The sequence below is a fragment of the Oryza sativa genome, chromosome 10 (assembly GCF_034140825.1).
Source record: "Oryza sativa Japonica Group chromosome 10, ASM3414082v1".
Classification (NCBI taxonomy): Eukaryota; Viridiplantae; Streptophyta; class Magnoliopsida; order Poales; family Poaceae; genus Oryza; species Oryza sativa.
In genome coordinates, this window is record NC_089044.1 from 6,739,369 (window position 1) to 6,883,547 (window position 144,179).

General features: G+C 46.8%; 5 protein-coding genes, 2 long non-coding RNA genes and 2 pseudogenes across 7 annotated transcripts in view; 5 read left to right on the forward strand and 4 right to left on the reverse strand.

Annotated features, from left to right (window-relative positions):
• Positions 1-5,308: 5,308 nt before the first annotated feature.
• On the reverse strand, positions 5,309-7,813 carry LOC9267697 (uncharacterized). The gene is made up of 3 exons (XR_010737178.1): positions 7,619-7,813; positions 6,757-6,843; positions 5,309-5,555 (listed from the first exon to the last, which is right to left on the reverse strand). It is a non-coding gene; the product is annotated as an uncharacterized lncRNA (long non-coding RNA).
• Positions 7,814-32,480: 24,667 nt separating this feature from the next.
• On the forward strand, positions 32,481-39,620 carry LOC136353504 (uncharacterized). The gene is made up of 4 exons (XM_066304502.1): positions 32,481-32,982; positions 36,012-37,331; positions 38,011-38,208; positions 38,848-39,620. The coding sequence occupies exons 1-4, from the start codon at positions 32,481-32,483 to the stop codon at positions 39,618-39,620; spliced, it is 2,793 nt and encodes a 930-aa protein (XP_066160599.1).
• Positions 39,621-48,020: 8,400 nt separating this feature from the next.
• Positions 48,021-53,581, forward strand: LOC4348247 (acyl transferase 1-like). The gene is made up of 3 exons (NM_001423924.1): positions 48,021-48,321; positions 50,407-50,993; positions 52,262-53,581. Exons 2-3 carry the CDS (start codon positions 50,529-50,531, stop codon positions 53,252-53,254), a joined length of 1,458 nt encoding a protein of 485 aa, NP_001410853.1. The 5' UTR covers positions 48,021-48,321; positions 50,407-50,528; the 3' UTR covers positions 53,255-53,581.
• An 8,746-nt stretch (positions 53,582-62,327) lies between these two features.
• LOC136353717 (uncharacterized) lies at positions 62,328-67,428 on the reverse strand. Its single transcript, XM_066304907.1, has 2 exons — positions 62,916-67,428; positions 62,328-62,800 (listed from the first exon to the last, which is right to left on the reverse strand). Exons 1-2 carry the CDS (start codon positions 63,509-63,511, stop codon positions 62,776-62,778), a joined length of 621 nt encoding a protein of 206 aa, XP_066161004.1. The 5' UTR covers positions 63,512-67,428; the 3' UTR covers positions 62,328-62,775.
• A 3,884-nt stretch (positions 67,429-71,312) lies between these two features.
• On the reverse strand, positions 71,313-77,996 carry LOC136353718 (uncharacterized). Its single transcript, XR_010737096.1, has 2 exons — positions 77,367-77,996; positions 71,313-77,049 (listed from the first exon to the last, which is right to left on the reverse strand). It is a non-coding gene; the product is annotated as an uncharacterized lncRNA (long non-coding RNA).
• A 29,155-nt stretch (positions 77,997-107,151) lies between these two features.
• Positions 107,152-110,987, forward strand: LOC4348248 (cytochrome P450 98A1-like; annotated as a pseudogene).
• Positions 110,988-124,039: 13,052 nt separating this feature from the next.
• LOC9266927 (cytochrome P450 98A1-like) lies at positions 124,040-125,386 on the forward strand (annotated as a pseudogene).
• Positions 125,387-134,751: 9,365 nt separating this feature from the next.
• LOC4348250 (UDP-glycosyltransferase 87A1-like) lies at positions 134,752-140,133 on the forward strand. Its single transcript, XM_066304503.1, has 3 exons — positions 134,752-134,899; positions 138,281-138,775; positions 139,751-140,133. Exons 1-3 carry the CDS (start codon positions 134,752-134,754, stop codon positions 140,131-140,133), a joined length of 1,026 nt encoding a protein of 341 aa, XP_066160600.1.
• Positions 140,134-143,938: 3,805 nt separating this feature from the next.
• LOC9272034 (uncharacterized) overlaps positions 143,939-144,179 on the reverse strand; it is a 4,594-nt gene continuing 4,353 nt past the window's right edge. The window contains exon 4 of the mRNA XM_015757456.3: positions 143,939-144,179. This exon is cut by the window's right edge and continues 158 nt beyond it. The gene's annotated coding sequence lies outside the window, so the exon portion shown is untranslated.

The window sequence follows — 144,179 nt, forward strand, 5'->3', positions numbered from 1 at the left end:
ACTACCAACGGACCATCTGACACTAACCTTCTCGCCACAGATGGTCTGAAGCTAATATCAATTCTTTTCCGACAGCTATCTGACGCTAATTTTGGGACATGGTAGACTACATTAATTTTTCAGGCCCAATTGTGGTATTGCCCTTTCATCTTGTGTCATTACTTCAAATCATCAACCACACCCACTACCATCAATTTTCAGATAGACTTCGGTTACTTCCTCTTCAAAAGACGAAGCGCGCTGGTCACATGTCACGTCCAGAAATTCACGAACCAGAATTTCTAAGCTGAATGTGTATTAAACCCCTGTCCAGGACCAGCCAGGGTACACAAACGACAATTGTTGACATACAGATTCACGTCTTATAAAAATATAAAAGATTACAAATGTAGCAGAAAAGATAAAAGCGAGCTAAGCCTGAAGACTTGACTCCTACAACGAGGCGACTCCATTCCACAGGCATCCTTGACGGCAGCGACGAAACCAACTTCTTCGAGACATCTTCAACTGAGAGGGACTTCAACTCTGGTGTGGGGAAAAGATAGCAAGACTGAGTACTACCCACTGTACTCAGCAAGTCATACCGAAAGGGAAGGTATGATGCAGGATATATCCAAGGGAGGCTAAAGGTTCTTTTGCATAAAGCTAGCATTTAAAAGCAGTAGTTGAAAGCAGTAAAATAGTTGTAGTAAGTAATCAGTATTAACCAATCACTGTCCAACGCTACACTACGTTGCAACAGGCCCAACCAACCACCTGAACTACACCAGTTCATTACCTAACTAGGGGTGAGACTAATCACGGTGAATCTGGTCGACCGCCCATAACCACGGGCACGGCTATTCGAATAGTTTTACTCTGATCAGAGGTGTACAACTGTACCCACAAGACACAGCCCCACGACACATTTTCGTGCGCCGACATATCACCACGACATACCGGAAAGAGGCCGTGACAGGACCCTTCGCATAACCCCCTCTAACCGATCGCACCACACCTTAGGGTTCGCCCCCGTCCCCAGTAGGCAACGGGCAGCCCCCCTTTCGTGTCGCGGTGAATCCGGAAGCCGATCAACCGGACACCCCGGCCGACCCAACTCCATCACGCCCACCCTCGCCTGGGTACGTCGGCTAGAGGAAGCTACACTACAAGCCCAGCCATTGTCCACGCTGGCTTGTGGTAAGTACGATAACTTCTTCCAGGGCATCCCGCGAACCGGTCCTTAATTGCCATGGGTGCGACTAGCAAAACCATGCACCCACAGCCCACCATGTAGTGTATTTTAATTAACTAACACCCTGGCGGTGGCACTAATCCAAAGCTATGCCAATAATCGAAGTCTATGCTTTAATGTGATCCCCCTTTGTGTACTAGTTGAACTAAGCATGGCTAAGCATTTCCTAAACCAATATCTAGTCATTTTAATACCCAAGTTATCAATGGCATAAGGTAAACAATATATGGCTGAGTAGTAGGAACCATCCCACATAATATTATAAAACAATGCAACATTTAATAGAAATGCAGGACATTTGTAAATTGGGTACAATATGATCAATCGTAATGCATGACTTGCCTTACTCTCGCACTGATGAGACCATAACAATGCCTTCGAGAAACTGCAGATCGACGAAACAGCCGAAATCTACGCGACAAACAAAGCACACAAGCAAAACAGGCTATAAGACTACTGAAATAGGAAACAAAACCATTTTTAATGGATTCTATGTATTTTTATGAATTTACTGAGACTTGAATGAACTTAATCGGAGCTCGGATGAATTAGATATGATTTTTAGAATATTATCTGTGTTTTTACTAATAAAGAAAAAGCCTTAATGTATTTATTGCGCAATATGTCCCAGGGCTAACGTCACCCAAGGGGGGGGCGGTGCCGACAGGCAGGACCCACGGGTCATAGGCACAAGGGAGAGGGAGGGGGTACTGGCAGGCGGGCGCCACCGGCAACGGCTCCAAAAGGGGGGTTGGCATCTGCCGGGCTCGGCTCGGCTCCAAGCCGGCCGGCCGGCTACGGCGAGCGGCGGCGGTGCACGGTCGCCGGCAACAGCAACCAACGGCAGTGAATGGCGCGGAAGGCGGTGGCGGCGGCCGAAGGCAAGGACGCGTGTGCGGTGGATGGCAGCGGACACGGGAGGGAGAGAAAGAGGGAGGAGAGGGAGTTCTCACCGAGGGGTTCGGCCGGCCGGAGGGAGGCGACGACGAACGGCGACGATGAGCGACCGAGAGATGGCGGCGAGGGGCGGACGAGCTCTGGAACCACCTAGGGAACACAATGGGAGGGATTAGAGGGAGAAAGGTGGTCCACGGTGAGCGGAAAACAAAGCCGAAGGCGGCGGCAATGGTGGAAGCTCACCGGAATGCGAGGAGATGCGGGCTCCGGCGACGGGTTTGGCCAGGCGGACAGCGGACGCGGCGGCTCGCCGGATGGCGAACGCGGCGGCGTCGATGGTGAGGCTCGGCGCGGTGGCTAGCGGCAGCCGGAGCACGGCCGGAGGGCGGCGGCGATGGGTGTAGCGGCGCGGGAGAGAGCGGCGGAAAGAGGAAAAAGGTGGAGGGGAGTGCGGGGGAGCTTTATTGGGGCTCGGGAGTGGCGGACGTGGCTAGGGTGCTCCTGATTTCGCTGGCGACGTGGGAGAGTGGGGAGAGAGAGTTGGGGGGGATTCAAAATTCAAATCCGCCCCTTGTGGGCACGCGGCGTGGGCGGGAAGGCGAGGGCGGCGTCGCGACGACGTGGGCACGGGTAAGGCGGACGGCGGAGTGGGCGCGGGATGCGGAGTGGAGGAGGTGAGGCGCCAGTGGCGTGGGCAGTTGGAGCTCCGACTCCAACGGCCGGAGGAGGAAGAAGGGGCCGACAGGTGGGCCCTACCTGTTGGTGACCCGGAGAGAGGAGGGAGGGAGACGTGGGCCGGCCCTGCAAGGAGGAGGGTGGCGTGGGAGGAGATGGGCCGACGGCCCAACAAGAGAGAAAAAGGAGGAAAAGAAAAAGAAAAAAAAGAAAAGGAATTTCCCTGGGATTAAATATTGCACTTTGCTTATTTTAATTGGTTAAAATTATTTCCAAGGCTCTGAAAATTCCACTAAAAATCCTGTTAGCATATTTTGACATGTAGAATCCAAGAAAAATTCCATATACCGGTTCCGATTATTATTTGCATTTATTAATTAAGGATTCACTCTAGGTTAAAATAAATCATTTCTTTGGACGATTTATTTTATGAATTTTAAAGCAAGGAGGGGAACTTCAGGGCGTGACATCACATTCTCCACTACCACATTTTGACTCCTCAACTCCCATGCCATGTCAATTTTCCAATAAACAATGGGTTTTATCTCGCTATGCTCTCCCTACTTTTCCATCCTACCTTTATCCACTCTCTCTAGCCACGGCCATTTATCCACTCTCTCTAGCCATGGCCATTTATCCCACCAACGAGGAGTAGGAAAACAACAGTAGGAGCAGCTCTCACAGCGACATAACCCCGTCATCGCTTGCATCATTGCTAGGCAAAACACCTAATGATGAAGTGGACAATGATTTTGAGCACTGGTATACAGCAGGTCCCCTCAAAATAAAAACTTCGACGATGACCCGCTAGCAGAGGAGTACTCCCGTAATGACGACAAGAGTAGCAACAAAGCTAATGACAATGACGGGGGCCATAGATCGCCCGAGGACCATGTGAAGGCCAGGGTCAAGGAGAATGCCTCGATCCCTGTGGACGCAGCGGCGGCAGGTTGCGGAGGTGAAATGCCAGAGTCAACCCCAACGCTCCCGAGGAGCAAGAGGCAGGCCCTACGTGGCGGCCGGTGTTGCAGGAGGTGAGTGCCTACGTGACCGTGGCAACGCTGGAGGCCAAGCCGTCGTCTAGCTGGGAGGAGGCTCCGACCAAATCGGAGCTGGAGGAGAAGGCACCACACCAGCCCCCATCTTCGACCCCGGAACAGGGCCAGCCAACAGAACCCCGGTACAGGCCCCTAGTGTGTGCTCTAGCACGGGGCCGACCCTGAGCGCCTGCTTGACGACGGTGGTGGAAGCCAAAAGAGAATTAGCCCCACCGCAACTAATTAGATGTAGTTTATAGTTTTTCTAGACTAGTGTTCGACAAGTGAGCCCGAGTAGAATTTTGTTAAGGGAAAATACATTTTTTAATATATTACCAAGAAGTATTACCTCAGAGTATAACGAGTGGATCCAATTAACATTGTGCAAATTAAATTATATATTAAGTCTACTGATGAAATTAATATATGTGGAATTTAAATCATTTATGCAAATTGATATATGTTATATATCTTGTGTCCTGCAATATAGCATCTAGAGGGGTTGTTTGTACAAATATGGATTCTCACTAACAAATGGCCCCGCAGAAAAGTGGCTTCTCAGTGAGCCGTTAATTGGATCCATGCTACTACAAATATGCCAGTTTAGATAAATACCACTGCTATTCACGATATCAGCTACGTGCCACTAGAATTTGGGGAAACTAGAACCGTACCGTCCCGTTGCGTTTTCCGTTAAAAATCTCCGTTAGCCTCAATTGCACGTGAGGAAGAAAGAAGAGGGAGTAGGGATGGCAATTGTGCCCGTTTGTCCGTTTACCTGTGGGTAAAAACCCTATTAGGATTGGGTTTGTTCTCCATTTTATACCCATGGGTATTTTATTGGGTTAAAAGCTATGCCCGATGGGTAAATGGGCATGGGTATGGGTAATCACTACCCATGCCCGCTTTGCCCGTTTACCCGCGAAATCTAACTTACATGTAGGCTAGAAGCAAAATCCACTAGAATACATAAGCCACGTTCTTTGTTTTCTACGGTTTCCCTTTTATTTCCCTTATTATCTCTCCCTCTTACTCTGTCGCCGTCAAAGGAGAGACACCACACCGAGGCAGAGAATATTTGATGTTTTAAGTTCGATATCGAACTTAGAAGGTTGTAGACTTTTTGTTCCACTACTTTTGTTGTGGCGGGTAAACGGGCACGCCCGCGGGCACAAGACGCCCGCGGGCGATGGGCATGGGCAACCATCCTTACCCGTCATGTAGTAATGGGTATACCCACGGGCAAAAATAATCTCATGGGCACGGGTATGGGTAGGCACTACCCGTACCCGTCGCGCCCGATTGCCATCCCTAAGAGGGAGGATGGTGGAAGATGGAACTGACATGTGGGTCCCACGTCTATTGGTCTGATGGAAAACAAGACGGAGTGGCTGTGGGGGTACCCGGTTTGAGTACGGTATCCCGAAACCACCCGCGACCGTTCAGGATTTCGATCGCGCACAAATTGATAAACAGAACAGCTTTCGATATATATACCCAAGTTTTTACAGAAATTATTACATAAAAGATAACTAAGACAGGTTTTAGGGGCCAACAGGCCAAACACACTCCCTACAAACAAAAGACCCAAACACAAAATAGGATAAAAACACCACAGGCAATGCTTGAGAGCAGATCGACCTAGAACATGAACTCGTTAGCACCGTAGAATTCCTCCCCTTCATGCACCTCCTCGGGGAAGGATTGATTGCCTGAACCACATTTTATGCAAGAGGTGAGTACCGAGGTACCTAGCAAGCCACACCCATAATAATACAAATAGAATATATGCAAGGCGTACAAAGAATATAGTTCATCAAGGAGGTTTCATAACAAGCCTATTATAAATAGTTTTTCCCTACTTTATCAAACATTTTATTCACAAACAACTGTAAATCATCATTTTAAAATGGTAGCAATATTAATCACCATTCATCCTCATCTTCATCATATTCCATATTTTAATTTAAAATCTACTCATACCATGATAAATAGGAATCACCCAATGACATAGCTTCTTAACCGGAAGCATGGCACATTCGAATGATTTAAGACTCATCTCTGCAGAGACTGCTCAGCTTTACCCACCTGATGTCAACAGCTAGCTAGGCTGAGGACAACATAGCCATTCGAGAGTCCCACTTACTACTAGTTACTGCCCAGTGGGATATTGATCCGTCCTAGCAGTCGGGCACTTGCTAGGCCTAAGCAAGGCTAGACGGTCGCTGCTTTCACGGGTTCCACCGTCGTGGATCATGTTAACCTGGCCGAAGCCCCTTCCACATGTCCACCCCAAACCTGCTCATAAAGCCGCCCTACAGTCTTTCATATAGTGGGACAATGTACTAGGCTATGTCTGATTACTCAGTTCTGTGGATGGGCGCAAATTACATCATTTTCCATGGCATAAGAGGGTAGTCCTTATATCCGGGGAAAGCCACCAAAACTAGCACAGGCCCGTGCATACTTCAAGTGTAATATACACATTCCACAAAATAATTATAACAATATGCACGGCCTCACACACCACAACATCCATCTTCACCCAGAATTAATCTTTCATATCACTCCAGGCGAGTGACTCATATCAAATAACACATTTTATATCACCCGACACGCCACCACGTGACGACGGGTAAACCATGTATGTGAGTATAGATATTTGGTGGTCTTATCCACTAGAATATTGTTGTGAAGTATATAAATCTACACCTAGGTTATCAAAGGGCGTGATATAGCAATCCATGGATTTGGCCAATAATAACAATGTAACAATGGGTAATAACTAAACTAACAAGTTTATTCGAAAATAATTCTTAAGCAAAATAGTTTTATAAATACTCAATGCATAAAATAACTAAGTGGTTCTCTACTAGGTTTCAATATGATCAAAGATTGGAAATTGTGGCTTGCCTTGTGGAACATGGCCTTCGGAAGCTTCAGCGTATCCTTCTAGGCCCACTTCAGTTCCTGTGAGTCCGGTGGGATCTTCAACGCTATCTAACGTACGCACACGAAGAAACGACCAAATAAGCCTATAATAAAAATACTACAAATAAACGATAAAATAAATATTATGAATCGGAGCGAGAACAAAAGAAAATGGTAAATCAAGAGTTAATTGACTTGGATGTCAAACGATTTATCCTAGGGTTATGATCGATAGCATGTGTTTTAGTGGTTGCACTTTGGGATTATTGTTGTTACAGATACTAGAATTGATTTGGTTTGAATCTGGAGGTGAACTGATGGAAGAATTGATATGAATCGGTTTTGTTTTGGTTAACAACTACCTGGGTTGGCTCAGGTGGTGTGGTCAGGCTGGACCATGGTGGAACAGTATTGAATCTAGTACTGTTCTTCTTCCACTGTGAACCACGAACACAGACAGAGAGATAAAAAGAGAAAAGTTGGATGACGGTTATCGTGGCGGAACAGTAAGAACGTCTTGAGGTAATTTCGTCCCCAGGTGCTGCGAACTCGAAGCTGTTGCTGGTTCTCTGAGAGGATGTTCATGCTGGCCGGAACGCGAATTCCAGATCTGGAGCTATGGTGACACCGGGCATGGAAGTGGCAGCTCCGGTGACGAACGCGGGCGGGTGAGCGCGTCAAAACGTGTTCCCGGATGAGAAGGTTCCATTTTTTGGTTAGTTGATAGAGATGAAACGTTGGAAAAAAAAACTGACCACGGTGGTAGCCATGGTGACGGACAGGAGCACGATGGGACCTCAGTACAAGCATGGAGAGGAGGGGAAAAACAAGGAGATGGCCTCACCGGCTCTGGAAGAGTCTGGTGGCGCGAGGAGACGACGACCGGTGGCCTGCAGCGACAGATCGGCCGACGACCACGGCAGTTTGAAGAAATTTTGGGAACTCGATTCCTTTCTGAGTAAAGGAGAAAGAGAGGGGAAAAAGGATGAGCATGGCTACCTTGCCTGCTTAAATAGTTGGGTAGTGGGAGATTGAGATTGACGGTAGCAGTGGTGCTTGCTCGGTTTTTAAGATTTGTGCGACAACGTCTACACCATCTGATCGAGTTCCTCGGTGCGGCTTCGAGCGAGCGTGTGCCGCGCGCGTGGCGACATGCGGCGCAGAGCAGGCAGGTACAAGGCGGCACGCGGCTAGTGCGGGCCAAGCGCGTGCGGGCGCAAGCAAGGCGCAGGGTGGCGCGAGGCGACGCGCGCGTAGTGCGAGCGGTGGCTGGACCGGGTGAGGCTAATACGCGAACGTTCGCGGATCACGAACATGCTCAGACCTTTAGTATCATTCAGTTCGTGCTTATATGCTCTTAATTAGCAGCACGATTTGTAAGCGCATCGCATACACACATCTTGCAACTAGATAAGAACTAGAGTACTAGCATGTAGGCATACATGCCGACACTTTAATTAGCTAGCATGTACTTAGGGTATAGTTATCTGCATATGTCGATGGTATGTACATATTTTGCTACCGAAAAAATCAGTGTGATGTTTATAATTAAAGCATTGATTACCACATAATTAATGTGTAACTAAGGTATACATAATTTTTTATTTTATAGCAACATCTTCTACTCAACAATTTTTTTACCCAAATTTTTAAACTTTTCATTTAAATAAATCCTATTCAAATTACTAATATCTCTATTCACAAACTTTAACACAAAATTGAACTTTATATATGCAAACTTTATGTAGATAAACTTTTGATACACAGACTTTATATATAAAAACTTTCGTTATACAAACTTTTTATATATAGATGAATTTCAAAACAAAATTAAAATAAATTCCAAAAAAAAATAAGTTTCAATTGGGCAAAAACAAAGTAGCAAATGTGGACATGCATTGAGTGAGAATTCCCAAAAATTATCCCTCGTCTTTGTACATGTCCCGTGTAACAAATTATAAAACATAATTCACCAATGTGATTAGTCTCAAAAGTTCGGTGACTAAAGGAAACCATATACATATGACTTCCTTAATCACCGAGCTATTGAGATTAGCTCGGTGATTAAGGAAGTCATATATATGCATGCACAGTTTAGCTACAAAAGGAAATCGGTTGCATTCACACGCGTGGCACGGTCGTGTATGCCAACCTGTCGAGCCGTTCGCGAGTAGGAATTAACCCGAACGTTCGCGTATTAGTTATTTCGGGATGGACCGAGTGAAGCGAGCAGCGGTTTAGTTGGGGCGGCTGCCTCGGCTGGGCCAACAATAGTCGTGGCCTCGCACGGCCCAAACAGAGGGAGATGGGCAAAGGAGTTGAAAAGAAAAGGTGATGGGCTGGGTTAAGGTTGATTTCAGCCCAGGGAGAGATAGTGATCCATTTGAATTTTTCAAGAAATTTTTGAATAGATCTTTGGTAGGATATTTTTGAATAGGAAATCGATGAGATTGGGGATTTTAGAATATTTGCACGATGACTCCGGTATAACTTAAAATAAACACAAGCTCTTCTGATGGTTTTGGGAATTTTCTCTGGGATATCTCGAATTTGGTTTGGAGAGGGAAACTAAACAAGGTTATGTGGGAGTCGGAAACTTAGAGGGAACAAAAGAAATATAAGGATTGGGAGGCTCCAATTCGAAAGAACAAAGAACATCGACTTTAAATATTTTTGCAAAAATTTTACCCTGAAAAATCTAGTATGTTACAGTGGCACAGTTCCAATTTCCCTAAATTCCAGTGGCACGTAACCGATTTCGTGAATAGTAGTGGCATTTATCTAAAATAGCATATTTGTATGGCATTGATCCAATTAACCCTAATTTGTATACTTTTATATTCCAAATGCAGTGGATGCCTCAATTACTGATGTCGTTTTCGTACTCATCACCAAGTTGTCCATCTAACTCTAGTCAAGTGCATTTCCCAGAAAAAGGATTGGTCCAGTCAATCAAAGGTGAAAAATATGAAGAACGTATGGGTGATGAAACGAACCAAAGCTTTAGAGGTCATTGTTGCTAAGGTGAAGCCAAACGAGGTCCCAGTACCTACTGGAAATACAACAGAAATCCCACAAGCAAAGAAGACCGAAGTCGATGATTCAATTTCCGGTATTGCCGGTCCAACTAGGCTCTAAGGCTGATCTAACCAGGGAAGACCATAACCATCTAGGACGGTTTAGCATGACTCTGTGCCAACTGGGCCCTGAGGCTGGTCCGACCAGCCACCAGGCATGACCAGAATGACATTATCTGGTTCGAGATCACGTCGGTCCGACTCGGGGTGTCTAGAATGGCCTGAGACTGTGTAGTATGGCACCTGTCCTGTCTACATGGTTGGTCTGACCGAGAGGCACCCATAGCCGAAGTAGGTACTTTCCCGCTTATCCCACTCTCAGAAGAGTATGTTACAATGTCTTCAAGCCAAGCATCAACAAAACGAGGAAAAAAGTACAAAGACTTGTGGGGCGGATTGCTTGATAAATTTAAGCCTCTAATAAAAACATAGGAAAGAGTGGAGACCCAAGGTAGTAAACATTGAAAGACTGGTGATTTCCCCAAGCCATGATAAATACGATTTATTGAATGAAGAGTCATCACTGGACATAAGAGATGGTTCTAATTCACATAGCGAGAAGGATGTCAATATAGTGTTTGCATTACCTTCAAAATCGTGAAATAAATAGGAAAGCCAATTTTGCATGAAGGGACAAGGTATCAATATTTTGATGAAGAGGTTAAGAGAAGTGAATGGCAAAGAGTACATGAACACATCTCTGAGCTGTCGTTTGCTACATGTGAAGACAAGGTGTGAGTTTATTATATCTTACATTATGACATGTTTATACAAAGTTAAGGCATTGCTTGCTATCTAGAACCTGTATTTTTACTTGTCAAATCAATAATTTCAAATTGATGTCACGAAGCCAATTCTGTATGGTGGAATTGGCAAGAGAGCATATACGTCAATTAAATATGTTTTGTTTCTGTTAACGACCAAATTTGGTAAATCATAGATTGGATTTGGAGTCAAAGCCTAAGCGGATTTGGAAGGAGTTCGTTATTCTTTGAAACAGAGTGCACGTCGGCTACAGATTGCATCGGCTACTGTCTGCATCGGCTGATACCAAATCGGATAGGGAGAAGCCGATGTAGCCGATTTCGGCAGGATAATTATAGAATCATTGTCGGGATCGACTGAGGTCCTGTACAAGTATTGTCAAGTGTGGATTGAGTCCGAAGAAGGTAATTGTATCTATTAATTAGGATATTCTAGTAGTTTCTTTATAGATATGTTCGGTAAGAGTCCACCAAAGGGACTTGTTCGTGTTTTAGAGTTGTAATAAAAATAGAGTCGCGTCCGACAAGGACATATTATGTATTTTGGGTATAAATATGACCCAATACCTTGTAAACAATTAACATCAGTTCAATAACACTTTCGGTGCATCGCCACCCTTTTCTATTTTCATTGTTTCGACGAGTTCTTGCTTTCGAGTTGGGCTGCATCGGTTGTGATCTTCGACGAAAAGGTAAAACTTGTTATGGCAGCTTGCGTTCTCGGGATTAGTGCTTACATATTTATGACACTCTAATCTTGTTTATGTAAATCGTCGAGTTATCATATATGCTATATAATCTAGATTGATACTCTTATCTAGTTTTGTCGGTATCTCTATTATCGAAATCACCCGATAGGGTTAGGTAACTTTGTCGGTTTAGATTATATAGCATATCTACCATGTCTAAAAGGTTTTCATTGGCTTATTCATTAGATATTATGTTTCTCCTTAATGCTTAATGCTACATCAGTTAAGTTTGATCTATTAAGTAATATTTAGAACCATAATCTCTAGCTTGCTTCATGATAATTAATAGAGATAGTACCGGAGTTTCAGCCGATCTTACCTGGTTTAGCTGTCTTGTTCTTAATCTATCTACTTGATATGTTAAATCTGCCCTTTATATCAAGATCTCATTAAGATAAAATATATTAAGCTTGATATCAATATGCTTAGATTAAACTAACAATAGATTGATTCATGTTTAACATATTTAATCTATAGTGATATCTTAGTATAAAGGAGTATTGGAGCAATATCCGATACACGCTAGATTTACCAATCGGCTATGATATGATCTTATGTAATCTTTACTCTTAAGTACATTTAGACTTAAGTGATTTATACTGTGTCGGCAACTGTCCGATCTATCCCAATCACTTGGTTTAAATATAATTGGAAGTATAGATATACATCGTTGGTATCTACAGCCGGTAAACTAAATTGAATCTTTTATTCATTATATACTTCATTGCCGATCCAAATCATATTGCATCAGCTCGATTTAAACGATACGTCATCGGCAATCTAGCCGATCGGCTATCGTTTATGGATTTAACTTTGGATTCTTTGTTTGTTGTTGGTTGCAGGATCAAACCAACTAGCATGCTCTGAACCGAAAGCAAATCTTTGGACCCGCACTAGAGTAAAGCAAATCTCTCAGGCCAGTGTGTGTGTTTTTTTTTTGCATCAACAGTTTCATGAGTTTGAGAAAACCTTGAAGGGCCAAATCATATCTGTCTTGATGGCGCATCATATTTAGTCTTGCAATGAGATCAATTTTATATTGCACCATGGAAGTTTTGCTTTATAGTAATTTGACGTGTATGAAAGGCCAATGTATTGGTTTTATTATGATATTACCTAGAGATGTTAGTTTAACATTGGCCCTATTAGAATATTTTGTATCCATGCTTAAGTCAAATTGTTATGTTCATATATAGTTGTTATAACTCATAGGTGTGAGAGACTTGCTTTTGGGTGATTCATAGATCAAGTGGCTAGGAGTTTTTGTTGCCTTCATAATTATTTTTGAATAGTCACTTGAATAAATATCTAGTCATATTAGTATCTTTGGATATTACAATTTTTCGTATGTCTAGAAAATATATGTTATCTAAACATTTGACACAATAAGCATCTGGTTACAACGATAGGAAAGGCAATATTTGTGTATTGCAAAGGTGATACTTCATTAGAAAGTGTGAGAGGTAATTGTGGACTAGACCGAACTAGCCACAACTACATGGCCGGTCAAACCGAAACACATGCTGATCCGACCGGTGCCTCACTGCTGGTCCCACTGATGCTTCAAATGCTAGTCTGACCGCGACTTCATTAATGGTTTTACTGGGCACATGGACAATTTGGCTATAGCTCTAATGCTGGCTTGACTGAAAAATGCTGCCCACAGTATATAGCTAGGGGCATAGGCTCAAAAGGTGATTAAACAACCCATTCTTGATTGTTCCAAATTTAGTGATGCTTCAAGATTTCAAGTTACCAATTGGAGGATTTCACTAGTTAAATATTTAAAGGATGCAAAAAAGAGGGTTGATCGGAGAAGATCTATTGAAGAGTTCAATGGTAAGCATCTAAATAAACTTTGTTTAATAAAGAGTTATATTGCTGAAACATAGAGATTTGTGGAATTTTTATGCTGATCGATTTGGAGTTGCTATGGATAAAGTGATATACAGCATTGGTGGAATTTATCAATGGGCTTGGAAGATAATTAATTTTGCCGCTTGGCTCTCCTAGGTTGAGCAAGCTAATTTATTTGTCAATGAGCATTAGTGACGATGATTTGACTAATAAGCGTTCAATGATTAGAATTTGAGTAAAATTGTTTCAAGTTTAGAGACATGGCTTAAAAAACTATTTTTGGATTATGATCCATGTGCTAGGAACTCAGTGGATAATCCCTTAGTTGGGAAGATCTATATTGAGTTGTGGGAATTGTTTTTAGAAAACTATTTCTTTGTCAAGACACTACTGCAAAGAGAACAATTTTCTAGGTGCTTCTAAACCCGTGTGGCCGATAGAGATTATCGTTGTAATACCACAAGTTCTATGCTTTTTGGCTCTCCAGTTTGTCAAAAGAGCATACGTGTGTGTGTTGACACCTAAATTTAGCACAAGGGTCAAGAGGTTTTCTAAATCAAAGTGGTTGGTGACTCCATTAAAACTGCAAATTATTAGGTGAGTATTGTGTTGGCCAAAAAATGCACCAACACGAATTGGTGACTCGTTAACACTGTAAATCTTAAGGCGAGTCCGTGTTGACTAGAAAATACACCAACAATATCGATGAAAGCTACCAATAAGCATAGATTAGGGTGTTATATGTCGGATTTTAAAATTTAGAGGAGATCAGTTTTTGAGTTTAATGTGAAAAGAATGGACTTTGATAAAAATTTAGGTGCTAGGAATGAATCTTATCCAATTCCAAATAGGTTACATTTTTCCTAGCCATTTACACTACTTGGCCCATCTTATCTTTTATTCTTAAGATGAGCCTTGCAACTACTTGCCCAGCTTACTCCGCCCCCTTTCTCAAAGGCCAACATTCATATCCAGGGACATGTTTGCCTAGCTAATTAAGGGCATGTATTTTGCTATCTCACTCCTGATCTACTAGATCATAACGAAAACAATTTTAGGCCCCGATACTCTCCTAATACATACTTAGTTAACTGCCCCTGTGTCACAACAGAAACCCAAATTTTATACTCAACTTAGTTATGCAAAATAATAGAAACATCTGTGTTGACATATGTAAAAGTAGTTTTTACTCCAACCACCACCTGAGTTTGATAGGCGAGAATGTTGCAGGTCGGTTTCATGTGGTTTGGTTAGTTTTTCTCTAGGGGCGAGTTTTATGCCAGGTGGACTAATTATCCGCTATGCGTGACACGATGGGAGGGGGTGTGGATGGACGAAAGTCCCTTTCACTGTAGTACAGATAACATATCCATTGACATTCTTCTTGTTTTTATTTTCTTGTTGCGCTATTGGTGTATGTTAAGTATAGATGGTTGGCGCCAGTGTTATGAGTTACTCCCTTCATTACATAACTCTTAACGTTTTGGTAAACATTCGATACGGTCTCCAAAACATATCCTAAACTAGGGTTTTCTATTATCAAATAATTAAATATTTAATTTTATTAAAGTCATTTGTAAGAGAAATCTATACTCGTGTTCTAGTGTCTTCAACTAAAAGTAATTGATAGTTAAAGTTCTATGTTTGACCTCAACCTTATCTGAACCATCTAGAATATATTATGGAACGGGAGAGAGTATGAGTGGTAATGACATATATGCATGCAATGCCTATGCTTGACCGTTGCGCTAGAGAGGTGTGGAGATTATAGATACCCTAGATCTACACGGCATGTATAGTCCGACTGGGTACAGGGTACCATGTATAGATAGAATATCTTTAAGAGGACTCGGGTTAGGTTTTAAACTTGTATGTCAAGGAAATACCTGAGATCCTAGTCGGTTACGATTATATTTTATCTGTAATTACATATTCCGTTAGGGATATGGACTGTATTTTGTAATACGGACACCCCTTCCCCTATATAAGGAGGGGTCCGGGTCCCTCTAGGAACACGATTTTTCTCCCAGATCATACGATCAATAATACACTCGGCGGATTAATCCCCGGACAGGAGTAGCGTATTACTTCTTGATTAAGAAGGCCTGAACCTGTATAAAATTCCTTGCCTCTAAACCCATCCACTTTTCCAGCTTGATAGCCACCCCCTTTTAGTATTGCCGAAATCTTGTTTCGATAGTTGGCGTGCTAGGTAGGGGTAGCGTCAAGTTCTTCGCCGACTAAGTGCGATGGGTTCCGTCTCCGACATTGACGACTTCGTCTTCCCTCCTAGGCAGGCGTTCCGGTTCGGCAGCCTAGACTTCATCACCAACGACTTCGGCAAGATTTCTCTCCTCGACTCGTATTCGAACCACTCAGGAAGAGACCGGATCTCCGCCCCGTTTGGTATTCCGAACTCGGCCGAGGTCTACCCCAAGGTCATCTCCGCCGAGTTGGCTTCAAACCACTCGGACGAGATGCAATCTACTCCAACACGACCAGATCAAGACGATGGGGCCTATCCGCCAATCCTGATGAAACTCCCTGACGATCTGGCTGCCGTCTTTACTACAAGGGCGTCTTCTCCCCGTAGGCCTAGGCGGGATCTGGCTTTAGCCCCGATCCGGCCTAGCTCCAGGGAAGTCGGCATCATACTCCACCACTAGGCACGATTTCGACGGACTAATTGGAAGGCTACCTCAGCTCCCCTGGCATCGACTCACGACCAACTGAGGTCGTAGAGTACGATGAATTCGGCTATCGCTACGACAACCGCAGCCTCGATGACTTCGACGAAAGCTTCGAAGATAATTACACCCCTCTCTACTTCGGCGTCTTCATGGTCGACAACGAGACTAAAGAACAGCGCCAAGCTCGAGAAGCAGAAGGACGACGCGTACAACAGGAGGCCGAACGACGCCGACTGGAAGCAGAGCGCCAGGCACAAGAGCGAGAACGGCTGCAGCGCGAGCAACAGGAACGTGAACGGGCTGCAAAGGAGGCTGAGGACCGACGACAACGAGCCTTGGAAGCCGGGCGACGAGCGCGAGAACTTATCGGACAGCAAGACGTTGAGGGAACGGCGGTCTTTCGCACCCCTCAACAGAACGCGGTTGCAGCAATCACTCTCCTCGACACCCTCCTCAAGGAAGACGCACTCAACCAAGCTGATCACGTCGTCAACATCTTGAACCAGACCAAGACCATGATTGCCGCCTCGGTCCCGGTTAACTCCGCAAGCGTCCGCACATCGACTGGCAGCCGAGTTCCCCATCTTCGATCTCAAGATTATCACCAGCCAAGCCTCAGCATCGCCGGCGCGGGATCCAATCGCAGGAGCAGGGGTTACGATGAGCGATCTGTCCACTCGCCTCCCGAACGACACAGGGAGCGCGGAGTTGAACGGCCTCGCTCCCCACCTCGTAGGCGCCCCGTCGATCTTCGTGATACAATCAACCAGTGCCGTGCAGCACGAGGCTACCCCCACCACCATTCACCAGACCGCTATGACGACGATGTGGATGGAGTCGCTACCTTTACTAGCGACCTGCGTCGAGTCGATTGGCCAGCCGGCTTCAAGCCGACTGGAATCGAGAAGTATCATGGCACCACTAATCCCGAGTCTTGGCTCACCGTCTACGGTCTCGCAATTCATGCAGCAGGAGGAGACAGCAAAGCCATGGCAAACTACTTGCCTATGGCTCTAGCGGATTGTCACACCCTGAAAATTCAAAATATATAAATTGTTGTTTAATTGGAATTTTTAGAAATAATTTTAAAAGTCTTGAAAAGAAAATCTAATTTTAATTAATAAATTCCAATATAAAATGGGGCCAGATAAAATTTCATTAAATACTTTGCTTAATTCTATAATTCCTAGATTTTTCTGGGATTTATTTGAGCTAAGGAAGTATTTTTAATAAATGGAATTGCATTTAAGGAATAATTTAAATTGAAAAAGGTTTTAAAAAGTCTCTTTTGGCTTTGGGCCGAAAGTCGGCCCAAAACCGCTCTCTCTCTCCTCGGCCCAGTTCGGCCCAGTCCGCAGCCGCCGCGCGCGCGCGTTCGGTCGCTGACAGGTGGGTCCCACCTGTCGGACCCATCGTCTTCGTCGCGCCGCCGCTGCCCGAAACCCTAGCGCGCCGCCGCCGCCGTTCCTTTCCAAATCCGGCCGTTCCTTTCCTTCTCCGGCCGAATTGTTTGAGGGGAAACAATCTCCGGGATCTCCTCTACCTTTTCTCCTTTGGAATCTTTGGCTAAATCGTTTTGGAAGTTCGTGGAATCGAGTTCGTTACGGATCGGTTTCCCTCTCTCCAAGCCGAGCTTTCCTTCGCCGTTGCCGCCGCCTTGGGCCTTCGCCGCCGCCTCTGAGCCCCTTTAAAAGGACCCCCGGTGTCTCCTCTACCCGTCGCCACCTTCGCCTTCGCCTCTCGTCGTCGGAAAAGCCCTAGCGCCGTGTGCCCTAGCTTTGCCGTCGCCGCCGCCGCTCCAGCCGTGCGCCGCCGTCGTTTCAGCCGTCGCCGTCGCTCGGGAAGACCACCGTCGTGCTCGCCAAGTCGTCGCCGTCCTCGTCCGCCCCTTCGCCGTCGCCGGAGATCGTCGGAGCTTCGTCGCCGTCGTCAAGCCGAAGAGCTTCGCCGCTTCCTCCTCGTCGCCGTCGCCGTCCGTTGACCTTCCGCCGTCGTTTTGGTCGCCGGTCAGTTCGCCGTGCCGCCCGCTTCGTCTTGGTGCCCTCCGTTTGCGTCCTCGCGCCGCCGTTCGCCGGCGAGCGTGCGCCGTTCGAGCCGTCTCCTCCGCCGAGCCGCCGCCGCTGTCGGTGACGTCACCGCTGACGTTATCGGGGTCGTCCGCCGTGAGCCGCCGTGGACCCAATCGATCTCGGCCGTCCGTTTTGGATTGGTTCGATCTCGGCCGTCCGTTCGTGTGAACCGCCGCCCGTGCGCCCGGTCCACCAAACCCTAGCCCGCTGACGCAATAAACCCTCTTTTCCTTTTCAAAAATAATTCATTATTGCGTCATAATTCAATTTAAACCGATATAAGTGTTTTAATCCGATTTAATCTTTAAAAATTCATAACTAATTCATCTTAGCTCCGATTTAGTTGGTTCAAGTCTCTAAATTTTTCTAAAATTGAGATCTACACATTAAAAATATCCACATATACTGTTCATGCTTGTTTAGGTGCTGTTTTGGTGATTTTGCTCTTTTCTGCTTAGATTCCGTCGTTTCCGGAGAGTCCGTTTTCGCAGAAGAAGAGTTTGAAGAGTTCCAAGGCCAGCAAGGCAAGTCACACAGATCCCAAACAACCCTTTGAGCATGTTGATCCTATTTAAAGCTATTGTTTCTATTCAACTATTGCATCTATTTTCGAATGTCATTGGGTGGAATTGACCTATTCTTTGTTATGGCCCTTTCGTACTTGATTACCTTATTCCTTGATACCTTGGGTTATTACAATTTGACTAGTTGAGCTTTATTTATATTGGTTCAACTAGATATTAGATATAATTGCTTAGCCCTGCTTAGAAACATTAGTACACATTCGGGATAACTAATGACTCACTATTATTTAATGATGGTTTCATGATAGTTCACGATGGTCAATCGTGATTAGTTAAGTAATTAATGTGCCAACTAAAACCTGGTAATGGTGGGTTGTGAGCACATGGTTTTGTTGGTCGTGCTCATGACAATTAAGGACCGGTTCACGAGTTTCGGTTGTGAAACATTAACCGTGCCAACCACAAGCCAGCATGGGCAACGGCTTTATCTTTTGTATAGCATGGTTCATTGCGGGGCACCAGACTGAGAAGTGGCGGAGATAAGCCCACGGGGGTCGCTGGGGAGTCCATGCCTTGTTTATAAGGGGGTGATTATGATCCAGGAAGGTGCGCTGCAGTGGATTGTGTTATGCGAGGGGTATTGTCACAACTCCTTTCCGAGATACCGTGGTGGTATTGAGGCACATGGTGACATGATGTGGGGTTGTGTCTTGTGGGTACAGTGGTACACCTCTGATCAGAGTAAAACTATTCGAATAGCCGTGCCCGCGGTTATGGGCGGCTCTAACAATGTCTTTCGTGATTAGTCTCACACCTCTCATCATAGTAAAAGATGCTTAAACTGGTAATAATTTGATTAGCTCCTGGTTTGGAATGGTATATTCCTGGTTTGGAGATAGAACTGTGCAGCCGGGGTGGTTGTTCAGAATGGTTGGGCCTATACAACAGGGTATGTTGTATAGCGTTGGATTAATATTGTTTAATTACTTAACTGTTTTATCAAATTCTCAAATGTTTGCTAAATGCTGCTTTTGCAAATGCAACCCTATTATGCCATCCTTTGTTATCCTGTGCACTTGCATATTTGCTGCGTGGCTTGCTGAGTATGTCATATACTCACCTTGCAATCATTCATCAGAGGAAGAGTTCTACAATGAGGCTGATGGTGTGGAGGATTAGGTGTAGCCTTGGTCAAGCTGCCTGTGGAGTGGAGCCGTCTGCGCCGTTTATTTATTTTCCGCTGCTTAGATCTTTATTGATTGAGAGGAACTATCTACCTCTGTAATGACATTTTATTCGCTTATTAATTAGAGTAATATTTGTACTCTATTATCAATTTGTTATTGTGTGCCTCGGCTGATTCCTGGACGAGGGTTCACACACATGTAAGCGTTTGGAATTTTGGATAGAAATTCCGGGCGTGACACGGATTCTGCCTGGTCCTGACTTCATGGGTTACCCCGTGGCACGATCGGATCATGGGCGGAACTTCGCGACCACTTCATCGCCAAATTCCAGGGCACCTTTGAATGCCCTGGCACACAGTTTGATCCCTACAACGTCACTCAGAGGTCTGGAGAATCCCTTCGAGATTATATCTGACGCTTTTCTGAGCAACGCAACCAGATCTCCGACATCACCGATGACGTCATCATTGCTGCTTTCACCAAGGGGATTCGTCACGAAGATTTAGTCGGCAAGTTTGGGCGCAAGCCTCCCAAGACAGTCAAGCGGATGTTCGAAAAAGCCAACGAGTATGCCAAAGCCGAAGATGCCATTATCGCGTCCAAGCAGTTGGGCACCACTTAGAAGCCGAAGAAAGATACGCCGACTACGTGAGGGAGTGGAAGTACCAATCACAAGGACCGTAAGCGTAAGCCCGAGGAACTTGTTGCAACTACTACACATTCCTCCCGACAACGTTCGCGCGTCAATACTTTTGACAAGATCATGAACTCCCAATGTCCGCATCATCCAAATTCCAATCATGCGGCCAAAGATTGCTTCGTCTACAAACAGTTTGCAGAACAAAACACCAAGAATGCACGAAAGGCCTCCGACGGAGATCAAAGCATGTCAAAAAAGAAGGACGATGACGACGATGCCCCGATAGGTTTTCGAGACCGTCGTAAGGAGCTCAACCACATCTTTGGCGGACCTCTGGCTTATGAATCTAAAAGAAAACAAAAGCTGACTGAACGGGAGATTAACGCTGTTCAGCCCGATACGCCCCAATATCTTCGGTGGTCGGAGACAACAATCAAGTTTTACCGCTCGGATCATCCAGACCGAGTGGTCCACCCGGGGCGGTACCCCCTGGTACTAGACCCAGTGGTTCGCAACGTCAAGCTTCGCAGATCCCTCATCGATGGCGGCAGTGCACTCAACATCCTCTTCGCCAAAACCCTGGACGACATGCAGATCCCTCGCACAGAATTGAAACCGAGTAATGCGCCCTTTCACGGAGTCATTCCAGGGCTATCCGCTACACCACTCGGCCAGATCACTCTTCGGGTTACCTTCGGTACTCGGGAGAACTTCCGCACAGAAAACGTCTGCTTCAAAGTTGCTGATTTCGATACAGCGTATCATGACATACTCGGGCGCCCGGCGTTAGCCAAATTTATGGCTGTCCCGCACTATACCTACATAATGATAAAGATACCTGGTCCTCGAGGAGTCATATCCCTGCAGAGCAACATCAAACAAGCCGTCACATGCGACTAGGAAAGCTGTGAGATAGCCCAAACCCGCGAGATCATGATCGCCCGAGAAGATATCCGATTGGCTGCAACCACGGCAAGTGAAGGAGAAGTGCCTGCAACCAAGATCCCAAAGAGTGGAGAAAGCGAAGCCAAGACCAAGAAAATTCCTCTAGATCCCTCTAATCCTACTAAGACTGCTGTAATAGGCGTTGAGTTAGATTGTAAATAGGAAAGCGCGCTCATCACCTTTCTTCAAAATAATAAAGATATCTTTGCGTGGAAACCATCCGATATGCCTGGTATTCCTAGAGAGGTGATTGAGCACTCTTTACATGTTAAGGAAGACGCTAAGCCAATCAAGCAATGACTCCGCCGCTTTGCACAGGATAGGAAGGATACGATCAAGGAAGAACTCCCTAAGCTGTTAGCAGCAGGCTTCATCAAGGAAGTCCTTCATCCCGACTGGCTGGCCAACTCAATCCTGGTTCAGAAGAAAACGGGACAATGGCGCATGTGTGTTGACTACACTAACTTCAGCAAGTCTTGTCCCAAAGATCCTTTTGGGTTGCCTCGCATTGACCAGGTAGTTGACTCAATAGCCGGCTGCGAGCTTCTCAGCTTTTTGGATTGCTACTCAGGTTACCATCAGATCCGACTAAAGGAATCCGACTGCTTAAAGACTTTATTCATCACGCCCTTCGGGGCATACTGCTACATCACCATGCCTTTCGGATTAAAGAATGCAGGAGCAACTTATCAACGCATGATCCAGAGATGTTTTTCAACTCAGATTGGTCGCAACGTTGAAGCTTATTTGGATGATGTAGTCGTCAAGACCAAGCAGAAAGATGATTTGATCACGGACCTAGAAGAAACCTTTGCAAGCATCCGCGCTTTCAGGATGAAATTAAACCCTGAAAAGTGCATCTTCGGAGTACCATTAGGGAAACTACTTGGATTTATGGTGTCTCATAGAGGCATACAAGCCAACCCACAGAAAATCAATGCCATCCTCAACATGGAACCGCCAAGTTCTCAGAAAGATGTTCAAAAGCTGATTGGTTGCATGGCGGCGCTCAGCCGGTTCGTTTCACGACTCGGCGAGCAGGGGATGCCCTTTTTCAAGCTGTTGAAGAAAACAGACAGTTTCCAGTGGGGACCCGAAGCCCAAAAAGCCTTTGAAGACTTCAAAAAACTCCTCACTACCCCACCGGTCTTAGCTTCACCGCATCCGCAAGAGCCGCTGCTGCTATATGTGTCGGTGACTTCCCAGGTCGTAAGCACAGTCCTGGTCGTTGAGCGTGAGGAAGAAGGCCATATTCAAAAAGTGCAATGACCAATCTACTTCGTTAGCGAGGTCCTGGCCGACTCCAAGACAAGATATCCTCAGATTCAAAAGCTATTGTATGGCGTTTTAATTACCATCAGGAAGCTATCTCATTACTTCCAAGGTCACTCGGTTACAGTGGTCACGTCGTTCCCACTCGGCGATATACTTCATAATCGCGAAGCAAATGGGCGGATCGCAAAATGGGCCCTAGAATTGATGTCCTTGGATATATCGTTCAAGCCGCAAACTTCGACCAAGTCCCAAGCCTTAGCTGACTTTGTCGCCGAGTGGACCGAGTGCCAAGAAGGTATGCCCGAAGAGAAGATGGTGTATTGGACCATGCACTTCGACGGGTCGAAGAGGCTTTCGGGCACTGGGGCCGGGGTTGTTTTAATTTCCCCGACTGGAGAAAGATTGAGCTACATGTTGTGGATACATTTTTCTGCATCTCACAACGTGGCGGAATACGAGGCGCTTCTTCACGGACTGAGGATAGCAATCTCTTTGGAAATTCGGCGTCTGATAGTTCGTGGAGATTCTTAATTAGTCGTTAATCAAGTTATGAAACAGTGGTCCTGCCTTGATGACAACATGACCGCTTATCGGCAAGAGGTACGCAAGTTGGAGGATAAGTTCGTTGGACTCGAACTCACCCATGTTCTTCGGCACAATAACGAAGCAGCTGACAGGCTAGCTAATTTTGGTTCAAAACGCGAAGCAGCTCCTTCTGACGTGTTTGTTGAACATCTTTACGAACCAACCGTACCAAGGAAAGAAACAATCGAGGCCACGGACGCTCAAGACGTAGGTATGATTGAAGCCGACTGGAGAGAGCCCCTTATAAGATTTCTGACCAAACAAGAATTCCCAGAAGATAAAGATGAAGCAGAGCGGATCTCCAGGCGCAGCAGGCTCTATATTATTCATGAGACCGAGCCGTACAAGAAAAGTCCATCAGGAATCCTGCAACGCTGTGTGTCTTTGGAGGAGGGGAGACAGTTGTTAAAGGATATAGATTCTGGCATCTGCGGCAATCATGCTGCCGCACGGACCATTGTTGGCAACGCTTATCGGCAAGGTTTTTCTGGCCCACAGTTGTGTCCGATGCTGACAAGATTGTGCAGACATGTGAAGGTTGTCAATTTTTCGCCAGACAAACTCATCTACCAGCTCAAGAGTTGCAGACTATCCCGTTGTCTTGGCTGTTTGCGGTTTGGGGGCTTGACATGGTCGACCCGTTTAAAATGGCAGTCGGCGGTTATACTCACCTCTTTGTGGCTATTGACAAATTCTCCAAGTGGATTGAAGCTAAACCGGTCATCACAAACATGACAGACAAGGCTAGAGATTTTTTCATCAACATTGTGCACCGGTTTGGGGTACCTAATCGGATCATCACGGATAATGGCACTCAATTCGCTGGCGGAGTATTTAAAGACTTTTGTGAAGACTTCGGCATTAAAATTTGTTATGCCTCCGTAGCGCACCCTATGAGCAATGGACAAGTCGAACGCGCTAATGGCATGGTGCTCCAAGGAATAAAGGCACGAGTTTTCGACCGACTGAATCCCTATGCCAGCAAGTGGGTAGAACAGCTGCCGTCTGTACTTTGGTCCTTGCGCACCACTCCCAGTCGGGCCATGGGCCAGTCGCCGTTTTTCTTAGTTTATGGAGCGGAAGCAATGTGGCCCAGTGAGGTGGAATTTGAATCTTTACGTTTTCGCAACTTTAACGAGGAGCGCTACGGAGAAGACCGAGTAGATGATTTGAACTGACTGGAAGAGGCCCTCGAAGCAGCCTTAATTCAGTCGGCTCGATACTTGCAAGGGTTGCGCCGTTATCATAATCATAACGTTCGATCACTAGCCTTCTTAGTCGGCGACCTGGTATTGAGAAAAATTCAAACTACACGAGATCGGCACAAGTTATCCCCTTATGGGAAGGACCATTCATAATCTCCAAAGTCACTCGACCAGGTTCCTACCGACTCAAGCGCGAAGACGGTACTCCTATCGACAATTCTTGGAATATTGAACATCTTCGTTGTTTTTATGCTTAAGCATTACTTTTGTATTTCCCTATTTTGACTGCTAACATCAAGTTTTCCCTTGAGTTATCAGTCGGGGGCTATTATAATAATAATGGAGTATGATTTTTATCAATTCAATTTGCTTACTTGATTTATCATTGCCTTGCTTGATTTTTTGGCTTAGTCAATGAGGACTGAAAGCTTTTTAATAGCTTTTGCGGGTTTTAGGCTCAATAAGGTTTGACAAAAGCTTTTAAGAAATCAGAAGCTAAGTTTGAAATATTGAGCACAGCATAAATACATCAGTATTGTACAAATTGTGCCTCCATCATCATCATCATCATCATCAGAATCATTGTTATGATATAACATCAATCGGTATCAGTTTTTTCATCATCGGAGTTATCAACTGCTATCTTATCGGCGGCTTTCTACGCTTCGTTGATGAGGTCAAGAGCAACTTCTTCGCTCGTCCCATCTGCAAAGCCATCAATGGCGTCAATATCGATCTTTGGGTATAAAGACTTGGTCATTGCCAACACCAGGCTTGCCCCCATACTTCCAGCCTCTTTGATATTCTTAAAATATGTATCCGGAGCAACTCTCAGCTTGTCGAAGATTTTGGAAGCATCAAATGTACTCGGACCATTGTTATTAAAGAACATGGCTTGGACGAGTGGGGTAGTAGCGTTGGCGACTTCATCCCTGGCCCCTTCAAGCCTCTTGATTTTGTTGACTAAGACATCGAATTGAGCTTGAGACTTGATTTTGCGGTCTGCATAAACAAATTCATATCGATGAGTAGGCATAAAGAAGAGAATGGTTTTTGAAGTATTAATTGCTAATACCTTCAACATCTTTCAAAGCCGAGTTCCTATGTCTTGCCAATCCGACCTTGTCATTTTCCAGAGTTTGGATTCACTTTTCTAGTTCAGATATCTTGGCGGCTTGCACTGTATTGCTTCTGGTTAATTGAGATTACAAGGATGGCAGCATAAGTAAGTTGGACAGAGTTTGTGTGTACCTTTTGATGAGCCACTCAGTTCGAAGTTGGAGTCTTGAAGTTCGGCGATCCGATCTCTCAAATCATGTTCAGTTTTCCTGGCAAGTTCCCTAGCTTCGTGCAGCTGGTTTCTGGTGGCCTCAAGGGTTCCAAGGTGGGGAACTAACCTCTCAAGAGTCGCAGTTTTTGCTTCATTCCTGAGATGGATTCTCTGCAAAACAATTTTATTGGCATTTGAGCTAAGTGGCAAATAGGATGGTTGAGGCCGTGCATGAGGAAACTTACGTTTACGATACGAGTAGCCTGGCTGAGTGCCTTTTTCAGCAGACATACTTCCTCATCTTCTTTTTGCTTGTTTATTACGATTCCCTGAGGTTGCATATCGTCATCCCACCACTTTACTAGAATGGGAGGTCGAGAATCTTCAGCTGCTCATATCCAGAGGACCTCTTCTTCATCACTAGTCATTGGCCCTTGTGTATCCATGAATAAAGGTGAAACAATCGAATGAAGTCGGTTAAATCAAAATGGTTTTGGAGGATATGTTTACCTGTGATGATTTCCGGTCGGGGACGAGAAGGCACTTGTACCTTAATAGGAGAGCTGGACACTGGGTCATTACTAGTATCCTTTTTAGGAGGGCTGTCCGTTTGGGTTTCAACTTTAGGGACATCTCGGTTTGGTTCTACGCCTGACTGGTTTCCAGTTGGGGGTTCCTGATTAACCCCGATTCCAACTTCGGCCGACTGGTTTCCAGGGTTCGTTGCTGGGTTTTACATTGTCGGTTGCCGGCTGATTGTCACTCGGGTGATCTTCTGCAGTCGGCCCGGTTTCTTTTGAAGGACCCGTCTCCATGTCAGTTGGTTCAGAGTCTTTTCCAGTAGGATCTATGTCAGATGGCTTCCTACAAGTTTGAGTCATGCCATTATTATTATTGCAATAGTGAGTGAGCAGCGCTACGAGGGAGATGGTCAAACGATTCATATCTGGAAGATTTCCTGATCTTTAGCATTGGATGACTGGATGTTTTCTTCTTAGGGTTGGTTTGCCTTGGCAGTTTTCCGGTCACCTCTTTATTGCCGGTTTTTCCAGCATCATCGCCTTCATTGTCGCTCAGGACCAATTTCCTCTTGCGCGAGTCTGACTGGATGGTTGATCTTGAGATGTTTGATTGAGTTTCAGACCGAATTTTTGGTCCTCCGCTTGCCTGACCTGTCTACTGGCGAGGTGATCGGCGTTGGGTAATTGGAGGGTCTGATTTCATCAAGGCGAATTCCTGGGTATGATGATTCAAGCTTTTTTATCAACCTTGCAAATGATAAAAGCATGCTTAGAAACGAGCTGGGATTTTAAATACATACCGGTGGAGGGGGATTGAAGGCATTATATGGCACCACAGGCAGCAAGTGAGAATAGCTGACAACAATTGCATTTGAGAAGATTTTATACATTCTCTCCTTCATGACCTTGAATTCAAGGGATTTGGGATCTTCGCGGTTAGGATCATGTTTGCCGTCGAATTCAAAGGCTGTGCGAGATCTTTCTTTGATCGGGGCCAGCCGGCTCTTGATGAAGTGCCGGGTGATTTGTTCTCCCTGCAGACCTTGCTCCTTTAGCTTCAGCATGCGATCCATCAGGGTGACCGCTTGGACGGCTTCCTCTCCCATTGGTAGTGAATTCCAGGTGTCCTGATAAACTGGAGGGAGATAGGAGTACTCGGGGAGTGCAGGCTCGGGGTTTTGTACATAAAACCAATTTGCGTGCCAGCCTTTGTTTGAAGTTTTAAACGGCATGGAGAAGTACTTTTGGCTCAGAGTTCCCCTCAGTTGGAATCCAGCTCCCCCAACTACGGATGGCTTGCTTTTGTTCGGTTGGGGCTTGAGGAAGAAGATGCGACGGAATAGGGCAAAATGTGGTCTAATGCCCAAAAAAGCTTCACAGGTGTGTATGAAGTTGGCAATATGAACTATGGAGTTTGGGTTTAGGTGATGTAAACTGATTCCGTAGAAATCCAGAATTCCCCGGAAGAACCTTGAGGTTGGAAGAGAAAATCCGCCATAGAAGAAATGAGAAAATACCACGACTTCATGAGTGTTGGGGGTCGGGAATGCTTCGCCGAATGCCAGACGCCATCCAATGATCTCCTTCGCCGGAAGAACACCATGCGCCACCATCTCCTTCAGGTTTTCCTCCGTTACATCGGAGGGCGCCCATTGGCTCTCGAAGCTCTCTCTCTCCTCTACCATGGATGCGAGTTAGGTGATGCGATTTGCTTTGGAAATGGCTGAGAATGTATGAGGGATTGATGCGGTGGGTGCGTGAATGATTTCTGTGGAGTTTTGGAAGGTGAATTTGAGCGAATTGGAGAACCCTAGTTCCGCGGGAGTGCTTTTGTACTGTAGCGTGAAATGGGGAAAGTGGCGAGAGTCTCGGCGGGGAAGAAAGCGACGCTTTGACTTCAGCGTTTATTTCGCCAGGGTATCGGGAGTGCTAATGGGCCTGAGCCTATACAGTACTTCAGCCCAATTCTATTATCAGTGTGGTTAGTTGTGATCCTTAGGGACTTAGGCATTGTTGCTTTGGCAATTTTTTCTCACAACAGTATAGCCCGATGCTGTTAAAATCCTTTTTAATGCAGTTAGATGATTCTTTGGAATTACTACGATGCGGACAAAAAGGTACCCAACAGAAAAGTGTTATATTGATTTTGTAAGTCTCTTTAGGCTGCAAAAGCTGTTCGGGTTTGTTGAAATAATTGGTTTTTGAATAGTTATTTACTTGGCATGTTATATGCTTATTCTTCTGGTGTGGGTCATAGCCTAGGCTATTTAGACTTATCACTAATTATGTTATCACATTTATACCACATTTCATGGATCTTTTTGAGAGTTTTTATTCGGATTCTTGTCAAATATGTGAATTCATGGACCTTTAGAGTGTTTATCACTCGGACCTTTCCATGTTTTCATTTTTGGTATATTAAAGCTAAAAGCAGTCGACTGGATGTTTTGTTGAATGCCGCATATGCTTTGCTATATGATATTCGGTTGTAAAACCACTCGGTTCTTGACTATATGTTTAGTTTTTTAACTAACCACATAGTCGGGGGGCTACACCTAATTAGGTGCATCTAGTCGATGCACCCGGTTTTTTCTATTTTAGACCTTCACAGTCTTTGATTTTGGTACTCGGAGATCTATACAGAAGAAATTAAAGCACTCGGATTATTACTTTATGTTCCAAGAGAAGGCTATTTCGTCGACTGTAAAGGTCTCAGGGGGGCTACTGTGGAGATTATGGATACCCTATATCTACACGGCACGTATAGTCCGACTAGGTACAGGGTACCATGTATAGATAGAATATCTTTAAGAGGACTCGGGTTAAGTTTTAAACTTGTATGTCAAGGAAATACCTGAGATCCTAGTCGGTTATGATTATATTTTATCTGTAATTATATATTCCGTTAGGGATATGGACTGTATTTTGTAATACGGACCCCTTCCCCTATATAAGGAGGGGTCCGGGTCCCTCTAGGAACACGATTTTTCTCCCAGATCATACGATCAATAATACACTCGGCGGATCAATCGCCGGACAAGAGTAGCGTATTACTTCTTGATTAAAAAGGCCTGAACCTGTATAAAATTCTTTCCCTCTAAACCCATCCACTTTTCCAGCTTGATAGCCACCTCCTTTTAGTATTGCCGAAATCTTGTTTCGACAAGAGGTGGCGAGGGAGGTGTCAGCAATCTTTTCCATGAAATGCATGAAGCTATATCCAAACAGATTTTGTCAGTGTTCATTTTTTTCCTGAATTTTCATTCGTGTACTGTAGACGTCCATAGATCAGGACTTCAGGAGCATTCGAAGTAATAGTAGAGATAAAGATAAAAGGGCTAGAGAAATTGGTTTTTAGTACATGTAACATCACCCTTTTGTAATCATTTTGTGTTAAAGCTATTACATTTTTGTCAAATTAGTTAGGATGTATGATCATTATTATTAGATCCCACAGTATGTTGGATTACATCCCAACTTATCATCCTTGGAATAGATTGTAAAATAATCGACAAGTTTGGTTGGTGATTGTGGTTATGCTAATATATGATTAGCAATGCTAAAAAACTCTTCTGCAACTAAAAATGTTGCAGCTAGTACACCTAGCTAGTTAAATGAGATATTAATGTGTTCTCAGATCTTTCTGATAGTAGTTGTGGACATAGGAATTAATATTCAAAGATGGACTTAGATTATGCAATTATCGCTATGTGGGTCTTACATTTTACTCCCTCCATTTTTTTAAATATATAACACCATCAACTTTAATTTAGACATAAGTTTTCATCATTCGTCTTATTTAAATAATTTTTGCAAATTTACACAAATTAATGAGTCATGCCTAAAAGTATTTTTAATGATAAAAGGTCACAATAAAATAAATAATAATTATGTACATTTTTTTTGCAATCTGTGATTGTTAGTAATTATTTTGAATGGTTAAACAATCATCACATTGTAGGCGGATGGCATGAGGCCCTTCGACCAAATCTGCCGAAACCCATGGCGAAGGCTATGGAGCAAGAACGGCGTGAGGCGAAGAGTCGTACAAGTGCCTTGCCAGGCCAGAGGCGTCTCAGGCGAAGGGTGCAAGGCGAAGACTATCTGCCGAAGGAAGACGACTTCGCCTTGGCAAGTTCGCCCCTGCGAGGGCCGAAGAAGCCTTTCCGGCCCATCAAGCCTAGGGGCAATAGGGCCGGCGATCGCCAGACGGCCCATCAGGGGCCCATGAGCCCCTATATCATTATGTACCCCTGTAAATGTCCCTTTCATAAGGGTAATCATGTAAATTCCCTTGTATAACCTAAACCCTAGTAGTAAGAACCTGTAATAGGGCTATAAATAGTCCCCTAGGGCCATGTAATGGGAAAAAAAGGAAAGAAGGGAAACTCAAAATTTAATACACTTCGTTTTCTTCCTACCACCGTTGAGTAACCACGTCTTTCGACGTATGCGGTAGTCATTTCGACAACAGCTGGCGCCGACCGTGGGGACCTCCGAGCGAAACCACTGAGAGCGAATGCCACCGAAGAAGGTCGTGAAGGAGAAGGTTGCAAGGTGGAAGGAAAGCAACGCCGGACCGGACATGGCCGCCGAGGAGGGAGCAGAGCCTTCGGCGCCCGTGGCCGAAGATGGAGGAGGACCATTCGCTTCCACATCTGCGCCATCACAACCGCCTTCGGCCCTCGCCACCTCTGTGCAAGTGCCGAACGCGGCCGACGTGGCGAAGGCGGCTGCGGTGGCAAGGGCACTCCAGACTAGGGCGGAGATCCTTTCGACAAGCCAACTGGTGGTGCCCCAAGCCGCACCATCGCAGCCGACAGCGGCCCCGACTGCGCTCGCCGCTGTGCAGGCCCAAGTCAGCCCTGACCCCAAAACACAAGCCGAAGCCGACATGGAAGCCATGCGACAGAACATGACACGGCTCCAAGACATGCTTCGCCAAATACAAGAACAACAACAAGCATACGAGGCGGCAAGGCGGACCAAGGTCACGTCGGCTCCAATCCTTCAGTATTGAACAGGTTATGTCCCACCTCAAGTCCATCCGCAAGTGACGACCCAGCCCTTTCCGCCTCAAGTCGCACAAGCGCCAATGTACTTCGCCGGGCAGGAATCAGCCGCAGTCGCTGCCCGAGTACACCATCAACCACCCGGCCAAGCGCCACAAACAGTGGCGGAAGGGGCTTTGGCTCTGCAGGCGCAACTCCAAGCTTTCCTTCAGCAACTCAACCAACCCCACTGCATTTCAAGTACAACCCCATCGGCCCACCCGGAGGGGAATACTGTCACGTCCTGATAAATTCATCCGAAAATAAAAATCATTTTCTAAAAGGAATAATAGAATTAATTAAAATTCGAAAAGAAATTGGCAAACACTAAAATACGTACAAGAAAAATTCGAATGTGGTCCGGAGAATTTTTGTTAAATTCTCCTAGGTCTAAAAGGAGCCCTCAAATTTTACTTGAATTTTCAGAGCACCGGAAATATTTATTAAACAACAACAACAATTAACAAAGTTTATTAAAAAGAAAACCTAAAAATAATCCCCCTCCTCCCTTTGGGCCAAGTCTGGCCCAAAGTCCTCTCTCTCTCTCGGCCCGCGGCCAAAGTCCTCTCTTCCTCCCTCTCTTTCTCTCCCACTCCCTCCTCCTCCCTCTCTCCCCCAGGCCGCCTCCCCCTCCTCTCCTCCTGGGCCGGCCGCCCGGCCCAAGCCGCGCCCCTGCCCAAGCCGAGCGGCGCCCTCCCGCCCGTGCCGCGCACGTGCGTGCGCTGACGACGCGTGCCTGACCGGTGGGTCCCACCTGCCCGGTCGTCTCCTTCCTCCCGCCCGGCATCCTCTCTCTCTCTTCTCTCCCGTGAAACCTAGCGTCGATTCCTCCCCTAAATCCACGCGATTCAAACCGGGAATTCCAAAATTGATTAGGGGGAATTAATCCCCTTTCCTTCCTCTTCAATTTCCCCCGTTTTCCCCCTTGAATGGCGCCCCCAATCGCCCGGAACGGCCGCGCCATTCCCGTCCGCCTTCCAATGCCGCCGGCCGTGTTTCCCGTCGCCGTTCCGCCCTCTCCCATGCCTGGCTCCCTCCCCTCACCTATAAAATGGAACCCCCGCCATGCGTTATCTCGTTTTAGCCCCTTCCCGAGCTCCCCCATGGCCGCACCACCTCTCCCCGCCTCCTCCTTCTCTTTCCTCGGCGCCGGCCACCCTCCAGCCGCCTGTGCCGCCTCGCCCGTGCGGCGGTTGACGTCGCCACCACCTTCCTCGGCCTCGCAGGTGTCCCTCTACGCCGGCCTGCCCTCCGTTTCGCACGGGGACCATCGGAGACACGTCCTCGCTGGTGTACAATGGCGTTGCCGCCACTGTACCACCTCCAGCCGCCTGTGCCGCTTTGCCGGAGCGTCGGCTTTCGTCGTCGCTGCCTCTCCCGGCACCGGAACGCCGTCCTCTTCCCTGGCCAGGCCACGGCGTCGCCCGTATTTTGCAGGAAAACTGTCGTGCCGCACCGGCCTCTCCATCCTCCTCGCCGGAATTTCCCCGGTCGATCGCGTCGTCGTCTCCTCCGGCCTCGTAGCGGCAAGGTCACCCTCGGCCTCGCCTCCCCTCCATCCGAACCCCTCCGCTGTCCGTCGTCGTCGTCTCCGTTCGTCCTCGACGTCGACGTCCCGTCGGTTGCCTGGCACGTGGTCTCGCTGCGCCGCCACCCTCGTCGTCATCGCAGCGGCGCGTTCCATGCCGTCCTCGTCTCCATGCAGCCGCTGCCGGCTGCCCTTGTCGCCTCCTCGCTGGTTCCGGTCGTCGTCCTCTCGTCGTTCCCGGTCGTCGTGGCGTTCGTTCCTCCGTCAAGCCGTTCTCGTCCGTCGTCCACGTTCGTCAAGCCAGCCGCTGCAGCCCCGTCGTTGTCTTCGTCATCGGCTCCGCGTCGTCAAGCCTCGTGCCGGCCGCGTCTCGCCTTCGTCCAAGGATCGCCGCCGAAGTCGTCCCCTCGCCTTTCGTCTCCGTCATTCCCGGCCGTCTCCGCCGCGCCCGTTCGTTGTTGTCGTTCCCTCGCCCCATCGCGTGGTGGTAAGGATCTCTCCTTCGCTGCCCCGTCCTCGTCCTTTCGGTGTCGCCCGTGCCCGTTGTGCGGTTGTCGACCCCGGTACCCGTGTACCGGTGTCGGTAGTCGTTCGCTTGTGCGTGTGGTGACCGTGTTAGTGTGCCCGCTCGGTAGCCGCGTGGTTTCCACGTGTGCAGCCTGTGTGGTGTCTAGTGGAGTCCGTTTGTCGGCCACTCGCCTCGGTTGACACACGGGATCTGCTTCCGTCGACCCGTGGACCGTCTCTGTGTACTCGGTCTACCGCGGTCCTTTAGGTTGACATGTGGGGTCCGTATGTCAACGGCGCAGCCTTCCTGTCTTTTCCAGGCTAGCGCTTACACTTGTTTTATAGTTGCAAAACCTAATTATAATAATCCGCAAATCTCCATGTAACAGCATTAAACTTCGGATGACCATGTCTTGGTCATACGAGCTCCGAATCGATCCGTTCAAGTCTCCTAATGTTTGTTATAACCTAAAGAACCGTGTGCTTTCTTTTTATGTATTGTTATTGCTTCTTTATAGGCTTGTAGCTTTGCTTGTGTGCTTCGCGTAGCTTCTATCGTTCCGGAGGTTCCCGAAGCGTGGTTCGTGGTCGTCGCCGAAGGTTTGGAAGGTCGTTGTCTCTGAGAAAGGCAAGTCACATCATCCTTGAGCATATTGAATCCCAGTTTATAAAATTATTTTGATTTAAATTAATGCATTATCGCTTTATTTAAATTCCTGCATTATCACTATTTTATTTAGCCATGCCTATTTACCTTTGTTATGACCTTATTATTATTGCTATTGTTATTATCACCTTGTTCACCCTAGGATAAACAAAACCCCAACTAGTGGGTACTCTATTCATGGTTCCACCAGTATGAATTTAGGTAGATGCTTCGCTGATTAATTAGGCAACATTAGGTGGTTTTATAACTTTAGACTTTGGGAATTCTCATATCATTTGGACACTATGGAATGGTTGGCTTATGTTGGAATTGGACACACACCTCCCCCTCTATTCAAAACCCCCAAAATGGTTTTAGGCTGGGCTCGAGGTGCGTGGTTGGGTTTTGTTAGTCGTACCTCGGGTACTATAAGGATTAAGCTCGGGCCTCTGTTGCAAAGCACTACCGTACTTCCACATGTCTAGTGGGTAAGGCTTAGTTTGTGGCTCAGTCTGGTTATAAACAAAAGTACACGGATGGAGATTGACGAAGTCGGGGGTCGATGGACATCTCTAGGACAAATAAAGGCTACACGAGCTGCGGCCCGGTAGTCGAGATGTCATGGCACAGGGCTGGTGTCCTGCTGCTAGGGGCTCAATCCTGCCTGCCTGTCCCGGAGGTTCCGGCCGTAGGTGGGGTTGGGTCGGTACTCTTGTTTATGGCTAGGATGGGTTGGGAACTATGTCACGTCTTCCGTCCGTATACCGTGGTGGTATGTGGCACGTGGTTACACGTGAGGAAGATGTGTCTTGTGGGTAAAGATGTACACCTCTGATCAGAGTATAACCTATTCGAATAGCCGCGCCCTCGGTTATGGGCAAGCCTAGCAATGTACCCAAGTTAGTGTTTTAATTCTTAAAATTTGCTTAACAACTAAAATGTGGAATGGTTGGCCTGGGTTGGCTTGGGACGAGCTGGGACCTAGGGTCGGGTTGCCAGTTCGGTCTGAATCATCGTAGGCCTTGAGTTAAGGTAGGTTCGTGAGGGTTCACGGCCTTGATTAATAACACTGTGTAACTCTAGGATCGTCTTTATAAAATGTCTTTGGGCAACTAAGTGACTTTTAAATGCTGTTTTCTGCAAAACTTAACCCCTATATTATTACCCCTTGTACCCCCTTGCATTAATCATGCATCTGCCGGTGTGGCTTGCTGAGTACTGTGGTTGTACTCATTCTTGCTCAATCTCCCCCCCCCTTCAGTAAGAGAAGCTTTGGAGAAGAATTCTTAGGTGGAGTCCTGGCTTATACCCCAGTTGAGCGCCTGTGAAGATGGAGCCGTAGGCCCGCTAGTCCGCTGCTGTTTATTTTTGATTGTCAGGCCTTAAGTGCCTTTGTAATAATGTAAATATTATCGATATAATAAAGATGTGTCTTTTATATCATGTTTGTGTGGTGTACCCTGGCTTTTACTGGGATGGGGATTAATACACTAGCGTTCGGGAAAATGTATTTTTCTCGGTCGCGACAAATACAAGTCAAGGTGCGCCTAATTGGTTGCCACCGATTCAGCCGGGCCTGAGAGTTTCGCTGTGGAATCAGGGACCGCAGTTCGACTTCATCAACGCTGCTCAGGCGCCAACCGTTCGGCAGCAAGCTCCAACTCCAGGCTTCGGAACAAACCAAGCACCAATCCAAGCTGCCATGATGTGGTCACAGCCAATTTTTGACCCATCCATGGCGGCTCAGCAAGTACCTCCAGTTGGAGCCGGGCAGCCGAATGCCATGGCCCAACCACACGCACAAGCTGCGATTTCGCCCTTCGCCACACCGTACCCGCAGTAGGGTGCGGTAAACAGGGCGGGAGGCGAAAAAGGGCTACCGCTGTGTGGGGGAATCAAGACTCGTCCAATCCCACCCCAGTTTAAGTTCCCACCCGTCCCGCGCTATTCAGGCGAAACTGACCCGAAGGAGTTCCTCTCCATCTACGAGTCAGCGATCGAAGCAGCTCATGGTGACAAAAATACCAAAGCGAAGGTAATACATCTCGCTCTAGACGGCATCGCCCGTTCTTGGTATTTCAATTTACCAGCCAATAGCATTTACTCATGGGAGCAATTGCACGATGTTTTTGTCCTTAACTTTCGAGGCACCAACGAGGAGCCGAAGACGCAACAACATCTACTTGGCATTCGCCAAAGGCAGGGGGAGTCGATAAGGGAGTACATGCGTCGCTTCTTGCAAGCCCGGTGCCAAGTTCAAGACATAACCGAGGCGTCGGTTATAAATGCCACTTCGGCCGGTCTGCTCGAGGACGAACTCACAAGAAAAATCACCAACAAGGAGCCTCAGACGCTCGAGCACCTACTTCGCATCATTGACGGGTTCGCAAGGGGCGAGGAGAATTCCAAGCGACAGCAAGCTATACAAGCTGAGTATGACAAAGCCTCCATCGCCGCTGCTCAAGCTCAAGCACAAGTTCAAGTTGTCGAACCACCTCCCCTCTTCGTTCGCCAGTCTCAGCCGGCGATCCAAGGACAGCCGCCAAGGCAAAGCCAAGCCCCCATAACTTGGAGAAAGTTCAGAACAGACCATGCGAGCAAAGCTGTGATGGCGGTCGAAGAAGTGCAAGCCCTCCGCAAGGAGTTCGATGCCCAGCAAGCGAGCAACCATCAGCAGCCAGCCCACAAGAAGGTCCGAAAAGACCTCTACTACGCCTTTCACGGATGCTCTTCGCACACCACGGAGCAATGTCGAAACATTAGGCAATGTGGCAATGCGCAAGACCTAAGGCCGCAGCAGGGAACAATTGTCGAAGCACCCCGCGAAGCAGTTCAGGAGCAAACACCCCCAACCGAACAACGCCAAGATGTACAGCGAAGGGTAATCCAAGTGATTACAAGGGCTGACCCGCCAAGCCAGTTGTCCAAACGGCAGAAGATGATGCAGATCCGTATGGTCCACAGCATCACTTCGGCGGGTGAAGGGGCGCCGCAGTATCTGAACCAGCTAATTTCTTTTGGGCCGGAAGACGCAGAAGGAGTTATTTTCCCGCATCAAGATCCCCTGGTAATCTCAGCTGAGATAGCTGGTTTCGAAGTCCGACGAATCCTGGTCGACGGAGGGAGTTCGGCCGATGTTATCTTCGCTGAAGCATATGCCAAGATGGGGTTGCCTACCCAAGCCCTTACCCCAGCACCAGCATCGCTCCGCGGTTTCAGCAGAGAAGCAGTTCAAGTTCTCGGCCAAACACTTTTGCTGATAGCCTTTGGCTCGGGGGAGAATAGACGCGAAGAGCAAATACTGTTCGACGTCGTCGACATCCCGTACAACTACAACGCCATCTTCGGCCGTGCAACCCTGAACAAGTTCGAAGCCATTTCCCACCACAATTATCTCAAGCTCAAGATGCCCGGCCCGACAGGGGTGATAGTAGTCAAGGGGCTTCAGCCTTCGGCCGCTTCGAAAGGCGATCTAGCCATAATCAACAGAGCAGTGCACAGTGTTGAGACCGAACCGCATGAACGGCCGAAGCACACACCAAAGCCCACCCCTCACGGCAAGATAACAAAAGTGTAGATTGATGATGCCGACCCCACAAAGCTCGTATCACTTGGGGGCGACATGGGCGAAGAAGAAGTTGAGAGTATCCTAGAGGTGCTCAAAAAGAACATCGATATCTTCGCCTGGAGCCCTAACGAGGTGGGGGGTGTCCCGGTGGATCTTATCATGCATCACCTAGCAGTCAAGCCGGACATTAAGCCAAGAAAACAAAAGTTGCGCAAGATGTCTGCCGATCGCCAAGAAGCGGCGAAAGCCGAAGTACAAAAATTGCTCAGGGCGGGGGTTATCCAAGAGATTGACCATCCGGAGTGGTTGGTGAATCCAGTGCTGGTGCGGAAGTCAAACGGCAAATGGCGCATGTGTGTCGATTTCACAGACCTGAACGGCAAATGACGACTTCCCCTTGCCGCGAATCGACCAGCTCGTGGATTCAACAGCTGGATGCGAGCTCATGAGTTTCCTGGATGCATATTCCGGTTACCACCAGATCCACATGAACCCGCTCGACATCCCCAAAACATCCTTCATCACTCCATTCGGCACATTTTGTCACCTCAGGATGCCTTTCGGCTTAACGAACGCAGGAGCAACTTTTGCCAGGCTGGTGTACAAGGTCCTTGGCAAGCAGTTGGGGCAGAATGTGGAAGCTTATGTCGACGACATCATCGTAAAAAGCCGCAAGGCTTTCGACCATGCGATCGACCTGCAGGAGACATTCGACAGCTTGCGCACAGCAGGCACAAGGTTGAATCCGGAGAAGTGCGTTTTCGGCGTCCGCGCAGGCAAGTTGTTGGGTTTCCTTGTTTCCGAAAGAGGCATCGAGGCAAATCCCGAGAAAATCGATGCCATCCAGCAAATGAAGCCTCCGTCAAGCGTACATGAAGTACAAAAGCTTGCAGGCCGAATTGTGGCACTCAGTCGATTCCTCTCAAAGGCAGCCGAAAGAGGTTTGCCCTTCTTCAAGACCCTCCGAGGCGCAGGAAAGTTTAATTGGATACCAGAGTGCCAAGCAGCATTCGACGTGCTAAAGCAATACTTGCAAAGCCCGCCAGTTCTGATAAGCCCACCCCCAGGAAGCGAACTGCTATTATACTTAGCAGCTTCGCCGGTGGCAGTCAGTGCTGCCCTCGTCCAAGAAACAGAGTTCGGACAAAAACCGGTGTACTTCGTCTCCGAAGCACTGCAAGGAGCGAAGACAAGGTACATTGAAATGGAAAAGCTCACTGACGCCCTAGTGATGGCATCGCGCAAGCTTAAGCACTACTTCCAGGCCCACAAAGTCATAGTGCCATCACAGTATCCCTTGGGCGAAATACTCCGAGGCAAGGAAGTCACTGGCCGGCTCAGCAAGTGGGCGACAGAGCTATCCCCGTTCGACTTAAATTTTGTTGCACGCTCTGCTATCAAGTCTTAAATGCTAGCCGACTTCGTAGCTGAATGGACACCGGTACTTGCCCCCGACCCCGAGCCCGCCGAACAATTCTGGGTGATGTGCTCAGACGGCTCGTGGTCGCACAGGGGAGCAGGCATTGCGGCAGTCCTATTTTTGCCGAATGGTGTGCCGATTCGGTACGTAGCAAGACTGCAGTTCGACACAACCAACAATGCAGCAGAATACGAAGCCGTTCTCCTGGGCCTAAGAAAGGCGAAAGCACTGGGAGTCCGGCGCCTGCTAATTCGAACTGACTCCAAGTTGGTAGCAGGCCATGTTGACAAATCCTTCGAGGTAAAAAAAGAGGGAATGAAGAGGTATCTGGAGGCTGTTCGGTCCATGGAAAAATGCTTCACCGGCATAACGGTCGAACACTTGCCTAGAGACCAGAACGAGGAAGCAGACGCCTTGGCGAAATCTGCTGCTTGTGGTGGCCCACATTCGCCTGGCATCTTTTTCAAAGTCCTACATGCTCCAAGTGTGCCCATGGACAGCTTGGAAGTCATGGCAATCGACCAGGAGAAACTGGGCGAAGACCCATATGACTGGCGAACCTCATTTGTGAAACACCTTGAAACTGGCTGGCTTCCGGTAGACGAAGCAGAAGCGAAGCATTTGCAACTCAGAGCCACGAAGTATAAGATGGTCTCGGGTCAGCTTTACCGCTTTGGGGTACTTCAACCTTTACTTCGTTGCATCTCTTTTGCCGAAGGCGAAGAAATGGCAAAGGAGATACACCAGGGTCTATGTGGCGTGCACTAGGCTGCAAGAACAATGGCCTCCAAAGTATTTAGACAAGGAGTTTATTGGCCCACTGTGTTGAAAGTCTGTGTTGAGCAAATCAAGAAGTGCGAAAGTTGCCAGCGTCATGGCCGAAGCCAAGCCGCGCCCCAGTATGATCTGCAGCCCATTGCACCAGTATGGCCCTTCGCCAGATGGAGACTGGACATCATTGGGCCATTCCCGGTGGCGCGAAACGGGTATAAATTCGCAATTGTAGCTGTGGAATATTTCTCTCGATGGATTGAAGCCGAACCCCTTGGGGCAATCACTTCGGCAGCAGTACAGAAGTTTGTATGGAAAAACATTGTTTACCGTTTCGGAGTGCCAAAAGAGTTTATTACTGACAACGGCAAGCAGTTTGACTATGATAAGTTCAGAGAAATGTGCGAAGGGCTTAACCTGGAAATCAGGTTCTCGTCGGTCGCACACCCGCAGTCAAATGGGGCGGCCGAACGTACAAATGGCAAGATCCTAGAAGCACTAAAGAAAAGACTCGAGGGGGCAGCGAAAGGCAAATGGCCAGAGGAATTGCTATCAGTTCTCTGGGCCCTTCGAACGACCCCCACAAGACCAACCAAGTTTAGCCCGTTTATGCTTTTTTATGGCGATGAGGCAATGACCCCAGTAAAGCTAGGGGCTAACTCACCAAGGGTGATGTTCTCTGGGGGCGAAGAGGGATGCGAAGTATCGCTCGAACTCTTGGAAGGAGTAAGAGTCGAAGCACTCGAGCACATGCACAAGTACACCACAAGCACTTCGGCAACTTACAACAAAAAGTTCGACCCACGGAGCTGATGCCTGGTCATCTCGTCCTAAGGAAGAAGGCGAACCCAGTAGCGGTTGGCAAGCTTGAATCAAAGTGGGAAGGATCATACCTCATCAAACACAAGTCCAGGACGGGATCTTTTCGCCTAGCGACACTCGAAGGCGAGGAGTTCGACCATTCCTGGAACGCCACCTCTCTAAAGCGCTTCTATGTCTAGAATGGGTGGCACCCAAATCGCCAACTTGTAAAAATGTACATACTGTTATGTAAGCCCTTCGGCACTATGTAAGCCCTTTGGCACTATGAAAGCCTTTCAGCAAGAAAAAAAAAGAAGAAAGAGAGAAAAAAGAAAAAAAACTGGATGTAGGGCTATTATCCACCATGGAGGCCCGAACCAGTATAAAATCTATGTGTCCTCCGCCTTCTTTTTATTTTTTTCGTGTGATTGATAATTTGTGGAAAAACCCCAAGGCAAACGCCTGATCAGCGAAAAAGGCCAGGGGGGCGAAACGAATCGGCCGAAGCATCGCTCGCCGAACGTTGAAACCGCAACAGCTTGTCTCGGAAAATAAATAGCCGAACGATGTTACGTTCGATCAGCATAAAAGCAAAAGCGTTTCTTTCAACACAGAATGCTACAGATCGAAAACGAACGACGAAAAGCTAAAAAGTCAGTACACCTATTTCGCTAATATATGCAAAGGGGCCGGCATGTTCCGACCTAACAAAAGCACAAAATGTGACGATGCAAACAATAGCGAAAAGGAAATAAAACACGTCTTTATTAACTTCGAAAAAAAATAATCGAAGAATAGAAGTTTCACAACACGATACAATTCACCTTACATGTAAATTACATCTTCGTCCCCATAATCACTATCACTCCCTAAGGAATGATCAGGCGAACTAGGTTCATCATCACTACTAATATAATACACAACCTTAAGAGGAGTAGGGGGCGAAACACAGACTAAACTGTAACGACGTTGAAAGATCGTTTCCTGACGTTTAGTCTTCTGATGGTTTCGCCGAAAGCGAGCCATATCCTCCAAACGTCTTGAATGAACAAGATCGTAATCTTCTAAGGTTCGCCCGGGGTGCGCCCGCAGCCAGTCGGCAACCATGAAAACCTTATAGCTGCGACCGTTTATCTCCATTTCGCGATAAATAGGCCGAAATGGACATCGCACCTTCGGCAGACCCTTCACTGCCACAAATTTCTTGTTTTGACTTCGCCAGCTCCCGAAAGGGGGCCGGATGCATGACTTTTGGCGAACCCCCTGATGGACAGTGCAGAAAAAGCAAAACACAGCTTACATAGTAAGAATAGGAGGAAGAAGGGGGAGGTATGGCATAATGCGAGATGAGCGAAATAATAATATGCCAAAGACTTCGATCATCAAAAAGTAATTAAGATTGTGTCATATATTCCAATTGTACAAAAAAGCCTTTTTTAAGGTTTGGCGGCAGCCTGCCGAATGTACATCATTCGCCTCTCCAGGCAAACGCAGAAGAGGGAGGAAAACCTCTGGGTGATCCTGGGCATCGCCTCCAACCTCTTCGCCTGTCGTGCCCTTTCCTTCACCCTGATCTGCCGCCTCCGCCTTCGCTAGTTGCTCTAGAAGGCGCACTTTGGCAGCGGACCGGCCATCTTTCTGCCAGAACTGTTTTCGCCACGCGCGAAGAGCGGGCGAAATGTTCTGCGCACTAATCTCCCAGTCCCCCTTCGCATAGGTAGGGAACTCGGCGACGTGCTCGCAGCCGAACTGTTGCAAAAGTCCTAAGGTGAAGGCCGCCGATACATGCTCACAGCAATCGCCGTACGCGGTGGCGCAGTCCGAAACCGATCCTCAGCAGAGACCCCCCGCACTTTCGCGCCCATGTCAGTAAGGGCGAGGCGGAGCGTTTGGCAAGCCGTTCTCGCGGATTCGGTGGTCTTCGCCATCTCCTGTGAACCGCTGCGACTCCTCCGCGGCGCTCGCTTCGGCCCTACTAGCCTTCAGGCAAAGAACCTCCATCTTCGGCTCAGTAAGGTTGTAGTAGTCAATCAGCACTGCTGAATGGTCCTTCTCCTTCTCCAGTTCGGCCTTGAGGTGATCAACCTCGGCCCTGGCCTTAGACTGAAGGCGTTTGACTTCAGTTTTCGCTTCCTTGAGGGTATTGGCCAGGGCCTCCACCTCCAGGTTCTTGCGGCTTATTTCGTCGTCCTTGGCCCGAAGACGGCTCTTAAAACCGTCAAAACGGGCCCGTACGGTTCGCTCCGTCGAACAGTGAGCCACAAGAATCTAGATGAAAGATAGGAGCGGGTGAAAAGAACAAAAGGTTAATTGTCAGACGTAAAAAAAAAAGGGACGAAGAGGAAAACGAAGAAGGAAGAAAAGGCATACCCGAACCGCCAGGCTTTTAATGGCGGAACACCCCTCGTCGAACTCATTAAGTTCGGTGAATAAGCTCGGGGTGCCGGCGGGCAAGACAAGGTTGCTCACCCCCTCCATAAAGGGAATAAGGTCCACCCGAGTCTCGAAATCACCAGGGGCGAAGTGGGGCGCCGCAAGGGAATACTCCGGTGGAAGATGCTTCGGTGGCCGCACACTTCCCCATCGCCTTGACTAGCGGCGAAATAGCTGGCTCACGCAGAGGGCTCCCGAAAACCCTCGCCACAGCCGACACAATCCGTTCGGTGGAGGCTGAAGCCCCGGCGGCATTACCGCCTGCCCCAGCAACGCCGAGCGGAGCGAGGGGAGCAGTCGAAAGGTCTAAACTGCGGCCAGCGGGCGAAGTTGGAGTCCCGTCAGAAGATTCGTCGTCGCTGAAAACGCGGGCGATGTCGACGAGTCCTTTCTTTTTAGAGATCTTCTGCACCGGACCTCCCTTCGCCGCCTTGCCCGAGGAGAACGCAACTAGGGCCTTGGCCCCTTCCAAATCCTTCCGTCGAAGGTGGGAGCTGTTAAACTCCACCCCGGTCTCGTTGTGACCAGGACTTGGGGTAGGAGTGTAGCCGAGGGTGTCGACGCGGTCTTCGATCGCCTCGTTCGCGGCCTTATCAGCCACGGCCTCCTCCTCTTCCTCCTCTCCTAGGGGCAAGCTTCACTTCCTAGGGGCAAGCTTCACTTGTCCGCACATTCACATTCGCGAAGGCCCTGCATCGTCGTCAGCTTTGTGGGGGTTTGCCCGAGGAGGCAATTCGCCGTTGTAAACCCGGTTCGCCCGCCCAGCCGCTTGTCGTGTTAGCAACTGGCTATACTCGACGACCGACACGTCGCCGATCATCCTGCGGGCCTCGTTTTCAGCCTGGTCGAGGGTCAACGCTGCAAAAGTAAAGTGTGTAGCTATGTTAACAGTTAGACAAGGCAAGATAACAAAGCACAGCAGTGTATGGCAAGAGAACAGTCTTACTGTCTGTCCCTTCAGGAAGAATCAGGTTCGGCAAACCGTCAACCTCTTCGCCTTGATCAACTGTAACTTGCCATGACTGGGAGAGGGGAAAGATGCGAAGCATACAGAATTCCTCCACCAAGTCACGGCAGCTAAGGCGGGAGCAAACCTTCCGCAGTAGAACGAACCGCGCCTCCATAGCGCCGTCCACGGCGATCTTGGGTTTCCAGTTAGGCGCGATCGCCCTATGCCGGCAACGGAGGGCTTTCGCCGAGTAAGTGCCAGCCTCGAAGGGGATGGTGTGATAGAACCACCTAGCCATCCAATGGTGGTCCCACTTTGACATGGCAGCGTTCACCGGCCAGAGATCGGACCACTCGGGACGAACGTTAAAGTTCATGCTCCCGAACACTGTCTTCTTCGTTCTAGCCGGGGTAATCACCGTCTTCGAGTTCACGGTGGCGAAAAATATGGCGCCGAAGAGCTCGGCGTTAGGCTCAAACCCGGAAGTCCGGCACGCCCAGTAGAAGATAGCGATCCGAACAAGCGCCAACGGGCTCAGCTATGGAAGTTCCACCTGGAAGAGGCGAAGGATCTCCGGCAACAACACGTTGCAGGGAAACCGTAGCCCTGCTTCAAAAAAGACGGCGAATACCACCGTCCGATTGTTGATAGGTTTCGGCACCACGGCCTTCACTGGGGCGAAAGCCTGCCCCTCGACCAACGCCCCAGAGCTGACCAGCTTCGCCAGCTCGACGTCGTCCACAAGAGAGACCCCCAAAAAGACGGTGCTGTCGTCATCGACTCGGCCGGGATCCAGCCCTTTCGCCGAAGCAGGGTTTGGCTTGCGAGGGGCCATGGCGAATGGTGCGTTTGCGGTGGCGAAGAAAGAGAATGGGCGAAACGCTTGAGGGGTCAAGAGATGCTTTGGAAGAAAGAAACGGAGGAAGAGAGCGCACGCGGTAAAATGGCAAGTGTGGCGGTGAAAAGGAAAGGTCGGTGAGAATATATAGCTCGCCCGGGCGAGCGTTCGCCTACCCACCAGTAATAAAGTGCCACGTGTCGCAAGGGTAGGCGAAACGGTAACTTCCCACCGTCCGAGCGGCACAGTGAAAAGCCCACGAAGGGAAAGCCCAATACTGTTCCTTTCGGTCCGGGAAAAGAAAATATATAAAAAATGTATATAATATATATATATATATATATGAATATGCCACCAAACGCAGGAGGCGAAGCGCGGCAAAATAACACCAGCCGCACAAATAACAAACTTCACTCACAGGAATAATGTAGGTTTCGGCAGGAGCATCGGTCGAAAGGGGGCGCCGCATACCATACCACATGGTTTGCACGGTCTCGGCCGAAGCTCCAATCTCACCCTTGCCCGTGAGGGGCTTGTTGGCGGATGGCATGAGGCCCTTCGACCAAATCTGCCGAAACCCATGGCGAAGGCTATGGGGCAAGAACGGCGGAAGGCGAAGAGTCGTACGAGTGCCTTGCCAGGCCAGAGGCGTCTCAGGCGAAGAGTGCAAGGCGAAGACTATCTGCCGAAGGAAGATGACTTCGCGTTGGCAAGTTCACCCCCGCAAGGGCCGAAGAAGCCTTTTCGGCCTATCAAGCCTAGGGGCAATAGGGCCGGCGATCGCCAGACGGCCCATCAGGGGCCCATGAGCCCCTATATCATCATGTACCTCTATAAATGTCCCTTTCATAAGGGTAATCATGTAAATTCCCCTGTATAACCTAGAGCCTACTAGTAAGAACCTATAATGGGGCTATAAATAGTCCTCTAGGGCCATGTAATGGGAAAAAAGGAAAGAAGGGAAACTCAAAATTTAATACACTTCGTTTTCTTCCTACCACTGTTGAGTAACCACGTCTTTCGATGTATGCGGTTGTCATTTCGACAACACACATATTTGAGCCCTTAAATGGCATCAAACTTAAAAGTTGTCCAATAGAAAATTGGACATCTCATCGAGAGCTATAATTTTCACAAAAGTTTGTCTCAAATGATCTGGTCCAGATGAAAAAGTTCCGTTCATATCCAAATTTGTATAAATATATATGATAAGGGTCATCAGTGTCAGTTCATAACCTAACCCAAATTTGAAAATTTTACACAGAAAAATAATGTTGTTAGTGCCGGTTATCGTAACGAATTGATACTAATATTACTTATTGGAGATTTTTCTTATCTAGGTTAGGGAGCAACCACACTGTTTTTTTTATGTAGTGTTAAAAGTAACTAGTTGATCAGTAGTTAGCTTGTTTGAAATCAAAGAGGATATCAAAGAGGATACTGATGTGGCAAACTGACACTACTGTGTTTGACTAGCATTTCCTCTAGATCTAGGATGAGTAGCATAGGTTTGGCCGGGGGTTTCTATTTGGAGATTGTTGATAATTTTATTTTCGTATTCTTGTATGGTCCGACTCAACTCAAAGATGAAAAAATGGAAAAAAGATAAGGTATTTGTATTAGTATTAAGAGTAAATTGCATCGGCGGTACACGAACTTGTCAGGTAGGTGCAATATAGTACATGAACTTGTAAAATGCTTATTTTGGTGCACGAACTTATTTGGTGCGTGCGAACAAGGTCAAAATCGCACTGCAAGGTTAATCTTGCTGATTTTGTTGTTGATTTGAACTCTATACGTTTTGCTACATACTCCATCCATTTCAAATTATATTGTTATTCGAGGTATGTCCTAAGTCAAACATATGCAGTATTTTTGACATATAAATTATATCTTACAAAAGTATTTCTCATAGTAAATATAATCTTCTGATGTTAAACTATATGAAAATTTTTGTTAAAATTTAAAATGTTTGACTTAATATAAGCTTAAAGCGTAATTTGAAGCTTGGAGGGACCGAGGGAGTATACGAGATATATATGAGCTTGACATAGTGGCTGTTAACTTTAAGCTCGTCTTTGCTTCAAGGAGCGTGAAGTCTTCATCTATGGGGTCATGGGGGTGTATCTATATATAAGCCCCTAATAATAACAGCTTTTCAACAGTAAATAACATTATATATTGAGGCGTGCTGTACACTACTGTTTATACCATTATGCCTAGACTAATTCTTAATTTCCACTTGGTACTACGTACATGCATCCATGAAACCGATGAACCCATACTAGATCTACCTATCTAGTTGTGTGCGAACCCCACATTGCCATGCACACACAGTGCATGCAGCTGATCAACTTGTAACTGCTAACTACCAGCTGTTTGTGCACGCATGGACTATAGCTACAGTAGTATATGTACAAATTAACGAGGAACATAGGAGCCGATAAATTTGTTGGCTTTAATTGGACGATAGAATGTAGTAGGATGCGTTAGTTGGACATATATAACGTAGGAACAGTGCTCAAAATATATATATATATAACGTAGGAACAGGATCTGTTATAGCATGGGCTTGGAGATCTTAATTATATACTACCTCCATTTAACAGATGACGTCGTTGACTTTTTCTTACATGTTTGACCATTCGTCTTATTCAAAAAATTTATGCAAATGCATAAGATATAAATCACACTTAAAAGTACTATAAGTGATAAAACAACTCATAACAAAATAAATTATAATTACATAATTTTTTTGAATAAGATGAATGGTCAAACATGTGAGAAAAAGTCAATGGCGTCATCTATTAAAAAACGGAGGGAGTACACCACAACAGGTTCCTGGCATCCAATGGAAATTTGTAACCACCTCATCACGAAATGCAAATTAATTAGTTGCAGAGGATAAATTTGCATCATTGGAAAAGGATGCAATGCGGGCTTGTTGCGAAAATTTTAAATCACTCACGGAAGTTTGTCGCTATTCTTCTAGTCAAATGATTCAAAAAACGGATCAAGTGATTCTATGCTAAATGGCACTCACCTTTCTAACGGTCAGGTTTACATGCAAACTTTATAACCCTAACTTATCCTCCTACTCTGCCCAAAATCTCATCCTGATGATGCACTACCACACAAATAATTTTCGCAGCCACCGTTTAATTTATTTTTACAAGGCTAAAAAAGTTTCCATGTGCAAAATTATATAAAGGGTGTCCGGTCAAAACTCACCTGTGAGAATCGATTTTCACATGTGGTGCTTACTATCCTCCGCCTGAGTCCCTGCATCGGTCGCGCGAAGAGAGCGCCTCATGAGCTCCTCTCTTTTTTCCCCGACCCCCCACCTTTTTCTCTCCTCCCCCTCCTTTTTCTCTTCTCCTTTCCTCCCCTCCATGGATCCAGCCAACCTCCATTCCTCCACTTTCCCCTCCATTCAACTCTCTTCCTCACGACGCACCACGGGCTAGCCACTCCTACGATGATCATTAATCCTTGCTGCCGACACCGGCCCAGCCCCTTTCTCTCATGCGCCTACCATCCCACGATTAATCTCCTCTTACCACCTCAACTAGCCACCTCGAACCCTAATCCGGTGGCATTATCACTATCTTCGTCATCGGAGAAGACACTGGCAACAAATAGAACGGCCACAGCTCAATCTCGCGCATGGATCGACGGTTGGTAAATTCAACTCATGATTTTGATGTCCGATTAATATCAAGTGATTTTTTATACAATTTGACAAAACTTAAAATTTTAATTTTAAACTCTTCTTGCCAGTTTGTCGTTAATAGGTTTCATGCTATGGACATGTAATTAACTACCTAGATTTGGAACCATGAATGCAAAAACACCCACGCGGGATCTCCCACTTTTACAAAGCAATGGAACAAGTTAACAAAAGGAAAAGAAATGAAACATTCAATGACATCAAATGCACACAACCTGCAAACATAACGTGGTGGTTGTAGTGTTCATGCATGCCAATTGCCATCCATTGATTTGATTTCCTGGCTGGCTCCATCGATCTGATGTCCTGGCCGGCGGCCATTGATCTCTGATGAGTTAGAGCTAGCTATATATGCATGGACAAGTATGAGAGCACAAGCTTACAACCCGTACTCCGTGCACACCAACTAATACCAATAAAAAGTTCTAGAAGAAAATTGTGCATGTATTTTCAATAGTGTTGTATATATCTATAAAATATTAACTTTAAATTCATTATATTCTAGCCATAACAAAAAGGAAATATGATAATTTTATGAGTATATCACTGATAGAAGTTTGTTTTTTTTTTTTGCTAACATATAATGAATTGAAGATGAGACTTTATATATAGGTATAATTAATACTATTGACAGTACATGCATACTTTTCTCTCTAAAGTTTTTTTTGTTGAAATTTGTTATTACCTCTGTCTGAAAATAAGCGCAGTCCTCTAATTTAAATTTGAACTAGATGCTGCACTTTTTTAAAACAAAGGGAGTAGATGGTTTGCGCGGAGTATACATAGAATGCGTTCCGGATCAGAGTTTCCAGAGATACAATTAATGCAGATAAGCCAGCATATGTACATGACATGTCAGTTGGTGTACGTACAGGATTTGTTCGATCGGCATTCATATCTACATCTTTTCCAACTGGCATTCTCTCCTACCGGTAGTTTTAGTTAATTCCCTCCTCTGCGTTGTACTATGTCCATTGGACAACAGGCCATATATGCGATCGAACACTGAAACAGTAAATAGATCGAAGATCGAATTGACTTAATTAATAGCGCAGCCGAATATATAGAAAATGGTAGGTCCTTACCAGGGCGAATTGTATGAATCGTATATTTGTTATAGAACTTTAAAATCATAAGGTTTGAATGGAGGTATTATTTGTCATTAAATTTACTCGATATTACCTACTGTTGAACCGGAGTATACTTTGAGTTCGTTTGGGTGGTTGGGTTAGAATTTTCGACGGTATGTGAAATCAGGCAAGTCATGAGCGCGTGATAAATCGGGTGTTGATTACCATAAGCTTACAAAAATGATTTATTCTTTTATATTCTAGGAACTTCGTCTATACATAAAACTTTTGCATGGAACAAGGAGGTAATATTGCTTATAGTTGCCCATACGTACTCAGCCTAAACAAAACAATTCTTGTTTGCAATGCCTATTTACTTCATTTAGTTTAAGCAAGTGAGTCAATCCATACCCATTGTTAATCAGACAGCAGCAGTACATGCCCTTAACGCAACGTCTGATTGTTTTGGACTCCTGCATGACTGGATGGGGTTCCAAGTCTGAGTCTTTCATGTATGTCCTAGTTCACTTCACTGGCAGTTCCTGCTCGTCAGACCATCTCTTTGTCCAAAGGGCCCCCATTATCGCTTACATCCAGTGGACAAGAGTTTGTTAAAGTGGGCGTGCTATACGGATTCAAGCAATAACTCCACAGCTATGGCCAGTACACAAGTAGTTTTTGGCGAAGGGTACATTGGTCGGTTCAACTTGACATGGGTCTTTTATCTAAATCTTATGTTAAGTAGTAAATATTTATGACCAGATAGAATATACATTTTCATGAATATGCTGTAACTCATGAATGTCCATTACTTTTTTGGGGCCGTGCCTTTATAAGTGATAAAAATCGTATAATTAGCCCTAGAAACGACTGCCAGAGTAAATTCTGGTTAATGGTTGAAAGCATTTAATATTCTCCAAGTGTTACTTACAGGAGAAAATTAAACCAATGTTAATTTTCAGATGGATATAAAACCGACGTATCCGTGCGCCACCATCAAGCAAGCTCACATATGAACCACCGAAGAACATAGATAGCATCGCCCAACCTCGCTGCATTCGCATTACCAAAGTGTGCCAACGCCATGGTGGTGACCTTCACATCTCGCCGGAGCGAGCCGGTGCTGCTCCGGCCGGCGAGGCCGACGCCGCGGGAGACGAAGCAGCTCTCCGACCTCGACGACCAGCGGACGCTGCGGTACTACGAGACGGTGGTCGGCTTCTTCCGCCGATGCGACGGCGGCGCAGCTGGCGCCGTTGGCGCACCGGCCGACCCGGCCAAGGCCATCAGGGCGGCGCTCGCGGAGGCGCTGGTGTACTACTACCCCGTCGCCGGCCGGCTGAGGGAGGTCGCCGACGGCGGCGGCGCGGGGAACCGGCTGGTGGTGGACTGCACGGCCGAAGGGGTGGTGTTCGTGGAGGCCGACGCCGACGTGCGGCTGGAGGACTTCGGCCAGCCGCTGCTGCCGCCGTACCCGTGCGTCGGCGAGCTGCTCTGCGACGCCGGCGACACCAGGGCTGTCGTTGGCAAACCATTGCTCCTCATGCAGGTAACACCCACGACGACGTACGTTTGTTTCTTTCATTTTTGTTTACAATCCACCACTCAGTTAATGTTTAACTAACCTGTCTACTATATATCCGTCCTAAGATATAACCAACTAAATAAAACATATTTTAATATTACAGATCTGAACTGTGGTATATTTAAATTTATATTTATTGTGATGTCTCTAATCCAGTATTATATCGCTATATTTTATGGTGGAGGGGTAGCTAAATACTTTATTTGTGTTTTAGTGACATGATTAATTTACAGTCCATCTTATTTACCCTATGGATTGGTTGTAGGCATGGATCAAGATTCATTCATTCGACAACAATATTACTTTGGTTGGGTTTAGGTTCACTGGTACTAGGGACCGTGATCTTAATAAGGATTCGTAAGGACGCCACATTGTTACGAGAACAGTGATGGTAGCTTCGTGCATGGTTGGTAGGGATTGTACCTACTATTAATTACAGCAACCCACTGATCTTCATTTACGCAAGAAATAATCCAACTTTAGATTTGCAGATTTGATTATGCACAAATTAGTTCTGGAGTTAACAAATCTCTTTTCTGTGCAATTGGTTTTATAGTTTTCAGTTGCCAAACTGCTTTTCTTTTGAACACTGCCACAAACATGAGAAATACAATGAATGTGGCATCATATTTTGATAACAAAAACTTAAAATACAAATACAACAGCCACATTAACTAAGATTTAGTCTGAAGTAGTGGTGAATGGGATTGGACCAGAAAAGCATTGAAATGGTTATTCAACACAACGATTAGTTGGACTGGCTTTGGGCCCATCAAGAGGGGTTCCAACTGGAGTGTGATGTTGCAGTTGGATGATATATATATGGGCCGGCAATATTAAGATTGCGAATTAAGAATGTGGTAATGTTGTGTTGTATTATTTTCAATATTATAAAACGTTTTAGCTTCTCCATCCCTCATTTAAATTCACTAGCATCCATATGAATTTGTACAGATATATAAACACATATACATATGGGATCAAGTTGCATGGTCCGACTATATATTCATACTAACATAAAAGGTCGGATTTTCACATAATACTGACAATACTCGAGCACGGAAGAATTCTTTTAATGTTTTATAAGAATATATACTGCCTCTGTTTCTTATTTCTGATTGAGCTGACCAATGTCATATAGAAGTGTTTAGGATGGAGGTACCATACTTACCATGTCTAATTAATTAATTAATTTGACTGTTACTGATTTCTATATGTGGCGGTTTCATTAGGTGACGCAACTTAAATGCGGCGGATTCGTCCTGGGCTTCCACATCTGTCACAACATCGCTGACGGCTTCGGCATGGCGCAGCTGATCATGGCCATAGCCGACCTCGCACGTGGTGAGCCAGCCCCGACCATTCTGCCCGTATGGAGGAGGGACCTACTCACGGCAGCACGCCTAGGTAGCGGCGCGGTGGCACGCACGCCCTTTGCATCGGCGGCGGCGGCGTCGGCCTCGGCGTCGAGCCCGGCACTACAGAACGGTGCTCGCCGCGCCGCCGCCGCGGCTGACGCGATGCTGTCGACCCCGCCGGACCGGATGGTGGTGGAGTACTTCCTGTTCGGGCCACGGGAGGTGTCCTACCTGCGTGGCCAGCTGCCGGCGCACCTGGCGGACTCCACCACGGTGTTCGAGCTGCTCACCGCCGTCATGTGGCGGTGCCGCACGGCGGCGCTCGGGTACGGGCCCGACCTCCGCGTCCGGCTAATGATCACCATGAACGCGCGCGGGAGGTGGAACGCGCACACCCCGCTCCCGCGCGGCTTCTACGGCAACGCGCACGTCTCCCCCGTCGCCGAGGCCGCCGCCGGCGACCTCCTCGGGCGGCCGCTCGCCGACACGGTGGAGCTCGTGCGGAGGACCAAGCGCGGGATGACGCGGGAGCGGATGAGCGCCATGGTGGAGACGGTGGCGCAGCTGCGGGAGTGGCCGCCGTCGAGCATGGACAGGGTGTACGAGGTCTCCGACATCAAGTGGACCACCGTGAACTTGCTCAAGTTCGGGTGGGCTGAGTTCGCCGGCGGCGGCATACCGCTCGCAGGCGATCTCACCTCCAAGCTCGGAAGCGACCACACGAGGTGCAAGAACTCGGCCGGCGAGGTGTCGACGGTGGTGTCGATGCTGCTGCCCAGGGTGGCCATGGCGAGGTTCAAGAAGGAGATGGCCGTTTTGTTGAACAAAGATGACAAGAAGAGCTTGACAATTATGAGTTCGCTGTAGTTGTTGCCACACATTTCAAGCAAAGGTTCTTAAACAGCTAATGGTCACCAAAGCACATTTTTATCACTGTCACTTCATCATTTCTGATCGATCTAGTTGTGCACATCTAATTTAGTGGGACAATCGGTTTACTTAGTGGAGTACTACAATATATGTAATTGTATTCAGTTGTGTCTACCTGTTCATCTGCACAGGCTATTGGATTTTCATCAGTTCTTTAATTGTAAAATACACCCCTCCCTTTAATGTATGCGCACATACTTTTAACTTGTAAAGTTACCTCGCTCATTATAGTTTGTAATGTGAGCTTTTTATAAATTTGTTTCTATTACTTATGACGGAAAAGATAAAAGAAAATAATTAAATTAAACTCCTCTTGTAACCTTGGAGCGGCCTACGTTACATATCTATTATTCCCTCCGTTTCATATATACTACTATAAAAAGTACGAGTTCATCAAACACCTGTCTCTCCTAACCCTTAGATCTATTCATCCAACGGTTTATATCAAGAGTTGGATCACCCCTGCAATTAGCTATCCCGCCTCCACTAATCTGCGGTTACGAAAAGGAAGAGAGGAATAGAATAATTCATATTATCTAAAAATATTCAATGTTACATTTAATGAAACTAATTTAGTATAGTAGATTTTGATAATTTTTTTATAAACTTGGTTAAACCTAAACGACCTAAAGTAGTAAAATAGTCAAATGACCTATAATATGAATCAGAGCGAGTATATATTAATATTATTTATCAATCAATCTATCTATCTATCTATTATGTCTTTATCTTTATCTATTATAAAAATAAAGATGATTCGTTACACACAGTTGGTTCGTTTAGTCTGTCATCTACAAGTCTGGCTTGGGAATGCACATATAGCGTGAAGTCCGTCCATGGTTGTTATCGCGGGAGAAGCAAGAAAGGAAACATAATCGTATCTAGAAGTCCATATGCCACCTTCAAATGTACTGTCCTCCTCTCTCCTACCACAAAATTTTCATCGTTGTTCCTCGGGCCCACTCAATTTGTCCCTTTGAATGATGAATCACTCTTTCCAAGGCGTGATTTTCTTCTCCCCTTCCCCCCTTCACATCTGCTGCAGTTTCGCCAAGATCATTTCCTCGGTTCCCCTACTCCTAGGACAACGAGGATGAGCAATCCATGCATCCAGTAGGTTTGTCTCTAATTGGATAATGACGAGGAAAAGCCATATCATTAGCTTGAGACCTTCAACGCATTAGACTAGTAGGAGAAACAAAGTCATAGTGCTAGGTCCTCACCGATGTGTCACCGCCTAGGCGCCTATAGTTAGCCAGAAGGTTTGCAGCCCAATAGCCTGACTCACAGCATGGAGATTTGGCTTGGCACATGCGCAGCACAGCCCAACAGTTGGGCCGTGCCTACTGCCTAGGCCTCTTTGTCAGCCCGACGTGTCGGCCAAGCATGGCACGCCCCAACGATCAACATGCCCAAAGAGATAAGGAAAACGAAATAGACTTATTCCAGCCCCATAAGACAGTAACTTGAGGCCTTCGACGCATTCGACTAGAGGAGAAACGGAGCCATAGTGCTAGGTCCTCACCAATGTATGGCTGCCTAGGTATGGCCTGACCGTTGGACCATGCCTAGGCCTTTTTCTCAGCATGACGTGCTGGCCTGGCACGGCACGGCCCAACGATCAGCAGGCCAAAGAGATAAGGGAGAAAAATATACTTATTCCAGCCATATAAGGTACTGTCCAAAGAGATGAGGGAGGTAAAATAAACTTATTCCAGCCATATGAGGCATGGACCAAAGAAATGAGTGAGGTACAATAGACTTTATTGAAGGACGAGCACAGTGGGCTGATCGTGCCTTTGTGCTGGCATGGCACAACCTGTGCTTTATTGGGCCGCGCCTGGGCCGTAGGTGTAGTCGGTGGGCGGGCACGGCACGTCATGACAAGTTGGTCGGTCCTCGAGTCATGCTCGGGCCAGGACGTGTCTGGTGGCCCATTTGACTATTTATACATGCACCCACCTTTGTTGACGCGGACGAGTGTTTCGTGGACACCATAGTGAAAAAAACTGGACCGGTGGTCGACCCATCACCAAGTTGGTCAGTGGTTCGTTGGGTTCAGTGCTGAACCAGACGTATATAGTTACTGTATGTTTTCTATTGGACAATGTGAGCTAGCTAGCAAAATGGTAAGATTAACAAGGTCTCATCTCAACCCACTTGTCATTGACTGAACTCACTCCCCATACATCTATTCTCTTATTTCTATATCTACACTAATATAAAATATACCAGTTTCATCTCGTAGAAAAATGTACACAGATGTTTCCTATCCATAGGATCTCTTAATCTAACATTGTTCCATATTACGAGTTGGATTCAACATCTGCAATTAGGGATCCCTCCCCTCGATGTCCACTACACACCGCCAAAATAGTGGTCGGTTAAAAAATAACACTTCTCCACTCCTGACTCCTTCCAGAAAACGCCGCTCCACCGAATCCAGCCCACCGCTACCATCGTGCGCACTAAGCCGCTGTCGCCTCCTCCCACACTTGCCCTACCCGGCTGCCACCGCCTACTGCACTCACCCCTAGCCCACCGCCTCATGCATGCTCTCTAGTCTCCATTCCACTGCACACACTGTCGATCACGAGGGCACATCTTGGTCGCGCTATGAGGGAGAGGGGGGCTCGAGTCTTGTCCCTGGCTTTCACTGATGCGGTTACTCGCCGGTTTCCTTCCATGCCTCACTGGCCCAATCAACTGCCCGTCTCGCGCATACTAAGCCGTTGCCTCTTCCTGCACATGCCCTAGGCCATCGGCACCGTCATCGCTTCCCACTCCAGCGCCCAACCAACACCCTTCTAGGCGTAGGGTGGTGGTTGTTGCCTGGCGAGAGTGCCGAGATGATGCGGTCTCCTAATTGGTGAGAGGGTAGGTACATGCGATGCTGCTGCTTATTGACCTTAATTGATGAGCTTGTGTCTTTTTGTTCAGGACAAGAATCAAGTTGCAATAGTCACCCAACATCTCTATCTCTACTAATATAAAACACACCAGTTTCATCAAAACAAGCATTTTCTAACTCTTAGATCTATTCATCCAATGGTTCATACCAAGAGTTGGATCCATCAGAGCAAGTATAATAGAGGGCAATAAGAAGGCTAAATGCTGAGGTGTATGAGAGAGGAAAGGAGAGAGATGAGAAGCGGGCTGTAACCTTACAGCTGGCTTAGGTACAGGAACCAAGAAAATCTATGAAATAGATAGATGAACTATATATTTATACTGAAGAGCTAACCACTATATGAGTGAGCTGATAGATATGCCATAAAGATCTATACAGTAAGTAGTTGGCTGTATTATTAGCCTTGCTCTCATCCAATTAGCACTCTCCCACTCTGCGTGGGACCCACCACTCCGCACGTCTCCTCACGCCTGCGCACGTTGTGGATACCAGCTGCAAACCCCAATCCCTGCAATCCCGAGTCGGATGCCCGACGCGTGGATGGAGTCGGGATCCGGTTCAGGCCGCTCGGCTCCAGGCGCATTGTGAGAAGGCTCAGTTAGGGTGAGCGGAGTCATCGAGCAGGACGGTTCGCCTTTCTCTGGCCGTGATTTCCCTTCTCCCCATCTCGTCTCCATTGGACTAGAATCACCTCTCCTCCACGCCGTCGGCTCGCTCACCTACAATTGCCCTACCTCAGGTCTCATCAACTTATGCGCCGCTGTCGCCGTCCCCCTCCGCCTAACTCCTGGCCACGTGCGCCAGCTGATGGCGGCGGCTGGGTCAGCGAGGGCAAGCATCAGGCAGCGGAAGAAGGTTAGATTATTAAGTCAGGGAGTTGGACTGATGCGCTGCCTGTGGTGGAGGTGAGTGTATGTTAAATTAAGCTGCATCTTTGTGGGCATGAAAATATCATACCCTTTATACCGTGGCAAAAGTTCTGAAAGAAGGTTTAGATGATTAAGTAAAGGGGGGATGAGTTGATCAGGAGATGCATGCACATGTGGTTAAGTTTCTCGATTTGTTTGGAATGCAGTGAACAATAGATTTTTTCAGTGGTCTATCTGCCAAATTAGATATTAGTGTTGTTTTAGAAATAAATTGTTTTCTCATTCCGTGGAACTAATTAAATATTTATGCTTTTGGGTTTCTTCCTTGCCTATCCCTTCTTTCTATAAAGTTAAAACCCAAAGCTACCTCCAATTCGCCACGTCATTAACATCATATCAGCCATTCGATCAATATGTACATCAGATATATACCATTAGATCTTCATTTACCTACAAGAAAACGTGCCCAAATTGCTGGGTCAGCCCAGGTAGACCCACCTCCTAATCAAATGGTAAAGCTGCGCTCCTTCCACCCATGGAAATCATTCGCCAATGCTGAAACTGTCGCCATGAAAGAGCAGGCGAATGATCGCATTTAATCCATTTTATTCCACCCATCACCACGATTGTTTTTGTTTTTATTGCGCCATGTAATCCTCTCCATCTTCCTCCACTAACCCAGAAATTATCACGATCATTATCGTCGATCTAGCTGCCAGCTTACTCTCAATATATATAGACCGTCCGATCAATATATAGTTCTTCTGCGTCACTTGAAATCTTCCCCTGATCCCATCGCATCACCAACAAGAAGTACCATGTACTTGCCCTGTTGCTCAGCCTGATTCTCTCATCATCTGTAACTGACATTTTCTATGTGTATCTTCCTTTGAATTTACTTAATGAATCTATGCTGTATCCTTTCGCACAAGTGCACAACCTGTATACACATGCATAAATGTCACTATATATCCAGATGTCAGATCAATTGCTTGCTATATGAGTATAATTAGACATTTGAGCACCACACAACATTTGTTTCATTGCTTTGCTGCAAACTGAATTTTTCATCATCTCTGATGTTTCTGGCCATTAATTATCATCAGTAGTGCAGCTTCGAGCTAACCACTCTCAACTTTCAATAACGGTGGCGGTCTACTGCCACTGATTCTGCTCGATAAATTGTAGCTTTCACAAGGCATCATAGTTTCCTGATGACCTCTGTTTTTTTAATCTCTCAAAGGTATAAGTCACCACTGCACTAAAATTATATTTTTACTATTGTACATCTTTAGGGTAATCGTTTGGATGATTATAGATTTACATGACTTATTAGTTTCAGGATGTTGTCACCTTGGCTATGATTTAAGTAGTTAGGTTTCCCTTGTTGGAAATATAGTCATATATCGGCATATTTTAATCCAAAATATTAAGACAATAATCATGACATGAACAATGTGAAGTGATCTAGAGATAAAATTAAACATAACCAGGAGCATGCTTAAGATAGAATAAGCATCATCATCATGTAGAGAATGCAATAACATTGCGACTAACAGAAGTAACAAAAACAGAGATAGCGATAGAATGTTATACCCTATGAAATTCCCTTTGCTGGATTGTGAGGCAGAACTGCCTCCGTTGGTGTTGTCGATCGGTGCGCCAGCTCTAGCTCCAGGTGCGCCAGCTCCGCCTCTGGGTGCGGGTCTCTGTTTCCTAATAGCGTAGGAGAGGAATCCGCCCGTTGCCGCAGTAACGACATGATCAATGCGTATTGAATTGTCTGCCCGTTACAGAGGCAATCTCACGGGGTTGGATTCCGGTCCGTTGCAAAAGGATCGAGAGAGAGATGCAACGCAACACACGCCACGCGCGTGTGGCTTTCCGATCCCTACCTCAACCGGTCAACAGGGAGCCTCCAATAACTCCCTATTTAAGTTGAGATACTCCACTTTTAATTCCCAGGGTGGTATTATTATCCTTAACATTTCTTATGGGCCCTTGAGATTTTAATAGAAAAATCGGGCCTAGCCCATTTATTCTAACAATCCCCAACAAATTTCATGGCTCATAAGAAATGTTCTCAAAGTTCAACCTGTTTGATATACCAGTGTTTTGGTGGAGACTGTTAAGTTGAACTTCCACCTAGGAAAAGAGTTACATCAGACCACAACTGAACAATGGACTATGCCTTGAATTGTCAGTCTTGTGTGAGCAGGTTTCACTCAAACCCTTGACTGGTACTGGGCTGCCGTTTGCATCCGCTCTGTTTGGAGCATATAAGTCAAACTCCAGGCCCTTTCATGAGTATCTAGAGATCGCCCAAATCTCATAGACTGTGACTAGCAGTCGAACTCATATAGGTGTGTTCCTTCTGAGATGTTTTGCAGGTCAATATCTCTGCTTAGAAAAGCCACTTGAACCACATTAAGGCATAAGCCATCCTACCATGCATAATAGAAGAGAAGTACATCATGAAAATGAGCCCTTTTCAAGGGGGCTTTTAACTATTTGCCACTTTTAGATTTGGTAATTAACTATTTGCCACACCTATCTCAATGACATGTAGGTCCACATGTGTCTATGACATGTGGGTCCAGTGGCAAATAGTTAATTGCCACATCTAAAAGTGGCATATAGTTCAATATCTCCTTTTCAAGAGTCTCTTCTCTCAGCCACACAATAGTTTGTTTCGCAATCCAAATTCACGGGATCTCCGATCACAATGGACAGGCTTCCACTATTGTGCAACCTTAGGTGGGTATCAAGCCCATTTCCCTCGATGCACTGTCTATCACATTACGCAGTAGCCCCTTGGTAAACTGATCTACCAGATTTTTAGCCGTCTGGACATAGTCCAATGCTATCACTCCGGAGTTTTTCTGCTTTCTGACATATTTCAGTCTTCTTTTGATATGCCTAGATGACTTCATGTTGTCCTTTGAACTGATCACTTTAATAATCACTGTTTGATTATCACAGTTCATTAGGATAGCTGGCACTGGTTTTTCAACCACCGGCAAATCCATCAGGAGTTCACGAAGCCACTCGGCCTCAACTGTCGCAGTATCTAGTGCTGTAAGTTCTGCTTCCATTGTTGACCTCGTTAAGATGATCTGCTTGCAAGACTTCCAAGAAACAGCACCACCTCCAAGTGTGAACACATATCCACTTGTGGCCTTTATCTCATCAGCATCATATATCCAGTTTGAGTCACTATACCCTTCCAGTACTTTTGGGTACCCGGTAGTGTGAATTCCATAGCTTATAGTGTCATTTAGATAGCGCATTACTCTTTCCAGAGCCTGTCAATGATCATCTCCCGGATTTGAGACAAACCGGCTCAGCTTGCTTACAGCAAATGATATGTCAGGCCTCGTTGCACTAGCCAAGTACATCAATGAACCAATGATTTGGGAGTATCTCAGTTAATCCCTTGCTATTCTTCGGTTTTTCCTTAATAGCACGCTAGGATCATAAGGAGTAGCAGCTGGCTTGCAGTCACTGTAGCCAAAGCGACTTAAAATCTTGTCCATATAGTAGGATTTCACAAGTGTAATCATACCCTCATCTCCTCTTAGTAGCTTAATGTTAAGAATAACATCAGCCTCTCCCAAATCCTTCATTTCAAAGCTCTTGGATAAAAAGTCCTTGACCTCCTCAATCACATTGAGGCTGGTCCCAAAGATCAATATGTCATCGACATATAAACACAAGATCACTTCTTCTCCCCCACCATAGCGATAGTACACACATTTGTCAGCTTCATTCACGACAAAACCAGCAGATATAAGTGTGGTGTCAAACTTCTCATGCCATTGCTTAGATGCTTGCTTAAGGCCACACAAGGATTTCAACAGTTTACACACTATTCCCTCCTGACCTTCTAGTACATATTCGTCTAGTTGATCCATATAGATCTCCTCCTCCAGCTCTCTGTTTAGGAAAGCTGTCTTAACGTCCATCTGATGGACGAGAAGACCATGAGAGGCTGCCAATGCAAGTAGTACTCGAATCGTGGTCAAACGGGCAACTGGTGAGTAGGTGTCAAAAAATTCCTCGCCTTCTTTTTGGGTATAACCCTTGGCCACAAGCCTTGCCTTGTACTTTTCAATTGTACCATCAGGCCTAAGCTTTTTCTTAAAAACCCATTTGCATCCTACAGGCTAGCACCCATATGGACACTCAACGACTTCCCAAGTACCATTAGACATAATTGAGTCCATCTCACTGCGTACTGCTTCCTTCTAGTAGTCAGCGTGAGGAGATGAATATGCCTCTTCTATGTTTCTTGGAGTGTTGTCCACGAGGTATACAATGTAGTCATCTCCAAAGGATTTTGCAACCCTTTGTCTCTTACTCTTACGAGTATCTACAATCTTATCCTCCTCAGGATTTCCCTCAGGCGTTTGATCATTGTGTTTTATCGGTGCAAAGTGCTGATGGGGTATGACAATTTCTTGACTAGAAGTGCTAGGCGTATTTTTCATGGGAAATTCATTCTCAAAGAATGTGGCATCTCTGGACTCAATAATTGTACCAATTCACATGTCGTGTACTCCAGAGTTTACTATTAAGAATCTATAACCCACGCTGTGAATAGCATAACCAAGGAACACACAATCAACAGTATTCGGTCCAAGTTTACGCTTTTTGGCTATAGGTACATTTACCTTGGCCAAACAGTCCCAGGTTCGTAGGTATGAGAGATTTAATTTCTTCATTTCCCATTCCTCGAATGGTGTTACTTCCTTATGCTTCATTGGAATTTTATTCAGGACATGACAAAGCAGTCAAAACTGCCTCACCCCACCATTCCTTGGAAAGTCCTGTAGTGTCTAACATGGCATTCACCAGCTTAGTTAGAGTATGATTCTTTCTTTCAGCTACCCCATTTGATTGGGGTGAATAGGGAGGCGTCCTCTCATGAATAATTCCAAACTCTTCACAAAAGGATGTAAACTCATTGGAAAAATACTCGCCACTCCTATCAGAACTCAACCGTTTGATTTTCCTTTCAACTTGGTTTTCTACCTCAGCTTTATAGGTCTTAAAGTAATGCAATGCTTCATCCTTTGTTTTCAATAGATACACATAACAAAATCTAGTGCAATCATCTATCAGTGTCATAAAATATTTCTTTCCCCCTTTAGTCAACACGCCGTTCATTTCACGCAGATCGGAATGAACAAGTTCTAGAGGTGCCAAATCCCTCGCCTCAGATGCCTTGTGAGGCTTGCGAGGTTGTTTCGATTGAACACAAGTATGGCACTTGGAACCTATGACCAAAGTGAATTTTGGAATTAAACTCATGTTAGCCAAGCGCGTCATACAACGGAAATTCACATGACAAAGTCGCGAATGCCACACATTGGACTCATCATTCTCGCTAATATGGTTAACAACATTATTATTATTACACATGTCATCCAAAGAAAAGCGGAACAAGCCTCTGTTGTCATAACATTTTCCAATAAAAGTTCCATATTTAGATACGACACATTTATTGGATTCAAACACAAGTCTAAAACCTTCTCTACACAGTAGAGAGCCGCTAACTAGAATCTTCTTTATTGAAGGGACATGTTGCACGTTCTTCAGCTGCACGGTCTTTCCCAAAGTAAACTTCATATCGACCGTACCAACACCATGAACAGCCGCAAGTGACCCTTTTCTCATCAACAAGGAGAAACCTCTCCCGACCTGATAAGAAGAAAACAGGGAAATATCAGCACATACATGAATATTAGCACCAATATCAACCCACCAATTAGGTGAATGAAAAAAAGAGAGAACTGTAGGTAAAATTTTACCGTACCCCGATGTTCCTCCGCCCTTGCTAATGACCATGTTAGCAGACTTCCTGTCTTTGCGTTCAGGACAGTCCTTGGCCCAATGCCCAGACTTGCGAGACACAAAGCAGTCTCCCTTTGCCTTTCCCTTGCCTTTCTTCTTAAAATTGGTTGTAGCCTTGGGTTTGACATCAGGCTTAACTTTCTTGTTGTTGTGGGATGCTTGAGGGTTCTTCTTTTGTACCATATTGGCACTAGAACCTCTCTCGACCTTTTTGCCCAAGTTGTCCTTTGCCCTCGCATTCTCCTCAACACCCAAAGAGCCAATAAGATCAGAAACACTGAACTCTTGTCTCTTGTGCTTTAGAGAAGTGACAAAGTCCGACCAAAAAGGTGGCAATTTGGCAATAATGCCACCCGCCACAAACTTGTCCGGCAACTCACAATTGTTGTTCTCAAGCTCCTTAGCCAGCATCTGAATCTCATGAGCTTGTTCCACTACAGAACGGTCATCGACCATCTTGTAGTCATAGAACTTCTCCATGACATATAGCTCGCTGCTGGCGTCAGAAACTCCGAACTTGGCCTCAAGTGCATCCCACATGTCGTTCCCTGAAGCCATTGTGCATATACATGTCCACTATGTTGTCAGCGAGTACATTGATCAATGCTCCACGGAACAGGCAATCCGAAGCCTCGAACTTAACCTCCTCCTCAGGAGAGAGAGGTGGTTCACTTCGGTTACCCCATGAAACATAGAAACATTGCATCGCTGTCAACCACAGTAGTGCACGTGCTTTCCATCTTTTATAATTAGAACCATCAAAAGTATGTGGTTTTAGTGCAGCAACAAAGACAACTACCGAAAATGATATATCAGGTTTTTGGATTGTTGGAAATATAGTCATATATCGGCATATTTTAATCCAAAATATTAAGACAATAATCATGACATGAACAATGTGAGGTGATCTAGTGATAAAATTAAACATAACCAGGAGCATGCTTAAGATAGAATAAGCATCATCATCATGTAGAGAACGCAATAACATTGCAACTAACAGAAGTAACAAAAACAGAGATAGCGACAAAATGTTATACCCTGTGAAAGTCCCTTCGCTGGATTGTGAGGTAGAACTGTCTCTGTTGGTGTTGTCGATCGGTGCGCCAGCTCCAGCTCCAGGTGCGCCAGCTTTGCCTCCGGGTGCGCCATCTCCAGAAGACATGGTGATGCAGACGAATGGACGATGAACAGAAGAAGAGGAGCAGTCAGGTGATGCAGACGAACGGACAACGAACAGAAGAAGAGGAGCAGTCGTGCGGAAGCACTCCCCAAAAGCCTTGCTCGTTCCGATCTCTCGTGCGCGCAAGCGATCAGAACCGGGGAAACAGAAATGGGAAGGAAAGCGTGGAGATCTAATCGGGATCAGAACCGGGGAAACAGAAATGGGAGAGAAAGCATGGAGATCTGATCGGGGGTCTCTGTTTCCTAATAGCGCAAGAGAGGAATCCGCCCGTTGCCATAGTAACGACGCGATCAATGCGTATTGAATCGCCTGCCCGTTACAGAGGCAATCTCGCGGGGTTGGATTCCGGTCCATTGCAAAAGGATCGAGAGAGAGACGCAACGCAACCCAACCCAATGCAACGCACGCCACGCCTCGCCCATGGCCTCGGCCCGGCCGGCTCGGCTCGGCGCGCGTGTGGCTTTCCGATCCCCACCTCGACCGGTCAACAGGGAGCCTCCAATAACTCCCTATTTAAGTTGAGATACTCCACTTTTAATTCCTAAGCTGGTATTATTATCCTTAACATTTATTATTGGCCCTTGAGATTTTAATAGAAAAATCGGGCCTAGCCCATTTATTCTAACATCCCTTACTCAATTCTTGAATTTAAGCCATTCGCTGCTAGAGGAACCTATTTGAATGCTTTAATTTTTCACTATGGAACTTGATCCCACTGCAGTGAAAATCTGCGACGAAAATTCATATTCTGATCATGATAAATCATTCAGTTCACTTTTTTTAGCACATGAAGTAAAAACTAATAATATTGGATATGTAATTATCCAAAGATTTAATTGCAGCTTGTGCAGATCTTTACTCATTTCTTCTATTTTATCTATTTTTACAAGCTGTTTTTTTTTCTCATTTTGTTGTATACAATTGATACATAGTTGTGGGTTGTGGCCATGTGCATTCCCCAATGTGCTACCTCAAGCTCATGCAAATGCATATGGAGTCAAACTAACATGTGCTGTGATTTCATTCATTTGAAAATCGTAATGATCAAAAGGTCTTTATATTTAATTTTCTTCGCTCTCATAGTGATTTCTTGCATCATTGATGTCAAATGTTTTTACGCTTTCTGAGCAAGGTAGGAGTACTCAACTTCGATGCTTGATGATGAGGATCAGTAGATTTTTTTAAAAAAATCTACTATGTAAATCAAGTTATGCCCGCAACAACGCGCGGGGTGTCATTTAGTTCTACATAAATCATAGGAGGCAAGTCATCAAGCTGCAATGGGTGGATGTGCTGCTAAACCAAGTCACAAATGAAATCTTGTAAACAAGTTATGGTTGGCACCCAGGAAGGATATTAGAGTGAACACAATGCGAGTGACACACCATGCAAGCAATGAAGATCTGGAAGTGACTTGGAGCTTGTGTGTAGTTCGAGTTCTGCTTTTCCTGCTGGAATTAAACCCTACCACTATGTTGGATGTTTTATATTTTTAGATTTATGCATGTATTGACGGTTTAAATTTGGTATTTAATAACTGTCAACAAAGAGCAACGGGGACTGACTTTGTAGCCTTTTTGAGTTTTCTATTGTCGATAGACATCCTCCAGCCCGTGACGGTACGTTGTGGGATCAACTCGTTTTTTTGAGTTTTTAACGATTGTCATTCCACCTTTCTTAGACACTACCTGAATTGGGCTAACCCACTCTCACATCCTGATTTTCGTTTCAGAATTTATAAATTATTTTTAGAATTTATATTAAATGTTTATTAATTTACAAATGAAGTTAAATGTGGGAAAATAAAATTTCCTAAATATAAAGCATGGCTGGATTTAATTTGTATTAAATTATCCATTATTAATTACACTCAACGATGCATATCATAGAGGATATTCAAGGAATGGTTAAAGGTTCTTTTTGTGTAAAGCTCATTTTGTAATTCTTTTCATAAGCCTAAGACCTAGCATAGACTGATCAGGTTTTAATACCATTATTCATTAAACAGTAACGCTTCTGTCCACCATCCGTTGTGATCCCAAGGATAGCTTCCGGCCACTGGACCATCATGGTTTTCTAGGGTCTACCCTTTCTCGCTTTTCGAGAAGTTCATCCACCAGTACAAAATCATCATGCATATCCCACCCATCATTTTAAGAATTTAGATTCTAGGCAAGTGTAACACATGTCCCGGTGCTCAATATCCACGCGCACAGCTATTCGAATATGTTGGTTTACTCACACTGTAGTGGATATACACTCCACCTGTACGCCGTGACTTGCCCAACACATGAGCCAAAGTCCGAACGAATGAGATGCGTCATGGCAAAGCCTTTCAATAACCTCACTTTGGCAGTACCCGCTCCATGAACTTGAGCCCTCATGCACTCTAGGCATACATGGTTTCTAGTAGTGAGAGGAGTTCTGGCGTTCCCGAGGAGGGAAAAACTCACACATGCGTTAAGTTATAGTTAAGTTAGGTTTTAATTTGGTTGCCCACAGATGGTTACCCACCGTAGGCTCCCCGCCTATTCACACACCTAGATGAAAACCAGTGCACTTGGGTACCACCTCTGCTCGGCTATTTACTCCGCTAGGTCTATACCCATACGAGAAGTATGGTTGTACTAGGGTCATTTCATGCTTAGCTTCAAGGCACGGTCCTTAACAGACCAAGGACGGCACTAGCCTTTACCGGACACCACCCAAGTCATCCAGCCACTAGTCTAAAAACATTTGTTTAGTTTAGATTTCCTTTCACAAACCATTTTGTTCATGTTATATCAAAGTGGCGCTCATGTCTCCACATGCCGTATATCAACTAGCTTCCCCAAAGTAGATGCCCAAGCATTTAGGGGCTGTTTGGATGGGACTAAAAATTTAGTTCCTATCATATCGGATGCTTGGATACTAATTAGAAGTATTAAATGTAGATTATTGACAAAACCTATTCCATAACCCTAGACTAATTCGTGAAACGAATCTATTGAGCCTAATTAATCCATGACAGTAAACTTGTGCTAATTATGGATTAATTAGACTTAAAAAATTTGTCATGTGAATTAGATCTCATTTTTGTAATTAGTTTTGTAAGTAGTCTATGTTTAATACTCCAAATTAATGTCTAAACATCCGATAAGTCCCTGGATCCAAACACCACCATAGCATTTGATAAACATGGATGTGCATGAATCTAAGTGGCATTGACTAAGCAGTTATTAGATTTACGAGACACAATATTGCGGATACAAATAATTGCAGGGAATCAACATCAAAGTATGGTGTGTGTGTATATATATATATATATATATATATATATATATATATATATATATATATATATAGCATGCAAATTTTACTTAAATCAACATAACTTCACAATAGGTTTAACATGCTCAAAGATTAGAGATGACTTGCCTTGCTCACAGCCTTGCTGACCCTGGTCTTCACTCAACTCATCAACTTCCTAGGGATCTAGATTTAGACACGAAAGATTTTATTTGAATTCGAATAGAATTCAAATAAAATCACCATAAATTCATATAATACAAAATAAATGATAAAAGTGATACCATCAGATAGATCTTGATCTTAGATAAATTTAGGTTTAAGTTTCATTCAAATCCAAGCTATGCTAGTTTAAAGATTCAACTTTGAATTAATTCGAATAATTGTGAAATGGCATTTGACGGAGCTCGGGGCTCCTCACCGGGAGACCGCGCAGGCCCCCCTTTGCCAGTTCGGCCGGGGGCTTAGGGTGAGATCTCAAGCCCTCGCTGTGTGTGGAAAGATCGCGTGCCAGGAAGAAACGCGAGACACGGACGATGTATACAGGTTCGGGCCGCTGGGAAGCGTAATACCCTACTCCTGTGTTTTTGGTGGATCTGTGTAAGAGCAAGTTACAAAAAATCAACCAGCCCTCTCCTCTCTCGGGAAAATCCAGCCCCCTCTCTTTGTGGGCATGGTCCTCCTTTTATATCTTAAGGGGATACCACATGTACCCTTTCCTTTCCAAACTGGACTTTTCTTCTCTTTATGGACGGAGATTGGTATGGTTGCCGTCCGAATGACATTTCGATGGGACAACCCACACCTACCTCCACTCCCGGCGGAGACAGGCGCAACGTGGGATCGTGGCTGTCTGTTGCTGACGCGACCAGTGTCAGACCGGTCACAGATCGGTCATTCTTGTCCTCTATGCGTCAGTTCAGCGATCTGCATGATCACCCTTCTTTTTGTAGCATCTTGCCTGTAATGGTTGGGATGAAGCCTGGTATTCATCTAACCAGGGCTAACGTGCCATCTCTAAGAGGTAACACGCTAGCTCCGGCTGGAGACGTGTGCCTAAAGGCTCTCGTCTTGACGGGACGGGGCGAGGCGTGCCTCAGACCACCAGTCGCCACCTAACCGTTGATCCGACCGGTCTGTGACTGGTCACAGACCGGATAAAAGAGCGCGCTGCATTGCGCTGCATGCAACGTGACACGCTTGACCAGACCGCAATAAATGCGGTTAGGTGAGCCCTACCGTGTTCACCCAACCTATGTACATAGTGCAAACCCCACAGGGGGTCGGGGCACCTCGGCCCTCGGGGTCGGGGCAGGAGCAACCCGACCCCCCCTCGGGGAAATCAGGAGGAGGGCGGACACCTCACCCTCGGGCCCGACGTCCCCGAAGGTGCCAGGCCACGTGGGCGATTCCATCTGCCTCAAGCCTCCGGGCGCAATACTCCCGGTCCCATATCACCGACAGTAGCCCCCGGCGTTATGTCAGGGCAATCATCCTTCTCAAGGGAAGCGGTCGGGCATGACGCCACTCATAAAGCCTGGTGACAGGTGGGACCGGTCTCCGTGATTGGGCAGAAACCCAACGGTCTCAAACCACGCATATCGGTAACGGTGTCTTGGCCGTCAGTCATGGGCGGTCTCTTCAAGACTGCCACATCACTTGAGCAGCGCTCGAATCTGGGCGTGTAGATTCGTTTCGTCTGGAGATATGGTAACGTCGCTTCGGTCAGCGAGCGTAATTAACGCACACACGATACGATCTATCTCGACTGCCACAACCGCATATCTACCTTATGCGCCGCAAGCGGGCGAATGGAATTTAGTGGAAGCGTGGGCGCGAGAAACGAGGGAGCGAGATAGCGAGTAACGAGGGAGCGAGATAGTGGGCACGAGAAACGAGGAGCCGGGCTCAGCGATGGCAAGGGTATAAAGCTATCGAGGAAAGGACTTGCTCCCTTCCTTTTCGCCACTATTCCCCTTTCCTTCGCCGTTTGCGCCCCTAACTCTCTCTTTGCTGCGCCTCACCTTCGCCACACACACTCGTTCTCAACCCTCTCTTTCTCCGACGACATGGCACGGGGCTCCGCTCTGCTCGACGGTAGCGTACTACCGCCTTCCCGCATTGTGAGCGAGAGGCAGGCTGGGCTGCCGCGCCGCTTCATGCCAGAATCCGCCACCGGCCGTGAGATAGTAATGCTGGGTGAGGGACGCCCGGCGCCAGACTACCCGGGGCGGTCCGTCTTCTTTCTCCCCTTCGCAATGGCCGGGTTGGTTCCTCCTTTTTCTTCTTTCTTTATGGATGTTCTGGAGTTCTACGATCTCCAGATGGCGCACCTCACCCCCAACGCAGTGATGACTTTGGCCATCTTCGCGCACCTGTGCGAGATGTTCATTGGGGTGCGCCCATCTCTTCGGCTGTTCCGGTGGTTCTTCACCGTGCAGTCGGTGTCGCCGCCGTCGGTGGTCGGCGGCTGCTATTTCCTGCCGCGGGGGCCGGTGTTGAACCGCTACATCCCCTGCGTCCTCCGCAAAAAGTGGGATGACTGGAAGAGCGACTGGTTCTACACCCCCCTCGCCGACGAAGCGCATCTCCGACTTCCGAGCCAGCCCCCGGTGCAGGCCTCCAGCTGGCGGGCGCCGGTAGATCTGGGGGATGGCTATGACGCCGTCCTCGACCGCCTCGCGGGCCTGCGATCCCAGGGGCTCACCGGGGCCATGGTGTACGGCGACTACCTCCGTCGTCGGATTGCGCCGCTCCAGCGGCGCGCTCGGGCCGCCTGGGAGTACATCGGGCCCGAAGACTATATGCGGACCCACCAGGGGGTCAGATGGGATTGGGCCCCCGAGGACTTCAAGATACTGATCCAACGGGTGCTAAATCTCAACTCCGTGGAGGCGTCCCTCATCCCTCACGGTATCCTCCCCCTCTGCAGCGACCCAGATCGCGTCTCCATCTTGACCATTATGACGGCGGTCGGGGCCTCAGAGGAGCAGGCTCCTAAGGGCCATGGCGGCGCAGGTGGGAGCCGCCGGGGGGATCAATCTACCCCCGGAGGGGGTCGTGCTTCTGGGCCCCGCGTCGGGGGCTCGGGGAGCAACCGCCCTACCGACGCCCGGGGGAAGAGGAAACTGGGAGGAATACCTCCCCCATCTCCTCCCCGAGGGGGCGGGGCGGCGCGTGCCAGCAGCAGGCGCCCGGAGGGGGCCGCGCCAACATCGCAGCCCGAGGGGGAGCGCAAGAAGAAACGGCTGCGCAAGATGGGGGAGACAGAACCATCCCAGGGAAACCTAATTTCCCCTCCAAGGTGGTCATTTAACCGACCCCCTCGCAGGTTCGTCCCGCTCTCTTTGCGACCGTCTTTTCTTCTATCCCAAAAGCAAGTTTTACCTTACCCATCTTGTTTGCCTTCTGGTTTTTTCTTCTGCTTCAGCGATGTCCCGTCGCGTCCCTCCCGCCATCCCAAGTCCGGCCAATCCGAGGCCGAAGATCCGGCGGCCGCAGAGGAACGGAGGCGAGAATCTGACCGGCGAGAGGCCGCAGATCGCCTTCGGGAAGCTGAAGAGGCCGCCCGGGAGGCCGCTCGGGTTCGGCAGGCGGAGGATACCGCTCGGGAGGAGGCCGCCCGGGCTCGCCAAGCTGAAGAAGCCGCTCGGGAGGAGGCCGCCCGGGCTTGTCAGGCTGAAGAAGCCACCCGGGAGGAAACCGCCCGGGCTCGCCAGGCAGAGGCGATGGCGTCTTCCGAGGCGGTTTACGACAAGACCGCCGGCGCGTCGCTCGGGCCCACTCCCTCGGGTGACGCTCAGGCGACAACCTCCGGGGCGGCTTGCGACAGGGCCGCGGGCGCATCGCCTGGGCCCGCTCCCTCGGGCGACGCCCAGGACCAAACGGGTCCGGGGGACATCCCCGAGCTCAGTGCGTCTTCTGGCGGGCCGAGCCGCGTCGCATTTTCTCCAAGGCGGCTCTTCTCCTCGTCTTCTGCCACCCCGCTGAGTGCCGAGCCCCTTCTGCAAGCCTTGGCCGCCGCAAACACCGCGGTGCTAGATGGATTCAGCGCCCAGGTGGAGGCCTTGCGAGCGGAACGAGCGGAGCTCGAGGCCGCATGGGCGCGCGTCGAGGAGGGGCGGCGCTCGGTGGACGCCATGGTGGAGGTGGGCCGTAAGGCCCACCGCCGCCACATCTCGGAGCTTGAAGCCCGCAAGGCGGCGCTGGCGGAGATCGCCCGAGAGGTGGAGGAGGAGCGAGAGGCCGCCCTCGTCGCCACCACCGCGATGATTGAGGCGCAGGACTCCCTCCGCCTTCAACACGGGAGCTGGGAGGCGGAGCTAAAGAAAAAGCTCGACGCCGCCCAGGGGGTCCTCGACGCCGCCGCTGCCCGAGAGCAGCGAGCAACGGAGGCTGAAGCGGCGTCCCGGCGGCGCGAAGAGGCCCTTGAAGCCCGTGCCATGGCGCTGGAGGATCATGCCGGCGCCGTGGAGACCAGCTTGGCGGACCGCGAGGCCGCCGCCGCTATCCGGGAGGCGACGCTGGCGGCGCACGAGGCCGCCTGCGCCGAAGAGGAGTCCGCGCTCCGGCTCCGCGAGGACGCGCTTGCTGAGCGGGAGCGAGCTCTTGAGGAGTCCGAGGCCGCGACACAACGGCTGGCGGACAGCCTGTCCCTCCGCGAGGCAGCGCAGGAGGAGCAGGCGCGCCGCAATCTGGAATGCATCCGCGCCGAGAGAGCCGCGCTGGAGCAACAGGCTGCTAACCTCGAGACGCGAGAAAAGGAGCTGGATGCGAGGAAGCGCAGCGGCGGGGCGGCTACGGGCGAAAGCGACTTAGTCGCCCGCCTCGCAGCTGCCGAACACAACGTCGCGGACATGCAGCGCGCCCTGGACTCATCCACCGGGGAAGCCGAGGCCCTCCGCTTGTCGGGTGAGATAGGGCCCGGCATGCTTTGGGATGCAGTCTCCCGGCTGGATCGCGCCGGTCGGGAAGCGGGCCTCTGGAAAGGCCAGACAATTTCGCGCTCCACCAATCTGGAAGGCCTCGCCCCGCACCTTAGGAGGATGGCCTGGGCTGTCCAACAACTCCCCGAGGAGCTCGAGAAGACCATCAAGTCATCCTCGAGGGACCTCGCCCAAGGAGCGGTGGAACTCGTGTTAGCGAGTTACCAGGCCAGGGACCCCGGCTTCTCCCCATGGATGGCGCTGGAGGAGTTCCCTCCCGGGACCGAGGACGATGCGCGCGCGCGGGTCCGGGATGCCGCCAACCACATCGTCCAAAGCTTCGAGGGGTCGGCCCCTCGGCTCGCGTTCGCCCCCAGCTCCGACGAGGAGGGCGACGCCAGCGGCGAGGACGACGGTGGCGACGAGGCCAGCGACCCGGGCGCATTGGAATGAGCCCCCAGGCCCCCGCCAATCTCCAATTTTTTCTTTTTCTTTCTTCTTTTTGTATAGATCAACTTAATCTGCAATCAAAAATGATGAAAAATTTCTATGTTAACTTTGTTTTGTTATGCATATGAGTTGAGGATGATTTGTGCCGTGGTCCTTTTGCATTTTAGCTTGATTTAAGGGCTCGTGCTCAAGTCCCGATCCTCAAATGGCTCGGGTCGGGGCTAGTGCCTGGGGAGATCCACATGTCGAGACTGGCCAGGCCGGGAACATGGTGACCGAGGGTTATGGGTGACCCGATTGTGGGTTTTTGCCGATTCCCCCCCGGAGTTCACCACGCCCCGGGGCACGGCTCGGTTCTGGGCCCCGCTTGGCGATTTTAGCTGACCGAACCGAGCCCCCGAGGGCAAGGTTGAGCACGAGTGACCTTATTTCAAGTTAAGATTCTTTAGAAGGAAAAACGGCACAGACACAACCTTTAGGAAATTGAAACTGCTTTTATTGAAATGCTAAAATAAGAAAAGTAAGGTTGTGCATGTGTGGTAGCCCCCGGCTAACCCTGCACACCCGAGGGGGGTGCGTGGTTAGCCCGAGCCCGAAACCTGACACCCGACCCCCCCCCTCAGGGGTAGAAGCGACGAAGGTGTTCGATGTTCCACGGGTTCGGCAGCTCAGTGCCGTCGCCCGTGGCCAGCCGTACGGAGCCCGGCCGGGGGACGCCGATCACTCGATACGGACCCTCCCACATTGGTGAGAGCTTGCTCAGTCCAGCACGCGTTTGGACGCGGCGTAGGACGAGGTCGTCGACGCAGAGTGATCGGGCCCGGACGTGGCGCTGATGGTAGCGCCGCAGGCTCTGCTGGTAGCGCGCGGCTCGGAGGGCCGCGCGCCGCCTTCGCTCTTCCAAGTAGTCGAGGTCATCTCTACGAAGCTGATCTTGATCAGCCTCGCAGTACATGGTGGCCCGAGGAGACCTCAGGGTGAGCTCGGATGGGAGAACCGCTTCTGCGCCGTAGACGAGGAAGAAAGGCGTTTCCCCGGTCGCTCGGCTTGGTGTGGTTCGGTTTGCCCAGAGCACCGCTGGCAACTCCTCGATCCATGAATCGCCGTGCTTCTTGAGAATATTGAAGGTCTTGGTTTTAAGGCCTTTAAGGATTTCTGCATTGGCGCGCTCCACTTGGCCATTGCTTCTGGGGTGGGCAGGTGAGGCGAAGCAGAGCTTGATGCCCATGTCTTCGCAGAAGTCGCCGAAGAGTTCACTAGTGAATTGGGTGCCATTATCCGTAATAATACGGTTAGGCACTCCAAAACGGGCCGTGATGCCCTTAATGAATTTAAGAGCAGAGTGCTTATCGATCTTGACAACCGGATAAGCCTCGGGCCACTTAGTGAACTTGTCGATCGCAACATACAGATACTCAAACCCGCCCGGGGCCCGTTTGAACGGTCCCAGGATATCAAGCCCCCAGACAGCAAATGGCCATGACAGTGGTATGATCTGCAGGGCCTGGGCCGGCTGATGGATTTGCTTGGCGTGGAACTGACACGCTCTGCATCGCCGGACCAGATCGACTGCATCATTGAGAGCTGTCGGCCAATAAAATCCTTGACGAAAGGCCTTGCCAACCAGGGTGCGCGAGGCGGAATGGGCTCCGCACTCGCCCTCATGGATGTCAGCAAGAAGCTCAACGCCTTGTTCCTGAGGAATGCACTTCAGGAGGATTCCGTTAGCCGCGCGCCGATAGAGGGTCCCTTCTACCGGAACTCACGCTTCTTCAAAACAACAACTCCTACAGGTATATGTGTCTTCTTGAATGCCTCCGTGAACTCCGCCCAAGTGATTGGTTGTCCTTCTGCTCTGTTCATCCGGAAATGATCCCACCATTCTGATGCAGGTCCTTGCAACTGATGTGAAGCGAAAACAACTTTCTCCTGATCCGTACACTAGAGCAATTCCAACTTCTTCTCGATAGCGTGCAGCCAATCACCTGCTTCTACTGGGTTGGTAGTGCTAGAAAAGGTAGGTGGCCTCACACGAAGAAAATCAGCTAACTTGTTCTGCGGCGGTGGAGCATTGTTGTTCCCTTGGTTGAGCTGGTTCTGCATCTGCTGTATCATCATGTTCATTAACTGAGTCTGTTGAGCCAGAACTTGAGCAAGAGTTGGGTTCCCTTCATTGTTATTGTTTCCACTTCCACTGGCGCGAGTGTTCACCATCTATTGCATATTAGAGAAGATAGAAGGAGAGGGGTTACACTAAAGACAAGACCTTAACCAGGTTAACACTGATCTGATGTGTGTAGACCATTATATTGTTCAAGTTGATTAAGCAAGCAACCTAGTATAGTTACACACTCATCAATGAACTACTCCAATGATGGGAATGCAACTATACCTACACACAAAGCAAGCAACAAACGTTCTACCCTACTAACTATTCTTCAAAGATAGTTTGGCGGCATAGGTTCTAAGGTAGGATCCAAACTTCATTCCATCTTGAACACTTGGCACTTCAGATCGATCATCACCTTCATATTCCTCGATCCACTTTACTTAACCTCCGTAAGTAGACCTCATTGGCGTCTTCAAGTTTCAATGTCTCAGAACTACTGAAGTTGAAAGAGAGAGGGGAGTAGACAATGAAACAATTTGCAAAGAATTCTAGATAAGGAAGAAAGGAGAAATTTTCACAAATCATATTTTCAGAAAATTAGTCCTTAAGGTTTGACCATTTCGCTTATCCTACAGTCGAGATGGCTCTGATACCAACTTGTCACGCCCGGAAATTCACTAGTAATTTCCGAACTTATTTGTGCATAAAATCCTCGTCCAGGAATCAGCCGAGGTACACAAACTGACAATTTAATATACAAATCCATCATAATAATAACGTTACACACTTACAAAAGAAAAGAAAACAGCAGCGGAATAACGGTCTAGCGATGGCTTCAGCTCCACTCCCACAGGCAGCTCAACTGGGGTATAAGCCAAACGTCTTCTCCTTCTGGATCCTTTTTCTTCAACTGAGGTTGATTGATTATTGCAAGAATGAGCATATGACATACTCAACAAGCCACACAGCAAATATGCAAGTGCACAAGGATACCAAAGGATGGCATAATATAGGCTCATTTGCAAAAGCAGCATTTAGCAAAACATTTAAGAGAAGTAAAACAGTGAAGTAATTAATCAGAAATTTTAATCAACACTGAACAGCATACCCATGCTGCACAGGCCCAACCATCCTGAACAACCATACCCGGCTGTACAGATCTAATCTCCAAACCAGGAGCTAAACAAATTAAACAAATTATTACCAGGTACAACATCCATAATTATTGTGAGAGGTCTGAGACTAATCACGAAAAACATTGCTCAACTCGCCCATAACCGCGGGCACGGCTATTCGAATAGTTTTACTCTGGCCAGAGGTGTACCACTGTACCCACAAGACACAACCCCACATCATGTCACCATGTGCCTCAATACCACCACGGTACCTCGGAAAGGAGTTGTGACAATACCCCTTGCACAACATAATCCATTACAGCGCACCTTTCCTGGATCATAATCACCCCCTTATAAACAAGGCATGGACTCCCCAGCGACCCCCGTGGACTTCTCGCCACTTCTCAGTCTGGCGCACTATAATGAATCACGCTATACAAAAGATAAAGCCGTTGCCCATGCTGGCTTGTGGTTGGCACGGTAAAGGTTTCACAACAGTAGCTCGCGAACCGGTCCTTAATTGTCATGAGCACAACCATCAAAACCATATGCTCACAACCCACCTTAACCAGGTTTTAATTATCAATTAATTAACATCACACGATTAACCATCGTGAGCTACCATTTAATATAACCATCATTAATAATGTAGTATATAAGATTCATCCCATTAGTGAGCTAATGTTTCTAAGCATTGCTAAGCAATTATATATATATATATATAACATTTAGCTGAACCAAACCAATACATAAGGTTCAAGCTAATCAATTTATTACCCAAGGTATCAAGGAATAGGGCATTCAATGCAAATTGGCCATAACAAAGGAATAGGTTCACACCACCCGGTGACATTCGAAAATAAATGCACAGTTGAAATAAATAGAGAATTTAAATATAGGATCAACATGCTCAAAGGATCGTGTTTAGGATCTGTGTGACTTGCCTTGCAATAATCGGTTTTCAATTAATCTTCTTGAATACTTCCGGCGCACTCACGAACCTTCGCAACGACGGAAACGACAAGCTAACACGCAAAACGAAGAAAAAGACTAATAAAAACCAAATAAACAATACATAAAAAGTAAACAAACATGTAGATCATGATTTTAGATGAATTTAGCAACTTGAACCACTCAAAACCGAGTTACGATGATTTAGTTATGAATTTCTGAAGATTTAATCTATTAGAAAAACAGGAAAAAGAAAAACGATGATGACGTCATGATGACCTCATCAATGGCCGGACCAAGATGGCGACCTCGCCGGAGATTGGATGGTCGGCTGCGACTTTGGAGGACATGTACACGTAGAGGACGACGAGACGAACCCAACGGTACTCACCCTCGAACCAAACGACGAACGACGACGGCCGGCGACGAGGTCTAGCGGCGGCGCGGCTTCGGTCGACGGCGGCGACGGGGCTCCGGTGATCAGCGGCTTCGGTGGTCAGGCGGCCGGGCTTCTCCACCCTCCCGCGCACCTAACGGTGGTGACGGCGACCGGCGGCGACGACGGAGGCGGCGGCGCGACGCGGATGGAGCTCGGCCGGCGACGACGGCGGGGTGGAGCACGTGGCGGCGGCGCTACGAGGCACGGGAGACCACGGGGGAGGGGGCAAACGAAAGAGGAGGACTAGGGGGTCCTATTTATAGCCTTGGATTGAAGAGATCGGACTCCTCCCGCAAGAAATCGATCCGGGAAATCAAAAACTCGGTTTTGGAGATAAACTCGAAAACGAGTTCGATTCGGATAAGATACTCAACGATTAGCTCCGATTTTTGGGGTAAAGATAGAGGAGGATAAGAGGAATATTTCCCCTCAACTAATTTTAGAAAAACACAAGGGGAAAGGTCAGATTTGGAGGAGAAAAACCGAGCCAAATCGGTCTCAGTTCGGCTGCTAGAGGTAGAAGAAGGAGCACTGTAGCGACAGGGACGAAAAACAGACTTCTATGCGGGCTGAGAGGAAGGAAGAGAGAAGGGGACGCAAATTAGACTTTTCGTCTTGGGCTGGCTGAAAACAAAGAAAAGAAAGAAAGAGAAGGGGGAAGCTCGGCTGGGCCGACTAGGGCTGCACGGCCGTGCACACAAAAGAGGGAGATGGGCCGGAAAGGGCCCAAGACTAGGAAGAGGATTATTATTACTTTTCCAATTAAATTAATCAATGAAATGATCTTTGAATTGTTAAAAATACTTCCAATGCTCAAATAATTCCAAGAAAAATCTTGAACATACTTGGACACCCAAAGTATTTAACAATATTAAAACCAGACCATTTAATGATTAATTTAATATGTGGGTAATTACTGAAATGCTCTTTGTATGATTAAAAATTAGGAATTGAGCTCCGAAAAATCCGAGAATATTCCAGAGAGTATAATTAACCATGGAGAATTTAATAAAAAATTAAATCCATCCATGCTTTATATTTAGGAAATTTTATTTCCCACATTTAACTTCACTTGTAAATTAATGAACATTTAATATAAATTCTAATAATAATTTATTAAATAATTTATAAATCCTGAAACAAAAATCAGGATGTGACATTCCACTACAGAACGGTCATCGACCATCTTGTAGTCATAGAACTTCTCCATGACATATAGCTCGCTGCTGGCGTCAGAAACTCCGAACTTGGCCTCAAGTGCATCCCACATGTCGTTCCCTGAAGCCATTGTGCATATACATGTCCACTATGTTGTCAGCGAGTACATTGATCAATGCTCCACGGAACAGGCAATCCGAAGCCTCGAACTTAACCTCCTCCTCAGGAGAGAGAGGTGGTTCACTTCGGTTACCCCATGAAACATAGAAACATTGCATCGCTGTCAACCACAGTAGTGCACGTGCTTTCCATCTTTTATAATTAGAACCATCAAAAGTATGTGGTTTTAGTGCAGCAACAAAGACAACTACCGAAAATGATATATCAGGTTTTTGGATTGTTGGAAATATAGTCATATATCGGCATATTTTAATCCAAAATATTAAGACAATAATCATGACATGAACAATGTGAGGTGATCTAGTGATAAAATTAAACATAACCAGGAGCATGCTTAAGATAGAATAAGCATCATCATCATGTAGAGAACGCAATAACATTGCAACTAACAGAAGTAACAAAAACAGAGATAGCGACAAAATGTTATACCCTGTGAAAGTCCCTTCGCTGGATTGTGAGGTAGAACTGTCTCTGTTGGTGTTGTCGATCGGTGCGCCAGCTCCAGCTCCAGGTGCGCCAGCTTTGCCTCCGGGTGCGCCATCTCCAGAAGACATGGTGATGCAGACGAATGGACGATGAACAGAAGAAGAGGAGCAGTCAGGTGATGCAGACGAACGGACAACGAACAGAAGAAGAGGAGCAGTCGTGCGGAAGCACTCCCCAAAAGCCTTGCTCGTTCCGATCTCTCGTGCGCGCAAGCGATCAGAACCGGGGAAACAGAAATGGGAAGGAAAGCGTGGAGATCTAATCGGGATCAGAACCGGGGAAACAGAAATGGGAGAGAAAGCATGGAGATCTGATCGGGGGTCTCTGTTTCCTAATAGCGCAAGAGAGGAATCCGCCCGTTGCCATAGTAACGACGCGATCAATGCGTATTGAATCGCCTGCCCGTTACAGAGGCAATCTCGCGGGGTTGGATTCCGGTCCATTGCAAAAGGATCGAGAGAGAGACGCAACGCAACCCAACCCAATGCAACGCACGCCACGCCTCGCCCATGGCCTCGGCCCGGCCGGCTCGGCTCGGCGCGCGTGTGGCTTTCCGATCCCCACCTCGACCGGTCAACAGGGAGCCTCCAATAACTCCCTATTTAAGTTGAGATACTCCACTTTTAATTCCTAAGCTGGTATTATTATCCTTAACATTTATTATTGGCCCTTGAGATTTTAATAGAAAAATCGGGCCTAGCCCATTTATTCTAACATCCCTTACTCAATTCTTGAATTTAAGCCATTCGCTGCTAGAGGAACCTATTTGAATGCTTTAATTTTTCACTATGGAACTTGATCCCACTGCAGTGAAAATCTGCGACGAAAATTCATATTCTGATCATGATAAATCATTCAGTTCACTTTTTTTAGCACATGAAGTAAAAACTAATAATATTGGATATGTAATTATCCAAAGATTTAATTGCAGCTTGTGCAGATCTTTACTCATTTCTTCTATTTTATCTATTTTTACAAGCTGTTTTTTTTTCTCATTTTGTTGTATACAATTGATACATAGTTGTGGGTTGTGGCCATGTGCATTCCCCAATGTGCTACCTCAAGCTCATGCAAATGCATATGGAGTCAAACTAACATGTGCTGTGATTTCATTCATTTGAAAATCGTAATGATCAAAAGGTCTTTATATTTAATTTTCTTCGCTCTCATAGTGATTTCTTGCATCATTGATGTCAAATGTTTTTACGCTTTCTGAGCAAGGTAGGAGTACTCAACTTCGATGCTTGATGATGAGGATCAGTAGATTTTTTTAAAAAAATCTACTATGTAAATCAAGTTATGCCCGCAACAACGCGCGGGGTGTCATTTAGTTCTACATAAATCATAGGAGGCAAGTCATCAAGCTGCAATGGGTGGATGTGCTGCTAAACCAAGTCACAAATGAAATCTTGTAAACAAGTTATGGTTGGCACCCAGGAAGGATATTAGAGTGAACACAATGCGAGTGACACACCATGCAAGCAATGAAGATCTGGAAGTGACTTGGAGCTTGTGTGTAGTTCGAGTTCTGCTTTTCCTGCTGGAATTAAACCCTACCACTATGTTGGATGTTTTATATTTTTAGATTTATGCATGTATTGACGGTTTAAATTTGGTATTTAATAACTGTCAACAAAGAGCAACGGGGACTGACTTTGTAGCCTTTTTGAGTTTTCTATTGTCGATAGACATCCTCCAGCCCGTGACGGTACGTTGTGGGATCAACTCGTTTTTTTGAGTTTTTAACGATTGTCATTCCACCTTTCTTAGACACTACCTGAATTGGGCTAACCCACTCTTACATCCTGATTTTCGTTTCAGAATTTATAAATTATTTTTAGAATTTATATTAAATGTTTATTAATTTACAAATGAAGTTAAATGTGGGAAAATAAAATTTCCTAAATATAAAGCATGGCTGGATTTAATTTGTATTAAATTATCCATTATTAATTACACTCAACGATGCATATCATAGAGGATATTCAAGGAATGGTTAAAGGTTCTTTTTGTGTAAAGCTCATTTTGTAATTCTTTTCATAAGCCTAAGACCTAGCATAGACTGATCAGGTTTTAATACCATTATTCATTAAACAGTAACGCTTCTGTCCACCATCCGTTGTGATCCCAAGGATAGCTTCCGGCCACTGGACCATCATGGTTTTCTAGGGTCTACCCTTTCTCGCTTTTCGAGAAGTTCATCCACCAGTACAAAATCATCATGCATATCCCACCCATCATTTTAAGAATTTAGATTCTAGGCAAGTGTAACACATGTCCCGGTGCTCAATATCCACGCGCACAGCTATTCGAATATGTTGGTTTACTCACACTGTAGTGGATATACACTCCACCTGTACGCCGTGACTTGCCCAACACATGAGCCAAAGTCCGAACGAATGAGATGCGTCATGGCAAAGCCTTTCAATAACCTCACTTTGGCAGTACCCGCTCCATGAACTTGAGCCCTCATGCACTCTAGGCATACATGGTTTCTAGTAGTGAGAGGAGTTCTGGCGTTCCCGAGGAGGGAAAAACTCACACATGCGTTAAGTTATAGTTAAGTTAGGTTTTAATTTGGTTGCCCACAGATGGTTACCCACCGTAGGCTCCCCGCCTATTCACACACCTAGATGAAAACCAGTGCACTTGGGTACCACCTCTGCTCGGCTATTTACTCCGCTAGGTCTATACCCATACGAGAAGTATGGTTGTACTAGGGTCATTTCATGCTTAGCTTCAAGGCACGGTCCTTAACAGACCAAGGACGGCACTAGCCTTTACCGGACACCACCCAAGTCATCCAGCCACTAGTCTAAAAACATTTGTTTAGTTTAGATTTCCTTTCACAAACCATTTTGTTCATGTTATATCAAAGTGGCGCTCATGTCTCCACATGCCGTATATCAACTAGCTTCCCCAAAGTAGATGCCCAAGCATTTAGGGGCTGTTTGGATGGGACTAAAAATTTAGTTCCTATCATATCGGATGCTTGGATACTAATTAGAAGTATTAAATGTAGATTATTGACAAAACCTATTCCATAACCCTAGACTAATTCGTGAAACGAATCTATTGAGCCTAATTAATCCATGACAGTAAACTTGTGCTAATTATGGATTAATTAGACTTAAAAAATTTGTCATGTGAATTAGATCTCATTTTTGTAATTAGTTTTGTAAGTAGTCTATGTTTAATACTCCAAATTAATGTCTAAACATCCGATAAGTCCCTGGATCCAAACACCACCATAGCATTTGATAAACATGGATGTGCATGAATCTAAGTGGCATTGACTAAGCAGTTATTAGATTTACGAGACACAATATTGCGGATACAAATAATTGCAGGGAATCAACATCAAAGTATGGTGTGTGTGTATATATATATATATATATATATATATATATATATATATATATAGCATGCAAATTTTACTTAAATCAACATAACTTCACAATAGGTTTAACATGCTCAAAGATTAGAGATGACTTGCCTTGCTCACAGCCTTGCTGACCCTGGTCTTCACTCAACTCATCAACTTCCTAGGGATCTAGATTTAGACACGAAAGATTTTATTTGAATTCGAATAGAATTCAAATAAAATCACCATAAATTCATATAATACAAAATAAATGATAAAAGTGATACCATCAGATAGATCTTGATCTTAGATAAATTTAGGTTTAAGTTTCATTCAAATCCAAGCTATGCTAGTTTAAAGATTCAACTTTGAATTAATTCGAATAATTGTGAAATGGCATTTGACGGAGCTCGGGGCTCCTCACCGGGAGACCGCGCAGGCCCCCCTTTGCCAGTTCGGCCGGGGGCTTAGGGTGAGATCTCAAGCCCTCGCTGTGTGTGGAAAGATCGCGTGCCAGGAAGAAACGCGAGACACGGACGATGTATACAGGTTCGGGCCGCTGGGAAGCGTAATACCCTACTCCTGTGTTTTTGGTGGATCTGTGTAAGAGCAAGTTACAAAAAATCAACCAGCCCTCTCCTCTCTCGGGAAAATCCAGCCCCCTCTCTTTGTGGGCATGGTCCTCCTTTTATATCTTAAGGGGATACCACATGTACCCTTTCCTTTCCAAACTGGACTTTTCTTCTCTTTATGGACGGAGATTGGTATGGTTGCCGTCCGAATGACATTTCGATGGGACAACCCACACCTACCTCCACTCCCGGCGGAGACAGGCGCAACGTGGGATCGTGGCTGTCTGTTGCTGACGCGACCAGTGTCAGACCGGTCACAGATCGGTCATTCTTGTCCTCTATGCGTCAGTTCAGCGATCTGCATGATCACCCTTCTTTTTGTAGCATCTTGCCTGTAATGGTTGGGATGAAGCCTGGTATTCATCTAACCAGGGCTAACGTGCCATCTCTAAGAGGTAACACGCTAGCTCCGGCTGGAGACGTGTGCCTAAAGGCTCTCGTCTTGACGGGACGGGGCGAGGCGTGCCTCAGACCACCAGTCGCCACCTAACCGTTGATCCGACCGGTCTGTGACTGGTCACAGACCGGATAAAAGAGCGCGCTGCATTGCGCTGCATGCAACGTGACACGCTTGACCAGACCGCAATAAATGCGGTTAGGTGAGCCCTACCGTGTTCACCCAACCTATGTACATAGTGCAAACCCCACAGGGGGTCGGGGCACCTCGGCCCTCGGGGTCGGGGCAGGAGCAACCCGACCCCCCCTCGGGGAAATCAGGAGGAGGGCGGACACCTCACCCTCGGGCCCGACGTCCCCGAAGGTGCCAGGCCACGTGGGCGATTCCATCTGCCTCAAGCCTCCGGGCGCAATACTCCCGGTCCCATATCACCGACAGTAGCCCCCGGCGTTATGTCAGGGCAATCATCCTTCTCAAGGGAAGCGGTCGGGCATGACGCCACTCATAAAGCCTGGTGACAGGTGGGACCGGTCTCCGTGATTGGGCAGAAACCCAACGGTCTCAAACCACGCATATCGGTAACGGTGTCTTGGCCGTCAGTCATGGGCGGTCTCTTCAAGACTGCCACATCACTTGAGCAGCGCTCGAATCTGGGCGTGTAGATTCGTTTCGTCTGGAGATATGGTAACGTCGCTTCGGTCAGCGAGCGTAATTAACGCACACACGATACGATCTATCTCGACTGCCACAACCGCATATCTACCTTATGCGCCGCAAGCGGGCGAATGGAATTTAGTGGAAGCGTGGGCGCGAGAAACGAGGGAGCGAGATAGCGAGTAACGAGGGAGCGAGATAGTGGGCACGAGAAACGAGGAGCCGGGCTCAGCGATGGCAAGGGTATAAAGCTATCGAGGAAAGGACTTGCTCCCTTCCTTTTCGCCACTATTCCCCTTTCCTTCGCCGTTTGCGCCCCTAACTCTCTCTTTGCTGCGCCTCACCTTCGCCACACACACTCGTTCTCAACCCTCTCTTTCTCCGACGACATGGCACGGGGCTCCGCTCTGCTCGACGGTAGCGTACTACCGCCTTCCCGCATTGTGAGCGAGAGGCAGGCTGGGCTGCCGCGCCGCTTCATGCCAGAATCCGCCACCGGCCGTGAGATAGTAATGCTGGGTGAGGGACGCCCGGCGCCAGACTACCCGGGGCGGTCCGTCTTCTTTCTCCCCTTCGCAATGGCCGGGTTGGTTCCTCCTTTTTCTTCTTTCTTTATGGATGTTCTGGAGTTCTACGATCTCCAGATGGCGCACCTCACCCCCAACGCAGTGATGACTTTGGCCATCTTCGCGCACCTGTGCGAGATGTTCATTGGGGTGCGCCCATCTCTTCGGCTGTTCCGGTGGTTCTTCACCGTGCAGTCGGTGTCGCCGCCGTCGGTGGTCGGCGGCTGCTATTTCCTGCCGCGGGGGCCGGTGTTGAACCGCTACATCCCCTGCGTCCTCCGCAAAAAGTGGGATGACTGGAAGAGCGACTGGTTCTACACCCCCCTCGCCGACGAAGCGCATCTCCGACTTCCGAGCCAGCCCCCGGTGCAGGCCTCCAGCTGGCGGGCGCCGGTAGATCTGGGGGATGGCTATGACGCCGTCCTCGACCGCCTCGCGGGCCTGCGATCCCAGGGGCTCACCGGGGCCATGGTGTACGGCGACTACCTCCGTCGTCGGATTGCGCCGCTCCAGCGGCGCGCTCGGGCCGCCTGGGAGTACATCGGGCCCGAAGACTATATGCGGACCCACCAGGGGGTCAGATGGGATTGGGCCCCCGAGGACTTCAAGATACTGATCCAACGGGTGCTAAATCTCAACTCCGTGGAGGCGTCCCTCATCCCTCACGGTATCCTCCCCCTCTGCAGCGACCCAGATCGCGTCTCCATCTTGACCATTATGACGGCGGTCGGGGCCTCAGAGGAGCAGGCTCCTAAGGGCCATGGCGGCGCAGGTGGGAGCCGCCGGGGGGATCAATCTACCCCCGGAGGGGGTCGTGCTTCTGGGCCCCGCGTCGGGGGCTCGGGGAGCAACCGCCCTACCGACGCCCGGGGGAAGAGGAAACTGGGAGGAATACCTCCCCCATCTCCTCCCCGAGGGGGCGGGGCGGCGCGTGCCAGCAGCAGGCGCCCGGAGGGGGCCGCGCCAACATCGCAGCCCGAGGGGGAGCGCAAGAAGAAACGGCTGCGCAAGATGGGGGAGACAGAACCATCCCAGGGAAACCTAATTTCCCCTCCAAGGTGGTCATTTAACCGACCCCCTCGCAGGTTCGTCCCGCTCTCTTTGCGACCGTCTTTTCTTCTATCCCAAAAGCAAGTTTTACCTTACCCATCTTGTTTGCCTTCTGGTTTTTTCTTCTGCTTCAGCGATGTCCCGTCGCGTCCCTCCCGCCATCCCAAGTCCGGCCAATCCGAGGCCGAAGATCCGGCGGCCGCAGAGGAACGGAGGCGAGAATCTGACCGGCGAGAGGCCGCAGATCGCCTTCGGGAAGCTGAAGAGGCCGCCCGGGAGGCCGCTCGGGTTCGGCAGGCGGAGGATACCGCTCGGGAGGAGGCCGCCCGGGCTCGCCAAGCTGAAGAAGCCGCTCGGGAGGAGGCCGCCCGGGCTTGTCAGGCTGAAGAAGCCACCCGGGAGGAAACCGCCCGGGCTCGCCAGGCAGAGGCGATGGCGTCTTCCGAGGCGGTTTACGACAAGACCGCCGGCGCGTCGCTCGGGCCCACTCCCTCGGGTGACGCTCAGGCGACAACCTCCGGGGCGGCTTGCGACAGGGCCGCGGGCGCATCGCCTGGGCCCGCTCCCTCGGGCGACGCCCAGGACCAAACGGGTCCGGGGGACATCCCCGAGCTCAGTGCGTCTTCTGGCGGGCCGAGCCGCGTCGCATTTTCTCCAAGGCGGCTCTTCTCCTCGTCTTCTGCCACCCCGCTGAGTGCCGAGCCCCTTCTGCAAGCCTTGGCCGCCGCAAACACCGCGGTGCTAGATGGATTCAGCGCCCAGGTGGAGGCCTTGCGAGCGGAACGAGCGGAGCTCGAGGCCGCATGGGCGCGCGTCGAGGAGGGGCGGCGCTCGGTGGACGCCATGGTGGAGGTGGGCCGTAAGGCCCACCGCCGCCACATCTCGGAGCTTGAAGCCCGCAAGGCGGCGCTGGCGGAGATCGCCCGAGAGGTGGAGGAGGAGCGAGAGGCCGCCCTCGTCGCCACCACCGCGATGATTGAGGCGCAGGACTCCCTCCGCCTTCAACACGGGAGCTGGGAGGCGGAGCTAAAGAAAAAGCTCGACGCCGCCCAGGGGGTCCTCGACGCCGCCACTGCCCGAGAGCAGCGAGCAACGGAGGCTGAAGCGGCGTCCCGGCGGCGCGAAGAGGCCCTTGAAGCCCGTGCCATGGCGCTGGAGGATCATGCCGGCGCCGTGGAGACCAGCTTGGCGGACCGCGAGGCCGCCGCCGCTATCCGGGAGGCGACGCTGGCGGCGCACGAGGCCGCCTGCGCCGAAGAGGAGTCCGCGCTCCGGCTCCGCGAGGACGCGCTTGCTGAGCGGGAGCGAGCTCTTGAGGAGTCCGAGGCCGCGACACAACGGCTGGCGGACAGCCTGTCCCTCCGCGAGGCAGCGCAGGAGGAGCAGGCGCGCCGCAATCTGGAATGCATCCGCGCCGAGAGAGCCGCGCTGGAGCAACAGGCTGCTAACCTCGAGACGCGAGAAAAGGAGCTGGATGCGAGGAAGCGCAGCGGCGGGGCGGCTACGGGCGAAAGCGACTTAGTCGCCCGCCTCGCAGCTGCCGAACACAACGTCGCGGACATGCAGCGCGCCCTGGACTCATCCACCGGGGAAGCCGAGGCCCTCCGCTTGTCGGGTGAGATAGGGCCCGGCATGCTTTGGGATGCAGTCTCCCGGCTGGATCGCGCCGGTCGGGAAGCGGGCCTCTGGAAAGGCCAGACAATTTCGCGCTCCACCAATCTGGAAGGCCTCGCCCCGCACCTTAGGAGGATGGCCTGGGCTGTCCAACAACTCCCCGAGGAGCTCGAGAAGACCATCAAGTCATCCTCGAGGGACCTCGCCCAAGGAGCGGTGGAACTCGTGTTAGCGAGTTACCAGGCCAGGGACCCCGGCTTCTCCCCATGGATGGCGCTGGAGGAGTTCCCTCCCGGGACCGAGGACGATGCGCGCGCGCGGGTCCGGGATGCCGCCAACCACATCGTCCAAAGCTTCGAGGGGTCGGCCCCTCGGCTCGCGTTCGCCCCCAGCTCCGACGAGGAGGGCGACGCCAGCGGCGAGGACGACGGTGGCGACGAGGCCAGCGACCCGGGCGCATTGGAATGAGCCCCCAGGCCCCCGCCAATCTCCAATTTTTTCTTTTTCTTTCTTCTTTTTGTATAGATCAACTTAATCTGCAATCAAAAATGATGAAAAATTTCTATGTTAACTTTGTTTTGTTATGCATATGAGTTGAGGATGATTTGTGCCGTGGTCCTTTTGCATTTTAGCTTGATTTAAGGGCTCGTGCTCAAGTCCCGATCCTCAAATGGCTCGGGTCGGGGCTAGTGCCTGGGGAGATCCACATGTCGAGACTGGCCAGGCCGGGAACATGGTGACCGAGGGTTATGGGTGACCCGATTGTGGGTTTTTGCCGATTCCCCCCCGGAGTTCACCACGCCCCGGGGCACGGCTCGGTTCTGGGCCCCGCTTGGCGATTTTAGCTGACCGAACCGAGCCCCCGAGGGCAAGGTTGAGCACGAGTGACCTTATTTCAAGTTAAGATTCTTTAGAAGGAAAAACGGCACAGACACAACCTTTAGGAAATTGAAACTGCTTTTATTGAAATGCTAAAATAAGAAAAGTAAGGTTGTGCATGTGTGGTAGCCCCCGGCTAACCCTGCACACCCGAGGGGGGTGCGTGGTTAGCCCGAGCCCGAAACCTGACACCCGACCCCCCCCCTCAGGGGTAGAAGCGACGAAGGTGTTCGATGTTCCACGGGTTCGGCAGCTCAGTGCCGTCGCCCGTGGCCAGCCGTACGGAGCCCGGCCGGGGGACGCCGATCACTCGATACGGACCCTCCCACATTGGTGAGAGCTTGCTCAGTCCAGCACGCGTTTGGACGCGGCGTAGGACGAGGTCGTCGACGCAGAGTGATCGGGCCCGGACGTGGCGCTGATGGTAGCGCCGCAGGCTCTGCTGGTAGCGCGCGGCTCGGAGGGCCGCGCGCCGCCTTCGCTCTTCCAAGTAGTCGAGGTCATCTCTACGAAGCTGATCTTGATCAGCCTCGCAGTACATGGTGGCCCGAGGAGACCTCAGGGTGAGCTCGGATGGGAGAACCGCTTTTGCGCCGTAGACGAGGAAGAAAGGCGTTTCCCCGGTCGCTCGACTTGGTGTGGTTCGGTTTGCCCAGAGCACCGCTGGCAACTCCTCGATCCATGAATCGCCGTGCTTCTTGAGAATATTGAAGGTCTTGGTTTTAAGGCCTTTGAGGATTTCTGCATTGGCGCGCTCCACTTGGCCATTGCTTCTGGGGTGGGCAGGTGAGGCGAAGCAGAGCTTGATGCCCATGTCTTCGCAGAAGTCGCCGAAGAGTTCACTAGTGAATTGGGTGCCATTATCCGTAATAATACGGTTAGGCACTCCAAAACGGGCCGTGATGCCCTTAATGAATTTAAGAGCAGAGTGCTTATCGATCTTGACAACCGGATAAGCCTCGGGCCACTTAGTGAACTTGTCGATCGCAACATACAGATACTCAAACCCGCCCGGGGCCCGTTTGAACGGTCCCAGGATATCAAGCCCCCAGACAGCAAATGGCCATGACAGTGGTATGATCTGCAGGGCCTGGGCCGGCTGATGGATTTGCTTGGCGTGGAACTGACACGCTCTGCATCGCCGGACCAGATCGACTGCATCATTGAGAGCTGTCGGCCAATAAAATCCTTGACGAAAGGCCTTGCCAACCAGGGTGCGCGAGGCGGAATGGGCTCCGCACTCGCCCTCATGGATGTCAGCAAGAAGCTCAACGCCTTGTTCCTGAGGAATGCACTTCAGGAGGATTCCGTTAGCCGCGCGCCGATAGAGGGTCCCTTCTACCAGCACATAGCGTTTGGAAATGCGTTGTACGCGTTCACTCCCTTCGCGGTCCTCAGGTAGAGTCTTATCTGTGAGGTATGTTTGGATCTCAGAGATCCAAGCGATCAATCTAAGGGAGCTTGGAGCGCTCCCTTCGGGTCCCGAGGCCTGGACTCCGACGGGCCTCGGGGGTCGGTCAGGCGCATCCGTCTCCCCTAAGGGGTCGGGTCGCGCCGACGGCTGGGTAAGCCTTTCTTCAAAGGCGCCCGGTGGGGTCTGGGCTCGCGAGGACGCGAGCCGTGAGAGTTCGTCGGCTATCATGTTATCCCGTCTGGGCACATGCCGAAGCTCTATTCCGTCAAAATGGCGCTCCATACGCCGCACTTGGCGTACATAGGCGTCCATTTGCGGGTCGGAGCACCGGTACTCCTTACAGACCTGGTTAACGACCAGCTGGGAATCGCCTAACACCAGGAGACGGCGGATCCCCAGTCCGGCTGCCACCCTGAGTCCGGCAAGGAGTCCCTCATACTCTGCCATATTATTGGTCGCTCGAAAGTCAAGGCGGACCAGATATCTAAGGACGTCTCCTGTCGGGGAGGTCAACGTGACCCCCGCACCGGCACCCTGGAGGGACAGAGAACCATCGAACTGCATCACCCAGTAGGTGGTGTGAGGCAGCTGCGAGGGGTTCGTGCTGGCCTCGGGGATTGAGACGGTCTCTGGAGCCGGGGTCCACTCTGCCACAAAATCGGCGAGGGCCTGGCTCTTGATAGCGTGGCGTGGTTCAAAGTGCAGATCGAATTCAGAAAGCTCGATTGCCCATTTTACCACCCGTCCTGTACCCTCTCGATTATGCAAGATTTGACCGAGGGGGTAAGACGTAACCACAGTGACCCTATGTGCCTGAAAATAATGGCGCAGTTTCCTCGAGGCCATCAGAATAGCGTAAAGCATCTTCTGGGCCTGAGGGTATCGGGTCTTAGCGTCCCGGAGGGCCTCACTAACAAAGTAGACAGGCCACTGCACCTTTCGGTGGGGCCGATCCTCTCTGCTAGGGGCCGTATCCCCGGGGCGTTCTTCGTTCAAGTGGCCTTTCGGGGCGCACTTGTCTTCTGTGCCGATGACCTCGGGGTCGGAGGATGAAAGGGGCGGCCTTCCCTCAGTGGCCTCGGGGCCGTCCTGGGGGTCGGGGGCTCCTGGCATCGTCGGACAAGCGGGCAAAGGGCCAACTCCGGTCGTCAGGGGCCTCTGGCCTCCGTTCGACTCGGGGGCCTCTTCTCCCTGCTCTTTCCCGGGTCGAGTCAGCACAGGGTTAGCCTCGGGGTCAGAGGGCGTTAAGTGCGGCCTTCCCGCAGTGGCCTTGGGGCCCTCCTGAGGGTCGGGGGCACCTAGCACCGTCTGACAAGCGGGCAGAGGGCCGACTCCGGTCGTCAGGGGCCGTAGGCCACCGTCCGACTCGGGGGCTTCTCCTCCCCGCTCGCTCCCGGGCCAAGTTAGCACAGAATGGGGGTGCACGAAATGAGGATTGTTTTCATCGCGCTCCACAACCAACGCTGCACTAACTACTTGGGGGGTCGCCGCTAAGTAAAGTAGCAGGGGCTCATTTGGCTCCGGGGCGACTAGAACCGGGGGAGAGCTGAGATATGCCTTTAACTGAGTGAGGGCATGTTCAGCTTCCTCCGTCCAAGTAAACGGCCCCGAGCGCTTGAGGAGCTTAAACAAGGGTAGCGCCTTCTCTCCCAGCCTTGATATGAAACGACTTAGGGCGGCCATGCAACCGGTGACGCATTGCACATCCCTAAGTTTGCTGGGGGGGCGCATCCGCTCGATAGCTCGAATCTTCTCGGGGTTGGCCTCAATGCCTCGGGCAGAGACCAAGAACCCGAGAAGCTTGCCCGCAGGTACACCAAACACACACTTATCGGGGTTCAGCTTTATGCGGGCGGAGCGGAGGTTCTCAAAAGTTTCCGCTAGATCTGAAAGTAAAGTTTCTTGGTTGCGCGTTTTTACAACCAAGTCATCGACATAAGCCTCAACATTACGTCCTATTTGGCTACCCAAAGAAATTCGAGTAGTTCGTTGAAAAGTAGGACCTGCATTCTTTAACCCGAAGGGCATTGATGTATAACAATAGGTTCCTACGGGGGTAATGAACGCAGTTTTCTCCTCATCCTCCCTAGCCATGCGAATCTGATGGTAACCAGAGTATGCATCTAGAAAACACAAAAGGTCGCACCCCGCAGTGGAGTCGACGGTCTGATCTATGCGAGGCAGGGGGTAAGGATCCTTAGGACATGCCTTGTTAAGGTCGGTGTAGTCGATGCACATCCGAAGCTTGCCGTTCGCCTTGGGAACGACCACCGGGTTCGCCAGCCACTCCAGATGGATGACTTCACGGATGAATCCGGCCTCCAGAAGTCTCGCCACCTCCTCGCGGATGAAGGCTTGACGTTCCGGGGCCTGCCGCCGCACTTTCTGCCGGACCGGCCTTGCGCCCGGCCGCACGGCGAGACGGTGCTCAATCACCTCCCTGGGGACCCCGGGCATGTCCGCTGGTCTCCATGCGAAGACGTCAGCGTTTGCCCGCAGGAAGGAGACGAGCGCGTCTTCCTATTTGCCATCCAGAAGACCACCGATCCGTGTGGTCTTGGATGGGCCGTCGCCCAAGGCAACCTCCTTGACCGGGACCTCGTCGCATGTGGCAATCCGCTGCCTCGGGGCGGTGGGGGCGGAGGTGCCAAGCCTCTCGTCACCACCCTCGGGCTTGGTCGCAGCAGCGAGGTGGTCCGCGCGCTGCTCCATGCAAGCGAGCGCGACTTTAAGGTCGCCACGGACAGAGATGGGGCCACCAGGGCCCGGCATCTTCATCTGGAGGTAGGCGTAGTGGACCGCCGCCATAAACTTCACCAACGCGGGCCTCCCCAGGACCGCGTTGTAGGGCAGACTGAGGTCCGCCACATCGAAGTTCACCCGCTCCGTGCGGAAGTTGGCTGATCCACCAAAGGTGACCGGTAGGTCGATGTGACCTAACGGCCATGTGTGCCCCGGCGTCACACCAATGATCGGTTGAGACGGCTGGAGCACCATCCCCGGGGCCTTGATAGCATCAAAGGCCGCGGGGGAAAGGATGTTGAGAGCCGCTCCTCCATCTATGAGGACACGCCCCAACTTCACATTGCAGATGGTGGGGGAAACCACCATCGCAATCTGCCCTCCCCGGGCAACGCACGGTGGGTGGTCGGTCTGGTCAAAGGTGAGGGCCACCTCCGACCACCGCGACCGACGCGTCGCCTCATGAGTAGGGGCCGCGGCGAGAAGCTCTCGCCTCATGGCCTTGAAACTCCGGCGAGAAACGTGAGCACACGCTCCCCCGTCGACAGTGGCAATGGTGGCCCCAGGTTCTTGGAAACCTAGGTCATCATCACCGTCATCGATGTCAACGGCGGGGGCCTTCTGTCTGGCCTCACTTCGCCGTTTACCGGAGGGAACTGCCGCGGACTTGCCCTCACGGCGTTCCTGCCTCCTGTCCTCCTCCCACTTCCTCGTTCGCTCAGCCAAGTTTTTGACTGCGCGACAGTCCGCGAGATCGTGGAGGGAGGTGTTGTGGACGGAGCACCACTTGCTGGCTGGGCGCTCCCTGCTGGGAGTACCAGCCTCTTTCTTTTTGTCGCTCGCAGGCCTCCCCTTTCGGGTGGCCCGCGGAGCGCCCTCGACGGCGAGGACGTGACCCTCGTCGCCGGAATGGACCGACCTTTTCTTCCTCCTCCTGTCACGCCGCCCTGTCTGAGCGGCGGATCCGGGGGCGGCCGAAGCTGCCACACCGGAACCGGAGGGGTTCCAGGTCCAGGCCTCCTCCTTACGAGCCACTCGGTCCGCGAGCTGAAAAAGCTCTGCGGTAGTCTGGGGCTCTTTGGAGGCAATCTTTTCGAGCATGCGGTTGTGCCGCACACCCCCCCTGAACGCGTAGATCACCGCGTGTGCAGGGATGCAAGGTATAGTATTGCGGACTTGGCAGAAACGCTGAATGTACGAGCGAAGGGATTCATCATCCCCTCGCTGTACTGCGTGCAAGTCCGCTTCTTCACCTGGGCGTGGATAGGTGCCTTGAAAGTTCATGGTGAACTGCTGGCACAGATCCTCCCAGGAGTGGACCGACGCGGGTGGCAGGTTCATTAGCCAACCCCGCGCCTGTCCCTTCAGGGCCATGGGAAAGAAATTCGCCATGACCCTGTCGTCTCCCCCAGCGGCATCGATCCCGGTCGTATAGACCTGGAGAAACTCGGTGGGGTTGACGCTCCCATCATACTTCTCGGTGATGGTGGGCCGGAACCTTGGGGGCCAACGGACATTCCGAAGACTCGCCACAAAGGCTCTACAGCCAACACCACCAACCGGGGGCACGGAGGGCTGATCCTCACGTCCATGTCGAGGTGACACCCTGGACGAAGAGGCACCCTCCGTTGCGCGGGGAGCACGCCGATCACTACGTCGGCGCTCGATGTCGAGGCGGGCATCCGGCTCTTCATGCTGATCCTCCCGAGTCGGAGGCGCCGACGAGGGAGTGGTAGCCGAATGGCGTGCAGCAGCCGCCGCTCGCCGCGCCCTCCGCCTTGATGACACAGAGCCGGTGGTGGCGGCGCCGGAGGTCCTGGTAGTGGCGGACCGTCCACCAGCACCCAGGCGCTGCTGTGCCGTCATGACCAAGTTGGCCACGTCGTCCAGCCATCGCTGGGCTGGAGACTCCGGGTCAGGGACGACGGGCGGGTGACGTAGGAGCGCGCCAGCAGCCTGAAGCACTCCCTGGGGCATGCTGCCGTCGCCGAGGAGGCGACGCTCCCCATCTCGCCGTTCTCCTGCACCACCCGCGACTGGCGATGCTGCGGATTTTTCGACTCTCTCGAGCGCCTCCCCCCGCTTGGGACTTTGGCGCGGAGGAGGTGGGGGAGTACGAGCTCGATGGCGCGGGTTTGGCTCCCCGTCGTCGCCGCTCACACTCGGAGAGAGGTCGTGCGCCTTTGCTTGCTCGGCCATTAGGCTGAACAAGGGAAACTTGGCCCACACGGAAGAGTATGAGAGCTCAGAAAACACACGCTGAGCCCCCTACCTGGCGCGCCAGATGACGGAGCTCGGGGCTCCTCACCGGGAGACCGCGCAGGCCCCCCTTTGCCAGTTCGGCCGGGGGCTTAGGGTGAGATCTCAAGCCCTCGCTGTGTGTGGAAAGATCGCGTGCCAGGAAGAAACGCGAGACACGGACGATGTATACAGGTTCGGGCCGCTGGGAAGCGTAATACCCTACTCCTGTGTTTTTGGTGGATCTGTGTAAGAGCAAGTTACAAAAAATCAACCAGCCCTCTCCTCTCTCGGGAAAATCCAGCCCCCTCTCTTTGTGGGCATGGTCCTCCTTTTATATCTTAAGGGGATACCACATGTACCCTTTCCTTTCCAAACTGGACTTTTCTTCTCTTTATGGACGGAGATTGGTATGGTTGCCGTCCGAATGACATTTCGATGGGACAACCCACACCTACCTCCACTCCCGGCGGAGACAGGCGCAACGTGGGATCGTGGCTGTCTGTTGCTGACGCGACCAGTGTCAGACCGGTCACAGATCGGTCATTCTTGTCCTCTATGCGTCAGTTCAGCGATCTGCATGATCACCCTTCTTTTTGTAGCATCTTGCCTGTAATGGTTGGGATGAAGCCTGGTATTCATCTAACCAGGGCTAACGTGCCATCTCTAAGAGGTAACACGCTAGCTCCGGCTGGAGACGTGTGCCTAAAGGCTCTCGTCTTGACGGGACGGGGCGAGGCGTGCGTCAGACCACCAGTCGCCACCTAACCGTTGATCCGACCGGTCTGTGACTGGTCACAGACCGGATAAAAGAGCGCGCTGCATGCAACGTGACACGCTTGACCAGACCGCAATAAATGCGGTTAGGTGAGCCCTACCGTGTTCACCCAACCTATGTACATAGTGCAAACCCCACAGGGGGTCGGGGCACCTCGGCCCTCGGGGTCGGGGCAGGAGCAACCCGACCCCCCCTCGGGGAAATCAGGAGGAGGGCGGACACCTCACCCTCGGGCCCGACGTCCCCGAAGGTGCCAGGCCACGTGGGCGATTCCATCTGCCTCAAGCCTCCGGGCGCAATACTCCCGGTCCCATATCACCGACAGCATTGTTCCTAATTGATTTATTTTTTTAATCGAACTCTATCCCTAAGTCTCAGTGGCTGACATGTGAGGCCATCCCTATTTCCTTTTTCTGTCTTTATTTCTCTAAGGAAAAATTTGTCGTGTCACTGACTGGTGGGCCTGGCCTCTTTTGACCGAGGTCAAACCGGTCTTATTAATCCCGGTGGGACCCACATGCCATAGGGGTACCATATAAATTGTTTTTTTAATTAGATTCCTGATTGCTCGGGCCCACATGTCATTGTTTCAACTAACCATCATTAGCATGGTAATTACTATGCGCTAATAGAAAGTAGGGCTTACATCTCTCCAACTCTCCCTCTCTATCTCTTTCATACCCTTCTTCTTCCTCACGCTCACAGCGGAGCAGAGGAGCGGCATGCGGCCAGTGCGGCCGACCCGAGCCGGGACGGCTCGGCGCGCGGTCGGTGAACGGCGGCGCGCACCGCTGGGGACCCACGGCTGGCGACGGCGAAGCGCGGCGGCCTCCCAGCACACGGCGCAACGGCGCGCGGTGGCAGCCGGTTATGCGTGTACGGCGATGGCACAAATGGCGACGAGTTGAACTCGGCCGAGCACGATTTCACCATCTAGGATCAGTAGGGTTGCCATTTAATCAAAAATGTAGCCTAGGTTGCATTTGAATTCGCCCTCTCCACGGGGAGCTCGACGGCGGCGCGGTGGCGGCCGGAGGTGGTACGGCTACGGCGGCACATAGCCCAAATTGGGAGGGCCGCCGGCTTCTAGGTCACTAGGAGGTGCTCGGTGCGTGAGGGCTTACCAAATGATGGAGTAAGGCGAAGGTCAACGACGCGCGGTCCGGGCCGGGTAAAGCAGAGGCGAACGGCGTCAGCGGCGCTCGAAGGTGTTCGACGCCCGTTCCTCGGCTTCCGATAGCCTCCGGCTCGTTCTAACAACAGCAGCAGCAGCGCCTCGAGGCCAACTCCACACCCCGCCAGTCCGCCACCAGCTCTAGCCAAGTGGCAAGGTAGCGGCAGCGCAGTCCCCGCCCACCAGGTGTTCGACACTCGTCACCTTGGGTTGGAGAGAGAGGTTTGAGTGAGAAACTGTTTGAGAGGTTGTGGAAGGATGGGAGAACGCTTTATATCGCACGTCCGACGAATCGGAAATATCGGACGCCTCATCTACCCCACTGGAAATGCTGCAAATCGGCAGATCGGATGAACCCTATCACTGTAACATGTATGCCTAGCTATTTCTTTTCATTCTTTCCTCATCTCTTTAAATATTTTTTCTTCTAAATTACTTATCCAATCTACAAACTGATTACGCTGTTGTATTCGTTCCAATGAAATATTTACATCAAGATATCATATGATTATATTATGTCGAAAGAAAAATATGTGTTTCAAACCGTTAAAACTAAATATTTCATACGTGATAGTGATATGTTTCAATGTGCGTCTTCAGTGTGTTTCATTACATTCCTGAAACTGCCCGCTACTTCTCTCTCTCCTCTCTCTCCATCTCATCCATGCACACGTGCATGTATTTTAGTAAGCTTCAAAATAATTTTTCTCTTAAATTATTTATCCAATATATGATCCAATCACACCATTGTATTCGTTTTAATTAAATATTTACAACAAGATATCACATGATTATATTTTGATAAAAGAAAACACATGTTTCAATCCGTTAATACTTGTTGTTTATACGTGGCAGCGACATGTTTCAACGTGTATCTTCATCATGTTTCATAAAATAATTAAATGTTTCACTTGCTAATTTTTTTGTTTCACAATATATAACTTAATGTTTCATTTGTTGGTCAACTGCAATATTTGACCGTCCGATTTTTTTTTAGCATCAGACATCCGATGGGTAGCTTCCTCCGGAAGGATGAGGCCGACTAGAGGGAAGCTTAAGAAGCTCAAACAACACTCGAATAAGGGCAATGAGGTGGCCGACGCAGATAAGAGTGGATTTCCTTCTCCATTAAGGTTTTGTAGGTAATCATCACATCTAGGACCTATGGAATGGGTGTTCTAGTACTAGCTGAGGGAGAGGGCTCTGTTTTATCCATCGGACACAAAGAAGGGCTCTAGTCATCATTAGTTGTGGATGAGGCGGTGGATGTGGCCACTCGGTTCACTCCCCAACCCTTGGAGTAGAAGGTTTGAGAGGACGGCGGCTTGACCGAGGTCCGCCTGGCATGGCACGGCGTCACGGATGCGACGGCGATGACGCACGCACATGGGCAATGGCAGAGCGGCGCGGCTCGGTGAGAGCGGATATCCAGCCAGGCGACTTTAGGGTAGTTGGGCCTAGGAGCTAGGGTCTCTAGGATGACGCAGGGTGGCACATGGGCCGTTATCCCTTGGCTCCGAGGCGATGCCCGCACCCGAGCGGCGCAGCTTTTGCGCGGGGTTTCGGTGGCTTGGTCGGGCGGCGGGGACCACACGAGCGCGATGCGACGCGGTGCGGTGCACGGACATGCCATGCACGGTGCACGGGCAAGGGAGGTCGCGGGGTGGCACGACGCTAGGTGTTCGGCCGGTTACACCGAGTAGAACACCTTGCGTGCAATGAACAGTAGCCGCTCGAGTTTAAATGGTTTCTATGTTTTGAGGGATTTAAGAATTGAGAAAAATGGCTAGACAAATTTATATTCACACTTGTACGTGTACTCAGCACTCTCATGAATTCAAATGTCGAATTTTGGTTAAAATGAAAATTATCTAATCATTTCTTTGATTTCCGATGGCTTTTTATAATTCCCATAATTTTAGGGTTTTGTATCTAATGGATTCCTCATCATATTAATTTATCATTTTTAATTGTAATAACACAACAAATTGACAATTAAGAGGCAAATGAGAACAGCACCTAGCTCAGCTGGCAAAGAGCTGCTAGGAGCAGCGAGCTGGCCTTAGTTCAAATCCCTTTGAACGCATGTTTTCTCACCATTTCTTTCTTCTATATCAATACTGGTGCTAAGTTCATCCTTAGTATTTCAAAAGTTTTTGATGCAATTTTATTAAGAGGCAAAAGTTTTTGAAAGTACACAATTTTGGGTTTCGTTTCTACTTGTCGAATTTTCATTTCTTCGATGATTAAGAGGCAAATAACATCGGCATGATGCAATTTTATTCAAAAGTTTTTGAAAGTACACAATTTTGGGTTTCTTTTCTACTTATCGAATTTTCAGTGTTACAGGATTTTACCCTGAGAGGCGATTCTAGAAGAACTTGCCGATGCAATTTATTCAAAAGTTTTTGAAAGTACACAATTTTGGGTTTTGTTTTTACTTGTCGAATTTTCAAAGAGTTACAGGATTTTACCCTGAGAGGCGATTCTGGAAGAACTACTGTGTTCGAGTAATTCCAGACACTAGAACAATTGGTTCGGGAGGGGTTCGACTAAAAAGGAGAATCGAACTACGGAATTTGAATCCTGCGAAAAATATAGCAAGAGTTGGGATTCACAAGGATGGATTAACCGAGATCTTGGCACAAACACTTAAATGCACACAAGTAACACAAATCCCATTATGCGGGTTGGGCCAGGCCTTTCAAGGAAGAAAACTAGACTTTTCCATGAATTCTTTCGAAATAAACTCTATCAATATTTTAGTTCGTAAATAGAGTTTTGCTAGTAAATTTACTATTGTCTTTATTTGTAAAACTACTCCAAAATGTTTAACTTCTAGCTAGGATTTTTCAGAGATTAGTTAACATTAGCCCTCGTTTGTAAAAGTAGTTTTCCTCAGGGAATGTTTTTCTAAATATTTAGTGTTTGTTTTTATTTATCAAACAAATACATCAAATAGGTTCTAATTCATAGAAAAGGGTTTTCAGAAAGATAAATGGTATTTACAAATATTTTATTAATTAGTATATTTTATAATCATGGTTCTTTTAACAAATAATATTTGAATCTAAAATAGATTTTGTCCCTAGATTTCCGTCCTCGTGGTTCAAGCGCAACAGAAAACATGAGATAAAATCTAATAAAATCCAACATGACAGACTTTGGAAAAGATTTTTTTATTATCCAGAATTTTGTTTTCGTAATGCAGATTCAAAATTTTTAGGGTGTTACACAAGGCTGGTGTGATTTGAGGGGTGGGGCAAAAGTTAGAGATGGTGGGCTATTGGTTCCAGGGGATTTGAGTGGGAAGGTGTGGGTAGGAGTGCGTGTGGTGGACGCGCGACGTGGGAGTGACATGGGCACAATGGAGCGGTGGTTGCTTGGCCGTAGGTAGGAAACGTGGCTGACAGGTGGGTCTCGGTGCTATCTGTCAGCGAGCGGATGCGGGGGCGAGCCGGGCTGGGCCGCATGGTTGGGCCAGGCTGGCTGGAGGAGGGTAAAAGAGGGAAGGGGGAGCAGACCCTCGGGAGAGAGAGGAAAGTAGGGGAAAAGGACTTTGGCCGAATTCTGCCCAAAACTAGAAAGGGAATTTTAATTGGTTTTCCAAACCAAATAATTGTTGAAATAAACCTTGTATTATTCAAATTATAAATATAGCTCTCGAAATTCCGAGAAAAGAACATAGATTAATTCAGGGCATGGAGAATACAAGAAAAGTATTCTCAGCCATTATTTATTAAAATAGTATTTCTCACCTTAACTTGACTTACACATTGTTTTACATTTAATATAAATTCTAGAAATAATATTAAATAATTATTAAAACCCTGAAAAAAAATCAGGGCATGACAAATCATCAACAAACTCACTGAAAATGATTTTGATTACATCTATGTCCAAACAATCCCCATCCTGAGGGCTGCTACATGGGCCGTACGTACATACGTTAGAGAGGAGGATTAGCTGTGGGTTTGTTGTTTTATAGATCAAAGGTATTTAATAGCCAAATCAAATATTTAACAGTGAGTCCATCGACTTAAGTGGTTTAGAATTTGTAACATTTTCGGAAATTGCCGCGCGTCGAGCGCTGAGGAAATCGGGCGCCGCGCCTCTAGCGCGCGCTCACGCCCCTCCACGCGACGCCCCTCCACGCGTCCCCGCCACGTGTCCTCACCACATACTCCATTGCAACAAATCACTCATATATTTTGGAAACACTCTATTAAAGGAATTCGTTTCATTTGTTGTTTCACAAAAATGTTTCACCTAGTATACTCACAATGCTTCACTATATATAGATCTAATGTTACAGTGAATTAAAATATTCTTTTGCAATAAATCACCCACATATTATAGAAACCCTCTATTAAGAGAATTCGTTTTATTTTTTTCCACCAAAAATGTTTCATCTAGTGTACTTATAATGTTTCACTATGTATGGATATATCAAATATGCAGTGAACTGAAATATTCTTTCGCTATTTACTGAAACATTGTTTTTATATGAGGTGAAACAGCGCACGATTTAAATGATTGAAACATTTTCGATCTACTTAGTTAAACAATTCCGATATACTTGGTGGAACATCGTACAACATTTAAAAATAATTCAATACTAAGCTAATTTTTTTTCGTCGGAATATATCCATGTGTGGTATGTTTTAAAGATTTAATTGCAACGAATTTAATGGTGCGATCGGATCATGATTTGGATAAATAATTTAAGAGAAAAACTAGTTTAAAGTGGTATTGCACGCATGTATCGTGCTGACGTCATGCCAGCATGACGTGGGCGCCCAAATTACCCACCCCGGGATCAGGCGCCGGACGGGTAGTCGCCTCCAAGATTTTCCTAATTGACATGTAGTGGCTTATAAGCATTTGTGAGAATATTTAATGGATATTTTATATTGATATGAAAAATACAAACCGTGATTAAAGTATATTTAATAAGAAAAATCCACTAGTACAGATCCTTCTATCTATGACGGCCTCTAACATGCCTGGAAATAGCGGGCCATCACAAGGAAGTCATCTCAATCAAGCCGAAAAAGTGTCCGATTGAGATATGATCGCACAGACATATTAGAAGGGCATAAAACTTAAGCCCGTCATGGATGACACCTATCAGTGACGGGCTATAGTTTAGGCCCGATAGAGATAACATTCCATATCTCAAACGGGCCTAAAGTTGGGGCCCGTCACAAATGACCATCATCCGTGACGGGCACCAACTTTAGGCCCGATTGAGATAACATTCCATATCTCAAACGGGCCTTAAGTTGGGGTCCGTCACATATGACCATCATCCGTAACGTGCACCAACTTGAGGCCCGTCACATATGACTCATCAGTGACGGGCTATATACTAATCCCCGGTTGACATGACTTAATCTCTATCGGGCATTAATTAAAGCCCGTCACTGATGAGTATTTTTCCATTTTTCATAAGAAATGTTTATATTTGTAAGTTGAACTATAGCAAAATAAATAACTTGCAGTATAATAATTCAATTTATAAGTCAAAATAATTTTACGCGTAGTAAATGATATCAAATAGAAAAGTCATCAACAACAAAGTTGTATAACTCATCAAGATCTATAACTTTTATTTTGGTCATTTTTCTATATAACAATTTTTGAACAGTTTGAATTTGAATTTGAAAATATGACAACTTCAAACAATATTTTCAAATACTAAATGATTTCAACTAAAAACGTTATCAACAACAAAGTTGACTAACTCATCAAAATCTATAACTTTTATTTTGGTCATTTTTCTATATAACATTTTTTCAACCGTTTAAATTTGAATTTAAAAATATGACAACTTCAAACAACATTTTCAAACACTAAATGATTTCAACTGAAAAAGTAATCAACAACAAAGTTGAATAACTCATCAAGATCTAAAACTTTTATTTTGGTCATTTCTTCATCTGATAAAATGTTAGTAACATTGTTCACAAATTTTACATATATGTATTATAGTTTATAAAAACCAGACAAGAGATATGTAAATTTTGTGAACAATGTTACAATCACTTTATCAGATAAAGAAATGACCAAAATAAAAGTCTTAGATCTTGATGAGTTGTTCAACTTTGTTGTTGATAACTTTTTCATTTGAAATCATTTAGTATTTGAAAATATTGTTTGAAATTGTCATATTTTAAAATTCAAATTCAAACGGTTCAAAAAATGTTATATAGAAAAATGACCAAAATAAAAGTTATAAAATCTTGATGAGTTATACAAATTTGTTATTGATGACATTTTCAGTTGAAGTCGTTCACTAACAAAAAATTCTGTTTGAATTTCTCAAACTTTGAACTTCAAATTTCAAATTGTTTAAATAGAGTCGGATGGAGAAATGACCAAAATAAAAATTGTTTTAAATTGTTTGCACCTCGATAAGCTCTACAACTTTGGTTTTGGTGACTTTTCCATTTGAAATTATTTATTAACCCTAATTTTTGTTCGAAGTTGTCAAATTTTGAAAATTCAAAATTTGAATTGTTCAAATGAACTTATTTGTACAAAGGACCGATACAATAGTTGTGGATCTCGGTGAGTTATACAATTTTATTGTTTAGGATTTTTGATGGTTGTGTATGTGAATGAATGTATATGAATGAGAGATGTTAGGATTAATAGAATACTCATACCAACAAGTTACAACTACTCTTTCGTAAGCCGATGCTTGGCCTATAGCAATTTCGGGATGGGTGACTGATTGGGAAGTTCTTCTCAGGTGCACATGAGTAAAGACAAAAAAGACTAGCCTGAGAGATGCTAGACGGCATGCCTAAAAATAAAATTTATTTTTTTTGGGATTATACTCATCTGTGACAGACATTAACTTAGACCCGATTGAGATGACTCATCTGTGACGGGCATTAACTTATGCCCGATTGAGATGACTCATCTGTGATGGGCTATAGTTAATGCCCGTCACAGATAAGGGTCATCTGTGATGGGCTATAGTTTAGACCCGATTGAGATAGGTCATCCGTGACGGGCTATAGTTTGACTGATCGTCTGGGTCAAAGCTATCGGTGACGGGCTTTAATTATGGCCAGATTGAGATAGGTTCATCTATTACGGCCGTTTGCCCGATTGAGATAACTTTTCATATCAGTGGCTTCTAGCCTGTGACGGACGCCATGCCCGATTGAGATGGGGGTTACCGCCCGATTGAGATGATGGTATCCGTTCTAGTGATCGTAACAAAACAAATACATATACAATATTTTTATAAGTCAGTTGCTTCGTATATGTAAAATAGATGGTACACATATAGAATTTGCACTGATAAATGGACTATATGTACGAGGAAGACGAAAAATGCAAGTAATAATACAGCTAATTATCCAACCAGTTGCCTCATGCAAAACAAAAACCGTGGCAGCTCATGCACCAGTAATCCTACCTACTACGACCATGCAATCGTTCTCAGCCAATTACATCCTCAGCTATGGCCCGAAAAAAGTTGTTGGTCTATCAATTCATAATGTTGTTAGTCACAGATAAAATCAGCAAACGTACGAATATATTGCTGTAGCACTTCACCGGAAGTATTCCAAGGTATCGAATTTTCACAAGAAACGTGTGTGCTTAACTCTTCTCCAGATTCACCCAAGGGACACAAGGCATAAATTGGGAAAAAAATAGAGATGATTTTCTAGTAAGGAACAGGGTCTTAAGAAAGCTTAAATTTAACATTATCACACTACTTCATGCACTAGCTTTCTCGTTGCTACCCAAACGCGCTCTAATCCGTACCCAAACAGGATGGACTCAAGTGATCTCGAGAGCTGTCACCACCTCTACATCAGCCTCAAACGAACTGTTGAATACGCAGCAAATATAGGTATTCAACAGTATAGACATCACGTAGGTAAACCGCACAAAGTAAATCTCAATTACTCGATAAAGATATTATCAATTTAAGTAGAGTAATTGACAAGGTACAAAAAGGTAAATAGAACAATATCGACAACTCTGAAATTCCTCCGACTCTTTCTCACTCATTCTCTCCATTTTCTAAGTATACAATAAAAGATACAAAGAACCACTTCTAATTTAGCTCGTGCTTGGTGTGTGTGAAGTGAAGGAGGAGAGGTTCTTATATAGCAAGTGAATAACAGTTGGGAGCACCAATACCGGCCACAACAGCCATAAGGATGTCGGTAGCAACCGTCAGAAGGCAGTTGTGGTTGGACCGGGATAGGCTCAGGTCGGCCAAACCCAAGGTCCGCCGACCCTGGCCAGCTCCCCTGGCCGTGGGTTGTCTCCTGGACTTTAGCAATTGAGTCCTTGGCCTAGTGGTGTGTTGGTTTCGCCCAATTTCTGGTATTTCGATGAGTTTGTGGGCCCAATACTCGATGGGTGAGAGCCTCCTCTTTTACATGTAATTCGTCTCAACTTTGATAGTTTGTCACTTGTATCCAAATATACACCAACACTTGTGAAAATTGTTAGAATTATATCATACCACTATGTTGAATATTTTATATTTTTCAAACTTATGTAGGTATATTTACCAATGCCACATCATGTCAAGAGCACACTTAGAAATGTTGCTCTAGATATAGGCACCTTGTGTGCCTCACTATTTAATTAGAAAAATATTAGTTGCACTCTACTTGTCACGTTGTTCCTTCAGAAAGATGTGGTATCGTATATCTTTGGACAATTACTTATTTGACTCTATTATGAACTTAGCTATAAACACTCCTGTATTAATTTTTTTCTAACTTCGCTAAAAAACATTAAACCAGTGCTCCGTAAACCAGTCCAACGCCAGCTGGTAGCTGCATTACTACTGTTGCTTGCGTTAGCTAGCTGCTTCGCTTCGGAAAAGTATTTTCTACACCTGGTATCATGTCACCTAGATGTATACATATATATTATATAGTCTAAAGAACTATAAAATCGTGCAGTTTAAAAGAAAAAACCAAATTTTATGACCGTTGTATAGGTAATATGCACTGCCTAATTTAATTATTTTGGTTTCTCGAGTTGTAGATCAAATTTAATCTTACATGTTTGTCAATAGACTTATAGCATCCCAAATGTTTAGCACCCAAGAACATTAACCTTTGCCACATCACGTCAAGAGCACACTTAGAAATGTTACTGTACATATAGACACCTTGTGGGCCTTACTATTTAATTATAAAAAAAATCAGTTGCACTGTACTTGTCACGTCGTTCCATAAGATAGATGTGATATAGTATATCTTCGGACAATTACTTGACAATTACTTGTTGGACTCTATTATGAACTTAGCTATAAACACTCATGTATTTTTTTTTCTAACTTCGCTAAAAAAACATCAAACCAGTGTGCTTTGTAAACCAGTACATCCAATGCCAGTGGGCAGCTGCATTACTACTGCTATATGCGTTAGCTAGCTGCTTCGCTTTGGAAAAGTATTTTCTACCCATGATATCATGTCACCTATATGTATGCTTGTAGATTATGTAGTATAAACCACTATACAATCGTGCAAGTTAAAAGAAAAACCAAAATTTATCTTCGTTGTACAGGTGATATCCACCGCTTGATTTAATTATTTTTGTTTGTCGAGTTGTAAATCAAATTTAATCTTACATGTTTGTCTATAGACATATAGCATCCCAAATGTTTAGCACCGAAGAACATTAACCTATGCCACATCGTGTCAAGAGCATTCTTAGAAATGTTGATGTAGATATAGGCACCTTATGGGCCTCACTATTTAATTAAAAAAAATATGTTGCACTCAACTTGTCATGTTGTTCCATCAGATAAACGTGGTATCGTTTATGTTTGGACAATTACTTGACAGTTATTTATTTGACTTTATTATGTACTTAGCTATAAACACTCATGTATTATTTTTTGTTAACTTCGTTAAAAATATCAAACCAGTGCTCCATAAACCAGTTCAACGCCAGCTGGCAGCTGCATTACTACTATTGCATGTGTTAGCTAGCTGTTTCGCTTCGGAAAAATATTTTCTACACTTGGTATCATGTCACCCAGATGTATGCATGTAGATTATATAGTATAAAGCACTATACAATTGTGCAAGTTAAAAGAAAAACCAAATTTTATCTACGTTGTACAAGTAAATATCCACTGCCTGATTTTATTATGTTTGTTTCTCGAGTTGTAGATCAAATTTAATCTTACATGTTTGTCTATAGACTCATAGCATCCCAATAGATGTTACTTTTTTTTAACTTTTTATAACTATTTAAGTCGTATAGAAATAATGGTTGCCATGATATCTAGATAAAAAACCTATCCGCCCTCTACTTCTACTTTGCTGCTCGCTAGCTCTTTCTTATTTTTTTCCCTCAATAATTCAGAGGCGTTATGGTGCTCTTGCTCTATATAAACCCTCCAAGCCTCTGGCCGACGATCAAGAACCACTTTGCCCACGTACATACACCGACAGCCATGGACACCCCGGCGTTGCTCCCGTTGGCGCTTGCCCTTGTTGCCATCCCGATCACCATCCTTCTTGATCTTCAATCGGATCCGCCTCGGCAGGCTGTCCCCCGGGCCCCGGGCGTGGCCGGTGGTAACCTGTTCGACATCACGCTGGTGCGGTGCCGGTGCTTCATGGAGTGGGCAGGCAAGTACGGACCCATCATGACGGTCTGGCTGGGCACGTCGCCGACGATCGTGGTGTCGACGTCGGAGCTAGCCAGAGAGGTGTTCAAGAACGTACAATGATCAGCAGCTCGCCGACCGCCCGCGGAACCACTCGGCGGAGCGGTTAAGCCGCGGCGGCACGGACCTCATCTGGGCGGACTATGGCCCGCACTACGTCAAGGTGCGGAAGCTGTGCAACCTGGAGCTCTTTGCGCCGCGTCGGATGGAGGCTCTCAGGCCCATCAGCGAGGACGAGGTCAATGCCATGGTAGAGTCCATCTACAGAGCCGTCACTGCTCCTGGTAGGTTGTACAGCACGATGAATGAATTTAATGTGTTTTGCACGCAACATCATGTGTCTTAACAAACGCTATTATTAGATTGATTCATAATTACATAGTTGAGTGTGGCCCGTGTAATTGCGCGGCAAGCATCCGTATAAAATATTTTGTTTACATATATTTTTCTTTAAAATTTGTTAAGTAGCCATATAGTTATATTAGGATTTCAAAAGATCAAATTTTATCATTGTCAAGTTTTTTATTTTATAATTTTTAAATGTCACGTTAGCCGCCAATCCTTTTCTCCTGCCCGACCTGCCACAGCTTTTATTATACTTTAAAAATTGGATAGTTTGTCTAGTTCATTGTCTTGTCGAATTTTGATTTGTAGTTTTGGAAGTCCCTTTAAACGTCAACATTGTACTCCTCTACGGTGTACTAACTTTCAACCTCTTTATTATCATTAGGATTTATGAAATGGAACATGATTATAGTTGGATTTTCGTTTTCTTTTTACTTCCAAGAAGTCCTGTCAACCATCACCACCGTTCTCTTTTAATTTACAGCCTACCCAAAATCTTTCCTTCTAATCATCCTTTGGTTTCTAAATATTGAATCTAGTAATCATTAGGAGTTTTGGTTTTTATTTTTAATATCCCATCAACCTCTACCAACCCTATCTTTATGGTTTGTCTGATGTCCCTTTTGCATTTATGGTCACTTACCACCGTTATGTTATAGATGTAATATGTTCTATTAAAATATCTTATCTGTTATTTATAATTTATATTCCTACTCAACCCTCATTTTAGTTTTTCTAATCACATAATTTAATTTATTTTTATTTCTAACTTTAGTTAATTCCGTATTGTAGTCTATATGAATTGTTATTTCATCTATTTCCTATTTAAGTTATTTGTAAATAATATTCATTCTCAAACTCTCATTTTTATTTGTCAACTTTCAGAATTTATAAAATTTTTATCCCGGTTTTTCATTAATCTTGTGTTGTTTTAATAGTTTTTATTTTTATGATGAATTTAGTTGTTGATAAATTGTATACATGAACTCATATTTTGATTTTTCTAATTTCGAAATTTATTTATTTATTATTCTAATTTTAATTAATCTCGTATTTTGTACTACGATTGACTATTCTTTTCATATTACACTTTTTAATTTTCAAATTTCAGTTATTTCTAAATTGTATTCAAGCTTTAACTCTGATTTTTATTTACATATTTTCAGAATTTATTTTATTCTTTATTCTAAATTTTAATTATTCTTTAGTTGTGTTCTATATGGAGTCTTATTATCATTCAGAATTGACTTAATTTCGGGATTTATTGTATTACTTATTTTGAATTTTGATTATTACTTATTTAAATATTCCAAACTGCTGATTATTATTTCAAAATTTGCTTAGAAACTACAATTCAAGGCCCAACGCACTGTGGAGCCTGGTAGCACGGCTTCAAGTGCTAATATGCCAAATAGGATCTCAATATGTTCATTGCGAACAACACAGTTCTTGGAATATGTGCAATGAAAATCAATTACTCCTTGCATTGTGAGAATTAATACTACGTACATTCTCTCTATCTCTTATTATAAGTCATTTCTACTTTGTTCTTACTAAAATTTCTTTGATTTTTGACCAAATTTCTAGAAAAATACAATATCATTTTGAAAACAGAACTAACGTATTATCAAAATATATTATATATTGGTTTTAACAAAAACTGGTTTACTGGTGTAGATGTTACTAAATTTTTATGTAAATTTGATTAAACTTAAAATAGTTATTAGGAAAAAGTCAAAGCTACGTATAATATGAAATGAAGGGAGTATGGAATAATAAAACGTACTGTTTTAGTTTCCTTATACTGAAGGTGAAGAAGGGAAGCCCATCGGGGTGCGGAAGCATCTGTCAATGGTCGCCTTTAATAACATCACGCGGCTGACCTTTGGGAAGCGGTTCATAGTTGCCGCTGGCGAGCTGGACGAGCAAGGGTGCGAACAGAAGGCGATTGTGAAAGCCGGGATCAAGATCGGCGCGTCGCTGCCCATCGCGGAGCACATCCTGGTGCTGCGGTGGCTGAACCTGGTGGATGAGGAGCTCTACAACGCCCACAGCGCAAGGCGAGACCGCTTCACCAGGCGGATCATGGACGAGCACGCCCGCGAGCTCGAGCGGCACGGCGCCAAGCAGCACTTCGTTCACCCTCAGGGACCAGTACGACCTCAGCGACGACACCGTACGTCATCGGCCTCCTCTGGGACATGATCGCTGCCGGCTCGGACACGGCGGTGATAACGGCGGAGTGGGCGATGGCGGAGCTGGTGAGGAATCCAAGGGTGCAGATGAAGGCACAAGAGGAGCTGGACCGCGTCATCGGCCGTGGTCGCGTCATGTTGGAGGCAGACATCCCGAACTTGCCCTACTTGCAGGCCGTCGTGAAGGAGTCGTTCCGGCTGCACACACCGACGCCGCTGATGCTCCCACACAAGGCCAGCGCCGCGTCAAGATCGCCGGCTACGATGTCCCCAAGGGCGCCAATGTCATCGTCAATGTGTGGGCCGTAGGACGCGACCTCAGTGTCTGGGACAGCCCACTGCCCCACTCGAGTACCGGCCGGAGCGTTTCCTCGAGGAGAGCATCGACATCAAGGGCAGCGACTACCGCGTCCTCCCCTTCGGCGCTGGCCGTCGGGTTTGCCCCGGCGCACAGCTCGGGATCAGCCTCGTGGCATCCATGATCGGCCACCTGCTGCACCAGTTCACATGGGCGCTGCCAGACGGCACATGGCCGGAGGACCTCGACATGATGGAGTCCTCAGGGCTCGTCACCTTCATGGCCACGCCGTTGCAGGTTGTTGCCATGCCACGCCTCGACAAGGAGGAGCTGTTCAAGCGAGTGCCAGTCGACATGTCCTGATCGACCTGCCGTTCATTCCAAATACAAGGGGCAGACCAAGGTCCTGGATAAACCTAGGTCCGCCTAGCATATGAATCGACATCCAAGGACATTTTTAATGTTTTGTTGGGCATGGTAGCACGCCAGCACTTACCTTATGCTCGCCAGCACTCACCCTCTGTTTTAAAGGTGTCACCTGCTAATCCATCTACTTCCTTAGTAACTTTGATCATAAATTTCTTTAAACTTGTATTAGTGCTAATCCCTCTCTTTCTTCCACGTCATCAAATTTACTTGCATGAAAATAAAGAGAGTCCGTCATTAGACACCATTGTACATGCCCTTAGAAGCATTTGTGAGATTATTTAATGGATATTTTATATTGACATGGAAAATACAAACCGTGATTAAGGTATATTTAATAAGAAAAATCATAAAAAAATAATTATACAATATTTTTATAAGTCAGTAATGAAACGGTACGTAAAAAATAAATTGCTTCGTATATGTAAAATAGATGGTACACGTATAGTACTTGCACTCATAGGTGGAGAATATGTAAGAGGAAGACGAAAAATGCAAGAAATAATACAGTTAATTATCGAACCAACTGCCTAACAAACACCGTGGCAGCTTAGACACCAGTAGTAGTCCTACCTACTACAACCATGCAATCGTTCTCAGCCAAATACAACCTCACCTATGGCCCGAAAAAAGTTGATCAATCAATTCGTAATGTTTTGCACCAAAGAGCATGCATTAACCTATTCCGCATCATGTCAAGATCTCACTAGAAAATGCTGCTGTAGATATAGGCACCTTGTGGGCCTCACTATTTAATTAGAAAGAAACAGAAGAAAATCAATTCCACTCACACTGTCACGTCGTTCCATCAAATAGATGTGGTACCTTATATTTTTGGACAATTGCCCATTTGGCTCTGTTTTTAAGTTTACTTGTTAATCTGATCTTACTTTTTCTTTAAGTTTGCTCATTTGATCCTGTTTTTCAAAATCTGATTTCCAAGGCTAACCATATTTCGTGAAAGCAAGATAACAATATTAACTAAATGACAAATTGTTCTTTTTTGCCCTTCCTCATTTGGCCTATTGTATAAAAGAATTTTGTTCATTCAAAACTTTTTGACATATTTTTAATGAATTTGATATTGCACAAAGTGTAGAAAAACACAAATACAGCAGAGACCGATCAATCGCCGCCACACATCAGTTATAGCCTATCAACGATTTCAATGTGTTCATTGAACCGACAATCAATGACTTAGAAAGCTTACGACACGAGGGCATGCAATACTTTAGCCTCCATCTTTTGCTGTTTTGCACCATAAATGATTATTCGTCCCTTGGAAACCTTTCTGGGCAAAGTGTAAAAGGGAGGAAGGCTTGTTCGTCATGTATGGAGGAAACAAGAAGCTAATTATTGAAGAATTCACGCAAGATGATCTACATGGCTCACAGGAGATTTATCCCAAGGTATCACCCTTACAGAAATTTGAGAAAGAATTTCAGTGAACACAAACATTTAGCAAGTCCACCACCGGAACTAACAAGGCTACAATTGCATGCCTTAGTGAGGGGAATCACCAACGATTTTGGAAAGCGCAAAAACATTTAACAGACGCCATCAGTAAGTAATTTGAAGATAGTTTCTTGGAAATATCATATAATAGGAGGTGCTATGCGATCCTGGGTGGTTTGGTTGGATTAGTGCATGGATTAATCATGTAATACAACCAGGGTCGCTCAACAGCTTGTAACATGTCTTTTTTATTATTATTTGAGTTAGTTTAATAGAATACATACTTAGTAGGTTATTTGTAGATTGTTCCTTGGTTATCAAATCATCACACAATAGGAGGTGTTTATGGTCCCATGTTGGTTTGGTCGAATTAGTGCTTTCACATAACTGACTAAGATGTCTAAGGACCCTAAGCACCTCGTATTCTTTCATTTTTCAATAATGTACAGTAGTTTGCTAAATTATCATCAAGCTTTACAACATATTATCAAAATTGATTACTGTATCTCGCATCTACTCAATATTTACTACATTGTATCATTCAATTGTTTTCTCCCTTTTTTAAATGACATATCATAGTTCTTCTTCAAATGGTATAGACTAGTAACTTGGGTAAGTTTGCGACTTCATATGCTCATAAGAAGATAGGTAAGTTAGTGGCTTCACATGCTCAAAAGAAATGTGAGGTGGAAATGTGCATTGGACATATGTGATTTTTTGGATATTGGAATGCATGTGTATGATGTTAATTTTTTGATTTATCTATGCTGAATTAGGAAATATGTGATAGTAAGTGTTGCTGTGATATCTATAATGTATCTGTTTTTCAGAGGGCATCGAAAGAAAATTATAAGGCTAGTCAACATTTAGAAATTATTTTCTTTCAGAAATTACCTCATCACTGACATGTCGTAAACAAAGACTATCACAAGTGACCTCAGCTATGATAGCTTTGGTATATCAGTCTGATAGAGGCGAGTCATCCATGACGGATGCCAACAAGTAAATTCAGATATGGATGACCTATAAAGGGCCCTAAACTTTTCACCCGTCACAGATGTCTCACCTCTGACGGTTACATCATACACGGGCTTGTGAAGACCTTCACCTCTGACGGGCCACCATCAGTCAAAGGTGAGTGGAGTAATCAAGGAACATTTATGTTTGAACTTAGTCAAAGTTGTCAAAGGTGAGTGTTTAAATCCGTTAGAGGATACATGATGCAATGTAGTGCTTTGAATTATTTAAGAGCGTTATAAACACTGATGCTCAACTGTACGATGTTTTTATTGAACTTATCTATACCCGAGCTTTGGGAGCGGATGAGAATATTTCGATGCTGCGTATATCTCTACTACTTAAAAAGTCTGTAGTGGTGACGGTGAAGCCAATCCTGGCAGACATGTGGAATGTGAGCCGTCGGATCGTTAAATCCAACGGCTGCCTCTCGGATCCCCTCGTTCGCGCATCGCGCTTGCCTCTCGCTGCAACTCGCGCATATTGCCCTCTCCAACTGTCCAACCTCCGCCCCTGACGCGGCGACGCATATCCACATCGCCTTCCGGCCGCCCACTCTGCCCCGCACCGCGTGCCGCCGATGCCTGTTGCCCTCGTGCCCACTGCCTAGATCCAGTGAGCTCGAGGCTTCCCATCTATCCGCCGTTGGTGGGGTGCACTGAATGCGCCCGAGGTAGGGAAACGCGAATGGGCGGCGCCGGCGTCGGTCGCGGCAGATCATGCGGCATCGGCCTCGAGGTTGCCCCTACTTCCAGCATTGGTGAGGCATATCTATGCCCGACCCCCCTCCGATCCCGGTTGTGGGGTAAGGAGCCCCGTTCCTACTGGTAGTATAGTACCTCTCATCCTCTCCTCTGCTATGGCGAGACCATAGTACGTCCAGATCAAGGTGCCACGCAGAGGCCACAGTCGCCTCCGATGCTGCCTGCGCTAAACCACAACAGTGTGCATGCGAAGAGACGAAGCCGAAGCTGAAAAGGAACCTAAAAAATTCCAAGCCAGCAGAGAGAGAGAGAGAGATAGAGAGGAGGAGTTGCCTGTCAAGTAGGGCTCCGGCGGCTGAGACGCATTTGCCGTCCCTGACCCTATCACAGCCGGTTGAGACGTTCGGGTTCGAGGTGTCCCCTTGCCACCCAGCATTCGTGGCGTCGCCTCAGCCTCGTCATTGCAGCGCCACTTTGCCGTTCGCCTCAGCCTCGTCCCTCTTGAAGCAGTATTGAACATCATGAAAGAAGGTATTTCTCTGAATTTATTTTGCAATGCAAATGCAGCTAACAGTTTAGTCTATGGTTGATTTGCATGGTTCAACCTCAATGCTAACCCTGTGTGCTTGCTGAAATCCCTCCAACTCTATAACAGGAGGTCTCATGGGGATCAATGGCGAGGTGGTTTTCAGCCAACACAGCTCTGCATCGAGCTTGCGTCCTCAGGTCCATCTTTTCAATCTCATCTCACTTAGATAGCGACCAGATGGTTGGGGATGGTTCTACGTGAAGTTTAGTTTAGAACTTTGTGCTGATGTTAGTCCCATAAACCTCTGGCTACTGTTTGGAACCTGACTAGCTTCCTAGACTGATATCAATTAAGCTGCCTTCTAGACATAATGGAGGGTGTCATTCCATCTCTTTGCACCATTTGTGTCATGGCTTAGGGATGTCTTGATACATCTGGTTCTTTTCCTGCTGAAGTTCTTTCACGTTATTGGTAGCCTCATTGAGCCACGTAGTGAGGGAGGCCACCAGGTGAAACTGAAACTGATGAAAGACGGCAATTAGTGTTCAACATTAGGTCTGTCACCTGCTTAAAATGCTGAAAATCAGGGTATCGTGTGGTATCAAGCAGCTGCAGCAGTGCCTGTCGTGTTCTTAGAAACTTAGACTGTGCAAATGGACCTTACAATGCCATATAGTTAAAAAGAATAAAGCATGAGTTTGCTTGACATGCAGAGTACAATGTTTCTAGCATGGAAATGTTTAGATTTGTTTCTGTAATGATTTGACATTACCTTATTTGCTTCATATAATGTCCTGTATAGAAAAGGGTTTATTGGATAATGTATTGGATATCATAAAAATGCCAATGTCATGCAATTTCAATTTTGTATATAACTAGCAAAATGCCTCAAATATCATTGTAGTGGGTTTGATGGCACTGATTGCATTGATAGTCTCCTGATGATTTTCTTTATTCATCACTTAGCTGTCCAACATTCAGTGATATATATTTTTTACAGTAGTCATCACATACTATATCAGTTAGTATTTGTTCTCTCTTGTCATTTTCTTTCAGGTGCAATATTAAGTTCTGAACATAGTATTGTCTACAATCAGATTTGGGGATCAAACTGCACGTAGGCTTCATGACTGGTACACTCAATTAAGGGAAATTAACAATCACTAGAGTTTCCAGTTAATCGGAAGCAATCAATTGGGGGAAATTGAGGCTGGCAAGAGTTCCATTTTCAGTCAATCAAAAGGTTTTTTTTTTGTTCACACTGACAATTTTCAACTCAAATTCTGTTGACGCATGTAAACAACATGTGAGTTTAGAGCACGTGAAAGCTAGGCAACAAAATTATAAACCGAGCATTTGAATAAATTACTTTGCTCAAACTGAGACCTAACATCACCAGCAATAAATTTCTGAAATAACATTCATCTATAAGCAAATTTACTTCCAAACATCACTTTGGTCGTTGATGTTAAAAATAAGCAAAATTATTTTCAGAAGCACTGTTTCCACTGCTGTTAAAATTATTAAAAAAACATTTTTTGGTTCACACCTACTCACCTGAGGTATGTTCTTTTACTACTTATATCACTGTATTGTCTTAATTTTGATTTTGTTTTTTGTTTTAGGAGTTCCATTATCAGGACTACTTAATTTTTCTTAGCATTCATCCTGTGCTTCGGGCATATGTTCCATTTTATCAACTTATCATTTAATGCTTTTTTCAGTGTGCAACAACTTTCAACAGTAGGCTGTAAGAATAACCATTGTTGGGTTGAGATGTCAAATTTTGTATGTTGCATTCTGTATTAAAGGAGTGCGTGTTCTTAACTAAGATTCTAAGTTCATCAATTTTTTGGTCAATATGGGAGTTTTGACAACAGATGGTTAATGGTTTAAAATTTTTGGGGTATTTTACAGGTGTTTGATGGTTATGGTCGTACAGACGAAGAATTTTTCGTTCAGAAGAACTTACGAAGGTCCATTGTTGATGCTTGGTTGACTTCCCCAGCAGCATCCACAATGCAATCAGGAGTGCATTTTGGCAGGGAAGTTATGTAGCAAGTATCTCAAAATGTTATTCTGGTGGTACTCATAAGATTGAGAGGGTTTGACCTCAGGGACCATAGGATCTGTCCCTTGTGCTGCCTCCTCCACCGTGTGGGGGAGAAGGGAGGGCCAAGCAGGAGGAGACAACGGGCATGGGCTAGTTTCACGACGGACGCTGGGGAGGAGGTTGGAGGGCGATAGGTTGATGATGGCCGCAATTTGATGCCTTGGCGGTAGCTCAAGCAGTGTGATGGTGGTGTCATGGCCTCCAGATCTAGCAGCGAGGATGTTGTGGCGGCGCCTCGGGTTCTAACCTTTTGTATAGGTCCTTCTACCCATGTAAAGTTTCTGTAAATCCTTTCAAAGCTATTGTTTGATTATAGAAGGACATGTAATTACTCATTGCTAATCAGTTTACCTTAGTATTATCATGAAAGATTCGTGTGACTGGATGCGACTTGAGAATGCATCATCTTAATGCACACAACTTTATGAAGAAAATTATTATTTTCTTTGTTTCACAATATAAGACGTTTTGAGTTTTGAATAGGGTTATGCATGGATCATATACCTGTTCCAATTTATATATATGTTAGTGTATCTAGACAAACGATGAAAATGCCAAAACACCTTATAATGAATGAAGGAATTATATCAAATCAAAGAGATTGTGATTGAATTATTTAAAAAGCATGCTAGATAACACTTTAAAATTGCACTTTGGTTTTATTTTCTTTTAGTTCTATTATCTTAAAACTAATTTTTTTTGGCTTTATATTTATGCAATCGATTTGGCCTGATAAAATAATAATGCAATATGATATAAAATTTGTTCCCAGTGAAACGCATGGGCACTCAACTAGTACACATATAATTCGTGGCACATTCGTCAATGGCTTACCATAGCTGTTACCATGTGTCGTCCTGGTACACCACGTATACGTATAACTAATTAACTGTATGAATCGGCTCTGATAATATTAATAAATACAGACCCGAAAACAGTTCCAGATCTAATCTAGTTGAACAACACTTACCGAATCTTCTGTTTTTTTCTCGCTTCACGTGAAAGAATTAGTTAAACTACACCTACAGCACTCCTATAAAAACGATTTTCCTAGACAGAGACCTTTTAGATTGCATGTGGGCTGTAACTCGATCCGCACGGGAAAATTGGATCATTTTTCCCGTACGGTCCATTTAAGAGGACCGCACGGAAAGATCGATTTTCGCAGACGGACGTATTAAGTGAAATGTAGGCAAAAATAAGATTATTTTCGCAGGCGGACGTCTTAACTGAAGTGATAAGCCATTGACGCAAAAATACCTCCTCCTCTCTTCTCTGAGTGCGCAGCATGGGCGGGAGACCGCCGGCTTACTGCCCCTCCCCTTGCAGATATAGCGGAGGGGATGGGGGTCTTCGGCCGACGACCACGGGGACAACGGCCGGAGGGTAGGATGGCGTCGTCTGCAGTTGGGAGGCATTTGGGCTACGGATCCGGCGTCGGCGACGGGAGCCCGTGTGGCCCCTCCCATCCCTCTCCCTTCGGCTCCCCTCCCCCTCCCCTCCCTCCCCTTGGAGATCCAGTGGGGGGAGGGGCATCTTCGGTCGGTGACCACGGGGATGACGGCTGGAGTAGAGGGTGGCATCGGCGATGATGGGGAGGCATGGGGGCAGCGGATCCGGCGTCGGCGACGGGAGCAGGCGGCGGGTCCGACGTCAGGAGCAGGCTACGATGGCGGCGGTGGCGGCAGTGATCTCCTAGCGTCTAGATCCGTCGCCGGCGACCACGGGGGCGACGGCGGCAGCTGGATTAGGTTTAGGGTTTTGGTTTTGATTTTCTTTTTTTTTGTTTCAATTTTTTTATTTCCCCGTACGGGTGGCTTAAGCGCCCGCACAAAAATTCGCGATTTTCGCAGACCCTTCATTCCAGACGTGTGAAACAACCGCACTCCTATCGGATCCCAAAACTAATTACTTGGATCCGACTAAGATTAATGTATCAATCCCTGGATCAGTAAATATTGATACATACAATATAGCTGGTTCTTCATTGCATACGTTAAAGTTTTACAATACTAAGGTTTTACAGTATAGGTACTCACCTACTTAAACATCGGTAAGACCATTATAGAGCGGAAGTTCTTATACATTCTGATTAGAGAGGTATAACCTCTAGGGATTTTCTCAGTTATCGCGGTCATCGTAGTAATAGACATAGGGGTCCTCCTCTTGACCCAAATCTGAAAAAGGGGTTATAAGAGCAAGAGTGAGTATTCGCAATACCCAGTAAGTTACCATGGAAATATGTTATGCATTGGCATAGAGTATGGTTCTTTGCAAAAAGCAATAATAAACAATCTGGAAGTACAGAAGCAAGAGTTTATAAAGTTGTAGACTTTAGGTTTCTAACCAGGGTACCATATGAGTTCCGTTACTCAACTCCATGAGTACGGCTATTCAAATAGTTTCAAAGATATTCTATTGCAGTAGATGTATGCTTTACCCGCAGTCCACGACTTGCTGATAATCATCGACTTTAGTCATGGCCCAGTATTAGGTTATTAACAATTGTGGCACCTGTTCCATGAACTTATATCCTGATATGCTCTAAACATAACATTAACAGCAGCAAGAGCAGTTCTGGTGTTCCCGAGGTATTTAATGGGAACTAATCGTATGACACCACGTCATCTCGATCAGGGTTTAGAAATATACCATAATTATTTATACTCGAGTATCACAAACCATTTACCTGTACATGGTAATGGTTAAAGTTGCCCTTCGCGGCTATAGTTGCCTCCTGCTTGAGGACTTAAAAATAAGAACCACTATACAGAGGCACCACATTGCTAATTAACATAATAACTAGGTCTAGTCCCCATTCTAGAAACTGCAGTCGTACCTGTTCGTTCGACATAAGTACCTGGTAATAACTATATCGATCGAGACAGTACTAGCCACCCAGAAATCATCCAATTCTAGCGTACTGTCCCAATCTAAGTATAAGATATTTTAACCAGATTGTAAACAAAGTAAGCAATACTAAATTATCTGGGTTTCTATGGTTGAATTGTGCATATAAAATAGAGTATTGAATAGAAGGCTATAAATAAATAATTTGTAAAATATAGGCTTAAATGATCAAAAGGTATACAGTAACTTGCCTTGCTCGATGTCCTGAGATTGACTGATATTATCTAGTGTGTCAGAAGAGTCCTCAAGACCTAGGGTTAGACATATAAAATTCAAATTCAAAAGGAATTCAAATAAAATCCAAAAATAAGAAAAATAGGGAAAATAAAATAAAATAGAAAAATAGCAAAAGGGGTCCCAAAAGATAGAGAATGATTTTAGAAGAATTTTGGTCCAAGTTTCACTGGAATTAGATCTATATTTTAAAAGATATAGGCTTCTAAAGTTTGAAAATCAATTAAATGTGAAATGGTACTGTGTGTGGGTCCCACCTGTCAGTCTCTCTCTCTCTTCTCTTCTTCAACCTCCAGTCGTTCCCCAAATACGGCCGGCGGCGCTAGGGTTAGGGATTACGGTGGCGATAGAGGGGGAAAGGGGTTGCGGCCGAGAAGGGGAGGTAGCTAGGGTTCTCCAGCGACGGCGAGTGGCGGCGGAGGAGCTAATTTGATGTATAGGTGCGCTAGCGGCTAGGGTGGCGGTGACATGGTTAGGCCGTGAAGGTGATCAGGGTAGTGAGAGTTAGACATGGCTCGGGGAGGGATCCTAGAGCATCTACGAGGTACCTAGAGGGATTTAGGTAGCTTGCCGACCTTTGGCAAGGCGCGGAGAATACTTGCCGACGAGCGCCTCCATTGGCAGCGGTCGTGCTCACGTCGGCAGCCCAGAGGGTGGCATGGCAGTACAAACCGATTGCAAAAATGGACTCTAGGGAGTATGTAGATGGTTAAAATGGAAGAACACACCGAGATCGGTTGAAACGACGGATTGCGGCCGGAAAAACTTCTCGGCGGCGGAGAACAAAGCAGAGCTGGGGCGACGTTGCTCGGCTCGGTGCGACGAGGTGAAACTCGGCGCAGGGCTTCGATTAGGGTCTAGTATGCTAGAACATGGTAGGATATAGGTGTTCTAAAGGTTATTTAGGGATGAGGATGGATGGAGGGACGTGGAGTCGATCGTGCAAAGGGTGTTCGACCGACGGGCGAGAGTGGTTGATGAGATGGATTGGTGAAGCCGAGCTTCGGGGTTGTGGGGCTATGGTTGTTGATGATCGATGATAGACAAAGAAGGGATTAGGGTCCTATTTAGAGGGCCAGGGGGAATGGATGAGCTCGGACGCCTTCATCGCCATGGATGAGCTCAGGAATTGGATATGGCAGGGGTGGCAGAGGGCTGAGAGAGAGCGGGCAAGATCAATTTGAGTGGCGGGAGGCCACGTTCGAATACTTACCGGCGAAGGATTGACTTGAACGCGGGTGGAATTGGCTGGCGACGTGTTGGCGCCAATCCGGGCGCGACGCGCAGCAGCGGCGAGAGTTAAAACGGACGACTCGGCGGTGATTGGTTTGAATTGTGAGAGGGGAAACCACCGTCTAACTTTAATCCAACCATGCGGCAAGAATTAGCACGATTCACCTCGGGTAGAATCAAAATCGGACTCGGCGGCAGCTTTGGACGGGCGTGCACGGCGTCGAGCGACGATTTCTTGCGGCGGAGGTCGTCCTGGCTTCGTCTTCGTCGCGATTGGTGCGGCGGCGGTGGTCTGAGGGGCGTCGAACGGCTAGCGGCACGCCAAGGCGGATGGGCACGTGCGAGCGATCCCGAGGCCAACACGTGGCGGCTCGGCGCGCGGCAAAGTCGGACACCAGGGCAGCGTGCGTAAAGGGGAGGAAAAGGCAAAGTGAATCATGGTTTTGAGTGGATTGTGGTACCCAAGGATCAAACCTAAACTTTGCAAAGGCTAAACTTTGCAAAGGATTGCATGGGTGTTGGGCTGCTCTAGTTGGGCTGGACATTTCATCGAGCACCTTGAGTGCGATGAACAGTGTTTTTCAGAATTTTTGAATATTTTCCCTAGAAAAGAATGAATTTAATCTATGAATTTGAAAGGGTTTCACTTGGGTTTGAAGTATAGCAAATCCTCACTAATAAAAGAGTAAACTAAGGAAATAATCTAAAGTTTGAAATTTGAGAGAATTTTCTCAAATTCACTAAGGTTTGGAATAAAGGAAATAATTAAGGTAAATTAATAGGGTTCTAAACAAGTAACACTTAAACCAATTAAGAATCAAATAGATTTTTAAATTACACTAATCTAGTCAAAAGCCAGCATGATGCAGTCAAATTTTAGTTTAAAATTTGAGGATGTTACAACTCCGCACACGAAAATAAGTTTCGTCCGCACGGAAAAATCGTTATTGTAGTAGTGATCAAACCAGGGCTCCCTAAGCCACCGAATGTTTATCCCAATGTCCAAATCCAGCTGGCAGCTGCACTACTACTGCTGCATGCGTTGGCTACCTGCTTGGCTTTGGGAAAGTATTTTCTACACCTGATATCATGTCACCTAGATGTATACATGTAGATTATATAGTTATATAAAAAGGTTTTAAAATTTAGCAAGATGGATTATGATAATATAAAGCACTATACAGTCGTATAAGTTAAAATTCGATTATTATGATACGAAGCACTGTACAATTATGCAAGCAATTTTATCTACGTTGTGCAAGTAATATTCACGGTCTGATTTTATTATTTTTGTTTCGTGAGTTGTAGATCAAATTTAATCATATATGTTTGTCTATATACTTTTAGCATACCAACAGATGTTACCTTTTTTGAAGTTTTTTATAACTACATTTAAGTCATCTAAAAATATATAATGGGCACCATGATATATGTAAACTTAGTTCTCTAGCATCATATTATAAAACGTATAAAGGACCTCTGAATCTAGCATACACAATATGCTCTAATTTTCATCGGGTTGCTACTGCATAAATCAACCACGCTGGTTGCATCTCCAAAAAAGCAAATAGTCACATACAAAGGGTACCAAAAATGCCACAAAATATTAAGTCTGATGCTACTCCATATATCAAACACGGGAAGTTGCAAAATCCCAGCGACGCTACCCAAGCACATATCCGTAGATGCAAAAAACATCAGATCCGTGATAGTTAATACTAGATCGATAGTTAATCCATAGGTCCAACACACTAGATCCAAGCTTCCAGCAACGCTAGCACATAGGATTCAAAAAACATGAAAAGAAAAAATCAAAAATAAAAAGCACACACATATGAACCCTAAAATACAAATAAATCGTTGCTAACCATGTCAGATCTGTGATAGTTGGAACGAAATAAACAAGTTCTGCACTGCAAACCAAAAAGGATTCAAAATCCCCAAAAAAAACTGAGAAAAAAATGCAAAAAAAATACCTGGCCATGAACGAGATGGATCAATCTCCAACTGACAGCGAGAGAAATTCGGTGGAGATCGCTCACGAACAAATCCGGCGCCGAAGAAGGGGAGCACGAGAGAAATCGCCTCGGTGAGGTCGACGGCCTCGGCGAGGTCGCTGGCTACGCGTCGCTCGAACGAGAGAGAGAGAGAAAAGGAAAAAGTAAAACGGAAACAACCAGCGGCGCGGAAACCAATATCAAATACTGTTCAAAATTGGACAACCTAAACGGGTAAGAGAGAAATTACGGGATCCGATACCACAATTATTGGGTCAAAGCGGGTCCGCAGACAAAAAAAACTGCACGAATCACGGCGTCCATCCGACAGTCAGAACAGGCGACTGCAATCAACCACAATTTATGGCGCCACAAATCTAGCAATATGGACTTTTATTTTAATATTGCTTGGTATTATTCCAACGTAGAAACTACTATTCAAGGGCCAGTGCGCTGTGAGCCATGTAGCACGCCTTCAAGTGCTAAGAAATCTTAGATCGGAAGCCAAGTAGAACCTCAATATGTTCATTGCGAACACCACAGTTCATGGAACATGTGCAGTGAAAATAACTAATTTGTTAATTTATCTCCATTACTCCTTGCATTGTGAGAATTAATATTAGTTACATGTATTTCAGATAATAATAGCTACTACATCCGTTTCATATTATATAAGTCCTTTTAACTTTATTATTAGTCAAAATTCTTTGAGTTTTGACTAAGTTTCTAGAAATATAAAATAAAAGTTTAAAACAGATCAAACATATTATCAAAATATGTTAAATATCGGTATGAAATTAATTTGTTGTTGTAGATGTTGCTAAATTTGTCGGGTTTAGTCCCACATCAGTAAGTGATGATGGGAGAGCACGAATTAAAAGGTGAGGGCAGTCCTCATCCATCAGACTAGTCTTTTGGGCTGCGTAGACCCATGACTTCAAGTTGTGGCTCCGGTTGAGTCTGTGGTAGAGGATGCCCAAAGTAACCTTGGTGACCCACGGTTGGTTGACTGGGCTGCGCACTCTAATAAAATTTTTATGTAAATTTGGTCAAATATAAATAAGTTTGGTTAGGAAAAAGATTAAAGAGACATACAATATGAAATGAAGGGAGTAACGAATACTAAAAGATACTGCTTTTTTTACCTTATCCTGAAGGTGAAGAAGGGAAGCCCATGGTGATGCGGAAGCACCTGTCAATGGTGGCCTTTAACAACATCACGCGGCTGACCTTCGGGAAGCGGTTCATAGATGCCGCTGGCGAGTTGGACGAGCAAGGGAGCGAGCTGAAGGCGATCGTGAACAACGGGATCAAGATCGGCGCGTCACTGACCATCGCAGAGCACATCCGGGTGCTGCGGTGGCTGAACCCGGTGGACGAGGAGCTCTATAACGCCCACAGCGCAAGGCGAGACCGCTTCACCAGGCGGATCATGGACGAGCATGCCCGTGAGCTCGAGCGTCACGGTGCCAAACAGCACTTCGTCGACGCCCTGTTCACCCTCAGGGACAAGTACGACCTCAGCGACGACACCGTCATCGGCCTCCTCTGCGATATGATTGCCGCCGGCACGGACACGACGGTGATAACGGTGGAGTGGGCGATGGCGGAGCTGGTGAGGAATCCAAGGGTGCAGATGAAGGCGCAAGAGGAGCTGGACCGCGTCATCGGCCGCGGTCGCGTCATGTTGGAGGCAGACATCCCGAACTTGCCCTACCTGCAGGCCGTCGTGAAGGAGTCGTTCCGGCTGCACCCACCGACGCCGCTGATGCTCCCGCACAAGGCCAGCACCAGCGTCAAGATCGCCGGCTACGATGTCCCAAAGGACGCCAGCGTCGTCGTCAACGTGTGGGCCGTAGCACGTGACCCCGGTGTCTGGGACAACCCGCTCGAGTAGCGGCCGGAGCGGTTCCTCGAGGAGAGCATTGACATCAAGGGCAGCGACTACCGCGTCCTCCCCTTCGGCGCTGGCCGTCGGGTGTGCCCCGGCGCGCAGCTCGGGATCAGCCTCGTGGCATCCATGATCGGCCACCTGCTGCACCAGTTCACATGGGCGCTGCAAGACGGCACACGGCCGGAGGACCTCGACATGATGGAGTCCCCAGGGCTCGTCACCTTCATGGCCACGCCGTTGCAGGTTGTTGCCATGCCACGCCTCGACAAGGAGGAGCTGTTCAAGCGAGTGCCAGTCGACATGTCCTGATCGACCTGCCGATCATTCCCAAATACAAGGGGCAGACCAAGGTCCTGGATAAACCTAGGTCCGCCTAGCATATGAATCGACATCCAAGGACATTTTTAATGTTTTGTTGGGCATGGTAGCACGCCAGCACTTACCTTATGCTCGCCAGACAAACCTTCAAAGGGAAAAACTATATTGGCCACTATAGGAAATCAGGTAGGTACTCACGCTCTGTTTTAAAGGTGTCACCTGTTAATCCATCTACTTCCTTAGTAACTTTGATCATAAATTTCTTTAAACTCGTATTAGTGTTAAAGTTCGATTTATGCCCCTCAATGATGGCAAAATTTCAAATTGCCCCACTCAACTTACCAGGATACACCCTAACTATGTAAATCGGATTAAATACCTCCTCAGTCCAGTAAATGCATGTACAATAAAGAAGTTTTGCTGGCAACGGTGCATACATCCTTGCAAAAGTGATGAGGTGGCAGCGAACTAAGCGAAGAAATTAAAGAGAACAAGCGGGTGACTATATAAGAGCAGGTGCAATGAAGAAAGAGAAGAAGCGGGTGACTATATAACAACAGGTACAATAACAGACAAATCAGCTACAAACACATGGGGAGGAGATAACATAGGAGAGAGAGGAGAAACGAGCTATAGATTTGTAGCTAGCCAGCTACAGCATGGACTTCAAGACGCTGTGTGTATGACAGGTGAGGCCAATCATTAATTATATGTAGTACTAGCCGCTAACCCATGCGTTGCACAGGCTATTATTAATGCACCATAAATTTTAAATTTTAGCCATATATTGGATATCTTATAAATTGCAAATACTTGGTAGAAAAGGTACTTCTCATGGATGGCTACTTGCTGATATTAATTTCTTACAAAATTACTTAGTTGAAAGTTGTTAACGACCAAATTTGGTAAGACATGAACCAGGTTCGTCATCGGGATCAAAGCGGATTCGGTAGAGAGTTAGATTCAAAGAATAGCGTGCGCATTGGTTGCGAAGGTATCGGCTGGAGTCTGAATCTGCTGAGGATGATCAGATGAAGGACAACCAATACAGCCGATGGGGTTGATACAACCAATACAGTCGATTCCAGTGGTGATGGTTTCGGGGCTGTTTATAGAATCCATCAACGTGCTTCATAAGGATTGCCATGATGGAGATAAAGCTCTCGGAAAGGCAATTATATCTATTAATTAGGATGTTTTGTATAATTTTCTTAGAGATATGTTTGGGCAAAAGTCTACTGCAAAGACTTATGGTATCTTAGAGTTTGTTAGAGATAAGAGTCGAGTCCGACAAGGACATATTTTGTAATTTCGGGTATAAATAGAACCCGAACTCATGTAATCAATGAACACACACATTCAATAACAATTTCGGCGCATCGCCACCCTTTTTACTTTCGTTCTATTTCGACGAGTTCTTGCTTTCGAGTTGAGCTGCATCGATTCGATCTTCAACTAGAGGTAAACTTGTCATGGCGGCTTGCGTTCTTGGGATTAGTGCTTCCATCTTTATGACACTCTAATCTTGTTTGTGTAATTCGTCGAGTTATCATATACATGTTGCAATCTTTGTTAGTTGCGTTATATAACTTGTTATCGGCTGGTTCTCATCGTCGGGAATCGACTAATAGTGTTATGTTTCGTTATTAAGTTAGATTATATCGTGTATCCACCATCTCTTAGAGGTTTTCATCATCCTGTTTAGATCCCACAATTATCTTTATGCCTAATGCTGCATCGGTTGAGTTCGATCTATTGAGTTTTACTTATAATTGCGATATCTAGCCTGTTTTATGATTATCGAGAGAAATAGTATCAGAGTTTCAGCCGATCTTACCTGATTTAGCTACTTCATATTTCATATGCTTGATTGTTATGCTAGATCTGCCATTTATATTAAGATCTTATTGTATTAACGTATATTAGGCCTCTTGTTTGATATATCTTGCTTGTTTTGATATCTTAGTATAAAGTAGTATCGGAGTATTAGCCGATACATGCTAGATCTATTTGATCGGCTATGCTATAAACCTCTATATAATCATTGTTTTAATATATATTTCGACTTAAGTGATTTATACTGTCTCGGCATAGCGACCGATCTATCCCAATCACTTGGTTTAAAAATGTATCGAAGTAAAGATTATATGTTGTTAATATCTACAGCCGATCGAGTAGATTTAGTTTTATTTTACTTATTCATGACTGCCAATCGATTCCAATATGACATTGGCTCGAAGATAAATGATATGTCATCGGCAACTAGCCGATCGGCTATCGTTTATGGATTTAATCGCGGTTTTTCTTGGCTTCGTTCTTGTTGATTCCAGCATCAAATCAACTGGCACGCTCACGAACCTAAGTGCGAGATTTTGGACCTGCACAGGAGTTAAGCAGATCTTCCAGGCCAGTGTGTATTTTTCGCATCAACAAAAGTACAAAATATTACCTTATTTCTTAATTATGAAATTAGAAATTATTAAAGTCTTGAAAGAAACTGAAGACACTGTGGTAAGTGTATGGTACTTTGTAAGTATTTAAGAACTAAACGGTTGGTTAGATTAATAGCACTAAATTCAAAACTAATAATTGTAAAATGTGTAGTCTAAATTATGGCATTCACGGGCTCTATAAATAAGATCCAATATGACACATTTATGGGCTCTATAAATAAGATACGACGCATTCACGGGTTCAATAATTTCAACTTCAAAAAGCTTCTTTCAAGATATGACACATTCACGCACTAGTACAGATCCTTCTATCTGTGACAGGCTCTAATATGCTTAGAAATAGCGGGCCGTCACAAGGAAGTCATCTCAATCGGGCCGAAAAGTGCCCGATTGAGATATGGTCGCACAGACATGTTAGATGGGTATAAAACTTAAGCCCATCACGGATGACACCTATCAGTGACGGGACACAACTTTAGGCCCGTTTGAGATAACATTCCATATCTCAAACGAGCCTCAAGTTGTGGCCCGTCACAAATGACCATCATCTGTGATGTGCACCAATTTGAGGCCCGTTTGAGATAACAACTATGCCCGTCACAGATGACTCATTAGTGACGGGCTATTTACTTAATCTCTATCGGGCATTAACTAAAGCCCGTCACCGATAACTATTTTTCCATTTTTCATATGAAATGTTTATATTTGTAAGTTGACTATAGCAAAATAATTTTACAGGTAGTAAATGATTTCAAATGGAAAAAATGTCAACAACAAAGTTGTATAACTTATCAATATTTACAACTTTTAGTTTGGTCATTTTTCAATATAACTTTTTTTTTTTTGAACAGTTTGAATTTGAATTTAAAAATATGACAACTTCAAACAATATTTTCAAATACTAAATGATTTCAATTGAAAAAGTCATCAACAACAAAGTTGAATAACTCATCAAGATCTAAAACTTTTATTTTTGTTATTTCTTCATCTGACGAAATGTTAGTAATATTATTCACAAATTTTACATATATGTGTTATAGTTTATAAAACTAGATAAGAGATATATCAATTTTGTGAATAATGTTACTATCACTTTGTCGTATGAAGAAATGACCAAAATAAAAGTTTTAGATCTTGATGAGTTATTCAACTTTGTTGTTGATGACTTTTTCATTTGATATCATTTAGTATTTGAAAATTTTGTTTGAAGTTGTCATATTTTCAAATTCAAATTCAAACGGTTCAAAAAATATTATATAGAAAAATGACCAAAATAATAGTTATAGATTTTGATGAGTTATACAACTTTGTTGTTGATGACTTTTTCAGTTGAAGTCGTTCACTGATCTAAAATTCTATTTGAACTTTTCAAACTGTGAATTTCAAATTTCAAATTGTTTAAAGGGATAAGTCCATTTTACGCCCTTCAACTATTTACCTTGTCTAAAACACACCCTCGAACTGTAAAACCGGATATCTAACACCCTCGAACTATTAAAACCGGACACTTTACCCCCCAAAGCAGTTTTAGGCTGGTTTTGGTACAATTGGATGCCACGTCGGATGCCACCTCTAAAAAAGAATTCCACGTCACCAAGGGGAAGAGGGGGTCCCACTAGTCAGTACACCCCTTTCTTCTTCTTCTTCCTTCCTCTCTGCTCTTTCCCCTTCCTCCCTGAAAATCTCAATGGAGCAGCCGAAGTTGCCGACGAGCTCCCTCTGTCTCAGCCTCCATCCCGTTTTCCACTGGCCTCACTCCCTCCAGCCCCCAGCAAGCAGTCTCCCACTGCTTTCCTGCCACAAATCTGCCCTCCTCCATAGCGGGTTGAGATCGGCACACGAGATAGGTGGTGGCCAAGGTGATGGCGGTGGCGAGCGGTTGTGGAGGGGGTCCCTCGAGCTCCACGCCCTTCGGCCATCGCCGCTAGTAACACCACCCAACGAGCTCCAAGCCCCTTTGCTGCCACTGCCAGGGAAGAGAAAGGTCAGGTTGGGGGAGATTGGTTTGGGCAGCATGGAGCTTGTAGAGCGTGGTGGTCTTGCCATCGTCGAGGCCGACGACGACGATCTTGTACTTCTTCGCCGGGAACATCAAGAACCACACCAGCGACATCCACGTCCCCATCTTCTTCCTTCTTCCTGCTGCTCCTCGAGCCGGCAAACTCTGCACCATGGCCGTCGCCGTCGAGTGCCGCGAGCTCCTCCGTAGGCCATGCCACCGGTCGAGGTCGCCGCATCCGGCGTCACCACAACCGCCGTCGTCGTCGCCAGCGGCCGGCTCCACGGCCGACGGATCCGCTGCCCCGCGACCTTCGGACGCTGGCCGACCTAGCCGCAGCTGCAGCCGCCGCCGCCGCCACCGCTCCCGTCGTCGTCGTCGTAGCGGCCGGATCCACGGCAGATGGATCCGTCGCCGGCGCCACCGCTCCCGTCGTCGTCGCCGTGCCCGCCGCCGTCACGGATGGGAGGCCGCAGCCGCTGCCGGTGCCGAGCCCGCCGCTCCAGCCCGCCACGCCGTGCAGCTCCCGTCGGTGAGAGAGAGAGAGAGGGGAGAGGAGGAAAGAGTGAGAGGCTGAGAGAAGAGGAGAGGAGAGGATTTTGCTTCAATAATTTTGCTGACTTGGATTGACACGTAGATGCCACGTAACCAAAAAACCACTTTGATTTGGTTTTGGGGGGGGGGGGGGTAAATTGCACGGTTTAATAGTTGGAGGGTGTTAAGATACCCGGTTTTGTAGATCGAGGGTGTATTTTAGACAAACACAAAAGTTTGAGGGCGTAAAATGGACTTATCCCTTGTTTAAATAGAGTCAGATGGAGAAATGACCAAAATAAAAATTTTGCACCTCGATGGGTTCTACAACTTTGGTTTTGGTGACTTTTCCATTTGAAATCATTTAATAACCCCAATTTGACATTCTGGCCTAGGGCATAATAGGATTAATAGAATACTCATACCAACATGTTACAATTACTTTTCCGGAAGCCAATCTCTAAAGAACTTTGATGTTAGTGTGCTTGGTCTAGAGCAATTTCGGGATGGATGACCGACGTGGGAAGTTTGAACTTCCCGCGTAGGTGCACACGAGTGAGGGCTAGCCAAAAAATAAAATTTATTTATTTTTGGAATATACTCATCTGTGACGGGCATTAACTCTAGCATAAGTTAATGCCCGTCACAGATGACTCATCTGTGACGGGCTATAGTTAATGCCCGTCACAGATAAGGGTCATCTGTGACGGGCGCTAGTTGTGGCCCGATTGAGATAGGTCATTTGTGACGGGTTATAGTTTGACTGGTCGTCTGGGTCAAAGCTATCGGTGACAGGCTTTACTTAGGGCTCGATTGAGATAGAATCATCCGTGACGGCCGTTTGCCCGATTGAGATAGCTCTTCACATGAGTGACTTCTAGCCTGTGATGGACGCCATGCCCGATTGAGATGGGGCTTACCGCCTGATTGAGATGAGGGTATCCGTTCTAGTGACGGGCTCTATAAATTAGATCCAATAAGTAATAAAAATATTAGAACTATACATCAGTACACGACAAAAGCCAACACATGAGATTACATAAAATCACAATGCTACAAAATTTCAATCTTTCATTTGGCGATGACAAATTAGCAATGATGTATAATGTATGTATTGGTGATTTGTTGCACTCACCCGAATAGATGTCATCAATGAGTGTAACAGTATTCAGACTTTGACCCCCGGGCCCACGTTGGCGGTTGGCCCGTCCTCCTCGTCCTGTCGTACGTCCAGTACTCTAGGGTCTAGGGGCAGCCGGCCGCTGGCAAGCATCAAGGCACAAGCAGCAGCTGCAGCTGTCCAGCGCCTGGCCGCCCGCACCTGAGGGCTGAGGATGAGCACCTCCTCCATCCTCGTGCGGGTGCGGAACCAACTGTGGCGTCGTGCCGATCACCAGTACAAAATCCATTTTCTCGTGTTGTCCAAATCTATTTTTCCGCGCGGAGGTAACACCCGTTTGCACTCAAGGGTATGTAAAAATTAATATTTTCACGTATGGGCAGCCCAACCGCACGAGATAATAGATTATCCCGTGCGGTCGTGTCAAGTGCACCGCACGGGATACAGTCAAGTTATACCACCTGCACGTAGAAAAAAAAATCAAAAAATAAAAAAAAAAGCCGAACTCCAACCCTAGAATCGCCCGCCGCTGCTCTCGAGCCCGCTGCTCCCGGCCGCCGCCGTTGCGCCCGCCCTCCACCGCCACCGTCGCGCCGGACGCCACTGCCGCCGGATCCGCACTAATCCGGATAGGGGACGGTCGCCGCCGCCGGATCTGGGCGGGGGCCGGTTGCCGTCAACCCTCGCCGCTCGCTGCTGCGATTAGCCGCCACCGTCACTCTCGAGCCCACCGCTCCCGGCCGCCGCCATCGAGCCCGCCTGCTGCCGCAACAGTCCCACCGGCCACCACCGCTGCCGGATCCGCACAGATCCGAGCGGGATACAGTCGCCGCCGCCGGATCCGGGTGGGTGCCGGTTGCCGTTGCCCCTCGCCGCCGCGCCCGAGCCACTCACCACCGCCGTCCGCCGAGCTGCTCGCCGTCGCGCCTGCCCGGTCACCGCCTCATTGCCTCCTGGCCGTTCCTAGCCGCCGCCTCGTCAGCGGTGCCGCCGAGCCGGCCGCATCCCGCGGAGAGGAGGGTAGAGGAGAAGAGAAAGAGATGGAAAAAGAGATAGAGAGGAGGGAAGTGAGAGAGAGAGGAGTGAAAATAAAAAAAAAGAAATGAAGGGAGGGGAGATGGGAAAAATTTGAAGTGGGTGAGAGGGCGAGGTATTTTCACGTGTGGACCACTTAATACCCCCGCACGCGAAAATTGATTTTTCTTAAGGAGCCGGACGGGATAATGAGGATTATCTCGTGCGGTCAGATTAAGACATCCGCACGGGATAATTTATTTTCCCATGTGGGCGACAGCCCAGCGCCGGTCGCCCGATTTTTCCAGATGGCACCACTTATGGTCCGCCTGGAATCTACTGAGGCCATGGTCCAGGAAAATATTTTGTCTACTAGTGGATGCGGGCGGGGGCTGCTAGCTGGCGCATGCATGCCAGCAGCGAAAAAGCAAAAAAAAAAAAAAAGAAGAAAGAAACAGCGAAAAAAAGGAGCGCCTGTGGGCCGGAAATGCACATTGGCGGCGCGCATACTAACTAGCTTTTCCGGATGCGGGCTGCCCTGTTGGCTTTTGCGCATCGCCGTGAAGAGAAGAGGAAAGGAAAGAGGATTTGGGATGCAGCAATCTTGCGACTCGCGTTGCTCCTCATGTTCTTTCGCCTCGTCTTCCGCCGTTTCGCGTCCACGCCACGCATGTGATGTGAGCTCTTCACCTTCACGGCTTTACTCTAATGCCGCATGCGCTCGCTTCTGTTGGGTCAGGCCTGGCAACTGGTGTGTGTTGGGGGGGAGGGGAGGTGGGGGCCCCTGCGATTTGGGGGCCAGTGCAGCCGCACCGCTCACCCCCCTCCCCCTAGGGCCGGCCCTGGGACTAATCCTCTCTGGTTTGTACCAATCAATTCCGATATGATACAACTGAATATCCAACCTCTAACACCGGTGTGCCCAGAATATTAGGATTTCTTTCGCCATCCATCTAAAAAAGGAAACATACAGTATGAGTACAAGAAAAGAAATTACGGCATATAATTTTTGTCAGGGATTTCTCAAATTTGTAGAAGACACATAATGTGCTACATGCATATTATACGATACTGTATCAATTTTTTTCTGAGATTCTCTAGTTTCGATCCTCTTGAAAGAAATTACAGCATACATATTTGTCAAAGATTTCTCATATTTTGCTGCAAAGAGGACTAACACACGACAACATATTCATATCCAATTTAAGCTTTATAGAAACACACACTTGTGGTTGGTGCTCCTAACCTGAACTAATCAAATTAATTATTAGCAACTTGCTGTCTCTCAATATTGCGATTTCACATACATGCACACAATCACACATTGCCTAGCTAGGATCAAGAATGGAGACGCACACATACACAGATGAGCTGAGTTGGGGATCAGTTCTTGGTTTACCTTAAAGTGTGAGAGAATCCGTGGAAGGCTACACCAGGTTCGTCGGCCAGAGATTCGTCGCAAGGCTGCCTACTGGGGTGGCAGGGACAGCTTCCCTGAGCTTCCCGACTTGTGTGAATGCTTCAACCATTTGTTTCTTGTTTCCTCCATACACTCCGAACACGCCCATTTCCCTTTCACAGTTTGGCCAGAAAGGTTGCTAAGGGCCAGATAATCGATGATGGTACAAAACAACATTGCATGGAGGTTGAAGTACTCTTGTGCATATGCGTCCCATGTTCGTGTGCCCTCATTCCATAGCCTTTCGAAGTCATCGATTATCAGTTCAAGGAACACATCGATATTGTTGCCATGTTGTCTCGGTCCTTGAATGAGCATGGCAAGAATAATATACTTTCTTTTGAAGCACAACTAGGGAGGAAGGTTATAGTTAACAAGCAGAACTGGCCATGTACTGTGATTGACTTCTCAAATCACCAAATAGATTAATGTTGTCCGTACACATGGCGAAACACATGTTTCTTGGGTCCTTTGAGAATTCCTGGTAAATCCTATTGATTGTCCTCCACCGTACTGAATCTACTGGGTGCCTCAACATAATATCGACTTTCCGTTCTTCGGCATGCCAGCGCACTAGCTTAGCTTGTTCCTTATTCGCAAACATTCTCTTCATGCGTTCCGCAATTAGGAGATACCACACCACCTTTGCGGGGCCTCCCATCTTTGACTTACTTCCTTCACCTTCACTCTTTGCTCGTTTGTATCTAGATGCCCCACAGACAAGACAGACATCCAAGTCAGCGTATTCCTTGTAAAATACAAAATGCAGTAGTTCAGACAAGCATGAATTCTTCTGATCTTCAGGCCCAACGGACATAATACTTGCTTCGCTTCATATGTCGTCTGCGGTAAATTGTTCCCCTCTAGCAACAGGTCCTTTAACAGCTCAAGAAGTTCTGTAAAACTCTTGTCGGACCAGCCATTACTAGCCTTAAACTTCATGAGTTCCAACACGCATGACAACTTGCTGTGCTTCGACTTGCATCCATCATACAAGGGCATCTGACAATCTTCGACCAACTTATGAAACTTCTCAAAATCTCTGTCGTTGTCCTCTGCGTCTTCAATGTCATGCAACATTGTAGATAGACAATGAGTGTCCAATTCTATGGTCTCTCCACCAAACGGAGAACGTACGAACATGCCTTCTCGAGCTGCAGCGGTGTTCTCTACATCCTGATCCAACACTTCTTCAGCTGCGGCATCAGGCGCCTCTTGCTCTCCATGCTTGGTCCAACAGGTATATTTCTTCATGAATCCATTCGTTATCAAATGAGAATGCACTTCTGAGCTATCAAGGATCATCTTTTCATTCTTACATTCCCTACATGGACACAATATGTACATGCTCATCCTACTTTTTCTGTCATTCTCCGCAAATGTGACAAAATCAGTGACCACCTCTCTATACTCTGTAGACGAACGATGAACATGGTACATCCAACTACAATCCATCTAAAATCAACAACATAGGAAGAAAAATATATGATGATCGATATATTGAGAATGAAGGGAAGAATAATGTGTTTTTACCTTGAATTTTAGCAAAAATTCGCCCCCCTTGCACTCCCAACCGATTTGTGAACAGTGAAATGGTCGGGATGGAAAGCAGTTGGCGGTTTGGGGGGTATTTATAGACCCAACACACCTCAAAGGGGTTAGGTAAAAAAAGCTCGTCAAAGGTATTGGCCATACCTTTGACGGGCATACCTTTGACGGGCTTCAATTGAGTTGCCCGTCACAGATAGGTCGATACCTGTGACAGGCCAAGAGGAAAACCCGTCACAGGTGACGCCCATCACCTGTGACGGTTTTTAATGAAGAGACACGTCACAGGTAAGGTCATACCAGTGACGGGTTAGAGGAAAAACCCGTCACTGCCTCACCTGTGACAGCTTTGTCTTACAGCCCGTCACAGGTGAGGTGATACCTGTGATGGGCCGCGGCCAGATGCCTCACCGATGACAGCATCTCGTATGACTCATCAAAGGTGACGGTCATCAGTGACCATTTGCTTTGCCCGTCACAGGTATCTCGTCAGAGGTGTGAGGATCTGGCGTAGTGGCACCACCACCTCTTCCCATTTCTGCCGCCGCGCACGTGCGAGGGTTTCTATGGGAGTAGCAATTGGAACGGGTTAGATGGTTTTGCTGGTTCAATCTCTCACTGAACCCAACCCGCACGATTTTTTAACGGTTAAGATCAAGGGGGACTTGGTGTTCATAATCTAGAAAACCAAAACCAATGTTTACTTAGTAAGTGGTTGTTTAAATTAATAAAGAACAAGGTGTGTGGCAAGATCTTTTGAAAAGGAAATATCTTGGTACTAAATCTATAACTCAAGTTAAGAGGAAACAAGGGGATTCCCATTTTTTGTCAGGGTTGATGAAAGTTAAAAAATCTTTTCTAGATATGGGTTCCTGGTTTATTAACAATGGTGAACAAGTTAGATTCTGGGAGAATAAGTGGTTAGGTAATTCATCTTTAAAGGACAAGCACCCATCATTATATTCTGTAGTTAGAAGGAAAACTGCTCAGTTGCAAGTGTTATGAGTACTGTTCCGCTTAATGTCTCTTTTAGGAGAGCATTAGTTGGTCAGAACTTGATTAAATGGCACAATTTGTGCGCTTCAATTGTGCATGTTAACTTAATAGAGGAGAATGATTTATTTAGATGGAATCATCATCAAAGTGGTCAATTTTCAGTTCGACCTATGTATTTGGCTCTAATTAATAATGGGTATATCGAGAGAAATAAGTTTATTTGGAAACTTAAGATGCCTCTTAAGATTAAGATTTTTATATGGTATCTCATTAAGGGGATTGTTTTAACAAAAGACAATTTGGCTAGAAGGAATTGGAATGGTAGTTTGAGATTTTGTTTTTTAAAGAAAAATGAATCGATTTACCATCTTTTCCTGGATTGCCATTTTGCCAGATTTCTTTCGAGATCTATACAATTCGCGTTTGGATTATACCCTCCACATAGTATATCTCATATGTTTGGGAATTGGTTTGTGGGTGTTAATAAAAAGATCAAGAAACTTATTCTTGCAGGAACTTCCGTTGTATGTTGGGCTCTCTTGCTTAGTAGAAATGAAATGGTTTTTGATAGATCACCTTTAAAATCTTATTTGCAGGTTCTTTTTAGGATAACATATTGGCTTCGGGAATGGGCTAAACTACAAAGACATGATGATCATATCAAGCTAATAAAAGATTCATGTCGTAAACTTAAGTTGACGATCATGCAGCTCTTTGCCAACTTCGGGTGGAGATTCACGAATAAAATTCAGTAGTTATGGGGTATTTACCTTGCTTGGTTTTTATTGGTTTGCTTTTTACTTTTGGTTTTGTTACTTTGGCTATATACTCACTATGTGAGTTTGTTTTTGTCTGAACCTTGTAATAATTGGCTGTAGCTCTTGAGCAAATGCCGAAATGTTTTATTCCATTATTAAAAAAATAATTTTTTAACGATTTTGACCTAGAAACTGTCGAACCCGGTGAAACCACTAACAACGGGTTTGGTGCAGTTGGGGTTCACGGTATGGGCTGGGTTCGCTTGACCCGTGTAAACACTACTGGAGATCCCCACATCTCTCCCGGTTCGCAACCACCTTTACTCCCGGGTAGCGAACCGGGAGAAGGAATCCGGGACTAAAGATCGCAGTCTTTAGTCCCGGTTCAGATACCCGGGAGTAAAGATTCATCTTTAGTCCCGGTTGGTGTTACCAACCGGGACTAAAGATGGCTGAGCCGCGTCTCGGTTGATCCCCTTTTCTTTTTTTTTCATTGTCAATTTGCTACGGACTGAGTTAAACCCTGTATTTTCTACCAAATCGGGTGAGATGCATATCCCCAAATCAAACCCCGAATCAAGTAACATCCCAAATCATTCACCTCACAAATCCTAAGTTACATATACTTAAATAAATTACACACCAAATAAAAGCATCACAGATCTATGCAATGAATCACAAATTTATACATCCAGTGAATCACAAATCACAAAAAAAAAGAAAAAAAGAAAACGGGAGGACACCGGCCGCTGCCTGCGTGCGCAGCCCCGGCGGCCGCCACCGCCTGCGTGCGCAGCCCTGCTGGCCGCCTGCCCGCCGCCGCCGCAGCTGGCCGCCTGCCCGCGCTCGCCCGCGTCGGCCGCCGCCTGGCGTGCCGCGCGCCTGCCGCAGGTCGCCTGCCCGCGCCGTCCGCCGCTCAGCTCGCCGCTCGCCTGCGCCGGCCGCCACCGGCCGCCGCTTGGCCCGCCGCTCGCCCCTCACCCGCGCCGGCGGCCGCTCGCCCGCGCAGAGGGAGGAGGAGGAAGGGGAGAAGGGGAGGAGGAGAGGGGAGGGGAGGAGAGGAGGATGAGATTGGATCTGAGGGGAGGAGAGATTGAGGGAGATTTTATCTAGTACTTAACCGATCAGAGATGGGAGATAAATATTTACTTCGGTTGGTAGTACCAACGGGACTAAAGATCTAAATGATCTTTAGTCCCGGTTGATAGTACCAACTGGGACTAAAGATGATCTTTAGTCCCGGTTCATCCCCTGTCAGAAGCCTGGCAGGGGGCCGAGGATCTTTAGTCCCGGTTGATAATACCAACCGGGAACTTTAGTCACGGTGGTGTCCCGGCACGTGGTCGCGGTGCCGTTCCCTGGCCGCGGCCACATCAACCCGATGCTCGCCGTGTGCCGCCACCTCGTAGCCGCGGACGCCGCGCTCTCCGTCACCGTCGTCGTCACGGAGGAGTGGCACGCGCTGCTGGAATCCGCCGGAGTGCCCGCGGCGCTGCCGGACCGCATCAGCTTCGCCACCATCCCCAACGTCATCCCATCCGAGCATGGCCGTGGCGCCGACCACATCGGCTTCATCGTGGCCGTGCACACCAGGATGGCGGCGGCCGTCGAGTGGCTGCTTGACCGGCTGTTGCTGGAGCAGAAGTGGAGGCCGGACGCCATTGTGGCCGACACCTACCTGGCGTGGGGCGTGGCGGTCGGCGCGCGCCGTGGGATCCCGGTGTGTTCGCTGTGGACCATGGCCGCCACGTTCTTCTGGGCGCTCTACCACTTCAACCTCTGGCCGCCGGTGGATGGTAGCGAAAGCGAACAAGGTATTTGGTACTATTTTGGTTGCAGGTCGACGTCTCTAATTTTATCCCTTTTCTTAAGAACAATCTGAATTTAAAACAGAGCGTGAGTACGTACCGAACTACCTACAGTATCTAGAGAATTTATTATTTGTCATTCTTCCAAAATACACATGTCTAAATGAAAACGAAAATTTAGAAGAGTAGTATTTGGACATGTGAATTTTGGGAGGATGGCAAATAGTAAATTATCCCCTATATTGACAAATATTGTGGTAGTCCTAAGCTAAACACTGGTATGGCCCCACCAAACACAGAAAATATATACTCCCTGCATTTTATTTTAATCATCATATAACTATTTTGCCAAAATCATGAGAAACTTAACTATCATGCATTTTATTTTTATTTATGTGAGTATGTAGGAAAAGAATCAAGAAACAACGGACTTTAACTCCACATGTGCACAACAAAGGTGTAAGCTCAACAAAAATCTCATATAGAGGCAGTTTTACAGAGGCTTTTTACAAATTGCTTCTAAGATCAAAAGTTTTATAGTGTAAAGAAACTTTACAGAGGCACTTTAAATTGCTTTCCATGGTTAGGCATTCATGTTACGCCCTCCATTTCATATTATAAGGAGTCAATTTTTTAAAAAAAATTGATCAAATATATTGAAAAGCGTATCAATATTTTCAAGTTTCAACACACAGCAAAGATACTATCAAAATATATTCAATGTTAGATTTAATGAAATAATTTGGTGGTGTTGTAGATGTTGCTACGTTTTACCATATAAATATGGTCAGAGTATATAGAAGTTTGCCTTATAAAAAAAAAGTCAAAACGTTCACTTATGTGAAATGGAGGGGGTACGGACTTACGGTGCTGGTGCATTTTCTCTTTTTCAGAAAAACCCTAGTGTGTTTGCAACTGCATATCCGGTTGCTCCCTTAGTAATTGCAGATCACTGATGTGCTTTACTTCTATGCCCTGCAGAGCTAAGCTGCAGGTCGTTGGAGCAATACGTCCCAGGTCTCTCATCAGTTAGATTGTCCGATATCAAGACCTTCCGTGCAAGCTGGGAGCGGCCAATGAAAATAGCAGAAGAAGCGCTCGTCAACGTGCGTAAAGCACAGTGTATCCTCTTCACCTCCTTCCACGAGCTCGAACCGGAAATCATCAACAGAATAGCAGAAACGGTTCCATGCCCCATATACCCGATCGGCCCTTCGATTCCGCACTTGCCACGGAACGGCGACGACCCAGGCAAGATTGGCAACGATGATCACCATAGCTGGCTGGATGCACGGCAGGAGAACTCCGTGCTGTATGTCTCGTTCGGGAGCTACGTCACGTCAGAATCGAATCACAAGAACTAAGCCAACCAGAGGGGGGTGAATGGTTGATATACCCAAAAACCGAAAACTTTTAGCGGAAATAAAAGTTACCCTCGAAATCGACGGATCGCGGTCTGACCGAAGTTGTCCTGTCGGTCTGACCGCCTGGTTGTCGTCGGTCTGACCGAGATTAGATCTCCGGTCTGACCGCCGAGATCAGCTGCCGCTCGCTGTCGCCGCCACCGGTCTGACCACCCGTATGCCGCCGGTCTGACCACCGCTTGCCGCCGGTCTGACCGCCGGTAGATCGCCAGTTAGACCGCCGAAACTCGGTAAACACAAATCGAAGAACTCTTAAAGTGGATGACGACTATATTAATTCTCTCTGTGTTTACAAAGTGCACCAACAGCACTCCTTACAAAAATTTCGACTAAACTCGAAACCCTAACTCAAAACTCAACTCAATTGCTCTCTAAAGATATATCGGGAAGCCTCACGCTCCCCCTCTATTTATACATGAGGTAGGTAGCCTAAAGCCACGAACCAAACTCATACTAGGAGTCCTAAACACCTTAGGAAACCCTCTAGTACAAGACACAAACTTTACATAACCAATCATACCAAATTTGGACTCCTTCCAAATTCGACTCCGCATTCCATACGCACACAATAACTCTATCGTATACCATATGGAATCTCCATCAACCACGTGCATCAACTCTAGCCTAAGTATCCCGCATGATCTTTGACCACCACGGACGTCGTCTTATCCCCAAGCCGACTCCCGGTCCATCACCTCAAATACTCTCCCGAGACATCGAGTCACCTACACATGGAACAAACAAAGAAACCATATTCCGAGACCAAGCTATCTCCAACTTGACTCATTAGCAGCAAACAATAGTATTACATACGTATAGTATCCATCTAGAAGTCATAATCATGAAATAAACTCGGATATCCAAATAAACAACCCGAAACCGAAACCGACACAGTGTCGGCCGGTCAGACGGCAAAGAATAAGCCGATTAGGAGTTGGCCCAATCCAAGTTGTCTTGCTGAACTCATTGGGTGATAGAACTCATAGGAGACTTGGATGTTTCTTCCCTGATGAATGCCGACAGGAAGGATGCATGGGCTGATTGCAGCTGTGAGAACTTCTCTGGATTTTTGGTATTTTTCATGATTGATGTCCTCAAACCTAAAGTCTGACGGAAGATATAGGTCTACTGAGTCCACATAGGGAAACCAGACTCGGGCATCTTTCTGAACACCTTCATAGAAGCTGCAAAACCAATCCTTGAGCAACTCAGCCGATAGCTTTGCTCCAGCATCAGTTGGTGTGGATGCATATTCTCCGTATGACATGCATCTGCGATGAGTGCGTTCTTCTCCATCGTCTTCCACAATCGGCTCTGGTAATGGGAATTCAGTTTCTGTTACAGATAGCCAATTGACAACCTTCATGACCATCAGGTTTTACCAGGTTTGTAGCAGCCACCATGGTCCACCTGCACCAACTACTGAGCCGACGGCTATCTTAGCCAATGCATTGTTCAACATTTGGTATAAATAGCCGAGGAGGATTTTGCCCAAAGGAAATTGTTTCTTTGATTCTAGGGCTTCGGCTACAAATTGCCAATTGGTTGTAGGGCCACAGCTAGATTCACAGAAGAGGAACTTTTCTAGCCACATTAGCAAGAAAGCTACATGCTCTCGAGGAGTAACAGATCCTTGGCCCATATATGCTGCCACATAGCCAGACCAGCCACCTATGCTTTTGGTTCTAAAATCAAATTGATTTTTGGTGTTCATGTTCATAGGATTAGCCGATGAAGTTACATCTAAACCGGTGATGATGGTAATATCGATCAAAGTTGGAGTCATCGGCCCTTGGTTGAATAAAAAGGCATTGATAGTGTTGGACCAAAAATATGTGGCGGCAGCCATCAGAGGTTCGTCTTTAGCACAATTGGCTATGGTAAGGGTGAGCGCTTGGCAGATCCCAATCTCATCCCAGTGATACGCGCTGGTACCATGTGATCCAACTTTTCTCAGGGGTGGTTTTCTCAAGAGATGGCCAAGACTTGAAAGTGTTTTTCCAGTGACCCAGGTTCGAGTTGGCTAATCTAAAGGGGATATTGTTGGTTTCGCTGATGATAAAATTAGTAGGGTCAAGATTGCCGATTGCACCAAGAAAGTAGTGGTTTTCATGTGACAGGCTGGGAAACGCAATTAGGTTGGAAAGGTGCTGCAAATCCAAAGGAATCGGGAAGGAGAAAACAAGATGAGAAAAGGAAAAATCAATTTCATGCGAGGAAAAGGGATCTAGCCGATGAGAACTTACCTCAGCGTACTCGGCCGATGGCACGGTAGACGGGCTGGCAGAAGATGACATCACCGCAGGCGGGAATCCGGCCGGATATGAAGTTGCTTTGGAATCGCCTTTTGTGTCGGAGGAATCACCGGAGAGAGAGAGGACAAGGTTTGCTTCAGCGGTGAAAACGAAAGGGGACGGTGTGAGATTTCTCGAGGGTGACGGCTAGTATTTAAAGCACGGGAGTAACGATCGGAAAACAACAAAGTGCGAAATTTGCTCGGAGTCGATATACAGCAAATCCGAAACATTACCAAATATTCCGGACTTGGGGGGCATGTGTTAACGACTAAATTTGGTAATATCGGCATCGGAAAAGAAGTTTAGATCAAAGTAGAGTCGAAGGCGGAGATCGATTCGAGAACAGAGCAAGAATCGGCTGGAGTCCGAATCGGCTACGATCAGAATTGGCTGGGTCTGAGTTATACTAGGTGAGCCGATACAGCCGATTCTGACAATACGACTTGGTGTATGACATCGGGTTGAATTGATATGCTTCAAGATGATTGCCGCACATGGATAGAGTCCTGAGAAGGCAATTGTATCAATTAATTAGGATATTTTATGTAATTTCCTTAGAGATATGTTTAGGGCAAGAGTCTGCCGTAAAGACTTATGGTATCATAGAGTTTGTTAGGGATAAGAGTCGTGTCCGACATGGACATAGTTTGTAAATTTCGGGTATAAATAGACCCCGAACCCTATATAATGAATTAACACACACGTTCAATACAATTTCGGCGCATCGCCACCCTTTTGCTTTTGTTTTATTTCGACGAGTTCTTACTTTCGGGTTGAGCTGCATCGGTTTCGATCTTGAACAAGAAGTAAAACTTGTTATTACGGCTTGCGTTCTCGGGATTAGTTCTTCCATCTTTATGATACTCTAATCTTGTTTATGTAATTCGTCGAGTTATCATATATCTTACATAATCTCTAGCAATATCGTCATTTAACCCACAATCGGCTAACATCTGTTAACAGAGGCCATCCGATTAGGTTAGATACCGACGTTGGTTTAGATTATATAAGATATCTACCACTCTATGAAACTTCCAGCGGCTTGATTGTCTAGATATTTTTCTTCTTTTCATACTTAATATTGCATCAGTTCAGTTTGATCTATTAAGTCGTGCTTAGAATATCAATCTCTAGCCTGCCTGCTGGTTGCCGATTAGGGTAGTATCGGAGTTTCAGCTGATCTTATCTGATTTAACTATATTTGCTCTATATGCTTCATTGACACGTTTAATATGTCCTTTATGTCAAGATATTATCGCATCTAAGTATATTAAGCTTCTGTTTGGTATATTCTGCTTGTTTTAACATCTTAACATCGAGTCGTATTGGAGTATTAGCCGATACATGCTAGATCTATCTGATCGGCTATGCTATGAACATGTATAGTCCTGTTATTAGTATATATTTCGATCTAAGTGATTTATACTATCTTGGCATGACGACCGATCTATCCCAATCACTTGATTTAAGTATATATTGATATAAGAATTATATATTGTTAATATCTACAGCCGATCAAGTAGATTTAGTTCTTTATCGTCTATTTACAACTGCCGATCGATTTACATATGACATCAGCTCAAAGATAAATGAAATGTCATCGGCACTTAGCCGATTGGCTATCGTTTATAAATTTAACCGTGGTTTCTTTGTATCTATTTCTTGTTGATTGCAGGATCAAATCAACTG

Bases quoted from the DNA above. Each gene is read 5' to 3' on its own strand.
- LOC136353717 (XM_066304907.1), bottom strand. From the start codon at position 63,511: ATGGCTTCAGGGAACGACATGTGGGATGCACTTGAGGCCAAGTTCGGA. The intron at 62,801-62,915 runs GTACGGTAAAAT...TCTTCTTATCAG, and splicing joins AAGGGCGGAGGAACATCGGG to GTCGGGAGAGGTTTCTCCTT.
- LOC4348247 (NM_001423924.1), top strand. From the start codon at position 50,529: ATGGTGGTGACCTTCACATCTCGCCGGAGCGAGCCGGTGCTGCTCCGG. The intron at 50,994-52,261 runs GTAACACCCACG...CGGTTTCATTAG, and splicing joins AACCATTGCTCCTCATGCAG to GTGACGCAACTTAAATGCGG.
- LOC136353504 (XM_066304502.1), top strand. From the start codon at position 32,481: ATGGCGTTGCCGCCACTGTACCACCTCCAGCCGCCTGTGCCGCTTTGC. The intron at 32,983-36,011 runs GTTCTCGTCCGT...TTAACTTTCGAG, and splicing joins GTTCGTTCCTCCGTCAAGCC to GCACCAACGAGGAGCCGAAG. The intron at 37,332-38,010 runs GCGATCTAGCCA...TAACGAACGCAG, and splicing joins GCCTTCGGCCGCTTCGAAAG to GAGCAACTTTTGCCAGGCTG.
- LOC4348250 (XM_066304503.1), top strand. From the start codon at position 134,752: ATGAGTGTCCAATTCTATGGTCTCTCCACCAAACGGAGAACGTACGAA. The intron at 134,900-138,280 runs GTATATTTCTTC...CGGGAACTTTAG, and splicing joins CTCCATGCTTGGTCCAACAG to TCACGGTGGTGTCCCGGCAC. The intron at 138,776-139,750 runs GTATTTGGTACT...TATGCCCTGCAG, and splicing joins TGGTAGCGAAAGCGAACAAG to AGCTAAGCTGCAGGTCGTTG.